Below are 126,111 nucleotides of genomic sequence, written 5' to 3'. Positions count from 1 at the left end.
CTGCTTTTTAGTTAGCTTTGCGACAGTATCAAAAAGGAATTTCGGATTGTTCTTATTTTCCTCAATTAAGTTAGAAAAATAGGATGATCGAGCAGCAGTAAGGGCTCTTCGGTACTGCACGGTACTGTCTTTCCAAGCTAGTTGGAAGACTTCCAGTTTGGTGTGGCGCCATTTCCGTTCCAATTTTCTGGAAGCTTGCTTCAGAGCTCGGGTATTTTCTGTGTACCAGGGAGCTAGTTACTTATGACAAATGTTTAGTTTTTAGGGGTGCAACTGCATCTAGGGTATTGCGCAAGGTTAAATTGAGTTAGGTGGTTAACTGATTTTTGTCCTCTGGCGTCCATGGGTAGACAGAGGGAATCTGGAAGGACATCAAGGAATCTTTGTGTTGTCTGTGAATTTATAGCACGACTTTTGATGTTCCTTGGTTGGGGTCTGAGCAGATTATTTGTTGCAATTGCAAACGTAATAAAATGGTGGTCCGATAGTCCAGGATTATGAGGAAAAACATTAAGATCATTTATTCCATGGGACAAAACTAGGTCCAGAGTATGACTGTGACAGTGAGTGGGTCCAGAGACATGTTGGACAAAACCCACTGAGTCGATGATGGCTCCGAAAGCCTTTTGGAGTGGGTCTGTGGACTTTTCCATATGAATATTAAAGTCACCAAAGATTAGAATATTATCTGCTATGACTACAAGGTCCGATAGGAATTCAGGGAGCTCAATGAGGAACACTGTATATGGCCCAGGAGGCCTGTAAACAGTAGCTATAAAAGTGATTGAGTAGGCTGCATAGATTTCATAACTAGAAGCTCAAAAGACGAAAACGTATTTTTTTTGTAAATTGAAATTTGCTATCGTAAATGCTAGCAACACCCCCGCTACGGGATGCACGGGGGATATGGTCACTAGTGTAGCCAGGAGGTGAGGCCTCATTTAACACAGTAAATTCATCAGGCTTAAGCCATGTTTCAGTCAGGCCATTCACATCAAGATTATGAACAGTGATTAGTTCATTGACTATAATTGCCTTTGAAGTAAGGGATCCCTATTTTGAGATGTGAGGTATCATGAACTCTTTCATTAATGACAGGAATGGAGGAGGTCTTTATTCCAGTGAGATTGCTAAGGCGAACACCGCCATGTTTAGTTTTGCCCAACCTAGGTTGAGGCACAGACACGGTTTCAATGGTGATAGCTGAGCTGACTACACTGACTGTGCTAGTGGCAGACTCCACTATGCTGGCAGGCTGGCTAACAGCCTGCTGCCTGGCCTGCACCCTATTTCATTGTGGAGCTAGAGTTAGAGCGCTGTCTACGTTGGTAGATAAGATGAGAGCACCCCTCCAGCTAGGATGGAGTCCGTCACTCGGGTCTTTGGGTCTTAAAATTTGATTTAATGTGTGGTACACTGGTAAGCCTGAGGCAATGGCAAATATAGAAGAGGGAGGAAATCATCAAAACATAAACAGCAGCAAACTTCAGGGACCTCAAGACTGTTTCATTTAAAGCTGCAATCACCGAACACCACAAACTACACACATTCAAGAGTTCCCATAACAGCACAATGACGATGACTTGTCTTACATCTTTCAGTTGAGGGTTGGTTTATTTCCTGCATTATATTTAGCATTGTGCCTTCTTGTATTGTTAGCCCCTCTACTACTTATGGTGCGTACAACTCTGAGACAATCATATATTTACACAAAAAGGTATCTGGGTAAAATAATGTATTCCTGGTGAGTACCTATAACTTGTTATCATACTATTACTAAGTTGGTAGCCCTTTATGCTGTGCTACTCATCTAACAATGTCCTATTGCAAAACCATTTCCATGATCTACAAAATCCAAGCCATTTTATGCCATACTGACAAAGGATTTTCCATTTCATCAGGAAATCCCCAGGCATCAGTGCAGGTATGAGGGGAAAAGTAAGGTGGCGGTGCAGTGACATGTGGGTGGAAATGGAGGAGAGTGGGGAGCGGGGGGGTCATATCAGTTCAAAAATCACCATCTAGCCAGGACGGGTTGTAAAGGCCCTTAGTTGGAGACCTCGAGTGCGCCTCCACGGCCCGGTCTATCCTGTGCCTCCTCTGAGGACCAGGGCTGTCTCTCCGTCTCCTCCCTCCAGGGCCGCCCTTCACTTCGGCGCTGCCGGAGTCTCCCGTCTATTCGGGGCCCGCTGCAAGGGTCCCCAGTCCGAGGTCGGCGGCGATGTTCGCCGCTCAAAAGGCGCCACTTAAGTGGGCCAAGACTATGGTGGAGTGGGGTCCACCCAGACCCTCCCCCTATGGGTTTAGGTTTTGCGGGCGGAGTCCTCACCTTTGGGGGGGGGGGGTGTACTGTCACATCCTGACCTTAGTTCCTTTTTTATGTCTCTAGTTTAGTTTGGTCAGGGCGTGAGTTGGGGTGGGCATTCTATGTGTTGTTCTATGTTTTTGTATTTCTGTGTTTGGCCTGGTATGGTTCCCAATCAGAGGCAGCTGTTTGTAATTGTCTCTGATTGAGAACCATACTTAGGCAGCCTGTTTTCCCACTATGGGCTGTGGGTAGTTGTTTTCTGTGTCTGTGTTTACCATACAGAACTGTTTCGGTTTTTCATTTATTTCTCTTGTTCTTTTGTATTCTGTGTTCAGTTTAATAAATATATTATGGACACTTACCATGCTGCACATTGGTCCGATCTCTCATACTTCTCGACAGAGGAAGAAGAAAATCGTTACAGTGAAGAGCACTTTTTGCCAGTGTTGTCTGGTCCAGCGACGGTGGGTTTGTGCCCATAAGCGACGTTGTTGCCGGTGATGTCTGGTGAGGACCTGCCTTACAACAGATCTACAAGCCCTCAGTCCAGCCTCTCTCAGCCTATTGTTGGACAGTCTGATCACTGATGGAGGGATTGTGCATTCCTGGTGTAACTCGGGCAGTTGTTGTTGCCATCCTGTACCTGTCCCGCAGGTGTGATGTTCGGATGTACTGATCCTGTGCAGCTGTTGCAACATGTGGTCTGCCACTGTGAGGACGATCAGCTGTCCACCCTGTCTCCCTATAGCACTGTCTTAGGCATCTTACAGTACGAGCATTGCAATTTATTGCCCTGGCCACATCTGCAGTCCTCATGACTCCTTGCAGCATGCCTAATCCACGTTCACGCAGATGAGCAGGAACCCTGGGCATCTTTCTTTTGGTGTTTTTCAGAGTCAGTAGAAAAGCCTCTTGAGTGTCCTAAGTTTTCATAACTGTGATGTTAATTGCCTACCGTCTGTAAGCTGTGCGTGTCTTAACGACCATTCCACAGGTGCATGTTCATGAATTGTGGTTCATTGAACAAGCATGGGAACCAGTGTTTAAACCCTTTACAATGAAGATCTGTGAAGTTATTTGGATTTTTACGAATTATCTATGAAAGACAGGGTCCTGAAAAAGGGACGTTTCTTTTTTTGCTGAGTTTACAAGCAGGAACATAAAATAGCCACTATGACATATACATGAGCACAGGAGAGGATACTGTAGGCGGCTTTGATTCATATGTCATTAAGGTTGAAAAAGTCATTTCAACCGCTCTCCCTGTATGCATCCCAAATGGCACCATATTCCTATAGTGCACTACTTTTGACGAGGGCTTTGGTCAATAGTATTGCACTATATCAACTATGGGGAATAGGGTGTCATTTGGCACATAACCCTGTCTTGTCACTGCACCAGTTAAGTTGCCTGGAATCATTCATCTAAGGTCAGTTTGTTCATATAGGGTACCTTTGTAGGTGGTCAGTGAACTTGCTAATGACGTAGGCTATCTTCTCTCTGAGGCCACTGCACCAAACTTCATGTATAGGAATGGTGTCTGGGGAAAGAAATACATGGACATTAAATGAACAAGCCTGCCCTCTGCTGGTATAGCACAGTAGGTTATTATCCCTTACATCCATGCCTCATCCTCTGAAGAAGCAAAGGCATTTAAATTGTACTCATAGCTATCGCTTGCAATATCGCTTTGGAACTGTCTTAAATACACCTAACTCCTAATTACATGGTCACAAGGTTGCCAGGCAGGCTACAAGCCAAGTTGCAGGGTAGAACTATATCAAAATGAGGAGAATACATATACTCCAACTGAAGGCAGTAACCCTACCCAGCAGCGAGATCCAGTGGGTTTTTATATCAGACATTCAACAGACATTCACCGTTAAATCTCTTGTCTGCAATACCTTTTGCAATGTTTGTATCAGAACTCAGGATAAGACCCAGATGCAGACAGCTATCAAATCAAATCAAATGTATTTGTCACATACACATGGTTAGCAGATGTTAATGCGAGTGTAGCGAAATGATTGTGCTTCAAGTTACGACCATGCAGTAATAACCAACAAGTAATATAACCTAACAATTCCACAACAACTACCTTATACACACAAGTGTAAAGGAATGGACACGAATATGTACATAAAAATATATAAATAAGCGAACGGCATAGGCAAGATGCAGTAGATGGTATACAGTGCAGTGTATACATATGAGATGAGTAATGTAGGGTATGAAAACATTATATGAAGTGGCATTGTTTAAAGCGGCTAGTGATACATTACGTCAAGATGGCAAGATGCAATAGATGGTATAGCGTACAGTATATACATATGAGATGATTAATGTAGGGTATGTAAACATTATATAAAGTGGCTAGTGATGAATTAATTACATCAATTTTTCCATTATTAAAGTGGCTGGAGTTGAGTCAGTATGTTGGCAGCAGCCACTCAATGTTAGTGATGGCTGTTTAACAGTCTGATGACCTTGAGATAGAAGCTGATTTTCAGTCTCTCGGTCCCCGCTTTGATGCACCTGTACTGACCTCACCTTCTGGATGATAGCGGGGTGAACAGGCAGTGGCTCGGATGGTTGTTGTCCTTGATGATCTTTTTGGCCTTCCTGTAACATCGGGTAGTGTAGGTGTCCTGGAAGGCAGGTAGTTTGCACCCGGTGATGCGTTGTGCAGACCTCACTACCCTCTGGAGAGCCTTCCGGTTATGGGCAGAGCAGCTGCCGTACCATGTGGTGATACAGCCCGCCAGGATGCTCTCGATTGTGCATCTGTAAAAGTTTCTGAGTGTTTTTGGTGACAAGCCAAATTTCTTCAGCCTCCTGAGGTTGAAGAGGCGCTGCTGCGCCTTCTTCACCACACTGTCTGTGTGGGTGGACCATTTCAGTTTGCCCGGGATGTGTACGCCGAGGAACTTAAAACTCTCCACCCTCTCCACGACTGTTCCGTCAATATAGATAGGGGACTGCTCCCTCTGCTGTTTCCTGAAGTCCACAATCATCTCCTTTGTTTTGTTGACGTTGAGTGTGAGGTTATTTTCCTGACCCCACACTCCGAGGGCCCTCACCTCCTCCCTGTAGGCCGTCTCATCGTTGTTGGTAATCAAGCCTACCACTGTAGTGTCGTCTGCAAACTTGATGATTGAGTTGGAGGCGTACATGGCCACGCAGTCGTGGGTGAACAAAGAGTACAGGAGAGGGCTGAGAACACACCCCTGTGGGGACCCAGTGTTTAGGATCATTGGGGTGGAGATGTTGTTACCTACCCTCACCACTTGGGTGCGGCCCGTCAGGAAGTCCAGGACCCAGTTGCACAGGGCGGGGTCGAGACTCAGGGTCTTGAGCTTAATGACGAGTTTGGAGGGTACTATGGTGTTAAATGCTGAGCTGTAAACGATGAACAGCATTCTTACATAGGTATTCCTTTTGTCCAGATGGGTTAGGGCAGTGTGTAGTGTGATTGCGATTGCGTTGTCTGTGGACCTATTGTGGAGGTAAGCAAATTGGAGTGGGTCTAGGGTGTCAGGTAGAGTGGAGGTGATATGGTCTTTGACTAGTCTCTCAAAGCACTTCATGATGACGGAAGTGAGTGCTGCAGGACGGTAGTCATTTAGCTCAGTTACCTTAGCTTTCTTGGGAACAGGAACAATGGTGGCCCTCTTGAAGCATGTGGTGACAGCAGACTGGAATAAGGAATGATTGAATATGTCTGTAAACACACCAGCCAGCTGGTCTGCGCATGCTCTGAGGAAGCGGCCGGAGATGCTGTCTGGGCCTGCAGCCTTGCGAGGGTTTAACACGTTTAAATGTTTTACTTGGCTGCAGTGAAGGAGAGCCCGCAAGTTTTGGTAGCGGGCCGTGTCAGTAGCACTGTACTGTCCTCAAAGCGATTAAAAAAGTTGTTTAGTCTGTCTGGGAGCAAGGCATTGTGATCCGCGACGGGGCTGGTTTTTCTTTTGTAGTCCGTGATTGACTGTAGACCCTGCCACATACCTCGTGTCTGAGCCGTTGAATTGCGACTCCACTTTGTCTCTGTACTGACGCTTAGCTTGTTTGATTGCCTTGCGGAGGGAATTGCTACACTGTTTGTATTCGGTCATGTTTCCGGTCACCTTGCCCTGATTAAAAGCAGTGGTTCGTGCGTTCAGTTTTGCCGAATGCTGCCATCAATCCACGGTTTCTGGTTGGGGAATGTTTTAATAGACGCTGTGGGTACAACATCACCGATGCACTTGTTAATAAACTCGCACACCAAATCAGCATATTTGTCAATGTTGTTGTTCATTGCAATGCGGAACATATCCCAGTCCACTTGACCGAAGCAATCTTGAAGCGTGGAATCCGATTGGTCGGACCAGCGTTGAACAGACCTGAGTGCGGGAGCTTCCTGTTTTAGTTTCTGGCAGGGAGCAACAAAATGGAGTTGTGGTCAGCTTTTCCGAAGGGAGTGCGTGGGAGGGCCTTATATGCATCGCGGAAGTTAGAATATCCGTGGTCTAGGGTTTTGCCAGCACTGGTAGCACAATCGATGTGCTGATAGATTTTGGGGAGCCTTGTTTTCAGATTAGCCTTGTTAAATATGTGGTTTCAAGTTTACATAGGGTCCAATGAAGTTCTTTCAGGGCCGTCGATGTGTCTGCTTGGGGGGGAATATACACGACTGATCATGATCGAAGAGAATTCCCTTGGTAGATAATGCTGTCGGCATTTGATTGTGAGGAATTCTAAGTCAGATGAACAAAAAAACATTTTTTTACTTTTAAAAATCACCTTTATTTAACCAGGTAGGCTAGTTGAGAACAAGTTCTCATTTACAACTGCGACCTGGCCAAAAGAAAGCATAGCAGTGTGAACAGACAACAACACAGAGTTACACATGGAGTAAACAATAAACAAGTCAATAACAAAGTATAAAAAAAGAAAAGAAAAAAAAGAGTCTATATACATTGTGTGCAAAAGGCATGAGGAGGTAGGCGAATAATTACAATTTAACACTGGAGTGATAAATAATCAGATGGTCATGTGCAGGTAGAGATACTGGTGTGCAAAAGAGCAGAAAAGTAAATAAATAAAAACAGTATGGAGATAAGGTAAGTAAATTGGGTGGGCAATTTACAGATGGACTAGGTACAGCTGCAGCGATCGGTTAGCTGCTCAGATAGCAGATGTTTAAAGTTGGTGAGGGAGATAAAAGTCTCCAACTTCAACAATTTTTGCAAATCGTTCCAGTCACAGGCAGCAGAGAACTGGAAGGAAAGGCGGCCAAATGAGGTGTTGGCTTTAGGGATGATCAGTGCGATACACCTGCTGGAGCGCGTGCTACGGGTGGGTGTTGCCATTGTGACCAGTGAACTGAGATAAGGCGGAGCTTTACCTAGCATGGACTTGTAGATGACCTGGAGCCAGTGGGTCTGGCGACGAATATGTAGCGAGGGCCAGTCGACTAGAGCATACAGGTCACAGTGGTGGGTGGTATAAGGTGCTTTAGTAACAAAACGGATGGCACTGTGATAAACTGCATCCAGTTTGCTGAGTAGAGTATCGGAATCTATTTTGTAGATGACATCGCCGAAGTCGAGGATCAGTAGGATAGTCAGTTTTACTAAAGTAAGTTTGGCGGCGTGAGTGAAGGAGGCTTTGTTGCGAGATAGAAAGCTGATTCTAGATTTGATTTTGGATTGGATATATTTGATATGAGTCTGTAAGGAGAGTTTACAGTCTAGCCAGACACCTAGGTACTTATAGATGTCCACATATTCTAAATCGGAACCATCCAGGGTGGTGTTGCTAGTTGGGCGTGCGGGTGCAGGCAGCAAACGGTTGAAAAGCATGTATTTGGTTTTACTTGCGTTTAAGAGCAGTTGGAGGCCACAGAAGGAGTATTGTATGGCATTGAAGCTCGTTTGGAGGTTAGATAACACAGTGTCCAAGGAAGGGCCAGAAGTATACAGAATGGCGTTGTCTGCGTAGAGGTGGATCAGGGAATCGCCCGCAGCAAGAGCAACATCATTGAACTATACAGAGAAAAGAGTTGGCCCAAGAATTGAACCCTGTGGCACCCCCATAGAGACTGCCAGAGGACCGGACAACATGCCCTCCGATTTGACACACTGAACTCTGCAAAGTAGTTGGTGAACCAGGCAAGGCAGTCATTAGAAAAACCGAGGCTAGTGAGTCTGCCGATAAGAGTATGGTGATTCACAGAGTCGAAAGCCTTGGCCAGGTCGATGAAGACGGCTGCACAGTACTGTCTTTTATCGATGGCGGTTATGATATCGTTTAGTACCTTGAGCGTGGCTGAGGTGCACCCGTGACTGGCTCGGAAACCAAATTGCACAGCGGAGAAGGTACGTGGGATTCGAGATGGTCAGTGATCTGTTTGTTGACTTGGCTTTCGAAGACCTTAGATAGGCAGGGCAGGATGGATATAGGTCTGTAACAGTTTGGGTCCAGGGTGTCTCCCCCTTTGAAGAGGGGGATGATCGCGGCAGCTTTCCAGTCCTTGGGGATCTCAGACGATATGAAAGAGAGGTTGAACAGGCTGGTAATAGGGGTTGCGACAATGGCGGCGGATAGTTTCATAAATAGAGGGTCCAGATTGTCAAGCCCAGCTGATTTGTACGGGTCCAGGTTTTGCAGCTCTTTCAGAACATCTGCTATCTGGATTTGGGTAAAGGAGAAGCTGGGGAGGCTTGGGCGAGTAGCTGCGGGAGGGGCAGAGCTGTTGGCTGAGGTTGGAGTAGCCAGGAGGAAGGCATGGCCAACCTTTGAGAAATGCTTGTCGAGGTTTTCGATTATCATGGATTTGTCGGTGGTGACCGTGTTACCTAGCCTCAGTGCAGTGGGCAGCTGGGAGGAGGTGCTCTTGTTCTCCATGGAGAACTTTTTGGAGTTAGCTACAGGATGCAAATTTCTGCTTGAAAAAGCTGGCCTTTGCTTTCCTGACTGACTGTGTGTATTGGTTCCTGACTTCCCTGAACAGTTGCATATCGCGGGGAATATTCGATGCTATTGCAGTCCGCCACAGGATGTTTTTGTGCTGGTCGAGGGCAGTCAGGTCTGGAGTGAACCAGGGGCTATATCTGTTCTTAGTTCTACATTTTTTGAATGGAACATGCTTATCTAAGATGGTGAGGAATTTACTTTTGAAGAATGACCAGGCATCCTCAACTGACGGGATGAGGTCAATGTCCTTCCAGGATACACGGGCCAGGTCGATTAGAAAGGCCTGCTCGCAGAAGTGTTTTAGGGAGCGTTTGACAGTGATTAGGTGTGGTCGTTTGACTGGGGACCCGTAGCGGATACAGGCAATGAGGCAGTGATTGCTGAGATCCTGATTGAAGACAGCGGAGGTGTATTTGGAGGGCCAGTTGGTCAGGATAACGTCTATGAAGGTGCCCTTGTTTACAGATTTAGGGTTGTACCTGGTGAGTCCCTTGATGATTTGTGTGAGATTGAGGGCATCTAGCTTAGATTGTAGGACTGCCGGTGTGTTAAGCATATACCAGTTTAGGTCACCTAGCAGAACAAACTCTGAAGCTAGATGTGGGGCAATCAATTCACAAATGGTGTCCAGGGCACAGCTGGGAGCTGAGGGGGGTCGGTAGCAGGCGGCAACAGTGAGAGACTTATTTCTGGAGAGATTAATTTTTAAAATTAGAAGTTCGAACTGTTTGGATATGGACCTGGAAAGTATGACATTACTTTGCAGGCTAACTCCTTCCCCTTTGGCAGTCCTATCTTGACGGAAAATGTTATAGTTGGGTATGGAAATCTCAGAATTTTTGGTGGCCTTCAAAAGCCAGGATTCAGACACAGCAAGGACATCAGGGTTTGTAGAGTGTGCTAAAGCAGTGAGTAAAACAAACTTAGGGAGGAGGCTTCTGATGTTGACATGTATGAAACCAAGGCTTTTTCGATCACAGAAGTCAACAAATGAGGGTGCCTGGGGACATGCAGGGCCTGGGTTTACCTCCACATCACCCGCGGAACAGAGGAAGAGTAGGATGAGGGTGCGGCTAAAGGCTATCAAAACTGGTCGTCTAGAGCATTGGGGACAAAGAATAAAAGGAGAAGATTTCTGTGCGTGGTAGAATATATTCAGGGCATAATGTGCAGACGGGTATGGTGGGGTGTGGGTACAGCAGAGGTAAGCCCAGGCACTGGGTGATAAGAGAGGTTGTATCTCTGGACATGCTGGTTGTAATGGGTGAGGTCACCGCATGTGTGGGAGGTGGGACAAAGGAGGTATCAGAGGTATGAAAAGGGGAACTAGGGGCTCCATTGTAAACTAAAACAATGATAACTAACCTGAACAACAGTATACTAGGCATATTGACATTTGAGAGAGACATACAGCGAGGCATAAAGTAATCGCAGGTGTTGATTGGGAGAGCTAGCTAAAACAACAGGTGAGACAACAACAACTAATCAGATAACACAACAACAGCAGGTAAAATGGCGATGACTAGGCAGAGAGGATCGGATTAACTACACACAGAGCCTGAGTTCGCGGCTGGGGCCGACAGATAAAAAAGAAATAAACCGAATGGAGTACCGTGATTAATGGACAGTCCAGCTAGCTGTGAAAATCAGAAGTAGTGGTCCAGGGATTATGGCAGGAATCCGGCGTTGTTGTGGAGAGACAGTCCGATACTGATATACTAGCGAGTATTGTCCAGGCAAAAATCAGGGCTTGTATCTGTGCAGAAGGTAAAAGCCGCTCGCAGTGACTAACAATGACTAAATAGCTTGTAGCTAATTAGCTGGTTAGCTTCTGGAGGTTCTTGAATGTGTTCTAAAATGTAACATAATAGCGATTCCGTATCACATTGGGTGAGGCAGGTTACCGAAAGGTATAATTGAATTAAAAATCAAAAAGAGATTGAAAATAAATGGAAATATATATATACAAAAAATACAAACGTACACGAGAGGACAAAACAAACACGTCTTCACTGCTACGCTATCTTGGAAGAATTGAGTTCCTGTATGCTGTTATGATCACACCACGTCTCGTTAATCATAAGGCATACACCCCCGCCCTTCTCTTACCAGAGAGATGCTTGTTTCTGTCGGCGCGATGCGTGAAGAAATCAGGTTGCAGTACCAACTCAGATAGCGTGTCTCGAGTGAGCCATGTTTCCGTGAAACAAAGAATGTTACAGTCTCGGATGTCTCTCTGGAATTCTACCCTTGTTCGGATTTCGTCTACCTTGTTGTAAAGAGACTGGACATTGGAGCGGTGCGCGATATGCCCGTCTACGGAGCCTGACCAGAAGACCACTCCGTCTGCCCTTTCTACGGCTCCGTTGTTTTGGGTCGGGGCTGGGATCCGATCCATTGTCCTGGGTGGTTGGCCAAAGAGAGGATCCGCTTCGGGAAAGTCATATTCCTGGTCGTAATGTTGGTGAGTTGTCGTTGCTCTTATATCCAATAGTTCTTCCCTACTGTTTGTAATAAAACCTAAGATTACCTGGGGTAACAATGTAAGAAATAACACATAAAAAAAAAATACTGCATAGTTTCCTAGGAAAGCGAAGCGAGGCGGCCATCCCTGTCAGTGCCCGGAAGATGTTTATTAACCCAAACGGGGCAGGCAGAGGTCAAGGGCAGGCAGAGGTCTGGAATCCGATCAGGGTGTGACAGATTGTCATTGAAACATTAAACCAAATGCTAATTATTCTAAAAAGGTCTGTCCTACTTTTCCAACCTTTATTTGCCTTAAAAGTCAAGTGTTGATTTGATATAAATAATAAAATCATGTAAAAATGCATTTTAATCTATTGTTAACAATAACTTTTGCATTGATTGTCATAGAAAAATCAAAACAAGTGCTACTTATTCTAAAAAGGTCTAGCCTACTTTTACAACCTTAGATTTGCATAGAAAGTAAAGTGTTGATTTGATACAAATAATCAAATCATATACAGTTGAAGTTGGAAGCTTACATACACCTTAGCCAAATACATTTAAACTCCGTTTTCACAATTCCTGACATTTAATCCTAGTAAAATCCCTGTCTTAGGTCAATTAGGATCACCACTTTATTTTAAGAATGTGAAATGTCAGAATAACACTAGAGAGAACGATTTATTTCAGCTTTTATTTCTTTCATCACATTCCCAGTGGGTCAGAAGTTTACATACACTCAATTAGTATTCGGTAGCATTGCCTTTAAATTGTTTGACTTGGGTCAAACGTTTCGGTAGCCTTCCACAAGCTTCCCACAATAAGTTGGGTGAATTTTGGCCCATTCCTCCTGACAGAGCTGGTGTAACTGAGTCAGGTTTATAGGCCTGACTCATTTGCGACCAAGCTTTAACTTCCTGACTGATGTCTTGAAATGTTGCTTCAATATATCCACATAATTTTCATACATCACGATGCCATATATTTTGTGAAGTGCACCAGTCCCTCCTGCAGCAAAGCACCCCCACAACAGGATGCTGCCACCTCCGTGCTTCACGGATGGGACGGTGTTCTTCAGCTTGCAAGCCTCCCCCTTTTTCCTCCGAACATAACGATGGTCATTATGGCCAAACAGTTCTATTTTTGTTTCATCAGACCAAAGGACATTTCTCCAAAAAGTTTGATCTTTGTCCCCATGTGCAGTTGCAAACTGTAGTCTGGCTTTTTTATGGCGGTTTTGGAGAAGTGGCTTCTTCCTTACTGAGCAGCCTTTCAGGTTATGTCGATATAGAACTCGTTTAATGTGGATATAGATACTTTTGTACCTGTTTCCTCCAGCATCTTCACAAGGTCCTTTGGTGTTGTTCTTGGATTGATTTGCACTTTTCGCACCAAAGTACGTTCATCTTTAGGAGACAGAACGCATCTCCTTCCTGAGTTGTATGACGGCTGTGTGGTCCCATGTTTCTACTTGCGTACTATTGTTAGTACATATGAACGTGGTACCTTCAGGAGTTTGGAAATTGCTCCCAAGGATGAACCAGACTTGTGGAGGTATTAATTTTTTTCTGAGGTCTTGGCTGATTTCTTTTGATTTTCCCATGATGTCAGGCAAAGAGGCACTGAGGTTGAAGTTAGGCCTTGAAATACATCCACAGGCACACCTCCAATTGACTCAAATGATGTCAATTAGCCTATCAGAAGCTTCTAAAGCCATGACATCATTTTCTGGAATTTTCCAAGCTGTTTAAAGGCACAGTCAACTTAGTGTATGTACACTTCTGACCCACTGGAATTGTGATACAGTGAATTATAAGTGAAATAATCTGTCTGTAAACAATTGTTGGAAAAATTACTTGTGTTACACACAAAGTAGATGTCCTAACCGACTTGTCAAAACTATAGTTTGTTAACAAGAAATGTGTGGAGTGGTTGAAAAACTAGTTTTAATGACTCCAACCTAAGTGTATGTACACTTCCGACTTCAACTGTACATACACAACTTGAAGAAACTACATATTAAGCAATTGAGCACGTTCTGATTGGCCAGTGAGGGGCCAAGCCTTGACACACCCAAAAATTGTTTATTCATCAAAACCCAGCCCTTTTGCGCCATCACCAGCTACTGCACCCATCATTTAGGGTGTGAAAATATTTCTGACACACCACACAGCCAGTACTAAGATTTACCATTGCATTATGTTTGTTAAAATAGATCCTTGGGGGTGTGTGTGAAAGAGACTGTGAGTGGATTTCTTTAGGTATTGTTTTCATGTATACACTCTTAGAAAAAAAGGGTTCCAAAAGTGTTCTTTTTTTAACCTTTATTTAATTAGGCAAGTCAGTTAAGAACAAATTCTTATTTTCAATGACGGCCTAGGAACAGTGGGCTAACTGCCTGTTCAGGAGCAGAATGACAGATTTGTACCTTGTCAGCTCGGGGGTTTGAACTTGCAACCCGGTTACTAGTCCAACGCACTAACCACTAGGCAACCCTGCCGCCCCCATAGGAGAACCCTGTTGGGTTCCATGCAGAACCGTTTTGGATTCCGTGGAGAACCCTCTGTAGAAAGGTCTCTACATGGAACCCAAAATGTTTCTTAATTGTTATCCGATTGGGACAGCCGAAGAACCCATTTAGGTTCAAGATAGCACCTTTTTTTCTATATACTAACAATCACTAAGATCTGATGATTTGAACATGTATTCACATGGCTTGATTAGTAACCCCATCTGTCCAAAGACTAAATATAGTACAATATCATAAACTCACATTGTAGACAAACACTTTGTCTGATAAAAAAATAAGAAATATGTACCAATGGAAATAATACATTTCTGTTTTTGGACATGAATGGGTTAAGAGCTCACCTGTCATTCATCTAAACCATTATGGTGGAAAAGTACAATTACACTGAGACAATCTGACTTTGTCTGGCCTAGTCGTAAGTCTGGGCGTACAGCTAAGAGCCGTTTGAGGGTGACCAGAGTCTTGGTATATCATGTTTTTTTGGTATCTGTCAAGGACACAGCTGTGTGGCGATATGAGAAGAACAGGAGCTAGCTTGAGCAGCACCTAGATATCAGCAGAAAGGGGTAACACAACTGACGTTATCATTTGTTTGCACGCTATGTTCCCACCAGACTCTCACACATCTGCTAACTGTCACGTAGAAAAAGAGGTTGTATTTTATAAAAGCTGAGACCCAACTCTGTTCGTTGGGCCCTTAGCTCTGCACCATTGAGTAATTGTTAACTGCTCAAGATTTGGAAATATTATAATAAAGTTGTTGTTTGAAGAATCTACAGTTCTTTTCTTTTTTTTCTTTTTACACAACACCATCTAACATCAATTTATAAAATAGTCAACTTCTCTTTCAAGGTTGCAACAAGCTTTACTCTGTCGATTGACCTGCATGCCTGTGCAAGGGCGGGGTTGTATTTGGGGGGCAGCGCTCACTTTTGTCCACATCTCTCTATGAATTGTGATATGCTAGTGCTTGAACTGCTCTTCCTTCTCAGGATGAGAAAGTTAAAAACCATGAAAATGGCAAGTTTGTCCACTGAACACTACAAGAGGGGATGAATGGAGAGTACACAAATCATCTCCATTAAAGACACCAGCACTGGGCACCCCCTCATATTCACAGCAGCTTGTTTTTACTTTGCGTTAGCAGCATGGCTTTCATATCATTTGGGGGCAATTTAATGGCACATTAACCATTTTTAATAAATGTTCTGTTTTACATCTTTGTTATACTAGACAAATATCAGGCACTACTTTTCTGTTATCATTTGCTGCATTGTGAACACAAACTTTTCAATAAACTTAAATGAACAAAAACAAACTCAGAAGCCATACACGTTTAATACGTGTTCATTTTTTACAGATACATTTTACAGCCTTACAATTTATGGCATATAGGCTAAGTCTATAAAAATATAAAAATATTATATGGCATATTAAATATATTATGCTATTGTTATCATATAGAAACATAATGGAATACTGTACATTATATTAGCGTCAACATACAATATTGTTTCATTCAATTTCACATAATTTCGTATTTCATTTTTGTTACATGTAATATTGGTTCAACCTTAATATATAATGATCATCATCAACAGGGAGAACGTATTAGGTATATGCTAATAAGCTGTAAAAAATAAATGTTCAATTTATAAGACTTGTTCATAAAGGAAAATGTGGTCATAAGAAGGACCTGAGATCAAAGTCATTATTCAGGCCACTAGGGGTCAATGTTTTAGAGAGAATATCCAGTAAGCCTCCCTTCGTAGTAGTAGAATCTCAATGTTACCTCCCCCCCTTGGTAGAGCAACATGCTCAATGCCTGTGTATTTGAGGGAGGAGATGGGATGATTAGCTTCAACAAAGTGAGCTGCTATTGAATAGTCAATGCTCTTACACCTGATTGAGCTGCGGTGTTCAGCTCTGCGTTGTTTTAATTGTCTTTTTGTTTGTCCTACGTTGGCTTTTCCACATGAACAGGTGATGAGATAGATTACTGCCTTGGTCTTGCATGAGATGATACCCCTAATAGGGATTTTTCCACCTGTATGTGGGTGTCTGAAGAAGGATGTTTTTATAGTGCTATTACACTGTGCGCATGAGCCATATTTGTAGTTCCCATTTGGGATAGGTGTCAAGAGTGTCTGAGTGGGCTCAGGGGGCAGGTCAGATGCTCCACATCATCCTTTTTCTCGTCTCTCTTCTATACTTTCCAAATTCTGATTTACTTCTCACCTTTAAGTAATGCAACAGTGTAATCATTCACCTCAACGCCACACTGGTCACTTGTTCAGAATTGAACAACCACAGTAGTTGGCAACACCACTTGTCGAGTTTCCATAACGATGGCAGCCATTCATTATTGCACCTTCTCAAATGTAACAGTGCAAGCCACTCAGCAGACCAACATTGGGTCAGACACTCTGGGGCACATATCCCTATCACTTCGCATTACGGCATGCATGCCTGTGTTCGATGCAAAGCAACCGTCTCATTTTATCAATACAACATGCGTGATTGGGTTCTATGTACAAGCATACGTGGCATTTCATCTAAACACATCAGCAAATGTTTGATTGTCACGCTCAGCATTGAAAAAATTCATATAATACTTTCCATTACAGCATAATCTCTCTTTAGTTCTATTCTTCACATACATATCTTTTACATCTAAGGAATCATTGTTTTCTTAAGATCCAATTGTTGCTTCTCCCTGGTGAGTAACTTATATTATTTTTGGAGGGTTTCGATGCCAGTAGCCCAGCATAGAGCTACCTGCCATCACATCATCTGGCTCCGAAGATCTTCCCTTGGAGACAAGGCCATTCCCCAAACGATTTAATAAAATGTCCTATTGCATTCCGTCTCTGCTGTAGATTGAAATGTAGTTTACAAAAGTTCAATCAGTAACGCAGGTCTGAATGCTCACATTAACTGAATACAGTAAGCATAATATAAGTCACAGGTTCCTATTCTATGTGCGTAGTGGGAATGTACACTGAGTATATAAAACATCAGGAACACCTGCTCTTTCCATGACATAGACTGATCAGGTGAATCCAGGCGAAAGCTATGATCCCTTATTGATGTCACTTGTTAAATCCACTTAATTCAGAGTAGATGGAGGGGAGGATATGAGTTAAAGAAGGATTTTTAAGCGTTGAAATAATTTGTTTGTCAGGCGCATTTGCTTGTGTCAAGAATTGACACGCTGCTGGGTTTTTCACACTCAACAGTTTCCCGTGTGTATTAACAATGGTCCACCACCAAAAGGACATCCAGCCAACTTGACACAACTGTGGGAAGCATTGAAGTTAACATGGGCCAGCATCCTTGTGGAAAGCTTTCAACAGCTTGTAGAGTCCATGCCCCGACGAATTAATGCTGTTCTGAGGGCAAATGTTTGGTATACTCAGTGTATATGTTAGAAGTTACAAACGTTATCATCATTAGCATAGCGTCATATCTCTCCTAATCTTTTCTATTAACCACGTGGGGACTGTCATTCACCCATTTACCTCAACCTATGAGCACAATAACGCATATTCCTCTCACATACGGTCTAAATCTTGCAATTATCACCTTTTTGTGGTCATAAATCTTGGGATGTATTTACATGTCAAACTTACTCATGTTCTCTTTCTTGCTGTGATACAGCAAAAGTGAACAACAACTCTCCACCTCCAACTACACTGCTCAAAAAAATAAAGGGAACACTTAAACAACACAATGTAACTCCAAGTCAATCACACTTCTGTGAAATAAAACTGTCCACTTAGGAAGCAACACTGATTGACAATAAATTTCACATGCTGTTGTGCAAATAGACAACAGGTGGATATTATAGGCAATTAGCAAGACACCTCCAATAAAGGAGTGGTTCTGCAGGTGGTGACCACAGACCACTTCTCAGTTCCTATGCTTCCTGGCTCACTTTTGAATGCTGGCGGTGCTTTCACTCTAGTGGTAGCATGAGACAGAGTCTACAACCCACACAAGTGGCTCAGGTAGTGAGGCTCATCCAGGATGGCACATCAATGCGAGCTGTGGCAAGAAGGTTTGCTGCGTCTGTCAGCATAGTGTCCAGAGCATGGAGGCGCTACCAGGAGACAGGCCAGTACATCAGGAGACGTGGAGGAGGCCGTAGGAGGGCAACAACCCAGCAGCAGGACCTCTACCTCCGCATTTGTGCAAGGAGGAGCAGGAGTAGCACTGCCAGAGCCTCGTAAAATGACCTCCAGCAGACCACAAATGTGCATGTATCTGCTCAAACGGTCAGAAACAGGCTCCATGAGGGTGGTATGAGGGCCCGACGTCCACAGGTGGGGGTTGTGCTTACAGCCCAACACCGTGCAGGACGTTTGGCATTTGCCAGAGAACACCAAGATTGGAAAATTTGCCTCTGGCGCCCTGTGCTCTTCATAGATGAAAGCAGGTTCACACTGAGCACATGTGACAGACATGACTGAGTCTGGAGACGCCATGGAGAACGTTCTGCTGCCTGCAACATCCTCCAGAATGACCGGTTTGGCGGTGGGTCAGTCATGGTGTGGGGTGGCATTTCTTTGGGGGGCCGCACAGCCCTCCATGTGCTCGCCAGAGGTAGCCTGACTGCCATTATGTACCGAGATGAGATCCTCAGACCCCTTGTGAGACCATATGCTGGTGCGGTTGGCCCTGGGTTCCTCCTAATGCATGACAATGCTAGACAATGGCTGGAGTGTGTCAGCAGTTCCTGCAAGAGGAAGGCATTGATGCTATGGACTGGCCCGCCCGTTCCCCAGACCTGAATCCAATTGAGCACATCTGGGACATCATGTCTCGCTCCATCCACCAACGCCACGTTGCACCATAGACTGTCCAGGAGTTGGAGGATGCTTTAGTCCACGTCTGGGAGGACCCACGAGGTGACAAGGTAAAAATCTGTCGTTCTGCCCCTGAACAGGCAGTTAACCCACTGTTCCTAGGCTGTCATTGAAAATAAGAATTTGTTCTTATTAACTGACTTGCCTAGTTAAATAAAGGTTAAAAAAAAAGATCCCTCAGGAGACCATCCGCCACCTCATCAGGAGCATGCCCAGGCGTTGTAGGGAGGTCATACAGGCACGTGGAGGCCACACACACTACTGAGCCTCATTTTGACTTGTTTTAAGGACATTACATCAAAGTTGGATCAGCCTGTAGTGTGGCTTTCCACTTTAATTTTGAGTGTGACTCCAAATCCAGATCTCCATGGGTTGATAAATTTGATTTCCATTGATCATTTTTGTGTGATTTTGTTGTCAGCACATTCAACTATGTAAAGAAAAAAGTATTTAATAAGAATATTTCATTCATTCAGATCTAGGATGTGTTATTTTAGTGTTCCCTTTATTTTTTGAGCAGTGTATAATAACCTTATAAGGCCTGTCATTGGAACTCCTTTCTCCCAGCAGCCCGGCATAGGGCCACATTCCATCATATCCTCTGGCTCAGAGGATCTTCCTCTGGAGACGAAGCCATTCCCCAAACTATTTAATAAAATGTCATATTGCATTCCGTCTCTGTTGTTCATTTAGGTAATCCTGTACTAGATTGAATTGCATGTTGAATAGGCTCATGAATAGCCTCTTAGTGACACTTTAACGCAACTGGTTGATGTTATCATGTTTGTTATTTGTTCTTTCTTGCAGGGGGCGAAGACTCATTCCTCAGGGCCAAAGAGAGCTAGATAGAATTGCTGGTCAGGTGGGTCATAACCTAACGTAGCAGGCGAAAAATAAATGTCTGAGCGGCGTTTCTCTCTTTCTGGGGAGGTTCTCTTCTGCACTATTGAACCAATCCAGTAAATATGGAGGAGGAGTTAAGATGGAGGTTAGAAGGGTGTACCATACTGATCAACTTATGTCTCTCTATTTACAGCTTCCTTCTGCAAACAACAAGCAGTGAGTGAAGTTCACAAGAAGTATGATAGAAGAGAAACACACATTCCTGTCATGTTTTCCCTGCACTTTGACCTCCATTTGAACTGCAAGTGAACCTTGTCGTGAAAAATCCTAATCAAGTGAGAGAGACTTTGTCATTTCTTCAAACAACAATCGATTAATTATTGCAATAATGTAGCTGGTCAACAACCCACCCGTAGCTGATTCGTTGAGCTCCCAATGATTCTGAGTTGAGGCTTGCCTTATATAGCCCAACCTTGTTACGTTTCCTTCATCCACCACAACTATCTCAGTGTGCCGAACCAACAGATATCTATATTCGGAGTCCTCTGTGTTCTCCTGCAAGTCCTAACAACTGTTTGTTCTTAGAATAGAGGACGAGGAGAGACTTCATTCAGTACAGAGACACCTCGTTCTGAACATGCAGGTTTCAGAGTATAGAGAACGGGGGTAAGAACACGAGATGTGCAGAGCCGTGATGAATTAGGTACAGAGTTGTGTGAAAACAGCAACTTACACATCCAGAGTAACAGGATTGTACACACCTATCATTTATATAAACCTTAAAGTAATGCACATTTTCCCCTTACAACCTATTCTTAATTAACAACCTGAAACAGACAATAGTTGATATCCCTTGTGACAGGCTTGGAATGCATCTCAAATGGCACCCTATTCCCTATATAGTGCACTACTTTGACATATTGAGTCCTGTTGGCCCTGGTCAAAAGTAGTGCACTAAATAGGAAATAGGGTGCCATTTGGGGGGTAACATACTGCAGGCTACAGCTCAGGTCTCTTAGAACATGTTCTTTGAAAATGCCCACATGTATTCCTGAAAGGAGGAGCCCAATAGTATCAACTAGACTGTCTGTGAACATCACCTTCTCAGACTGCTGTGAAACAAAATGTTGAGAAAACGCAACACCCCCCCCCCCCAACAACTGTGTGGCTCACATGCTGTTCCCATCACAATGTGTTGTACCTGTCTGTGTTTTGAAGAACAGTTTGAATCATTTTGAAGAAGATAAAAAAAACACACTGATAGGATTTATTGTAGTTCATTTCATAGATATAGCCTAAACTTCTCTGGGGGTAGGCTGTAGTCTGCACGGGATATAGTGTGTGTGTTCCAAACGGTATATTACTGACAGGGTGTGAGAGTGCTGCACAGTATCCCAACGTATTGACTGATACACTGTCTGTTAACTCAGAGGTAGAGTGAATGTTTCTGATTGGCATAGTTAGTGTGACCTTGAATGAGTGTCTGAGCATTACAGTACATGTGTGTGTGTACAACACTGTGTATTTGTGTTTAGTTGCTGCTCATGATATTGCTGATCCAGTTGTTGTATTGGCAAACGCGGGCATAGACACTGGGGTGTCCCTCCTGGGCACACTCGTAACCCCAGGACACCACACCCTGCAGCTGACCATTACACACCAGGGGTCCTCCGGAATCCCCCTGCGTGCACACACACACAAACACACACAGAGAAAGGCAGAGAGGGAGAGGATAAAAAGGTCAGAATTAAAGTGAATATTCTCAGGAGACTGTAGTAAGACAATCTAAAGGAGAGTGTTGGGTAGACGGTTAGAGAATACTATCAATACAAGTGGTAGAGGGGGTGAAGAATGAAAGCAGGAAAAGGCTGTGGCTGAACCTTATAGTATAGTCAAACAGTCCTATATCGGTATCTCCACCCCCTTTTTCTCAGTGGTTTAGGCCGACTAACCTGACAGCTGCTGGCTCCTCCGTGCATGAATCCGGAACATACCATGTTCTCTGTGAACAGATGGGGGTAAGCATTCTCGCAGATTCTGTGATCGATGATGGGCTGCCTCAGGCACTGGAGTTTAGTAGGAAAGCTGTCTGGCAAAGCAGAAATAAATCAATGAATATGCTATGCCCCACTTGCACAGCCTCTCATTCAACATACAGTATTCTGCACGAGAGGTGCTGTGTTGTGTGCATTCAAGTCAGCCCTGGACCATTTGCGTTTGAAATGTTATGCATCATGTACACAAAAAAAGCATACCCTTCAAGTAAATTTGCTTTAATCAAAGAAAGCACTTATTAACTTCAAATCCCAATCCCCTCTGATTTCCCCTGTAGTGTGTGTCCTCTTTATCATGGCATAGTTATGGAACTGTAGAAAGGGCCCATAACCACTAATACAGGATTATTTTGTATTCTCCTAATAGTTTTACGTTTAAGATTGTGGGTTGGCTAGTCACATCCTAAGCCTACGGTTAGGTGCAACTTCTACGTTTAGCTTCCAGCCTCTCACTTACTTCCATTGGGGATGGTGTTGCCCCAGCCGGACACCAGGCAGTTCTCGTCGGCCTGGGGGCAGCGGGAGGGCAGGGCCACAGTCTGGACGTAGCTGAAAAGTTCATGTTCATATGTTATATTCCACCTAAATAGCAGCAGTCGGTACATATTGAAACCCAAATGGCATAGGCCTAACTAAATACATATTTATTTATAAATTGATAAAAGGACAAAAAAAGGATCTTCAAGACTTAAAGAAGCTACTCTGAAAATATAGTTTACCAAGCTACCAATTACTTCACGCTGTAAGAAGTTAAGATACATTAAAGCTAACTTTAAGAAAAATACACTTTACTTAACTAGTTACTTAGAAAACGTAGTGCACTACATCAAACTACTCCGTGAAAAATTATCATATCTAAATATGAAATGTTATAGACTACAAATTGCCAGTCAAAATGTGTAATTTAGCCTATTAAATACAAAAAGTGAGAATTAGACAAGTCTGATGCCAAAAAAGAAAGTATGTCAATTCTTGCCTGTTATGTTATTTTAGAAAGAAGAGTAGTGTAGTTCCAGTAGTGAGCTCAACCACTACATGGCAAAACAGTAATTAACTACTGAAAACACAACCAATATGTTATTTTAGAAAGAAGAGTAGTGTAGTTCCAGTAGTTAGCTACACCACTACATGGCAAAACAGTAATTAACTACTGAAAACACAATCAATATGTTATTTTAGAAAGAAGAGTAGTGTAGTTCCAGTAGTTAGCTACACCACTACATGGCAAAACAGTATTTAACTAATGAAAACACAACCAATATGTTATTTTAGAAAGAAGAGTAGTGTAGTTCCAGTAGTTAGCTCCACCACTACATGGCAAAACAGTAATTAACTACTGAAAACACAACCAATATGTTATTTTAGAAAGAAGAGTAGTGCAGTTCCAGTAGTTTGCTCAACCACTACATGGCAAAACAGTAATTAACTACTGAAAACACAAACTATATTTTATTTAGTTCAACGACCACAGAATTACTAGTTGAACTAAATGTAGTTCACTACTCCACAACACTGCTCATTACTCACCTGTTGAGGATGGCAGGCTTGCTCAGCTTGATCAGCATGATGTCGTTGTCCAGGGTGTAACTGTCGTAGTTCGGGTGCTTGATTAGCTTGGCGGAGTCGATCCACTGCTCAGTGACCTCATTCTGCTGGATGTTGTGCTCACCCAGACGCACCTGGATACGACTGAGGATCAGGAGAGGGTTTTAGGAAATCCGTAATTTTGGAGTGAATGAAAAGTAAAGTAAACATCTAAGATTGTGTGAAGTCCCGCGGTCGGCCAGCCATACGAAAATGTATGCACACGCTACTTGTAAGTCGCTTTGGAAAAAAGCGACTGTGAAATGGCATATATTGAAATGTGGTTCTGTAGTAAACAATACATTTAGACTACTACCTGACCAACATCACCTATTATACCGGACTCTTTCTTGACCATATGATTATCTTACCAAGAAAGACTGTGTCCCGCTTGTTATAGTCTATAACAAGTGGGCCCAATTAAAGGCTAAAACACTGACATCAAATAGGCCTACATCAGTTTAATAAAGCCCTGTCAGTACTTACGACTTGTGGCAGTGGGCAGCAGACACCACCCACTGGCTGGAGATCAGGGAGCCACCGCAGAAATGGTAGCCAGCGTTCAGAGACACTTGGTAGGGCACGGAGTGGGCAGGGCACTCATACCCTCCGACAACCTTCTCATCCCTCTCCTCCACCGGGGCAGCAACTGAAACAATCAGGTTTTGAGTTAAGCCCGATCATACTTACATCCAGAAGAGTAGATAATAAGAGCCATAAGCTGATGGATCCGTTAATAAAGAAGATTTTTAAAACAGTTTAGTTAACAAGGATAGGCACATCAGTCCACTTTCCTGTAGAGTGATTTGTTTTTCTTACATACTGCTCCGAGCAAAGCCAGAAGAATCAGGGCTTTCATGTTTGTTTGAACGTATGGCGCTCCCACAACCAAGGCTATATATACTGTACCACTCCACGCTATCTCCACTTTTTCAAGGTACTGTTAAAACCAGTTCTTCCTGGGAATAGGGCATATGGCTCCAGAACACCTAATTCAATATGGGTGTAGTATGGAACCATTAGGCCTCCAACTAGGGGCCACGTCATGTTATCTACTGTATGACATTCCAAACGTAAAGATAAACTATAGACTCAGGTAATTTGACATTTACCTAGACACCTGAAGTAATTGTGTGTGTTAAGTGACTCAAAAAGTCATATTCTCACATAATACATGATAACTTGCAACGTATAGGAATACTGTATATATGAGCACATTATTTTTATTTATAAATAAATACTGTTCTGGGTGCTCCTTTCCTGTTCTAGCCAGGGTCAGCAAGGAATATTATGTCAACTCAGATAACCTCATCAGTTCTGCCCTTATCATATTAGTTGTGTTTGTTTAAATGTACTTCTGAGTAGCCTTGGGAAATTTTGGGACACAAATTAGATAGCATGTCCTAAGAGTTTAACAGTCCTTGAAACATGAGCCTGTGCAGTAATTTGTAAAAAAGGTGTTCAATAACATAGGATAATTCAGATTCACACATATTCCTCTGAGTCACATCATGGTATCTACTGTATGACATTCCAAGCATAAGAATAAACAATAGGCTTCCAACTAGCCGCGTCCTCAGAGCATGCACAGACCAGCTGGCTGGTGTGTTTACAGACATATTCAAACAATTCCTATCCCAGTGTGATGTTCCCACATGCTTCAAAAGGGGCACCATTGTTCCTGTTCCCAACAAAGCTAAGGTAACTGAGCTAAATGACTATTGCCCCGTAGCACTCACTTTTGTCATCATGAAGTGCTTTGAGAGACTAGTCAAGGATCATATCACCTCCACCCTACTTGACACCCTAGACCCACTTCAATTTGCTTACAGCACCAATAGGTCCACAGACGACGCAATCGCAATCACACTGCCCTAACCCATCTGGACAAGAGGAATACCTATGTAAGAATGCTGCTCATTGACTACAGCACAGCATTTAACACCATAGTACCCTCCAAACTCGTCATTAAGCTCGAAACCCTGGGTCTCAACCCCGCCCTGTGCAACTGGGTCCTGGACTTTCTGACGGGACGTCCCCAGGTGGTGAGGGTAGGAAACAACATCTCCACCCCTCTGATCCTCAACAATGGGGCCCCACAAGGGTGCGTTCTCAGCCCTCTCCTGTACTCCCTGTTCACCCATGCCTGCGTGGCCATGCACGACTCCAACTCAATCGTCAAGTTTGCAGATGACACTACAGTGGTAGGCTTGATTACCAACAACAATGAGACGGCCTACAGGGAGGAGGTGAGGGCCCTCGGAGTGTGGTGTCAGGAAAATAACATCAACGTCAACAAAACAAAGGAGATGATTGTGGACTTCAGGAAACAGCAGAGGGAGCAGCCCCCTATCCACATCGATGGGACAGTAGTGGAGAAGGTTGGAAGTTTTAAGTTCATCGGCGTACACATCACGGACAAACTGAAATGGTCCACCCACACAGACAGCGTGGTGAAGAAGGCGCAACAGCACAAACTTTTACAGATGCACAATCGAGAGCATCCTGTCGGGCTGTATCACCGCCTGGTACGGCAACTGCTCCACCCACAACCGTAAGGCTCTCCAGAGGGTAGTGAGGTCTGCACAACGCATCACCGGGGGCAAGCTACCTGCCCTCCAGGACACCTACACCACCCGATGTTACAGGAAGGCCATAAAGATCATCAAGGACATCAACCACCCGAGCCACTGCCTGTTCACCCCTCTATCATCCAGAAGGCCAGGTCAATATAGGTGCATCAAAGCTGGGACCGAGAGACTGAAAAACAGCTTCTATCTCAAGGCCATCAGACTGTTAAACAGCCATCACTAACATTGAGTGGCTGCTGCCAACATACGGACTCAGATCTCTAGCTACATTAATCATTCAAATGTGTATTATGTATTAAATGTATCACTGGTCACTACAATGCCACTATATATAATGTTTACACACCCATAAGGATGCGTTCTCAGCCCTCTTCTTGTACCATTGTTCCTGTTATTACTCATCTCATACAGTGGGGAGAACAAGTATTTGATAACCTGCAAAATCAGCAGTGTTTCCTACTTACAAAGCATGTAGAGGTCTGTAATTTTTATCATAGGTACACTTCAACTTTGAGAGACAGAATCTAAAACAAAAATCCAGAAAATCACATTGTATGATTTTTATTTTATCAGGTGTACCTATGATAAAAAATTACAGACCTCTACATGCTTTGTAAGTTGGAAAACCTACAAAATCAGAAGTGTATCAAATACTTGTTCTCCCCACTGTATGTATATACTGCACTCTATACCATCTACTGCATCTTGCCATCTTTATGTAATACATGTCTCACTAGCCACTTTTATATGTTTACATACCCTACATCTCATATGTATATACTGTACTCAATACCATCTACTGTATCTTGCCTATGCCGTTCGGCCATCGCTCATCCATATTTTTATACATTCTTATTCATTCCTTTACACGTGTGTGTAAAAGGTAGTTGTGTAATTGTTAGATATTACTGCATGGTCGGAACTAGAAGCACAAGCATTTCGCTACACTGGCATTAACATCTGCTAACCAAGTGTATGTGACCAATAAAATGAGATTTTCTTTAATTTAGGCTCTAGAGTAAATTGACATTTGCCTAGACACCTGAAGTAATTGTGTGTGTTCAATGACTCATTCATTGACTCAAAAAGTAATATTCTCACATAATAGATGTAACGTTCATCGTTGGTGGTGGAAGAAGGTGAGGACCAATGCGCAGCATGGTAAGTGTCCATCTTTTTAATAAAGTAAATGAACACTGAACAAAACCGCGAACGAACGAACTCTGTCTGGTGCCGATACAAACACTCAATAGAAAATAATCACCCACAACTCAAGGGTGAAAACAGGCTGCCGAAGTATGGTTTTCAATCAGGGACAACGATTGACAGCTGCCTCTGATTGAGAACCATACCAGGCCAAACACAGAAATACCAAATCATAGAAAAACAAACATAGACAACACACCCAACTCGTGCCCTGGCCATACTAAAACAAAGACACCACTCTCTTCACCGGGTCTGTGTTGCACCAAACGGTGGGCATCACAGACACCGGGAATCTTCAATTTAAGTTGATCCTCTTCCAACTTAAAGATGCACTATGCAGAAATTGCCCCGCCATTTCCTGGTTGCTAAAATTCGAATAGTTTGCCTAATTTCAGTTTATGTAACAAAACAATCAACTATAGTGGTGGTGTACAAAACCAAAAATAAAGACGCAAAAACTAAACTTTAGAACATGAAGCATAGAAATAAAGCACACAGAAAAGATCTACAGCTTCTTAGACTTGCTTTCAATGCGAATGACAGATCTATAACCCACATTTCTATGTCAACTTAGTTGGGTCTCCCAAAAAGTAACATATTGCAGTTTTAACGCCACCCCGTTATTACACCTTTTAACTGCGCCCTGCTTCGGAGAGCAAAGCAGGTCACAGCTCTTGTCCCTAGTCGTGTGGTCTGGAGCGCCCGCTCCCTCTGGACAGAAGAAACACAAAAAATCATCACAAATCCACTTCAAGTTGCTTTCACCAACTTAACAGTCCCCAACCTCTTCTCCACCCAACCAGACACCACATATTAATCTGCTAGAAGGCAAGGATCCATTCTCTCCCACTGGACCAGAATCATCTTTGTCATCACCAGGAGGAGGCGCAAACCCGGCAGTCTTCACCGCACCTGCCACTGCAGTTAATTCATTCTCACTCTCATGCTCAATTTCCTTCTGTAGCTCTTCCATAAATTCTGTCACTCAAAACATGTTCCACTTTTCACATTTTTCTGTCCACCATCTTACCCCCACCTCATTGCCACTGTACCCCCACCTAATGGCCACCGAGCAAGTCATTTCTTATATTGTTATGTAGCCTAGGCCATTTTCTTTAAAAATCATATGCTGGCGGGGTGTAGCCTGGGTTGCAGTTGAAGGCTGGTCAGTGTAAAGTTTGCGCTTCTGTCATATGGTGGCAACAGAAAGCTGTAACAGCACCTTAGGCACCACGGGGTTGTCAAGGAAATCAGCTTTCTCCTTGTCCAAGAGACCTGACAGGTTGAGTCACAAGGCTCTCTCCTACCACCGCCAGGCTAATGGCACGGCCACAGCCTTGAATGGCTCCCCGAGACGTCCTGGATAGCCTTGCATCAGTTTGACCTGGTACACCAGGAGCAGGGACATCACATTCAGAACTCTTCTGAACGTGCGGCAGACAGGTAAACCTTCTGGTAAATGGAAGTGTTGAATCGATCCGCTGTTCCAGGAAGAGAGGTGTCCCCGTCATAGACAAAGAACCAGGGTTAAGGTATTTGGGAAACTATAGGTCAATTATCAGTGGACTGCCGACACCCAGGTCCTTTATGTCCCTGACCTCTATGTTGGCAAAATGCCTGGTCTGAGCTTTGGAGGTGAGGGGGTTGACCAAATTGCCCTTGGTTTCCATCATGCATGCTGGGACAGCTGAGAGGAACTGCTTGCCTGGAACAGTATCAGAAGGGAGACGCCGCCCATCGTAAAAGTCCCTGTCTGCGTCGCCGCTCCCCAATGGCTCAGACCACTAAATGTTGAGTCTCACCGCTGCCCGTTTGCAGACATCGAGCAGTGAATAGTATCTCTCATCCAGTGACGATGCCCCACTAAGGGTGGAAGAGGATTTGTCGGCTTGCGCCTCATATTCCATCTCCTCCTCGTCTGCTGTAAAGAGGATTCTAATCCCCTCGCCGTCGTCATCATAGGACGGGATATCCTCATCCCCTTGGTCTGGAGCTAGGGCCTGGGCATGAGGACCATTAGGGTACTGGTCGGAGGCAGTGAGAGTTAGAAATTTGAAGTTTTGAGAGTTTGAAGTTAGACATTTTAAAATGATGATAATACCCTTTGAGCGTAAAAGCTGTTTGAAAAGACAGAATTTTCAGCTCATTTTGAATGGGTGGAGTTTTGGCCTGGCTGGTGACATCCCCATGCGGTATAAGTTAATAGACCCATAACAGAGAGTTTCAAACCTCTCTGCCAATAACAGGTAGTTTTCAAGTGACATATCCCTCCCATTAGGCTCCTCCAATTTGGTCCCTCACTCAGGCCACTCACAGACAGCCCTAGTGAAATTATTGCTAGAGAAATGGCTTTTTGATAATAAACTATTTATTTTTAACCATTTTAATTTAAAACAATCACAGTAAGGTACTTAATTGTCAACTAGAAATGATTTGATATTGATATATCAATAGCTTCATTGGAGCTTAAATGCAGAGGGAATCTATTTGTTTCCATTTTGCCAATATTTCACCATGTAACATTTTTATTCAATGTAGAGCTAAAACTATCACCGAATAGATCAGAACATTATATGGTATTTATGTTTTCCATTCACTTGAAGTTGTCTGCATACAGTTGGATGTACACAATATATGGACTGGGACATGGATCTATCTCAACATAAGTCCACTTTTGAGGTCTGAAAATGTCTCACAAACTTTGATTTTGGAGTGTGATGACCCTTTACAAGTCGAACAGAGCCTAATTTCTGAAGGAGTTTAAAAGAAAATAGGACAAATATAAAAAGCTAGTTTTGTTAGGTTTACTTCAGCACAGATAATTTCTCTAGATTCTCAGCTGGATTTCCTCTTAAATTTGAATTAATTTGGGATATACTTTAGTCACTTCATCACAGGCAGCACTGAGAGCGAGAGGGCATTAGTTCAAACCATGTTATACCAACACAGCCAGAGTAAGAACTAAACAAAACGTAACAGTGCATATCAACTATATAGTTTTAGGTTCTCCCAAATGGCACCCTATTCCCTATTTAGGAAACTACTTTTGACCAAAGCCGCATAGGGAATAGCCCACTAGGCACAGACGTCAGTTCAACGTCTATTCCACGTTGGTTCAATGAAATTGGGCACACCACGTCATTTCAACGTGGAGAATCGATTTGATCAATGAGATTCCAACCTATTTTCACACACTCAAAAAGACAGACAAAAGTTTGTTGAATTCCCAATGTGTTATTACTATGCTTTCAGAAAATGTCACAAGAATTATGTTCAATGTTCATAAACTGAACTTCAATTAAACTACCCGGTCTGGTAGAAATGTTCAACAAGAATTTGCAAGATTCTTGTTGAAATGAAACAGACAGAGGACGGTCTACAATAGTCAGCAATGTTTATTTACGAGAGCTCTGCTTATCATTTCATGTACATTGGTTTATATACCTCTCATTTCATCATAAATGTCCCTCCTCCTCTCGGACAATGACAATATAGTTTACGAGTCTTCGCCTACACTTACATTGCTTATCACATCCTGCAACATGTTACACAATATACTGCATCCCAAGGTTTCTCCTCTCCCTGGATGGGGAGACTTCCTTCCCTGTTATCAGTTTCACAGTGGTCGCAAGTTGTCTGCCACAGTTCCTTACCTGCTAACAGTCCCTCTTTCTCATGGACAAACATTCTTCATCGTTATACATTGACAGGGTAGAATTCTGTTAGGAATATATCTATCATTACTTTAAATGTATACATAATTTAGACATTATACATCTAATTAATAACAATCCACCCTTTGACTAAATATTAAACATTTAATCACACATAATTTTTATTAGAATTATCCATTATACTCAAAATCAACCACACAGAAAAACAATATATGTATTTACAATGACTGTTCTAGGCCTACATCAGAATCATAACTCTTCTTGTCAGGATTTTCGTTATAATCTTCATAAAAAAACAGTCTAAACATCAAAACAAGAAGGAACCTAAACATTAAAAATGGTCTCATCTAACATAGGCTCCTCGTAAGTGAAGGAGCCAGGTCCATCTACTAGGTCTGGGGGTATGCATTCATCATTCCACTGGTCAGAGCTCGGCATCGGCCCGTATCTCACCATCTGATGTGTCATCGATTTCTCCAGAGTCCTGGAAATGAGACCTCTCACGCACGGAATCAAACAACATCCGCACAAAACTAACACAGTCACACAGGTGAAGGTTGCTCACAACACAGTGATCATGACATTTTTCCAAACCAAGTCGTCAGAGAAGTATCCACCCCAGAGTTTTCTGCTAATTCGTGAGCTAAGGTGGATAAACCAGCCAGGGCCTTAGTCACTAATCCATCCGGAGCTGTGTTATTTGGGATGAAGGTACAGCACATTGTTCCAAATATCACGCACCTGTTATGACTTCTATGAATGGTGAGTGGAGGAGTCAAGCGCAGAGAGCAGGTAATTCCGTACGTGGATACTTTTATTCCAAAGGCAGCGGAGACACGGACATGCAAAACACAAGGGCGCATGAAACAACCCGTCCAAAATAAACAGGACTAAAACTGTCCGGAAAAATAGAGGAGATCACACTAATCAACCAAAACCAATAAACAGAGAACAAGCCCTCACAATACCCAGCGGGCCTAGTGCCCTTAAATAGCCCACAAACAAAACTAACTCAAAACATTGTAACCAATTAGACCCAACTAACAGAAACAAAAGGAAAGGGAATCGATGGCAGCTAATAGGCCGGTGACAATGACCGCCGAGCGCCGCCCGAACAGGAAGAGGCACCCTCTTCGGCGGGATTCGTGACAGTATGGCTGTATAACCATAACCAGTTTCCACCTCAATCACTTCCTTAAGATCTTTCGTCTGAGCTATCCGCCCCGGGCCGTTGCTCTTTACGACTCCACTGTCAATATCTGTTTTGTCAGGGGCTCTGCTTGTATTCTGGCTGACTATAGAGCTATCACCTGCCCTAACCGCTTCTACCCGGAAGGGCACTAGGGTATCAACTGAAACCTGATCAAATCCAACATACCATAACCCGAGATCCTCTTCCTTTACGTTTGTAATAGTAATTCGTACCTTTACGCAATATTTATCTCGATCCGGATTAGAGTCCAAAATCCTCACCTTCACTGTACTTCACCTTCTTCCATCTCGGATGGGTCATGATGTATTAGGACGATGGCTCCCACACCAATCAGCACTCCTGTAAGGCCCCACCCTTTCCTGGAGAACATATCCTCAGCCAGAGGCCAGCCCACACTTTCACTTCTACGAACGCACACAGGGAGGATAGGGCAGGGTCAGGGAATCTTCGTTAGAGAGGCAACCCCCGAACCCTATTGGTATTCAGTTCTTCTCCTAACTCTGTGATTGTTCGACAGTGTCAGGGTGTCTTACCCTCTTGCAATGTGTGATATGAACCCCGGTAGCTCTTTCAGCTATTCTCATCGTGACGGCTGTCACCAGGAGTACTTGGTATGGCCCCTCCCAACGGGGCTGCTTCCCGTCTATTCTCCTCAGGGACTGGATTGAGTGAATCACCTTCTCCTGTAATTCACCTGTAGAGCATAAAATCTTGGACATACAGGTTTAGTTAACCTCTAGTGACTCCCCATCCCGCGTGAGGAAGCGTAATCTTCGACTGACACTAATTAGCATAACGCAACAGACATAAATATTCCCATTAATGAAAATCACAAGTGAAATATATTGAGACACAGCTTAGCCTTTTGTTAATCACCCTGTCATCTCAGATTTTCAAAATATGCTTTACAGTCAAAGCTAGAAAAGCATCCGTGGCTCTGCCGAACGTCCCATGTTCCCCCCCCCAAAATGTAGAGGGGCTGCCTCTCCTGGCCACGCTGCAACGATCCTCTTCCTGTGAATGACTGGACCAAAGCGCAGCATGAGACGTGTTCATGATATTTTATTAAAACCAGAACACTAGAACAAAGAATAACAAAGAGGAAAACGAACAGTTCTGTGAGGAAACTAACTATACAGAAAACACCTACCCACAAAACCCATGTGGGCAAGAGCTACCTAAGTATGGTTCCCAATCAGAGACAACGATAGACAGCTGTCCCTGATTGAGAACCATACCCGGCCAAAAACAAAGAAATACAAAAACATAGAAAAAAGAACATAAAATGCCCACCCTAGTCACACGCTGGCCTAACTAAAATAGAGAATAAAAGACTCTCTATGGCCAGGGTGTGACACCATCAGACACCCACAACTGTGATTAACGTGCACTGTCCCTTTAAAATAAAATTAACACAACCTGCAATCCCCTTTCCCAACATGGTTCCACGTAATGGAAACAGATTATAATGTTTAGAGTACATTAACTTCCTGTTCAAATTCACTGGTGTTACCTAAACAACAAACCCAAAATCAATAACTAGGAACTATCACAAAACTTTTACGATTCAACTATTCAGACCTCCCTCTCTTACAGCCAAATATAGCCCAGTGAGCGCCACCAACCAGTGATGCCCACCTAGCAATTTTGTTGCTAGTTTTAGCATCGTTTCAGACTACCCTGACAAATTTAGCAACTTTTAAAAATGTATTTGGAACTTTTAGCAACTTTTTAAAAGTGACTCAAAGCTATAATGAACGTATTTTCCCTCTAAATGACAATTTTCTCATCACAACATCATTGCCTGGCTGCAAAAGTGCATTGTGAGTGACGTCAGCAGCAGGCGCTCAGCCCGTACCCAGGCAGCAGCAGTTTCAGCGAATTGCAAATCATTGTTGGCTGACAGCAGTACGGGTTCCACAAGCCAAACCCAATGAATATAGTTGATCACAAATGTTTGATCTTGAACAGAACTTACAACAATCAAAATTGTACTGCCAGAAGTACAGAAAAGAGTGAGAGTCTGTACCTGAACAACTGTCAAATCAATTTGAGTAACGTTATTGTGTATTCTACGTAATGATGCAACTTAGCCTGAAAATTTGTTGGCAACACTGCAACCAACTCTCTTATTCCTTTTGAAAATTATCCCAAATTATGGTGGAAAATAAGTATTTGGTCACCTATAAACAAGCAAGATGTTTGGCTCTCACAGACCTGTAACTTCTTCTTTAAGAGGCTCCTCTGTCCTCCACTCGTTACCTGTATTAATGGCACCTGTTTGAACTTGTTATCAGTATAAAAGACACCTGTCCACAACCTCAAACAGTCACACTCCAAACTCCACTATGGCCAAGACCAAAGAGCTGTCAAAGGACACCAGAAACTAAATTGTAGACCTGCACCAGGCTGGGAAGACTGCAATAGGTAAGTAGCTTGGTTTGAAGAAATTAACTGTGGGCGCAATTATTAGGAAATGGAAGACATAATAAGACCACTGATAATCTCCCTCGATCTGGGGCTCCACGCAAGATCTCACCCCGTGGGGTCAAAATGATCACAAGAACGGTGAGCAAAAATCCCAGAACCACACAGGGGGACCTAGTGAATGACCTGCAGAGAGCTGGGACCAAAGTAACAAAGCCTACCATCAGTAACACACTACGCCGCCAGGGACTCAAATCCTGCAGTGCCAGATGCGTCCCCCTGCTTTAGCCAGTACATGTCCAGGCCCGTCTGAAGTTTGCAAGAAAGCATTTGGATGATCCAGAAGAAGATTGGGAGAATGTCATATGGTCAGATGAAACCAAAATAGAACTTCTGGTTAAAACTCAACTCGTCGTGTTTGGAGGACAACGAATGCTGAGTTGCATCCAAAGAACACCATACCCACTGTGAAGCATGGGGGTGGAAACATCATGCTTTGTGGCTGTTTGTCTGCAAAGGGACCAGGACGACTGATCCGTGTAAAGGAAAGAATGAATGGGGCCATGTATCGTGAGATTTTGAGTGAAAACCTCCTTCCATCAGCAAGGGCATTGAAGTTGAAACGTGGCTGGGTCTTTCAGCATGACAACGATCCCAAACACACCGCCCGGGCAACGAAGGAGTGGCTTCGTAAGAAGCATTTCAAGGTCCTGGAGTGGCCTAGCCAGTCTCCAGATCTCAACCCCAAAGAAAATCTTTGTAGGGAGTTGAAAGTCTGTGTTGCCCAGCAACAGCCCCAAAACATCACTGCTCTAGAGGAGATCTGCATGGAGGAATGGGCCAAAATACCAGTAACAGTGTGTGAAAACCTTGTGAAGACTTACAGAAAGCGTTTGACCTCTGTTGGCAATGACAAAGGGTATATAACAAAGTATTGAGAAACTTTTGTTATTGACCAAATACTTATTTTCCACCATAATTTGCAAATAAATTAATTAAAAATCCTACAATGTGATTTTCCGGATTTCTTTTCTCATTTTGTCTGTCATAGTTCAAGTGTACCTATGATAAATTACAGGCCTCTCTCTTTTTAAGTGGGAGAACTTGCACAATTGGTGGCTGACTAAATACTTTATTGCCCCACTGCATGTACTGATGGAAAAGTTTACATCCGAACAGAATGTCGTAGAGCTCCTTTTCGATTTTGAGTGTAGTTGATTTCACAGTCTGTGAGAGATTTGGAAGCGTAGCCGATGGGCTTTCCTTCTTGCAGTAGCACTGCACCTAGTCCATACTTCGATGCGTCCACTTGGAGTCTGAGCTCTTTGTTGGGGTCGTAGTAGGCAATGATTGGTCCTGGTTCTCTCGTGATCAAGTCTTTCACATTCTGGAAAGCAATGTTGTGTTGCTTGTCCCAGAGAAACTCACTGGACTGCTTTAGCAGTTGATGTAGGGGTGCATTAGGATTGGAGAGGCTGGGTGCGAACTTGGCTAAGTAGTTGGCCATGCCAAGCACGGTTTCCAGCTCTGCATGGTTCTTTGGTGGCTCCATTTCTTTTATAGCTAAGACCTTCTGTGGATCTGGCTTGATTCCAGTCGTGCTCTTCTCGGGGTTGAGCCGGACTCCTCTCTCGCGGGATCTTTGCAGCATCAAACGGAGATTTCGGTCGTGATCCCCTTTGATTCGACCATAGACAAGGATGTCGTCCACAATTGCCACAACTCCGTCGAGGCCTTTGTACACTTCGTCGATCTTTCGCTGAAACTCGTCTTGGACTGAGATAATCCCAAAAGGCAGGCGATGGAACCTGTCGCGTCCAAACGGTGTGTTGAATGTTGTGAGCTTAGATGACTCTTCCGTGAGCTAAATAGCCCAGTAGCCTGATCTAGCATCCATGACACTGAAGTAGTGTGCTCCCGCTAGCTTGTGTGTGTGTGATGCCATCTAGCGTCGGTAAAGGACAATGATAGCCTTGTTCAAGTCTCTTGGGTCGAGACATACTCGGAGCCTGTGTGTGCTTTCTCCACCACCACTAACGCGTTTACCCAGTCAGTCGGTTCTGTAACCTTGGTGACTATGTCAGATTGCTCCATGCTCTCCAACTCTTTCTTCAGACGGGCACGGAGAGCAAGGGGGATCTTTCTCAGTGGGTAGACCACAGGGGTTGCATCTGGGTCAAGGTGAATGGTACATTCTCCTGGGAATAATCCTATTCCTGTAAAAACATCAGCAACCTCCTCCAATAAATTGTCTGTCTCTACTTTATGAGGTTTCTGGGTTATGCACTATAGCCCATTACCATATATGTGATTGAATATTATCTGCTGTTGGCTTGTGTGGATGTATGTATGTGTTTTGCAACATAGCTGACTTGAAACATTGTTAACAGTTTCAGGGCCATGGGCCTTTCTCATGATGGAAAAATACAGAATAACATGAAGACAGGAACTGTGCAATTGAGTTGGGGGGGCACATTCAGAACGTAGTGTTGCGAGAACAAACGGTCTTTTGTTCGATAACAGGAGCCAGGTGCGAGATAACGGTATCGAGCATGAGCGCATAGATATGCTTCACAGCAAGTTACATCTATCAACTGGAGCGCCCGGGGGCTGGTACCAGCTCGTTCGACAACAATCAACGATAGGCTGGGTGAGTCTAAACCACGCCCAGTCTCTACTCTGACAGGCCGGCTCGGAAGCAGGAACTAATACTGTCAATCAGGGTATATTATAATATCTTTGTCAGTTCTCTGTTTTGCCCTGCGAGGTGGGACAGAGAGCCCGTATATACGAAAATTGCATTTACCACTTATTGCTTAGCTAATAAAAAATACATAGTATACAATCGGTGACTCATTGTCATATTTATCCTGATAACAGATTCCAATTGACGCAACTCTAACAACTGGTGCTGTCACTGATAAAACTAGCTTGATGAGGTCCATGTCTAAACATGCTTTAAGACCTAGCATTGCAGGTGCTCTAGTGTCAACAATATAAACGTCTAACATCATGTCACTTTCCTTGTATTTGCATTTGAAAGTGCCATGTGCCTTTTACTGGGAGCTGTTCACCACCATAACCAGTCAGTCTGCCGCGTGGTGGGCTGTAGCTCGCACTCAGATGTCAAGCACTCAGATGTCAAGCTGCGGTACTTATTCAGAGGAATAATGTTAACTTGCGCACCAGTGTCTAGTTTGAATTTCAGCTTTGTGCCTTGTGTTCCTATCTCAATGTCAGCAAAGGCTTGCCACTGTGTCACTGAATCAATAAACAGTTCATCAGCGTTTGACTCTTTGATTGACATTTCATCTTCACTCACTGTGTGTACTGTTTTTCCACGGTAAGCTCTGCACACTTTTGCAAAGTGATTCCATTTTCCACATTTAGTACACTGTTTACCTTTAGCTGGGCAATTTGTATCCACATGTTTTGAGTCTGTGTCTCTCCGTTTATAAAACGCGCTCTCTGTGCACCAGAGGTGTGCTTTGATGTCTGCGTGTTCACGTGATGCCGCGCGAAATGATTTTCATCCGAGCTAGCTCGTGAGATCTGGCTATGTCGATAGCTTTGTCCAGCATTACCTCACACCCAACATTCTAAAGTTTATTTCACTCGCGGTGAGTGTATTCTAAATACAATACGGTCCCTGACCATCTCATCCTAGTTTGCATAATCAGTCTTTCACAAGCAGACGCAGCTCTGTCACAAACTGTTCAAAAGACTCGCTAGCTCCCTGTACTTTCTCATGGAATTTGTACCTAGCGACAATCGTATTGGTCTTCGGCGCAACATATGCTTCAAAACGATCGTAGTATATTTTCAGTACCTTTGATTCAGCCTCGGTAAGTGTCCATGTGTTGTAAATATCTCGCTTTTTCATCTTATCCTTTGAGGCTTTAAAAGTGTTCTTACACTATGATTTTGAACATTCCACGTCTACTTAGCTTGCTACATAACTTCAGAGTAGGAACCACGAACACCACCACCAATCAGCCTACATACACCCATCGTTACTATGACAACAAACATAGCCATGTCAGCAAATGACTGCTGTCCGAACACCAAGAAATCCGATTTAGTCACTTGTAACTTACTGTTTGTAGTCAGTATTTCAAATGGATTTTAAAGCAAAACTGATTTGAGCTTTCAGGCCTGCGGTGTGAACAAGGCTTTAGAGCCTGCTTATATGTAGAAATAAGTGACTTGGACTAGCCTTTTAGGGGCCAACCTCTTCATGTTGGAGAGAAAATGTTAAGTTTTAAAGCAGGTTTTCTGCAGTTCTATACATTTTGCAATTTTATTAAAAAAATTGGCAATTATCTACTCAACCTTCCACAAGATATAGTCCCGACACAAATCTAGGGCTTCTACCGAAGCCGGCTGGTCGTTCGTTCTACCGTTTCGGTTTCTAGAGACAGGACCCAATCGTTCAGTCTTTTTGTTCTGTGTCTATGGATGCGACTCAGTCGTTGACCTTTTGTTCTGTATCTATGGACACAACCCAGTCGTTCGTTCTAAATGTCCCATTTCCATATTGGTTGGCAACGTTATTATCCCTTGCTTGCTAGCTAGCCCAGGAAGGCTACTTTATAGTCACGTCAAAAAAGTGCAGCCAGAATAACAAAGTAGCTGCATTTGTTAAAGCTGTTTCCTAGTGACATTTATTTGGATACATCCATAACAATGAGCTGAGGCGCGATTTCGCCTGGCATAGAAAATGTGCTCACCCGTCAGGACACGGTTGTTCAGTGGCGCTAGCCAACAACACAGCTAACGCAATCACTTCAAACTGAAGCTGGAAAGACTGCAAACGAGCTGCACTTCGTTTCGTTTGACAATTCTTTGCATATATCCATAAAAATGATGCCAGCGGATTCATGATTTCAACTGTCTGTCTCGTCCCTACTCCCGTTACGTTAATTACTATGGGACAGCTGGAGATCGAATTTGAATATTGAAACTGTTGCAAATGTTGGAGACAGACCGCAAGGTTTATACAAATCTCCGTAGTAGAAACCACATTCTTGTCTAAAATAAATTTGAGATAATGTCTAGCTAGATACTTTGTGTTCTTGTTATCAACTAGCCTAACTGGTCAGTTTTTATTTGTATTTTTATATTTAACCATCATATAAGCCAGATAGGGTTATCATGTACATGCCCTTATATCAGTCATCAGTAAAAAAGAGGGTGTCTTCTCCTGCATTCATCAGCAACAGAGCAGTCACAAGTCTAACAGCAATGTGTATGCAATTACAATAATGAATATGGTCAATAAAATAAAAAAGTTAACACACTGTTAACACGTAGGCTATGGTGTAATGGAATGTTTTGACATTTATGTAGGTGTCATAACAGCCATAAAATAACGCATGCCACAACAGGTCTAAATATGTCATTACAATGACAAGTTGTCAGCTTTTATGTCAAATGACATGCCAAGTAAAGCGTTACCCTTTACTTTAACTCATGTATGATAATTGTATACTTTTACCACCACTGCTTATGTCACGTTAATGATATGAGTGACTAACAAAATCAATGGGGGCACCCTGGAGGTCAGGGCCCCTGGGCACCCGGTCGGTATTCGGCCATGATTACTAGAAGTTTAGATAACTGGATAGATTAATTTACCATTCTAAAAATGGTTAGCTGACATGGCTAATTGAGTGACTATCAGTGACAAAACAAGAGAAACTGCTGATGCTCAACCACATTTTGAAGTACACTAAAGTGTCAAAACAGCCAGTCAATTAATCAACGCATTACTGACTACTGGTGAACCAGTGTCTCGCGACCCCCGTTTCAGTCCCCAGTATGTATGCTGCAACAGCTGTATGTACCGGGGGGCTAGGGTCAGCCTGTCTTATCGGTTGCGCTGTGAGCTCAATCATGCTCCCACTAATTTCTCCCCCCAACCCACCCTGTTACCTAACACAATCACAAAGTGTACATCAAGACAGACAAGCAGAGCTTATAACAATCATCATTTAAAGTTGAATCGAATCAAAAACAAATCCCTCTAACATTTCTTCAAACCTTTCAAGATCTTTATTAAGCCAAGAACATCAAGAATAAAATAAAAAGTGCGTAGAAAAGATGTAACAGGTTTAGAAATGTTGTATACAACTATGTACAGACAAAGTTTGCTTTGTGCCAAGGTAACAGAACCATGTTCAACACGCAATGAGAGATTCATTTTTATTTTAAATATATTTAAATAATCCTACAGAAATAACAAACTGCATTTATTCATTACTCTGGGGCAGAGACCCCTCCAAACCCCAACTAAAATCCGAAACATGTAGATTGTGTCCTTTGATGCATGCACAGCCAGCTCAGTGCCCTAAATTGGGTTGCACATTCGAGCCAGCACAGCACCAGTTGGAAACCAAGAGCAAGTTACAATATCCATATTAGCATATCACTTAGAATGAAGCTGGATTGGCCATGCATTCTAAGTGGTATGCTACAGTCAATGCTTGACTTGGGCTGGAACAAACAGAAACTGAGTTCCAGCACCTCAAGCACTGGCTGAAGTAGTTACTGTAACAGTCATTATCTTCTCTTGTTTGTCATGGTGAGCCACAGAGGTAGTACACCCGCAAGAGACAGGGGAGAGGAGTGTCACTGTCAGGTAAGTAGAAGGGGAAAACCGAGAAGATAAAGGACGACTAACTGAACATAGGCTTCGACCAGGTATTGTACTGTAAGTTTCATGCCCCTGTTTAAAATTAGTGGGTGTTCAGTAGCGAATATAAACCAGGTTAATATTTGACAACACATATTTATTTATTTTCATTAGCATTTTGATTATTCATTTATACCAATATACAACAATACATATACAAATTGGGTTGTAAAATTATAGGGAGGGAGTAGAGTACTATCAAAGCATTTTTTTCCCTCACCCCAAACCATATTACTTTCCCCAATATTAAAGTCTGGAAGATCATGAACAAAACGGCACAAAAACAATAGTGAAAAAAGTATACCTGGCAGACTAAAAACATGTTTCATTATTTCTTTCTAGAGGGGTGTGTCACAAGATGTTTTCACAGATCTAAAGAATGACATTCTAATTTCAAGTACAGGGGAGAAATGAGTGAATAACATGTTTAAAGGTAGATTCAGCGATATGATGTAGATGCAGAAAGTAAACAGCATAGTGGGTCAATTTCCGCAACAACTAGAACACTTAAGAACGAGGTTCAACTTCGTCACTGTTTTGGTGCCCTTGGTAACACGCTGTAACCTTGTGAACTGAACTTGTGCGCACATGTGCAGACACTTTGTTAGATTGAAGTCTTGCTATTCGTGGCAACGTCATTTCGCTGAGTGTACCTTTAATCATGCAGGGATTTCATTAAAAACATAGGTGAAAGCAAATCTTTTGGGTAGTTTTCATCAGCACCTTCATAAAAGAGCAACAATCTGAACTTGCCCCATGCTCATAAGAGTTCTGTCTTGTATGTTACCTTTTTCCCTATGGGCCCTGGACAAAAGTAGTGCACTATGTAGGGAATTTGGGATGCAGACTGTTATAATGGTCTCCATAATATCGAAATGGACAATTAAAATATAGCTGCTCTAAAAATGTATACTGGAGGTGGCTTGGGTCAAAGTAAAAAAATAAAACAGGCTTTTCTTCGTCCAATTTACAGGTCAACGTTGCCTTTTATGTACAGCAATGCTTGCGCTTATGACCATGGAAAATAAGGTGCTAAAATCAGTTGCCTCCACTTGAATGTAGCCTTCTATTGTCATAGCTACAATAACATGGAATTCCTCTTTAAAACAGAGTAATTGTCTGATGAGAAACAACTGAAATGAAGTACATAAACAACCACATCTCTGGTCCAAGTGATCAGCACCACAACTGTGGGATATTTAGCTCCATTTTTATTAGAGGCCATTGGGGACTGAGTCAAGAACGTAGACAAACCAAGCGAGTTGACCATGAGATTGCGTAATGTCACCAGTGTACGAAATTACTGAGGTCTGAATCAACTGGGTTGCCTTGCAGGCCTAGAATAAATGCCTGTAGCTGTAGACATTTTGTCACAAACACTGATAGCTCTTCATACCACAAACGTGTTGTATCATTTGGCGCCCTTTTTGGTTTCTGCGACAGAGGGAGCGGCTCAAGAAGCCCTCTAGGACAGGGTGTTTCCAAACTCGATCCTGGGGCTCCCCCTGGGTGCGCATTTCCTTTTTTGCCCTAGCACTACACAGCTGATTAAAATATCCAACTCATCATGAAGCTTTGATTATTTCAATCAGCTGTGTAGTGCAAGGGCAAAAACCAAAACGTGCATCCAGGGGGCCCCAGGACCGAGTTTGGGAAACCCTGCTGTAGGAAAGAACCCAAAAATGTCCACCAGTCAGTCTTTAAATTAAAACGCGTCATATCAGTCAGACTTTAAATTAAACTAACTACGGAGGAGGCTCCAATCCATCAGTACTTATTGGCAACACTCCTATCGCCATATCATTGCATTTTCCCTCGTCTCCTGGTCCATATTCCTCTATGAATTCAAGTACTCCTCCAACGTGGTGTGTTTGGCTGGTCTTTTAGTTGAGGAAGCGGCGGCAGCGCCTGGCGGCACAGTTGCAGTGCAGCTTGCTGCCATCATCCTCAATGGGGAACTTGTAGTCGTAGGTGAGCTCCTCGCCGCGGTAGATCTTACGCAGGGCGAAGATGACGATGTGCTTGTGGCTGTCCACGAGGATGACGCGTGAATAGCAGTTGGGCTCGCACGAGTGGTTGATGAAACGGGCGGCGTTGCCGTGCATGGTGGCGTCAACCACATCAAAGTCATCAATTCGGAACATGTAACAGCCGATGCCCTGACGAGGAGATAAGAGGGTTTTAGATAGTACTTTATTGAAAACCCAAAGGTGAAATGTTTGCACCAGATTAAAACACCAATACATAAAAGACACACTAAAAGCCACACACCATGAATGCAAGTTAAAATCAAAGTGCGTAGATTAAAATGTATCATTGCGAATGGTAAAAATATACTTAGTTACTGAATGAAATTAGATGCATTGCTGTATATTTTGCTTTGGTGTATTTTCTTAAATGTATTTTCCTCTGTATGATCGCTCCATTGATTGTTGTTGACCAACCTTGCTGTCATAGTATTTCTCTTTCTTGTCTGTGAGAACAGCACGGATGACGTTGCCTGCATACTCGATCACCATCTCCCCTGCCTCAATGTTCCTCTTGCAGAACAGACCGCGTCCATGAATTTCAGACCTAGGATAAGGAAAAGATCAAATATAGAGTGAAAAAGAAAAATAGTAAGGATGAAGTATTTTACCCTAAAAAACAAAGTAATCATAATAGTAATAATATCAGAACGTTTAAAAATGGTTTCTTAGTGACCTGTAAACCCCCACGGCTTCCTTGGAGGTCTTCTCCAGGTGTCTGAAGCGCATGGCCATGGGAAGCTCTGTGCTGGTGGCTCGTCTATGAGATAGGAACATGGAGAATCCAGTAGGTTAGAACTTATTTCACCTAGAACAATTAAATGACAGCATAAACTCAATGGTAATTGTGGAGTTGTCTAACCTAGTGGATTTCAGTGGGAAGTCATCATCCTCCTCGTCACATGGCGTCGACATGATGTCAGGCAGCTGTCTGTGTTGAGATGCCAAGAAGTTGAACATGTCGAAGGTTGACTTCCTGTGAGGGGACATGGGCAGTGAGGGAATTTGTTTAAATGCAGGAGATGTAGGATTCGGGCTATAACATTCAGATTCAATGACTTTACAAATCTGACAGTAAGCTTCAAAATATAAAATCACTTCTACATTCTATTAAGGGATAAAGTTATGGCGCCCTTATGGCGAGATGGCTCGGTCCTCAACATACCTATTTTAACCACAGACATCAGTGCTTGGTTCTTACCGTGAGTAGACCTCAGCGCGGGCACAGCCACTGGGGTTGATGGGCAGCTCGTCGTCAGGGGTGTCGTAGCGGTGGAAGCGAAAGCGGTGTTGCTTGCACCCTGCGGCGCCCTGCAGCTGCTCCAGTAGGAAGATGACAGCGTCGTGGAGCAGGCCCAGAACGCGCGCCCCGCTCACCCCACCGAGGGGCAACGCCTTCAGATGGAACCCTGCTCGGGCCTCCAGGACGCCGTCAATCACCGCTCGCCATGCCACTGAGGGAGAGGCAAGAAAGAAAAAAAAGGATATGAATAACAAAGTATTAGAATGATACTGCATAGGGTCGTTTTACTGGACTCAGACTAAGCCTAGTCTTGGAGTTAAAAGCCAGTACAAACAGATTCTGCATAGAGAACGCTTTTATATACAAAAAGGAATAGCTACACCTATGTAAGTTACAGCTAGTGTTTCCGTAGTTAGGCTGAGATTCTCACCCTCTATGCTGTCTGCCTGTACATGGAAGCCGTCGTCGCTGGTGATTTCAAAGCGCAGGTGGGGCTGGTTCCTGTGGGCGAACATGGTCTTGTCCTGTTTAGGTGGCGGCATGTCCTCGTCTGAGCTAAAACCTGAGCGGTTTTTAGTGTGTTAAGAATAGGAAGGTTAAGTCAGATTTTATTTATCAGAAATTATAAATATTTTTTATCATTCATAACACACTTTAAATATGGGTTTTGGTTGAATGGGGAAAAATATTAAATAATCATATGTATAACCGCTCAAGGTTGCCCACCTGAGTAGGGGCCCCAGTCAGAGAGATCTCCGTGGCGTGCGCTGACCCACACATGGGTTTTCCCATGGATGTTGCTGCTACTCTGAGTGGTGCTGCTGTTGCGCTGACGCTCCGTCTGAGGTATGGGAGGGGGTCTATAAGACAAGACACACAGACATGGTGTTATATGAATTAAAACTAAGGTGTAAAAGAGTTTAGATATTGATGTGCCTTTCTATGGAAAGGGGTGCTGGGTTGAGTCATTCCAAAAAAGAAATGTGATGGCGGACCGACTGAAGTCAAAAGACGGCAGCTTTTTTTTGTATTAATAAAAGAGCAATACAAGAGTAGCCTTATGGGTCATGGTGGAGTCAAAAATAACAGCTCGGCTAATATGTTTTTTCATTAGTTCCCTCAATTTTATTAATCCATTCCCTTAATTTAGGAATTTGTTCCCTCAATCATGTAATTGTCCTCTGAATCGGCATTCTGTCGCCCTCTCCACTCCTTTCCCAGAAATTCAGAAACATGCTGCTGCGTGTGTGTGTTTGCTTGCGTATGTGTGACTAACTAATTTAGCTGCTAGCTAGGCATCTTGCTCGCTATAGCTGTATAGCGACTTAACCAACCAGGCACAGATAGAGCCAGAGTCGATTTAAACCGTCTATGTTCGTAACTAAAACTGATAGCTATTTGATTTGTTGCGATGACAGGATAGGATAAGTAGCAAACAAACTCTGCCGGAGTATAGACTAAAAAGGCAGTGAAAGAGTGAGGTTCTCAATAACATATTCAAACAAGAAGAAAATAGCATCTGCAAATCTGTGTACGCAACTAATAAACTTTGATTAATTTCAAGCCCAGATTGAAGTAGAATTCAATTAACTCTGATCAATTCATGATAAGGACATGTGCTCAACTCTGCAGGGGAGACAAATTAATAAATTGAGGGAATAGATTAATACAATTGAGGGATCGAATTTTGATATTCAGGGAGAAAAAAAATAGGGAAGGAATAAAAATCCCAGAGGGAACGTGGTTAGTCTAGCTGTACTTTTCCTTCACCATAACCACTAAGGCTCTCCGTACCGACGCATTATAACATTATTTGAGGGATTTAAAATGAACCTTGCAGTGTGTATTTCTGGCATCCATCTTGCTATGGTCACATCTGAGAAGAAACTAACCTGATATTCTCAGGTTGTGGTGGTGGGATGACCTTGAGCTCAACCTTCTCCTGGTCCAGATCCAGCACATCTTTCATTGTTGGGGCTTTGATTCGAACACCACTATTTCTGTGTGAAGAAAACAGTGACTCTTAGTCTGTAAAAATCTAGCAATCAATATCTTTAATTGTCCAAATTGGAAAATGTGTAGTGCAGTCAGGGTTCCAACATTAAAAAGTTAAAGAAGAAACAATAAATATCATATCGTAGATATGGTACTCTGCCTTACCTGCTGGCATCTAGGTCATCCACGTCACTAGAGGGCAACTGCGGGAGGAAATCAGTCTTGCATTTCTTCTTGCCGGGACGCTCAGCGATGGAGGACACTCTCTTAACGCGGACCTGGGACTGGGACTCTGGTACGATGGCCGGCTCGTGACGGAGCATCTGTCCAGGAGCGGCAGAAATGGCTACAGGGGACTGAAGTTTGTTGAGGAAGGGGTGGACCTGAAACTGGGATGGGCTCAGCTGAGATGGGCTCACCCTGAGGATATTAGGCCGTATCCGAGAGGGCTCGCGATGAGTAGCCATGGCTCTGTCTAAAATAGCTTGGGCCTGGTTGCCAGGCAAAGAGACGCACTTGACCCTCACTGGTTTTGCTCCACTCGTCATGGGCATGGCTTGGACCAGCACTCGCCCATCATGCAAACTCTGTGGGGCCCTGATCAGGAGGTTGGTGTTGCTTGCTGGTGTGATGTTTCTGTTAGAGATGGTGGTTGATGTGGTGGTGTTGTTTCTGTTAGTGGTGATGAGATGTGAACTATGGAAGACTGCTGTCCGTGGTGAGGGTGTTGACGTAGAGGGTACGACCACAACCTGGGGAACTGCCCGTGGCAGGGCACCACTGCTGTGGATCATCTTGGCGATCTGGCTGATGCGGCTGTAGGACGGAGAACTGGTGCTGACCGTCTGGAACGTGTTGGTATTTGGATCTTTCATCAGAATCTGACCTTGACGGTTGACTAGCAGAACTTGTGGGGACGGGGCTGAGTTGGAGGCACCAGACAGAATAGTGGCCGTCAGCTGCTGCTGAGCTTCTTGTCTGGGGGTGGCCAGGCGGATAGCGATAGCTCTGCCCCTAGTGGCCCCTGTTTGGAAGGGTATAGAGTTCATGCCGTTTATTACAAACGGGGTCGGAAAAGCGGTGGAGGGGACTGTCCTTGGAACGCTTCGAACAATGATGGGTGGGGAAGAGGAGGCTACATTCAGAGGAAGAGCAGGTGCAGAAGGTAGGGACACCCTGATGATTTTCTTCTGTGTTGGTGTGGGTTTAGGAGTAATAGTTTTCATGCTCACGGGACTAGGGCGTTGCATGACTTTGATGGTTTTTACAAGATGTTTTGGGTTGGGCTTGGGCTTGGGTTCCGGCTCGAAGTCTGGGTCTCCCATTTCATCGTCCACTCCAATGAGAGAATCTGTAGAGGATCCAGAGCTGTCACTATCGCTGTCATCAAGAGTTGCTTTTTTATTATTGGCCAGGTACACTCTGGTGCCGTCGTCAGCTGAAACAAAATGGCCACTACTTGGGTCCAGAAGAACCTCATTCTGGGATTCCGTTTGGTCAGAGTCCATCAGAATCTCCTCTTCAATAGACATCATGTCGTTATTTGGGTCACAGGTTTCAAACACTTCTTGACTGTCAGCCCCCTGAGCTTCCCCACTCTTCCCCTCTTCCTGAGTTTCTTCCTGATCGCCAGTAGCCTCACTCGAGTCACTCTCAGAGCCATTATCCGCTCCGTCAAGCTGAGCAATGGACTGAGACGTAGGAAGTGGTGGGGTGAGAGGGAGACCTTCCTGCCCTGAGTCCTTGGAGGCTTCGCACACCACCACTGTACGAGAGAACTTCAAGTAGTGATCCATGTCTTCGTCTGAGGAACCGTTCTCCAGATCATCTTTAGAGGCCATGTCTTTGGTGAATACTGAGGCCTTGTTGGTGTCCATATTGTCCCTACCCTGAGTCTGGGTCTCCTCCTCTAGTGCCTCCTCCTCTTCCATATCTCCTCCACCTGTATGGGACCCTCCACAGTGAAGCGCCACAGTCTCGTTCAGTAAGGCCTCGTCAAACTCCAGTTTGGCATTTAGCACAGAGGCCACCGCAACGTCTGCGTCCGCCACTTCGAATGTTGTGAAGGGCAAGTCCTGATCCGACATCAGGGGGCTGACGTCTGTGTCCTCCTCCATGTTATTTGCTGTCAATGTGATCCCGTTTGAGGGCGCCACCTCTGCTTTCTCTGGCTCGGATGAAGCTAAGAAGTACTGCGGCACCTCAGTGGACACTGGAGTTCGGATTTTGAATGGCTGTCTGATCCTAGAGGAGTGGCGGAAGGCCAGATGGAGGTTAGAGGGGGGGCTGCCGGCGGCGCCACGCCGCAGGGAGAAAGGGTGGGTAAGACTGGAGGGGGACAAGGGAGGAACCCCAGCTGGAGGAGCCAGCAAGAGGTCGTACTTGCCGAGGGGAACTCAGGAGGTTTTCACTGGTTCTGGGAGGGGAACTGAAGGGGAGGGACCTGGGGTGGAGGGTGCCCCCTGAACGGAGTGTCATTGGTCCTGCGAGGCCGTCGGTGGGGGAGGAGGAGTCCCCTGAGTGGCAGCTCAGAGACAGGCGACGCGGCCGGCGGGTATCGTCCAGGTCTCTGAGAGTCAAGATGTGGTGGGATTTGGACATGGCACTCCCTAGAGAGAAGAGGATCACCAGTCAGTGTCATGGCAGAAAAGTGATATTAACATTAAACATTGAGGTCATTTAGGGACTTAGTTTCATATCGAGTAAAAACTTTCCTCAATAAAGCAGATATTTCACTTTTAAATTATTTAGATATGAAACTAATATAAACTGGTATTGATATCAAACTTAATGTCTAAGGGAGTGGTGTTTGTTACCTGGGGAGGGAAGAGGTCGAGATGTTCCTCCTGCTGGTCTCCTGGTTTGTGAGTAACCAGGGGTTTTGGCCCCCGTCTCCTGTTTCAGGGGAGACTGGGTGGTGCTGGGAGATACCTCAATGGGCGGAGGACTCAACACAGCCTCTGGAATATCCATTTCTGGTCAAGGAACAAGAAAGGAGCATTATTTACTTTGAAGAGTCAATTTTGAGAATTAGTAGATTTTCCCTTATCAATAGAAAAGATTGTATGATCCCCATGTACTTAAGTTGTTATACTTATCCTTCCATTATTTATTTCAATAGAACATAAACAAATATAAAATAGGGGACATCAAGGTTATCCATTGAAGTGCTCCACCCTACTACCAGATAGGGGCAGGTGTGAGTTTCCTGACCTTGATAGTAGCTGGGGCTGTGGGCTATGGTTCGGTTCTCCTCCTGCTCCCACCACAGTGGTTCCCCTGGCTTCTCTTCGAGTGGCGAACACACCTCTGTCACCTTAAAGGTGTACTTACAGCGCCGACGAGGGTCCACTGTGCTCCAGTACAGCCGAGAGCACCTGGATGGAGGAAGAGGAAGGAGAAGAGGAAAAAGGTGAGTAAAGTAAAATATATAAACAACACTATCATTCTAAAATGAACTTGAGGGAAGCTATCCTACAAAGTAACTCAGGAGTTTTATACGGCCATTCATTTCTTATATTAACAGTATATTAAATTAGACAATGACAACCCTGATTAAATCATTCAGAAATTGATTATTCAACAGGAATCAAAATGGATGCTGTCGATGTCTGGTCACGTGGATTATTGGTCACTTACTGATAGCCCACAGGACACAACCTCGCTCCATTGGCTGATAGTTCAGTCAGCACACCCAGCCTGTTGATCTGCAGAGAGCCTGGATATAGAAGGAGACAGGTGGATGGTTCCAGAGGGTTTCACATGTAAAAAGGGGAATGATTGTTGGCGGTAATATAAATCCCTTACTGGCCATACTTTTAGAGCATCTGGGTCACACCTTCCAAATAAAAAGCAGGGAGGCTTTGTTCCCAATGGCACCCTATTCCCTATGTAGTGCACTACTTTTGACCAGAGCCTGGGGCTCTTGGTAACCCTTTACACTCATACCCGTACACTGATATGTTCCTACATTGGAATGCAGTGGCTACACAGTTCCATGCTATACGTCAGAGCTCAGGGTCTCCGCTTTACAGGTTTTGACTGACAGCAGTTCTGAACTTGAGCACTGCGTGCAACAAGAGGTTTTGCTGTATATTAAGAGGACTATCTGTTTTGAAAGGTGAGACGTAGAGGATTATAATAAATACCGGTTTTGTGTCATACAAAGCAAGTCTTAAATGTGCACTTCGCATTTCCATACAAAACTCGTGTAATTTACAGAGTCAACGTTTACGATCACTATGTTTGATGTATAGTTACAAGATGACATGGTGTTTTACCCTGGGTGGTCCTTAACCAAATGAGACGTTTTCTGTATTGTGAAGCAAATTTGCAGCGGTCCACGCATCTGAATGCACTCCTGATTCCATTCTATGATCACCAAAAATTACTGCTTCTCTGAGTTGTCTTGTGAAAGCTTAACACCAAGATCTAGCTAGTCATGTTGGTAACAGAACAAGCTTTCAAATGATACCCACCTGACCCAGACAGCAATTTATAAATGGACAGTTTTTGGATAAACAACAGTAACTGTGTGATGGCAGGGATGCAGAGCTGTGTTCCAAACAAAACAAGTGTGCTTGCTGTAGTTCCTCAACAGCACAGCTAGGAGAGCTCACAAAAGCACGTTATAGTTGAAGACTCTTCTTTAAGTCATAAATGTGCCTTGAATTTACTAAGGAACTGTGTACACTTTGGAGGTGTGGCCACTTGGAGATACCAGTTTGACCTCACTCAAACCCGTGGCATTTTTTTTGTATAAGACAAAAAAAATGCCACGGGTTTGAGTGAGGTCAAACTGGTATCTCCAAGTGGCCACACCTCCAAAGTGTACACAGTTGCTTAGTAAATTGAACCTCAACCACATTTTTCAAGAATATTCATATTACGTTACTGAATGTATCCATAGTATTTTCAGATTTTGTTATCAACACATGTGGCGAAAAGTACAGTAAATGTAAAATGCACATAAAATGAACAGTGTAATGTTTGGATTCAGTCTTGTGTTAGGAGAACTGTTGTGTTCTCACCTTTAGTCTAATAATTTGCCCATAATATCCAAACTGTTCCCTTTTAATTGCTACCATGGTTATGCATATGCTTTCCATATTTCTTCAGTAAGTAAAAAATATTTCAATTTATCCCCATCCATATAGGCCAATTCCCACGAGCGTAAAGGGTTAAAAGTACTGCACGACATAGGGAATAAGGTGCCGTTGGGGATGTACCATACACACCGATGGTCATATTTATAGACTCTGGTTCCAGGCCAGTCAGAAACTTCCTACGGAGGCTGATCCCTTCGAAGTCCACGTAGACCCGCCGGAGAACTTCAAACCCATTCCCAGACACCATCTGGAGAAGAGGGGAAACAGGTGTAAATCCTGTGCAGTAGGTGTGTGTGTGTGTGTGTGTGTCCTAAGACATAACATTGGTCCTAGTGCTACACAATAAGTGACCAGGTGTGAAGTTTGAATGCTGCTGACAAGTCACAGTGAAAGTGGTGGTGCTCAAGGTTGGAAAGACAACAATATGTTTGTGTGTGTGTGTGTGTGCGTGTCCCTCATTAGCCCGTATACAAAGGTTCACCTTCTCACTGACGAGTTCGTGGTGCCTGGAGCAGAAGACCTTCCTGTCCTCCTGGAAGAAACAGTTGCGGGCGCGGGCGCACATGAAGTGGTAGTTACTCTGACAGGACGAGAGACAGCAGCCCACCGTCGCCCCCGCCTGGCCACAACGCTCACAGCGCTGTAGGGAAGAAAGGTGGAATGAGTGCAAGGATAGGAAAGAAAACAACGAATGAAAAAGACTAATGGTAAAGTCCCTGAAGAGTAAACATGATCATTTTAACTAAATAGCAGACTTTGGAACAATAAAGTTATCTTATGACAATGTTACAAACGGGCAATTGAATAGTAATGCCTGAATACAAAGTCTATCGAGTAAGGATGTACTACAGCCTTGATATGTGGGAGGTGTCTCAAATGTCACCCTATTCCCTACACAGTGCACTATGGGACCTGGTCAAAATAAGTGCAGTTTATAGGAAACATGTTGCCATTTGAGATGCAACTATGATGAATTTCTATGCATTCCTACCATGTGGCGCCCCCTGGAGACAGCACTGTGTACTTGGAGCAGAGCTCCGTTGTCTTCGTACACCTCAGCGGACCACAGGCAGCAGTTAACGTGGGCCCACTCGTTCTGCCCCAGGTACAGCAGTCTGCCCGCGTCCTAAAATAAAGACGAGGACGTTCAGATTTAGAGTGGACCTGAGACAATAGCTGGCAATACCATGACTGTGGGAATGATGTACGATAGAATTGTTTCACAACTCCAGTCCTTGAGTACTCCCAAATATAATACATTTTTGTTGTAGCTGCATAAAAGCACACGTAATTCAACTAGTCAAGTGCTTGATGACTAGTTGAAATGTGTTCTTTGTCAGTTAACTTCAGTACAACATACTATGGGGGAGTTGCAATCTCACGTCTTCGGTTGAAGGAGCTACAATTACACCTGACAAGGCCAATGAAATCTGTGCCTCGCTGAAAGACCCTCCTTCCACAGGTGATAAGCGTAAGACTCAGATTCACTCTCAGTTATTCCGCTCTTCAACTTGGTGTGAACAGGAATGTTTCGTGCTACTAAAACAAACAATTGGAACACGAGACAATCTTACGTTGTGCCAACTAAACTGTCCCTTAAGTGGTAGTGTGTGCTCTCCCCCTGGACATTGGGTGTTGAAGTTTGAATGGTTCTCATAAGTTTCCCAATCACAAACAATTAGTTAGTTATTCTTCAGATTCCGAGGCCTGGCTATAGCAATACATAAGATGACTAACGAGTCCGAAACTAAAAAAAAGCCAACAAGCCGGGTTCAGGTTCCCAACCATGACCCAATTAATTCAAATATACTCATGTTTGTAGTCTTGTGTGTCTCAGCGCATGCTCAGGCTGCCCTCACTTGAATCAGTTTGTGTGCGAGATTAGAAGACGGCTTGCACAGTTCCCCTACTAGTTCGCAGCGCAGGTTCTCTTAACAACCGTGCAGCATTCCTTAAGGGGCGTGGTGTTAAAGATAATGACTTCCTCTCCCAGGTGCCTGTAGCTCGGCTACAGGATGCAAAGATGGATTGGGTCCTTTGGTTGCGGCCAAAAAGGGGGCTTCGTCAGCCATTGCCAGAGCCCATTGTGTAGGGCTACGCGATAGATTGAATTATGCTGAACAAAAATAAACAACATGTAAAGTGCTGGTCCCATGTTTCATGAACTGAAATAAAAGATCCCAGAAATATTCCATAAGCATTCCCAATTTTCCATTCTATCAAATTTTGTACACAAATTTGTTTACATCCGTTTGTGAGCATTTCTCCTTTACCAAGATAAACCTTCCCCCTGACAGGTGCAGCATTACAAGAAGCTGATTAAACAGCATGATCATTACACACCTTGTACTGTTGACAATAAAAGGCCACTCTAAAACATGCAGTTGTGTCACACAACACAATGCCACAGATGTCTTAAGTTGAAGGAGCGTGCAATTGGCAGGCTAACTGCAGAAAAGTCCACCAGAGCTGTTGCCAGAGAATTGAATGTTGATTTCTCTACCATAAGCTGCTTCCGACAGTTTTAGAGTATTTGGCAGGCCGTTTAACTGGCTGTCAAAACCATCTCAGGGAGACTCATCTGCATGCTTGTCGTCCACTCCAGGATCTTGATCTGACTGCAGTTCGGGAATGTTAACCAACTTCAGTGGGCAACTGGCACCCTAGAGAAGTGTGCTCTTCAAGGATGAATCACGGTTTCAACTATACCAGGTAGATGGCGTTGTGTGCCGAGTGGTTTGCTGATGTCAACGTTGTGAACAGAGTGCCCCATGGTGGCGGTGGGGTTATGGTATGGGCAGGCATAAGCTACGCACAACAAACACAATTGCATTTTATCAATAGCAATATGAATGCACAGAGATACCGTGATGAGATCCTGAGGCCTACAGTCGTGACATTCATCCGTCGCCATCGCCCCATGTTTCAGCATGATAATGCACAACCCCATGTCGCAAGGATCTGTACACAATTCCTGGAAGCTGTCCCAGTTCTTCCATGCCCTGCATACTCACCAGACATGTCACAAATTGAGCATGTTTGGGATGCTTTGGATCAACGTGTACGACAGTGTGTTCCAGTTCCTGCCAATATCTAGCAACTTCGCACAGCCATTGAAGAGGAGTGGGACAACATTCCACAGGCCACAATCACCAGCCTGATCAACTCTATGTGAAAGAGATGTGTCGCGCTGCACGAGGCAAATGGTGGTCACACCAGATACTGACTGGTTTTCTGATCCACGCCCCTACCTTTTTTTAAAGGTATCTGTGACCAACAGATGCATATCTATATTCACAGTTGTGTGAAATACATAGATTAGGGCGTAATAAATGTATTTCAATTGATTGATTTCCTTATATAAACAGTAACTCAGTAAAATCTTTGAAATTGTTGCAATTTGCGTTTATATTTTTGTTCAGTGAATTTTGATAAAATAATGACAGTGGGTCTTATGGTTGTGGAAAGCTTATTTTTTATATTTAGTCTAGGTATAATTTCACAAGCCTTGAATTAATTTGATCATTGACGACTGGTCGATATGCGGTGCTTTTGACCTTGAAAATAGTACAACAAAGCTTAAGAGAAAACAAACAAATCTAGATGTATATCGTGAATAGCCCATACATAAAAAAAAGATTTAAAAAAAAAAGATTTTTAAGCCCTATCGCTCAGCCCGTGCCCAAAAGGTTATCCTGCGTTCCTTGGTGTTCACAGGGTTCAAGGGTTATATCAATCTCCCGGGGTGAGAATTATAAATTGGGCGATTCGCTCTCAGTCCACAAGGGGGCACTCACCCATAGGTGGCTCACTACTGGGATTCATTGCTGATTCCTGCCTGTAGCTCACAAGTCCCTATGAGGTGCTTAGTGATACAGGTCATAGGTTCTATAAGCGATTCGTTGCATCCCTGTGAATTAAATTCAATTACAAATCACTTGTCTTACCACAAGGGATCAGAAGGGACCAGTTTTTCAGAGCAGTCTGTCCCTTTTCCAGCTGGGTTACAAGGTGCTGTTGCACCAGTATCTATGACAACCATCATGATAGCGATTTTCTCCTGGGTAAATGTTTAATGGGAGCTGTGCAGTGCTGGGTGCCAGCAGGTTATTGGGACGCATCTTACCGCCTAAAATCGACTGATGCTCGTTGTGACAGAAGTACCCCCAAGGGGCACTGCAAATCGGGGTACTTCACTGATTGCCAGAGCCCCTGAACCCAGAGTAGACCGGGCTTCAGGCAAACCTTGGCACAAACAGTTGTGTCAAACGAAAGTTCCATAATGTTCACAGGTGACAAAAGTGTTGCATCTCTCACGTGTGGGTACAATGAAAAATGTCCCTTCTCCACATTTATACACGTGGTGGTTGAGAGAGGTGGAAAGGGAAAAATAACCAATATCTCCCAGACTACACTTGACAGGAGGCTCGCTGTTGGCTCCAACCAATGTTGTTGATCCATCTTCAGTTCTCTCACAGTCATTAAGCTGTTAACTGTTTTGTATTGTTGTAGTGACTGGGTGTATTGATACAGCATCCAACATGTAATTGGAAAACCTCCCTGGTATTTGTGGTTGAATCTGTATTTGAAATTCACTGCACGACTGAGGGACCTTCCAGATAATTGTATATGTCTGGGGTACAGAGATGAGGTAGTCATTCAAAAATCATGTTAAACAGCATTATTGCACACAGAACAAGTTTTTATCTTTTTTAATCTTGAACTCAAGACATCTCAGCTTTAAAATGTTTTAATACTTTGTAAATATGTCCTAAAAACATAATTCCACTTGGACATTATGGGGTATTGTGTGTAGGCCAGTGACCAATTCTTTTTTTTACTGATAAAAAAATACAACTAAAATTGGAAAAAGTAAAGGGGTGTGAATGGGGCTGTTGCGGTGACCATGTTACCGCCACACCGACGGTCACAAAGGCAGTCAGTGTAAATAGGCTTCTCCAAGCTCTGATGCTGCTGCCTGGTACTCAGAAAACAGAGTGATGGCCTCTACTAAAAATAGGACTCCATCAGCTTTCTATAGGCCTACTACATTTATTTCTCAACTTTCCTAATATTAAGCACATTGTTTATCTTTACAACAGGAGTATACCCTACTTGGCTTGCATGAAAATGAACCACGGGAAAAGCGTCCTCCATTCACTATTTTAAGTGCATAGATGACATGTATCTTTTTTACCGCTGTCCCGGTTGTGATACAGGTGCATGATAATGCTTAATTCCAAATAAAACATTTCAAACATATATTATTTAGTATATGTAAAGACCAGATTAAATCAAGAATAGTCTGAAGAGTGCTAATATTAGCCTATCACTTGTGAATGCCTTTTTGCTGCCACTTTTTCTAATCATTGTCGCACGCCTCATGTAACCTCTCCGATAGGCATATATGTGTTAAGGTTTGTATCACAACTAAAGCGGCCAAATAACTTCTTAAAATTATGCACAATCCACTTTGCAAGGGGTGTAGAGCCTAACTGGCATACAGTGGGGCAAAAAAGTATTTAGTCAGCCACCAATTGTTTAAGTTCTCCCACTCAAAAAGATGAGGCCTGTAATTTTCATCATAGGTACACTTAAACTATGACAGACAAAATGAGAAACAAAATCCAGAAAATCACATTTTTAATTAATTAATTTGCATATTATGGTGGAAAATAAGTATTTGGTCAATAACAAACGTTTCTCAATACTTTGTTATATACCCTTTGTTGGCAATGACAGAGGTCAAACGTTACCTGTAAGTCTTCACAAGGTTTTCACACACTGTTGCTGGTATTTTGGCCCATTCCTCCATGCAGATCTCCTCTAAAGCAGTGATGTTTTGGGGCTGTTGCTGGGCAACACGGACTTTCAACTCCCTCCAAAGATTTTCTATGGGGTTGAGGTCTGGAGACTGGCTAGGCCACTCCAGGACCTTGAAATGCTTCTTACGAAGCCACTCCTTCGTTGCCCGGGCGGTGTGTTTGGGATCATTGTCATGCTGAAAGACCCAGCCACGTTTCATCTTCAATGCCCTTGCTGATGGAAGGAGGTTTTCACTCAAAATCTCACGATACATGGCCCCATTCATTCTTTCCTTTACACGGATCAGTCGTCCTGGTCCCTTTGCAGAAAAACAGCCCCAAAGCATGATGTTTCCACCCCCATGCTTCACAGTAGGTATAGTGTTCTTTGGATGCAACTCAGCATTCTTTGTCCTCCAAACACGACGAGTTGAGGTTTTACCAAAAAGTTCTATTTTCGTTTCATCTGACCATATGACATTCTCCCAATCTTCTTCTGGATCATCCAAATGCTCTCTAGCAAACGGGCCTGGACATGTACTTGCTTAAGCAGGGGGACATGTCTGGCACTGCAGGATTTGAGTCCCTGGCGGCGTAGTGTGTTACTGATGGTAGGCTTTGTTACGTTGGTCCCAGCTCTCTGCAGGTCATTCACTAGGTCCCCCGTGTAGTTCTGGGATTTTTGCTCACCGTTCTTGTGATCATTTTGACCCCACGGGGTGAGATCTTGCATGGAGCCCCAGATCGAGGGAGATTATCAGTGGTCTTGTATGTCTTCCATTTCCTAATAATTGCTCCCACAGTTGATTTCTTCAAACCAAGCTGCTTACCTCTTGCAGATTCAGTCTTCCCAGCCTGGTGCAGGTCTACAATTTTCTTTCTGGTGTCCTTTGACAGCTCTTTGGTCTTGGCCATAGTGGAGTTTGGAGTGTGACTGTTTGAGGTTGTGGACAGGTGTATTTTATACTGATAACAAGTTCAAACAGGTGCCATTAATACAGTTAACGAGTGGAGGACAGAGGAGCCTCTTAAAGAAGAAGTTACAGGTCTGTGAGAGCCAGAAATCTTGCTTGTTTGTAGGTGACCAAGTACTTAATTTTCACCATCATTAGCAAATAAATTTAAAATCCTACAATGTGATTTTCTGGATTTCTTTTCTCATTTTGTCTGTCATGGTTGAAGTGTACCTATGATGAAAATTACAGGCCCCTCATCTTTTTAAGTGGGAGAACTTGCACAATTGGTGGCTGACTAAATACTTTTTTTGCCCCACTGTACATAAGCAGCACGTGAGTTTCAAGTTTGGGGAAAATAATTGTAAACATAAATATGCACCTTTATAATAAATGCATTACATGCATAATTGCATTTGCAGTCACTTTTGACAATGGTGTTTTCCAGCTCATGGAACATTTGCGCTTACAGCCTACTACCATGAGCGCATTGCTGAGCTTATAATGTGAAGAAATAGCTTAATAGTTGATCAACATTTTAAGGTAAACGCTCTGATCCGTTGTGTCAGCCACATTGCGCAAAAAATGGTTGTATTAATTTGGGCCTACTTTTTTATTATGAGGGATAGTAGATTGACATAAACTAGTGCTTTTGCTGTTTGTTGGGCCTACTCATCTTGATGGCTGATGAAAAGTAAATGTGGACAGAGTTGGAGGAAATTATAGTTGAAATGATTAATTATGTATACATTATTATTAGAACCATTAAGTTTTAATACTATTATGTTATGATATGAAATGTATGGATTTTTGGTTAAACTAGGACCAAAAATGTAGGTAAAACAAATTAATTGTCTGTACCTTGCGGGTTTAAGGGAGAAAGGAGGGCATATATCTTTTCAGACAGATAAGAATATTCTTTGATGTTCCATTAGTGGAGGAGAAAATGTCTTTTAGACAGATTGGAATGTTTGCTTTATGAGGGGAGTAGGACACAATCTCCAGAACTGAAGACACTGCGCTATTGTGTGGATCGGAGAGAGTGTGAGAAAACGCTGACGTCATTTTCAGTTTATAACCTGTGGAAAAATGTATGTACCAGTACTCTCGAATTAAACGCTGTTACCTGACTTTTAAGACTGGTCTCGATCTATTTCATGCAAAAATGATAAACTTACAACTTATTATGAAATAGATAGTGTGAATTTGGTTTTGGCTACAAAACATATAGGAATTTAGAATTCCTCTATCAACAGTTCCTCCAATATCTTCAACATACACCTCGGAATGCCGAAGTGAAGTACTTGTCAAATTGTGAATGAGTGACTGATGAAATGTGTACAGCCTGCGCAAAAAACAAAGCAGAGCTCATGCCTTTCAAGCTAATTGGATGCATTCTATCACAGTGCCATCCGTTTTGTCACCAAAGCCCCATATACTAGCTACCACTGCAACCTTTTATGCTTTCGTTGGCTGGCCCTCGCTTCATATTCGTCACCAAACCCACTGGCTCCAGGTCATCTATAAGTTTTTGCTAGGTAAAGCCCCACCTTATCTCAGTTCAGTGGTCACCATAGCAGCCCCCAGCCGTAGCACGCACTCCAGCAGGTATATTTCACTGGTCACCCCCAAAGCCAATTCCTCCTTTGGCTGCCTTTCCTTCCAGTTCTCTGCTGCCAATGACTGGAACGAATTGCAAAAAAATGCTGAAGCTGGAGACTCATTTCCCCCCCACTAACTTTAAGCATCAGCTGTCAGAGCAGCTTACAGATCATTGCACCTGTACATAGCCCATCTGTAAATAGCCCATCCAACTACCTCATTCCCATATTGTTATGGTTTCTTTGCTCCCTTGCACCCCAGTATCTCTACTTGCACATTTATCTTCTGCACATCTATCACTCCAGTGTTTAATTGCTAAATTGTAATTACTTCACCACTACAGCCTATTTATTGCCTTACCTCCCTAATTCTACCTCATTTGCACACACGGTATATTGACTTTTCTATTGTGTTATTGACTGTACGTTTGTTTATTCCATGTGTAACTGTGTAGTTTGTGTCGCACTGCTTTGATTTATCTTGGCCAGGTCTAAGTGGTTAAATAAAGGTGAAATAAATATAACTTTTTTTCAAATCATAGAGTCCCATCATGCAGCATTACAATGTATTAAAAAAATCGAAACATATAGCCCAACATTTGTAGAACAATTAGTTAATGTAACTCTAAAGTAAGAATATAGAAATAATTATTTATTTGTTAACCGCTCACATGTGTGCAATCCATCAAAATCGTTCGGAGAAAATATCCTTTCTATTTTATTCAGCTTTGTTCAATTGTATTCTTCATACTATAAAATAATTCCATGGAATTCTAAACAAAACTTGTCTGCTAAATGAACTAGTGTAGCCCACAGCCATTTGGCATAGCCAGATTAGGACCTAACATAGGGACAACTCAGAGTATGCAAATTCTGTTCTGAAATAAGACTACATTTTCCTCAAATCATGCTTCTTTAGACCTGTCTAAAATAAATGGATTTATTGTGACGGTGTAGGCTATATTACATGGATTTATTAGACTTTTTTTTAAAAGGTAGATGTTCCAAAGGTCTGGATCAGTGGCTTGTAGACTATTGTGGAAGCCAGGAAATGCTAAATGTGTTTGTGTTAATTAAACAGTAAATTACCACGAGACTGACAGTTATTTGTTTGACAACCAGCAGCGGACAAAATTTCGTGACCTCCACAGCCCTAGCTGTGAATACTTTCTGAAGGCACTGTGTGTTACCAAGCAGCGTCTCTCCCACTGGATTGTGGAGGCTTTCTCCCTGAAATATTGCAGCAAAAAGCAAGGGTTACCTAGCAGTGTACATGCCCACACCACCAGGGGTCTGGCGTTGTTTAAAGAGTTGACTGCAGGAGATATTTGTGCTGCGGCGAGTCGGGCATCATCACATACTTTTGTGAGGCTTTATCAATGTAAGGATATACGAGCCTCACGCTTATCAACTGTGGAATTCAAGCAAGGCGGAAATTTCATTGGCCTTGTCAGGCGTGATTTTAGATACTTCTGCCGATGTTACGAGAGCACGACTCCCCCATAGTACGTCGTTTCCCTCCTTCAGGGAACAGTAGTTATCGTCACAATATTACGTTCAGTTGGAAGAACTCAAAGACCGGAGTTTAGAAACACTAATACAGTGCATTCGGAGGGTATTCAGACCCCTTCCCTTTTTCCATGTTGTTACATTAGTTTTATTTAAAAATTGATAAAAATATATGCATATATCCTCAAAACTACACACAAACCATAATGATAGTGAAAACATTTGTAATTATCAAAAATGTATTCAAAATAAAAAATAGAAATACCTTATTTACATACATTTGAAGTCGGAGGTTTACATACAACTTAGCCAAATACATTTAAACTCAGTTTCACAACTCCTGGCATTTAATCCTAGTAAAAATTCATTGTCTTAGGTCAGTTAGGATCACCACTTTATTTTAAGAATGTGAAACGTCAGAATAATAGTAGAGAGAACGATTTATTTCAGCTTTTATTTCTTTCATCACATTCCCAGTGGGTCAGAAGTTTACATACACTCAAATAGTATTTGGTAGCATTGCCTTTAAATTGTTTATCTTGGGTCAAATGTTTTGGGTAGCCTTCCACAAGCTTCCCAGAATAAGTTGGGTGAATTTTGTCCCATTCCTCCTGACAGAGCTGGCGTAACTGAGTCAGGTTTGTCGGCCTCCTTGCTCGCACACGCTTTTTCAGTTCTGCCCACAAATTTTCTATAGGATTGAGGTCAAAGCTTTGTGATGGCCACTCCAATACCTTGACTTTGTTGTCCTTAAGCCATTTTGCCACACATGCTTGGGGTTATTGTCCATTTGGAAGACCCATTTGCGACCAAGCTTTAACTTCCTGACTGTTGTCTCGAGATGTTGCTTCAATATATCCCCATATTTCTCTCCTCATGATGCCATCTATTTTGTGAGGTGCACCAGTCCCTCCTGCAGCAAAGCATCCCCACAACATGATGCTGTCCCCACCGTGCTTCACGGTTGGGATGGTGTTCTTCGGCTTGTATTCCACCCCCTTTTTCCACCAAACATAACGATGGTCATTACGGCCAAACCGTTCTATTTTTGTTTCATCACACCAGAGGACATTTGTCCAAAATGTATAATCTTTGTACGCATGTGCAGTTGCAAACCGTAGTATGGCTTTTTTTTTACGGCGGTTTTGGAGCAGTGGCTTCCTCCTTGCTGAGCGGCCTTTCAGGTTATGTCGATATAGGACCCGTTTTACTGTGGATAGATACTTTTGTACCTGTTGACTCCAGCATCTTCACAAGGTCCTTTGCGGTTGATCTGGGATTGATTTGCACTTTTTGCACCAAAGTATGTTCATCTCTAGGAGACAGAATGCGTCTCCTTCCTGGGTGTTATGACAGCTGCATGGTCCCAGGGTGTTTATACTTGTTCATCTGTACAAACAGTAGGGCACGTGGTACCTCCAGGTGTTTGGAAATTGCTCCCAAGGATGAACCAGACTTGTGGAGGTCTACAATTGTTTTTCTGAGGTCTGGGCTGATTTCTTTTGATTTTCCCATGATGTCAAGCAAAGAGGCACTGAGATTGAAGGAAGGCCTTGAAACACATCCACAGGTACACCTCCAATTGACTCAAATTATGTCAATTGGCCTATCAGAAGCTTCTAAAGCCATGACATCATTTTCTGGAATTTTTCAAGCTGTTTAAAGGCAGTCAACTTAGTGAATGTAAACTTCTGACCCACTGGAATTGTGATACAGTGAATTATAAGTGAAATAATCTGTCTGTAAACAATTGTTGGGAAAATGACTTGTGTCATGCACAAAGTAGATGTCCTAAACGACTTGCCAAAACTATAGTTTGTTAACAAGAAATTTGTGGAGTGTTTGAAAAACGAGTTTTAATGACTCCAACCTAAGTGTATGTTAACTTCCGACTTCAACTAAGTATTCAGACCCTTTGCTATGAGACTCGAAACTCAGCTCAGGTGCATCCTGTTTCCATTGCTTATCCTTGAGATGTTTCTACATCTTGGAGTCCACCTGTGGTACATTCAATTGATTGGACATGATTTGGAAATAAATATATGTCTATATAAAAAGGTCCCACAGTTGACAGTGCATGTCAGAGCAAAAACCAAACCATGAGGTCGAAGGAATTGTCCGTAGAGCTCCGAGACAGGATTGTGCCGAGGCACAGATCTGGGGAAGGACACAAAAAAAATGTCTGCAACATTGAAGGTCCCCAAGAACACAGTGGCATCCATCATTCTTAAATGGAAGAAGTTTGAAATGACCAAGACACTTCCTATAGCTGGCCACCCGGCCAAACTGAGCAATCGGGGGAAAGGGGCCCTGGTCAGGGAGGTGACCAAGGTCCTGATGGTCACTGACAGAGCTGCAGAGTTCTTCTATGGAGATGGGAGAACCTTCCAGTAGGACAACCATCTCTGCAGCACTCCACCAATCAGGCCTTTATAGTAGAGTGGCCAGACAGAAGCCACTCCTCAGTAAAAAAGGCACATGACACCCCGCTTGGAGTTTGCTAAAAGGCACCTCAGGACTCTCAGACCAGGAGAAACAAGATTCTCTTGTCTGATGAAACCAAAATTGAACTCTTTGGCCTGAATGCCAAGCGTCACACGTCTGGAGGAAACCTGTCACAATCCCTACAGTGAAGCATGGTGGTGGCAGCATCATCATGCTGTTGGGATGTTTTTCAGTGTCAGGGAATGGGAGACTAGTCAGGATCAAGGGAAAGATGAACAGAGAAAAGTACAGAGCGATTCGCAAAAAAATCTTCTCCAGGGCACTCAGGACCTGACTGAGACGAACGTTCACCTTTCAACAGGACAACGACCCTAAGTACACAGCCAAGACAACGCAGGAGTGGCTTCGGGACAAGTCTCTGAATGTCCTTGAGTGGCCCAGCCAGAGCCTGGACTTGAACCCGATCGAACATCTCTGGAGAAACCTGAAAATAGCCGTGCAGCAACGCTCCCCAGCCTGACAGAGCTTGAGAGGATCTGCAGAGAAGAATGAGAGAAACTCCCCAAATACAGGTGTGCCAAGATTGTAGCGTCATACCCAAGAAGACTCAAGGCTGTAATCTCTGCCAAAGTTGCTTCAACAAATTACTGAGTAAAGGGTCTGAATACTGTGATATTTCATTTTTAAAAACCTGTTTTTGCTTTGTAATTATTGGTATTGTGTGTAGATTGATGAGACTTTTTTAATCCATTTTAGAATAAAGCTGTCACGTAACAAAATATTAAGGGGTCTGAAAACTTTCCGAATGACCTATGTATGATATCCGGTTTTACTGAGTGGGATATGTTCATAGGTGGGCAGAAGAACTCACGTTGGGTGTGGCGTCACCACACTTTTGGCAGAGTGCACACTGTCTCTCATCTTTGGTCCGGTCGAGTTCCAGGGCCCCGGTTACAGCACCATTTGTACCTAGACAAGATACACCAAACACAATTATTTAATTGACCATTCACATTGTTAGGATCAAGGGAAATGCAAAATCAGTCATTGCACTCAATTTCTTTACACACAACAAAGATCTTCTTGTGCTGGTGAATGGGGTTACATGTCTGCTTTAAGACTAGGACATAAGCTTTGTCCCAAATGGCACCCTATTCCTAACACAGCTCTGGGAAAAAATGAAGAGACCACTGTAAAATTAGCAGCTTCTCTGGTTTTACTATTTATAGGTATGTGTCTGGGTAAAATTAACATTTTGGTTTTATTCTATAAACTACTGACAACATTTCTCCCAAATTCCAAATTAACATTTTTAGATCATTTATTTGCAGGAAATGACAGCTGGCCAAAATAACAAATATGCAGTGTTGTCAGACCTCATAATGCAAAGAAAATGAGTTCATATTCGTTAAAACACTAGTATCGTGTTGTTTAAACTTAGGAAGTATTCAGAAATCAATATTTGGTGGAATAACCCTGATTTTCCATCACAGCTTTCATGTGTCTTGGCATGGAGCATTGTCCTGCTGGAAAAACCAATCCTCAGAGTTGGGGAACATTGCCAGAGTAGAAAGAAGCAAGTTTTCTTCCAGGACAACACTGTACGTGGCTTGATTCATGTGTCCTTTACAAAGACATTTGCCTGATTCCAGCCTTCAGATCCTCCACCAAATTTCAGTGGTTGCGAGACCTGGAAATGCCAACGAGCCACGTACAATGGCAATTTGGTGGCGGTGATGATCTGGGGGTGCTCAGCAAGGCTGGATTTGGGCAGATTTGTCTTTGTGAAGGAAGCATGAATCAAGCCACGTACAAGTTTGTCCTGGAATAAAACTTTCTAGTCTGACAATGTTCCCCAACTCTTGAGGATTGTTTTTTCCAGCAGGACAATGCTCCATGCCACACAGCCAGGTCAATCAAGGTGTGGATGGAGGACCACCAGATCAAGACCCTGTCATGGCCAGCCCAATCTCCAGACCTGAACCCCATTGAAAACCTCTCGAATGTGATCAAGAGGAAGAATAAAGCCATCAAATAAAGCCGAGCTGCTTAGATTTTTTTGTGCCAGGAGTGGCATAAAGTGACCCAACATCAATGTGAAAGACTGCCAAGATGCATGAAAGCTGTGATTGAAAATCAGAGATATTCCACCAAATATTGATTTCCAAAATTGAAACATTATTGGGTTTAACAATGAATACTAACTTATTTTCTTTGCATTATTTGAGGAGGTCTAACAACACTGCTTCTTTTTTGTTATTTTGACCAGTTGTCATTTTCTGCAAATAAATGCTCTAAATGACAATACTCATATTTGGAATTTGGGAGAAATGTTGTCAGTAATTTATAGAATAAAACTAAACATGTTAATTTTACCTAAACAAGTACCTATAAATAGTAAAACCAGAGAAACTGATAATTTTGCAGTGGTCTCTTCATTTACAGAGCTGTGTAGTGCGCTACAGCTGACCATAGCCCTATACCTATGACCAGACTCCCTATTTGGGAAACAGCCATAGACTACATACCTTGGGATTTGAGTGGGAGGCCCTCCAGCGCCCAGGGCTGATGGGTGGTACCTGAGGATGGGGGAGGGACGCTGTTCCCCTGCTGGAGAAAGCCTGAACCACTGGTAACTTGGTACGTCCTCTCCAGCCACTGTGCATAGCTGTGCTCCATAGATGGAGGAAGAACTGCCTCGGGGAGCATACCACTGAGACAGAAGAGGGGGGAGACTTGCTCAGCAACAGAGAATTTTTAGCCCATAAGAGTCTAAGTCCTGTCTAAGTCAGGGGAAGGGGGTGAGGGGGTTGCTGCAAGCTATATGCAATTGTTTTAAGGTCATACCAAGGATCATTTAGCTATTTGATTTGGAATTTTACGATCCCTTTAAGTAGCAAACATATTTAATTTTTAATTTGACCTTTATTTTACTAGGCAAGTCAGATAAGAACAACTTCTTATTTTCAATGACTGCCTAGGAACAGTGGGTTAACTGCCTGTTCAGGGGCAGAACGACAGATTTTGTACCTTGTCAGCTCGGGGATTTGAACTTGCAACCTTTCGGTTACTAGTCCAATGCTCTAACCACTAGGCTACACTGCCTCCCCATATAAGAAAAATAGTATTTTGCCTTACTGCAATTAGCACATACAACAAATAACAGATTCAGTAGTCTTTCCACACCCACACACAAAAATATATTCTAAAAGGGAAGTTTGTTTGGAAGTGTATGCTATATCTAAGGCACTGCGTCTCAGTGCTAGAGGCGTTGCTACAGACACCCTGGTTCAAATCCAGGCTGTATCATAACCGGCCGTGATTGGGAGTCCCATAGGGTGGCTCAATTGGCCCAGCATCGTCCGGGTTTGGCCGGTGTCGGCCGTCATTGTAATTAAGAATTTGTTCTTAACTGACTTGCCTAGTTAAATAAAAGGTTAAATAATAAAAAATAAAAAAAACAAATATGTGATTTAAGAAAGACCAGTAAACATATGTATTTATCCCCTTATTTTTTGGCACTAAACAGTCTAAGCCTGAAGAGTGAGGGGGGGTTCCTACTAAGCTACACTACATGACCAGAAATATGTGGACACCTGCTCGTCAAACATCTCATTCCAAAATCATGAGCATTAATATGAAGTTGGTCCCCCCTTGCTGCTATAACACTCTTATGGGAAGGCTTTCCACTAGATGTTGGGAACATTGCAGCGGAGACTTGATTCCATTCAGTCACAAAAGCATTAGTGAGGTTGGGCAATTCCAATTCATCCCAAAGGTGTTCGATGGGGGTTGAGGTCAGAGATCTGTGCAGGCCTTTGAAGTTCTTCCACACAAATAATTTTCTGTAAGGACCGGACTTTGTACACGGGGGCATTGTAGCCTAGTGGTTAGAGCGGTGGACTAGTAACTGAAAGGTTGCAAGTTCAAATCCCCGAGCTGACAAGGTACAAATCTGTCGTTCTGCCCATGAACAGGCAGTTAACCCACTGTTCCTAGGCAGTCATTGAAAATAAGAATTTGTTCTTATCTGACTTGCCTAGTAAAATAAAGGTCAAATTAATTAAAATTGTCATGCTGAAACAAGAAAGGACCTTCACCAAAATGCGGTCAAAGTTAGAAGCACAGTATCGCCTAGAATGTCATTGTATGCTGTAGCGTTATGATTTCCCTTCACTGGAACTAAGGGGCCTGAACCATGAAAAACAGCCCCAGACCATTATTTCTCCTCCAAACTTTACAGTTGGCACCATGTATTGGAGCAGGAAGCATTCTCTGAAATGATTTGTTGGCAAGGTGGGATCCTATGACGGTGCCAAATTGAAAGTCACTGAAAGTCACTTCAGAAGGCCATTCTACTGCCAATGTTGGTCTATGGCAATTGCATGTCTGTGTGCTGGATTTTACACGTCAGCAGCAGGTGTGGCTGAAATAGACAAATCCATTAATTTGAAGGGGCGTCAACATACTTTGTATCTGGAATTGTTTTAATTAGGTCATACCTAGGATCATTTTGCTACTTGATTTGGAATTGTAAGACCCTTTGAAGTATCAAAGAAATATATAAAACAATTATTTAATTAAACATTTTATTTGGCCTTAATGCTATTAGCCCATACAAGCGCATTGAATAACTTTGATACACTACATGGAACAACAAATAGTCCCCCCCTAAACATGTAAAGGACGTTTGTTCTGAAGTGTCTGTTATACAGTGCATTCATAGACGAGACTATGGGGATATTTTATATATGAATACTTCCGCTCAGTGTTTGAGATCAATTGACACCCTTTACCATGGCACTTTGAGATTTATTTTAAACTGCAAAACCCTTATGCACCCCTGCACTTTGTATACCAGGGTTGGCTGGCCTTCTCCAGTCACAGGTATATTTTTTTATTTACATAGCCATTTTGGGTTTACTACCTTTTATTTGGGCATTTGTATTCTTCAGAAATGTGGTGGGTACTCTCTTCGTTCGCTGGACTTTATCCTGCTAACTGTTCCAAACGTCCGAACTGAATTTGGTGAAAGGGCTTTTATGTACTCTGTGCCATTGTCTTGGAACGCCTTACAAAATACTTTTAAACTGGAAGAACTTGTCCCGATTGGTATTTTTAAACCACTGATGAATGATCTTGAGACTGATTCCCTGACCGGTCAATGTTTTTAATTTGCTGTTTTTGATTTTGTTACACTCTTGTGAAGTCTATGGTTTTTACTAGATTACTTGTCATTTTTCACGTTGTTTGTCTGTAATTTTTGTAATGACTTGGTGCTGCCTATCTTGGCCAGGACGCTCTTGAAAAAGAGATTTTAAATCTCAATGAGCCCTTCCTGGTTAAATAAAGGTTAAATAAATAAATAAATTCATAAAGTATTTAGACAAAACAACAAACAATACACACACACACACACACACACACAGCATAATGACAAAGCAAAAACAGGTTTGAAAAAAAATGACAAGTTAATGTCACATTTGCATAACTATTTAGAGCCTTTACTCAGTACTTTGTTGAAGCACTTTTGGCAGTGATGACAGCCTAGAGTCTTGGGTATGACGCTACAAGCTTGGCACGCCAGTATTTGGGAAGTTTCTTCCATTCTTCTCTGCAGATCCTCTCAAGCGCTGTCAGGTTGGATGGGAAGCATCGCTGCACAGCTATTTTCAGGTCTCTCCGGAGATGTTTGATCGGATTCAAGTCCAGGCTCTGGCTGGGCAACTCAAGGACATTTAGAGACTTCAGAGTCACAAAGCCACTCCTGCGTTGCCTTGGATGTGTGCTTAGGGACGTTGTCCTGTTGGAAGGTGAAACTTCACCCCAGTCTGAGGTACTGAGCGCCCTGGAGCAGGTTTTCATCAAGGATCTCTGTCCTTTGCGCAGTTCATCTTTCCCTCGATCCTGACTAGTCTCCTAGTCCTTGCTACTAAAAAACATCCCACAGCATGATTCTGCCACCACCATGCTTCACAGTAGGGATGCTGCCAGTTTTGCCTGGTTTTATCCAGACATGACCCTTGGCATTCAGGCCAAAGAGTTCAATCTTGTTTACACCAGACCAGAGAATCTAAGAGTCCTTCAGGCGCATTTTGGCAAACTCCAAGCAGTCTGTCATGTGTCTTTTATTTTGTGGCGGCTTCTGTCTGGCAACTACCATAAAGGCCTGACTGGTGGAGTGTTACAGAGATGGGAGCACCTTCCAGAAGCACAACCATCTCCACAGAGGAACTCCGGAAGCATTGACAGTGACCATCAGCTTCTTGGTAACCTTCATAACCAACGCCCTTCTCCACCGATTGCTCAGTTTGGCTTTGCAGCCAGCTCCAGGAAGAGTCTTGGTGGATCCAAACTTATTCCATTTAAGAATGATGGAGGCCGCTGTGTTCTTGGGGACCATCAGTGCTGCAGACATTTTTTGTTACCCTTCCCCAGATCTGTGCCTCGACACAATCCTGTCTCGGAGCTATACGGACAATTCCTTCGACCTCATGGTTTGGTTTTTGCTCTGAAATGCACCGTCAATTATGGGACCTTGTATAGACAGATGTGTGCCTTTCTAAATCATGTCCAATCAATTTAATTTACCACAGGTCGACTACAAGTTGTAGAAACATCTCAAGGATGCGCAATGTTAACAGGATGCAACTGAGCTCAAATTTGAGTCTCAATTCAAATTTACATTTAGAATAAGGTTGCAACGTAACAAAATGTGGAAAAAGTGAAGAGGCCTGAACACTGACTGCACCGTATATCTGAGTGATACAGTATAAGAAAGATCAGGAAACAATTATTTATTTTTTATTACATGTACTTAACCCCTTACTTTTGGCAGTAAACAGTGTTACACACACACATTTATGCATATACACAGTTGAAGTCGGAAGTTTACATACACCTCAGCCAAATACATTTCAACTCAGTTTCACAATTCCTGACATTTAATCCTAGTAAAGATTTTCTGTCTTGGGTCAGTTAGGATCACCACCGTATTTTAAGACTGAAGTGTCAGAATAATAGTAGAGAGAATGATTGATTTCAGCTTTTATTTCTTTCACCACATTCCCAGTGGGTCAGAAGTTTACATACACTCAATTAGTATTTGGTAGCATTGACTTTAAATTGTTTAACTTGGGTCAAATGTTTACAGTAGCCTTCCACAAGCTTCCCACAATAAGTTGGGTGAATTTTGGCCCATTCCTCCTGACAGAGCTTGAGTAACTGAGTCAGGTTTGTAGGCCTCCATGCTCGCACACACTTTTTAATTTCTGCCCACACATTTTCTATAGGATTGATGTCAGGGCTTTGTGATGGCCACTCCAATACCTTGACTTTGTTGTCCTTAAGCCATTTTGCCACAACTTTGGAAGTATGCTTGGGGTCATTGACCATTTGGAAGACCAAGCTTCAACTTCCTGACTGATGTGTTGAGATGTTGCTTCAATATATCCACATAATCATCTTCCTCGTTATGCCATCTATTTTGAGACATGCACCAGTCCCTCCTGCAGCAAAGCATCCCCACAACATGATCCTGCCACCACCATGCTTCACGGTTGGGATAGTGTTCTTCAGCTTGCAAGCCTCCCCCTTTTTCCTCCAAACATAACGGTGGTCATTATGGCCAAACAGTTCTATTTTTGTGTTTCATCAGACCAGAGGACATTTCTCCAAAAAGTACAATCTTTGTCCCCATGTGTAATTGCAAACTGTAGTCTGGCTTTTTTATGGCGGTTTTGGAGCAGTGACTTTCTCCTTGCTGAGCGGCCTTTCAGGTTATGTTGATATAGGACTCATTTTTCTGTGGATATCGATACTTTTGTACCCGTTTCCTCTAGCATCTTCACAAGGTTCTTTACTGTTGTTCTGGGATTGATTTGCACTTTTCGCAACAAAGTACGTTCATCTCTAGGAGACAGAACGTGTGTCCTTCCTGAGCGGTATGACGGCTGCGTGGTCCCATTGTGTTTATAATTGCATACTATTGTTTGTACAGATGAACGTGGTACCTTCAAAAGTTTGGAAATCGCTCCCAAGTATGAACCAGACTTGTGGAGGTCTACCACTTTTTTCTGAGTTCTTGGCTGATTTCTTTTGATTTTCCCATTTTCCCAATACATCCACAGGTACACCTCCAATTGACTTAAATGATGTCAATTAGCCTGTCAGAGGCTTCTAAAGCCATGATATTTTCTGGAATTTTCCAAGCTGTTTAAAGGCCCACTGGAATGGTGATACAGTGAATTATAAGTGAAATAATCTGTCTGTAAACAATTGTTGGGAAAATTACTTGTGTTATGCAAAAAGCAGATATCCTAACCGACTTGGAAAAACTATAGTTTGTTAACAAGAAATTTGTGGAGTGGTTGAAAAACGAGTTTTAATGACTCCAACCTAAGTGTATGTAAACTTCCGACTACAACTGTATATATACACTTCCATACATTTTTTTTCAACTGGTACGGGGGAGCTTCAGATGAGTCTTGCGAGGCCTGTGAGCATCCTAGAGCAACACAACATGTACGTGTTCTAGGGAGTCTCACCTTTCCACAAGGGGTCATATTAGTGTGTAGCCCAAACTGTTGTCTCATGGTCTGACAAACACTGCAGATGCGATATTGGCGCATGCGGTGGATTGAGACGTATACAATGCAACAAAAAAAACATCTGTAGCTTAAACCAGAGGTCGACCGATTATGATTTTTCAACGCCGATACCGATAATTAGAAGACCAAAAAAAGCCTAAAAAGATTAATTGGCAGATTTCTATATAATATATATTATATATATATATATATATATTTATATATATATATATTTATTATATATTATTATATATATATAAATAATGACAATTACAACAATACTGAATTAATACTTTTATTTTAACTTAATATAATACATAAATAAAATCCATTTAGCCTCAAATAAATAATGAAACATGTTCAATTTGAAGAAGAAAGTTAAAGTGCAATATGCGCCATGTAAAAAGCTAAAGTTTTAGTTCCTTGCTCAGAACATGAGAACATATGAAAGCTGGTGGTTCCTTTTAGTGGGTTAACTTCTTCGATATAGGGGGCGCTCTTTTCATTTTTGGATAAAAAAACGTTCCCGTTTTAAACAAGATATTTTGTCACGAAAAGATGCTCGACTATGCATATAAGAAAACACTGACGTTTCCAAAACTGCAAAGATATTATCTGTGAGTGCCACAGAACTTATGCTACAGGTGAAACCAAGATGAAATTTCAAACAGGAAATGGCCCAGATTCTGAAGGGGCTGTGTTCCAATGTCTCCATATATGGCTGTGAATGTGCCAGGAATGAGCCTACACTTTGTCATTTCCCCAAGGTGTCTGCAGCATTGTGACGTATTTGTAGGCATATCATTGGAAGATTGGCCATAAGAGACTACATTTACCAGGTGCCCCCTTGGTGTCCTCCGTCAAAATTATTGCGTAATCTCCAGCTGCGTGCATGTTTCCATTTTCTTCAGAGGAGAAACACAACTGCCATGAATGATTTATCATCTAATAGATATGTGAAAAACACCTTGAGGATTGATTCTAAACAATGTTTGCCATGTTTCGGTCGATATTATGGAGTTAATTTGGAAAAAAGTTTGGCGTTGTCATGACTGAATTTTCGGGGGGTTTTCTTAGCCAAACGTGATGAACAAAACGGAGCGATTTCTCCTACACAAATAATATTTTTGGAAAAACTGAACATTTGCTATCTAACAGTCTCCTCATTGAAAACATCCGAAGTTCTTCAAAGGTAAATTATTTTATTTGAATGCTTTTCTTGTTTTTGTGAAAATGTTGCCTGCTGAATGCTAGGCTAATGCTATGCTAGCTATCAATACTCTTACACAAATGCTTGTGTAGCAATGGTTGAAAAGCATATTTTGTAAATCTGAGATGACAGTGTTGTTAACAAAAGGCTAAGCTTGTGAGTGAATATATTTCTTTCATTTCATTTACGATTTTCATGAATAGTTAACGTTGCGTTATGCTAATGAGTTTGAGGCTATGATTACGCTCCCAGATACAGGTTGCTCGATGCTAGAGGTTAAAGTAGTATTCTTTGCTAGCGTTTTAAAAACAAGTATTATATGCTTGCTTTATCTGTAGGAAAAACTATTTCTTGTCATAGTGGATTTGTTCAGGGAGATTCTCTTATCTTCTTGGTGGAAATGTGAGAAAGTCGGGCAAAATGTATAACATACAGTGCCTTGCGAAAGTATTCGGCCCCCTTGAACTTTGCGACCTTTTGCCACATTTCAGGCTTCAAACAAAGATATAAAACTGTATTTTTTTGTGAAGAATCAACAACAAGTGGGACACAATCATGAAGTGGAATGACATTTATTGGATATTTCAAACTTTTGTAACAAATCAAAAACTGAAAAATTGGGCGTGCAAAATTATTCAGCCCCTTTACTTTCAGTGCAGCAAACGCTCTCCAGAAGTTCAGTGAGGATCTCTGAATGATCCAATGTTGACCTAAATGACTAATGATGATAAATACAATCCACCTGTGTGTAATCAAGTCTCCGTATAAATGCACTTGCACTGCGATAGTCTCAGAGGTCCGTTAAAAGCGCAGAGAGCATCATGAAGAACAAGGAACACACCAGGCAGGTCGGAGATACTGTTGTGAAGAAGTTTAAAGCCGGGTTTGGATAAAAAAAGATGTCCCAAGCTTTAAACATCCCAAGGAGCACTGTGCAAGCGATAATATTGAAATGGAAGGAGTATCAGACCACTGCAAATCTACCAAGACCTGGCCGTCCCTCTAAACTTTCAGCTCATACAAGGAGAAGACTGATCAGAGATGCAGCCAAGAGGCACATGATCACTCTGGATGAACTGCAGAGATCTACAGCTGAGGTGGGAGACTCTGTCCATAGGACAACAATAAGTCGTATATTGCACAAATCTGGCCTTTATGGAAGAGTGGCAAGAAGAAAGCAATTTCTTAAAGATATCCATAAAAAGTGCCGTTTAAAGTTTGCCACAAGCCACCTGGGAGACACACCAAACATGTGGAAGAAGGTGCTCTGGTCAGATGAAACCAAAATTGAACTTTTTGGCAACAATGCAAAACGTTATGTTTGGCGTAAAAGCAACACAGCTCATCACCCTGAACACACCATACCCACTGTCAAACATGGTGGTGGCAGCATCATGGTTTGGGCCCGCTTTTCTTCAGCAGGGACAGGGAAGATGGTTAAAATTGATGGGAAGATGGGTGGAGCCAAATACAGGACCATTCTGGAAGAAAACCTGATGGAGTCTACAAAAGACCTGAGACTGGGACGGAGATTTGTCTTCCAACAAGACAATGATCCAAAACATAAAGCAAAATCTACAATGGAATGGTTCAACAATAAACATATCCAGGTGTTAGAATGGCCAAGTCAAAGTCCAGACCTGAATCCAATCGAGAATCTGTGGAAAGAACTGAAAACTGCTGTTCACAAATGCTCTCCATCCAACCTCACTGAGCTCGAGCTGTTTTGCAAGGAGGAATGGGAAAAAATGTCAGTCTCTCGATGTGCAAAACTGATAGAGACATACCCCAAGCGACTTACAGCTGTAATCGCAGCAAAAGGTGGCGCTACAAAGTATTAACTTAAGGGGGCTGAATAATTTTGCATGCCCAATCTTTCAGTTTTTGATTTGTTAAAAAAGTTTGAAATATCCAATAAATGTCGTTCCACTTCATGATTGTGTCCCACTTGTTCTTGATTCTTCACAAAAAAAATAGTTTTATATCTTTATGTTTGAAGCATGAAATGTGGCAAAAGGTCGCAAAGTTCAAGGGGGCCGAATACTTTCGCAAGGCACTGTACACAGTCATACTATCTACACATAGCGTATCCATTTACCTTGGGAAATCTTTGGAGAGTGGGTCCCACATTTTCTGATCTTGGCTATGAAACCAACTGAAAGTCTCCTCCAGCAACTGAAAGGACAGATATACTCAGTGAGTGATCTCTGTACATCACTAAGGGGAGTCAATAAGCAAAAGTTCCACTAGAGAGACTTTCAGAGTTATTTTATGCTGTTTTATTAATTGAGGAAATTAATAAAACAGAAAATCAATTTTTTGAATACTAGTCTGAGTACATAGGCAAACAAACAATGATTTGGCCAAGTATGGCCCCTAATAATGTCTATAGCATTAATGGAGGAAAGGTCTTTCTACTAACCTTCAGGTAGTGAGACCTGGCCAAACAGGTGGGACTCAGGCCCTCAGGGAGAGACTCCTCCTCCTTCAACCACTTCCTCATCACGATGACAACATCCTCATGGAATGATTTCTGATTGGTTGACAAAGGCAGGAAATAGATTTTTTTATTTCACCTTTATTTAACCATTTGAGAACAAGTTCTCATTTACAACTGCGACCTGGCCAAGATAAAGCAAAGCAGCGCGACAAAAATACAGAATTACAAACACAAATGTACAGTCAATAACACAATAGAAAAAGTCTATGTACAGTGTGTGCAAATGTAGTAAGAATAGGGTGGTACGGCAATAAATAGGCCATAGGTGAAATAATTACAATTTAGCATTAACACTGGAGTGATAGATGTGCAGATGATGTGCAAGTAGAGATACTGGGGTGCAAAAGAAAAGGAAAAACAGTGTCAAGTTTAGGAGATGGGATGCAGTGGTGTGTATTCATGGATGCTAAGGTGAGCCAGGCTTCCCCAAAAATGGCCCAACCAACAACAACATATATACACACACACACACACACACACACCACACACACATATATATATTGCTAAAAAAATAAAGGGAACACTTAAACAACACAATGTAACTCCAAGTCAATCACACTTCTGTGAAATCAAACTGTCCACTTAGGAAGCAACACTGATTGACAATAAATTTCACATGCTGTTGTGCAAATGGAATGGACGAGCTGTGGCAAGAAGGTTTGCTGCATCTGTCAGCGTAGTGTCCAGAGCATGGAGGCGCTACCAGGAGACAGGCCAGTACATCAGGAGACGTGGAGGAGGCCGTAGGAGGGCAACAACCCAACAGCAGGACCGCTACCTCCGCCTTTGTGCAAGGAGGAGCAGGAGGAGCACTGCCAGAGCCTTGCAAAATGACCTCCAGCAGGCAACAAATGTGCATGTGTCTGCTCAAACGGTCAGAAACAGACTCCATGAGGGTGGTATGAGGCCCCAATGTCCACAGGTGGGGGGTTGCGCTTACAGCCCAACACCGTGCAGGACGTTTGGCATTTGCCGGGGAACACCAAGATTGGCAAATTCGCCACTGGCGCCCTGTGCTCTTCACAGATGAAAGCAGGTTCACACTGAGCACATGTGAAAGACGTGACAGTCTGGAGACGCCGTGGAGACGCCGTGGAGAACGTTCTGCTGCCTGCAACATCCTCCGGCATGACCGGTTTGGCGGTGAGTCAGTCATGGTGTGGGGTGGCATTTCTTTGGGGGGCCGCACAGCCGTCCATGTGTTCGCCAGAGGTAGCCTGACTGCCATTAGGTACCGAGATGAGATCCTCAGACCCCTTGTGAGACCATATGCTGGTGTGGTTGGCCCTGGGTTCCTCCTAATGCAAGACAATGCTCGACCTCATGTGGCTGGAGTGTCAGCAGTTCCTGCAAGAGGAAGGCATTGATGCTATCGACTGGCCCGCCCGTTCCCCAGCCAGTGAGCATCTGACCTCCCTTGACAAATAATAAAACTATTTAATTGATAGGCATCCTATCAAATTCCATTGAGAGCATACGTCAGTTAGCTAAAATGTGCCCTTTCCTAAATTAGCCATGGAAGGAAACAGGGATTTGGATGTGTGGTTTTACTTAATTCTCCGTACTAGCCAATGACTATAACGGCAATTCTAATCCAACCATTAACTCATTTATTGTTGTGCCTCTGGGCTGAGACGCTGGAAGTTCAATATGTAGCTAGATGTAGCAGGGTAATGTTAACGAGCTAACGTTGCCCATTAATGGAAGTTAGGCAAGCGAGCAAGCATTTTGGCCAGATAGCCTAGGACAACAAAAAATGTAAAAAAGTGTGTACTGTATGACAGAGTTAGACCGTTTCTTCAACATGAAAGAGAGGAGGATGGCAATTTCTCTACAAGTAGAGAGTCCTGTTTTTCTACTTGCATGAGCGTGCACACACACAAATCAGAACCATCGACAGCCACAGCTTATGCTGATTGACTAAAGATTTTTGCTCTCTTTTAGCTGTCAGTGTATTAGACTAAGCAGAGGTGATTTGATGATGTTGAAATGTTGAAGTGGAAATGGTGCTGGAATAGTGGAGGCAGCTCCTGTTTTCTTTGTGACTTGCGGTAACTCTCTGTGGTTCTAAATCAATAGTTGCTCAGTGGTCCGAAAATCTCGGAAATAGTAACTTGCTTGACCATGCTGTAGGTCATGTAACTGTCTGCTACTGTACATGCCATATGCTTTGTGGACAGAGGTTGCTATACGGTTTCGTGATAAAACAAAAAGGTGTGATTCTGCCACTGTCTTATTGTCGCGGCCTTTAAGCCTATATATCACAGTCGCAAGGCATATTAATTAACAGGTTATAGAGTAAACAACGCAATTATCACAACACACAGGATTCAATTTACTTTACTATTAGAGTGTCTATATGAGCTATACGAGCATCTGCTAAATGACCAAAATGTAGACAGTGCCTTCAGACTATAAAAACAATGTGACTTCGTTGTTAAATCTGAACTCAAAATGGCTTAAATATATAATTATTTTCACCCATAATACCAAGTAAAAACGTTTATATAAATGTTAGCAAATTCATTGAAAAGGAAATACAGAAATATCCAATTTACATAAGTATTCACATCCAAGTCAATACTTTGTAGAGCACCTTTGCCAGCGATTACAGCGATGTCTTTTTGGGTAAGTCTAAGAGCTTTGCAAACCTGGATTGTACAATACTTGACCATTATTATTTTAAAAAGTTGATTGCTGATCACCACTATACATCCATTTAAGTCTTGCCATAGATTTTCAAGCAGATTTAAGTCAAAACGAACTAGGCCACGCATGAACATTCAAAGTAGTTTTGGTAAGCAACTTCAGAGTAGATTTGGCCTTGTGTTTTACCAGGTTTTCTAGGATTTTACCTGCGCTTATAGCTATACTCAGTTTTTTTTTTCTCAGGATAAAAATAAACTCTAGTCCAACACCGAAGACAAGCCCATAACACGATGCAGCCACCACCATGCTTGAAAATATGAAGAGTAGTACTCAGTGATGTGTTGTTGGATTTGCCACAAACAAAACGCTTTGTATTCAGGAAAAAAAGTTAAATTCTATGCAGTATTACTTTAGTGCGTTGTTGCAAACAGGATGCATGTTTTGGGATATTTGTATTCTATTCTATTTTATTATTATTGTGAAGTAACTACAATGTTGGTGATCTATCCTCAGTTCTATCACAGCCATTAAACTTTGTTTTAAAGTCACCATTGGCCTCATGGCAAAATCCTTGAGCAGTTTCCTTCCTCTCTGGTAACCGAGTTAAAAATAATAATGTTTCCGCCATCATTTCATATGACCAAAAAGGGCTTCTGGACATCAGAACAGTGATTTCTCACCTCGAACAGGATGATGATTTTTTATTTAATGAGTCGGATGTGAACGATATACTGCTCTTCCCCGGATCATGCCCTAATCCCCATCATTTACCACCACAAACCGATGCTGGCACTAAAGGCCGCACTCAACGAGCTGTAAAGGGTCATAAACAAATAAGAAAATGCTCATCTAGAGGCAGTGCTCCTCGTGCCAGTGGACTTTAATACAGGGAAACTGAAATCCCCTTTACCTAATTTCTACCAGCAAGTCAAACCTCCCGATTCCTGCTTCCAAGAGTACCAGTGACGCGCTCAATATGGAAGTGTTCAGATGAAGCGGATGCACAAACATTCCTTCAAACATGTTGCTGCTACTCTATTATATATGCATAGTTACTTCACCCCTGCCTACATGTACATATTATCTCATGTACCTCGACTAAATCGTACTCCGGAACATTAACTCGGTACTGGTACCCCTCGCATATAGCATGGTTATTTTATTGGTAGTATTTTTCCTATCGTTTTTTTTTTACTCTGTATTGTTGATTAAGGGCTCATAAGTAAGAATTTCACAGTAAGGTCTACACTGGTTGTATTCGGGGCATGTGACAAATACCATTTTATTTGAAATTCAGCATCTGCTTTTTGAAATGTTTACACATCTACCAATCGGTGCCCTATTTTGCGAGGTATTGAAAAAACTGACGCGTTCTGACTCCTAAACTTGAAATATTGTTTATCATCACGTATCTTATGGAAATGAAGAGTGCCATAGTGTGGTTTCTACACCAGAAATGAATGGTTATCTGTAGGAGGAATATATATGGTGGAGGCAATTAAGCTTGGAATGTACTGAAAAAAAGGAAAGGTAATCACATGGTTTCAGTCACTGATAAGGGTGGAGAGACATGGATTTGTGAGGAATGGGGGCTGAGGTCTGGTCAGATTAAGGGAGAAGGAACAGTTTACTGCCCGCACCACTTAACTTCCTGCCTAGCAATAAAGAGGTAATGTTTAGAGGGAAGGAGGAGACGGCACCCAAATTGGGGTATATGTATATATATATATATATATATATAATATAAATAATATAAATAATATAAATATATATATATATATACACACACACACTTGTGCTGGTGAAAACATGTCATTGTCTGATCAGCTGTCTAACCCTTTGGGGGAATAAATTTGGTTTGAGCTTTAACAATCGTCCGTGAGTTTTTACTCTGTTAATTTAAAACATAACACCTCCCTGGTCTTTGTGGTTGAATCTGTGCTTTAAATTCACTACTCGATTGAGAGACCTTACAGATGTGTGTGGGGTAAAATCATGTTAACCACTATTATTGAACACGGAATGAGTCCATGCAACTTATGTGATTTGTTAAGCACATTTTTACTCCTGAACTTATTTAGGCTTGCAATAACAAAGTCAATACTTATTGACTCAAAACATTTCAGCTTTTAATTCTTTAATAATTTCTAGAGTTTTCTACAAACAAAATTCCACTTTGACATTATGTGGATGTGTGTGTAGATTAGTGACACAAAAGCTATATTTAACAAATGGTAAATTCAGGCTGTAACAACAAAATGTGGAAAAAGTAAAGAGTGAAAACTTTATGAAGGCTCTGACTGTAGAAAGTGACCAGAATGTGGTCTGAAAAGACATACATGATTCACAGTAGAATATTGATGCCCTGAGAGCAAAATAGACCACCTCTAAATAGATTTCATGTGGCATAATTCAAATGTTTAAAAAGGATTGAGGTATCTCACCAGTGAAGTGTACTGGTGCCCTTCAAATTTTTGACCCACAGCATGTAGGTCGCAGATGGGCTGGTGTTTGTCCCTTAAAGCATCTGGTTCTGTGGATTCCTCACACTACAGGGGGAAAAAACAGCATAGTACATGGAGACTGCTGTCAGAGGGTCCGTGTTGAGGGATATACAATAGATAAGACAGTCTAAACATTTGTTGTTTTTGGATACAGAGCAAAACCATGTTGCGAAAATGAGAGATTAAGTCTGACTCGTGACTACTTGATGTCTCTACTGTGATGGAGGCAGTCCGTACCTCCCTGCAGGTGATCAGGTGCTGGGCAGACGAGTCAGAAAGAAGATTGGCCAGCACCTTCTCTAGGCCCGCCCTCAGCCTGTCCTTCAGCTCACCCTTCCAGGAGCTGGGTTGTAATTGGCTGCAGGGTGTACAGGAGTACACTACGCTCTCTGACAGGCTGGACATGATCTCATATAGGTCATCTGACAGACAGAAGAGAGGAAGAATTTCAATGTCATGGAGTGGATTTATAGTGAGAGAGTTGTTCTGATCCCTCAAGTTAGGGCCTATATTTTGATTGAGGTGGCATCTTCCCCTACATACTGTTAACAGCGGTGGTCACCCCTTTGCGTAGAGAGCTACCCTCTTGCAGGATTTTGTTGCAGCCCTTATCTCTAACACACCTGATTCTGGGTCAAGTGTGTGTGTGATAGCTGGATCAGGTGTGTGTGTGTGTGTGTGTGTGTAGGGCTGAAGCAAAAGACTGCATACCAACCAGAAACCCTCTAAGATGAGTGTTGGCCACCCCTGCTGTACATCCCCTTGATAAAGACAGTCCTGAGGCAGAAATATTAGTCCCACTCACCAGAGAGTCCTTCACATTTAGAATGTACCCAGTGGCTACACATGGAGCACTCCATCATCTGGCTGTTGTGGTCGTTCTCCTCGTAACACTTGGAGCAGATAGTGCAGAAGTTCCCTTGTAAAACAAATCAGATGTACTACAGTAATCAATGGTTAAATTAAACAAATACATGACAAGAAGGTCCTGACAAAGTATCAGTCCAGCTATACAACTGCTCTCATCCCGGTCTTCTTGGACTGTTCCTGGAGTTTGTCTATATTTTTTCCATAGCTGGTAAAACTATCGCACACAGTCAAAGGACTACGAATCCTATATAACCTATCCCACCTGGTGCTGCAACCCCGCCTGACTGGGGGGCTGTGCGCACGTGAAGAGTGAAAGATTCATTTTTAGAAGCGCTGTTGCCAGGCATAAAAGTTGTTCTAATTTACTTGAAATGAAAGTCTAATGAAGTGTTTCTTGGAAATGTACAATGTTTTGTTCACAAGCTTGGTTGTTTTTCAATGTTTGAGTTTCAACTGCTTGGGAAGAGAAGGCAGCGATTCTACTAGCCAGACTCAATCTCACAGGAACGAACAAGTCACATTACCATGGTAATGGCCTTAAAGGGCCAGGTGAACATTTTTGTCTCATCTGTAATATTTTGGTTAATACCACATCACGTCTTAATAGTAATACACAGACTGTAATGTTTCACTGAGGTCCTACCTTTGAGGTGGAGGGTGCTGCAGTCGGGACAGAGGTCCTGCTCGTGGTTCCAGGCCATGTCCCAGGTCTTCCCTGGGGTCACTCCACAGCTCTTACACCGGATACACGTCATACACACCTGGGACGGGGGCAGGTAGCCCAAAGGTTAGAGAGATGGACAAGTATCCGGAAGGTCACTGGTTCAAGTCCAGGGTAGGGCAAAGTAAAGTGGGAACTGAATTGGCTAAGAACTGAGGGTTGCTGGTTTCAGATCATTACTAGCATAGAAGCTAGGATATGCATATAATTTGCATAATTGGATAGAAAACACTCTAAAGTTTCCAAAACTGTTCAAATAATATCTGTGAGTATAACAGAACTGATACAGCAGGCAAAAACCTGAGAAAAAAATCTCACTTCCTGGGTGGATTTCTTTTTGTAGTTTTCTATTGAATGCCATTACAGTATCCATTGATTTAGGACTCAAATTGCACTTCCTATGCCTTCCACTAGATGTCAACAGTCTTTAGAAATTGTTTCAGGCTTGTATTCTGAAAAATGAGGGACCAGTCAGAATGAGTGGACCATTCACTGTCCCAGAGGTTTTTCATGCGCGCAACCGAGAGCATGCCTTTCTTGTTTTCCTTTTATATTGACAAAGCTTTTGTCCGGTTGAAATGTTATTGATTATTATGACTAAAAACAACCTGAGGATTGATTCTAAATATAGTTTGACACTTTTCTACGAACTTTACTGATACTTCTCAGATTTTTTGTCTGTCTGTTGTGACTGCCTTTGAGCCTGTGGATTACTGAACAAAATGCGAACAAAAAAGAGGTTTTTGGATATAAAGAGGTACGTTATCGAACAAAACAAACATTTATTAAGTAAATGGGAGTCCTGTGAGTGCAAGAGAGCCGCACACTCGGAGCTCAGATGCAAAAATTTAATACCAACGTTTCGACAGCCAAGCTGTCTTCATCAGGTTATAATCACAAACACTGCGGAATGACTTGTTCATATAGTGTCAAAAGACACAGGTGTCTGTAATCTCAACGTAGACTTTGATCTTAAGCCATTTTTGTGATTATTGTGACCTTGCCATTGTAATTGTTTGTAAACTTGTGTAGTCAAATGAATCTATGATCATATGCTATCCATTTGTTTGTACAATGTTCTTTGTATGACATTTTAATATTTGATTATTAACCAATGATATTAGGCCACTCTTGGCCATGATTACAGACACCTGTGTCTTTTGACACTATATAAACAAGTCATTCCGCAGTGTTTGTGATTATACCCTGATGAAGACAGCTTGGCTATCGAAACATTGGTATTACATTTTTGCATCTGAGCTCCTAGAGTGTGCGGCTCTTTTATTTTCAAGTTTCTATTCCGCTAGCCAGCACCTCGTCTTAATAGGTGTGCATTTATTTTTCTTCTAGATAGTCCTGTGAGTGCAACCATATGAAGATCAAAGGTATGTGATTAATTTTATCACTATTTCTGACTTGTGTAACTCCTCTACTTGGCTGGTAACTGTTTGTAATGATTTGTCTGCTGGGCGCTGTTCTCAGATAATCGCATGGTATGCTTTCGGCGTAAAGCCTTTTTGAAATCTGACACTGTGGTTGGATTAACAAGAATCTTTAAACCGATGTATAACACTTGTATGTTTGATGAATTTTTATGAGTATTTCTGTTTTGAATTTGGCACTCTGCAATTTCACTGGAATTTCACTGGATGTTGGCCAGGTGGGACGGTAGCGTCACACACCCCATGGAGAGGTTAAAAACATGGTCGTAAATCGTAATGGGGATAAGAGAGAAGAAAAAGTTAAACAGAAATATAAATAATACATTGCTGGTACTTACCCAGGGCATGTTACAGTTGATGGGCTTTGGGTAGGTGGGTCCCAGACATGAGGGGTGGTAGCAGTTCTGACACCTCCTGCACTGCAACACAGGCTAAAGGAAGAAACCGTACATTTAAAATGTGAAAGTTGGGGTGAAAACACTACCAAATCTCAATTCACTTTTGAGGACATGCTGCTGACATGCACACCTTGTTGTTCTTGTGCTTGCGGCCGCACACATGGCAGAACTTGCAGCGGCGGCAGCACCAGTTCTCTTTGTTCTCCTCCTGGGGTCGCTCTTCAGGCCAGAGGCAGAAGCTGTGGAAGGGCTCGCAGCACACCTGGCAGTAGATCATCTGAGGGGAGGTGGTAAGGCAGAAGGCAGTCAGCATCAGGAGAACACATATTGCACAAAACCTACTGTTTTCCAGAAAACCCAGGGTAGCTCTTCATTAAGCCTACGCAGCCTCCTAGTTTTCCTCAAAACAGTAATACTTATCTACAATGAAATGTAATTATTCTAATGATAATATAGAAAACACAGAGACAAAATATTCTGTAAATGCATTTCCACAGTTACCTCATGGTGTCCTTTGCTGGCACAGAGCAGGCAGACAGGATGAGGGGTGACTGGGATGGAGGTGAGGATACTCAGGCCGCCCATCAACCACACGTTCTGGACGGCACAGTCCTCCTGGGAGAAAGACGAGAGAAAGAAACAATAATGGTGTGACTTAATGAATGTTTGTATGGGAGGGAGATAGAGAGCAAGTACTGTATTTAATGAAATGCTATACCACTATACTGCTTTGGCAATATTTACAAATGGTATTTCAAACCAATAAAATAATCTGAATGAGAGAGACCCTCACCTTAAAGTCTACGCGGATCCTGTGCGTCCCGGTCTTCAGGTGGCCCTTTTGGGGGAGTCCGTTGATTAGCGTGGCGAGGATGTTAGTTGGTGTGTGTTCTGCAGCATTCTGGGAACGAAGGACATAGTGGGGATCAATTCTGGGATTATGTTGCAGCACAGCCTCTTTAACAATATTCTCCTCCTCTTCCTGTGAAGACTCCTCCTCTGGCTCTTCCTCTTCCTCCTGCATGACCGACTGCACCACACATGGGGGCAACCGTTGCAGCTGCACCTGCAGTCGCCACTGTAACCGCAACGGTGGGATCCTGGGTGGGCACGGCTCGCTGGGGCTCCTTGTTATGTGGCTCTCTGTGACCAGCAGCCCTGGGTGGTGCTCCTCTGAGTTGCTCCCCTGTGCATGTGAAGGGGGGGAATGCTTAAGCAAAAGAGGGGGACCAGCGTTACAGCACGACCACGGTCACATGCTAGGTGGCGGGTAGCGGCAGCAAGGTAGAGGAAAGAGGAGAGCCACCAAAACTACCTTTGGCTTTGAGAGAAATGTCTAGCTAGGAGGAGTGAAGGAAAGAGAGGGTTAGATAAGCTAATCATTGTTAAAGCATGCCTAGTCAAAGCAGAAACAAAGAAAGAAAGAGGACCCATTACCACAGTAGTTAACTGTGAGAGGAGGTAAGAGAGGGTTAGATAAGCAAATCATTGTTAAAGCATGCCTAGTCAAACCAGAAAGAAAGAAAGAGGACCCATTACCACAGTAGTTAACTGTGAGAGGAGGTAAGAGAGGTTTAGATAAGCTAATCATTGTTAAAGCATGCCTAGTCAAACCAGAAAGAAAGAAAGAAAGAGGACCCATTACCACAGTAGTAGGTTCCGGTTCCGGGTTGGAGCGAGCGGTCGCATCTACACTTCGGTCCGCAGGTAGTATAACTTTTCATTACATTTCATTATAGTACAACGGTTTGATTTGTCTAATCTTAGCAATTTCTTCTTAGCTAGCTACATAGCCGTCTTTGTATCAAAGATAATTGCGTAATTATCGTATTTCGTCGTCCTAACGTAGTCTACACTGCTATCTGCCCAGCAGCTAGCTAACATCCACCGTCTACTAGCACTGTAGAAACTATTACACTCAACTGAACGACTCGATTAGTGTAGTGTTAGCTAGCTACATAGTTGTCTTTGCTGTCTTCGTATCCAAGATAATTGTGTAGTTTAGAGTGTGTAGACTTAGAGTGATTATCTTAATTTACCGAGGTTAGCTAGCCAGCTATTTGTCGTCCTTAACGTAGGAGATACTGCTAGCTAGCTAGCCAACAGCTAGCCAACGTCTACCGAATTGAACTTCAACTACCCGGTCAACATTCCGCTTCGCTCCACAGGTAGTATCACATTTTCATTTCACTTCATTACAGTACAACGGTTTGATTTGTTTGATCGTAGCTAGCTAGCTACATAGCCGTCTTTGTATCTAAGACAATTGTGTAGTCTAGAGCGATTTTCTAGGTTAGCTAGCCAGCTATTGTCGTTCTTTTAACGTACGTAACGTAATCAACACTGCTAGCTAGCCAGCTAGCCCCCGATTAGCAGCACTGTAGAAACCATTACACTCGACGAAACGACTTGATTAGTGTAGTGTCAACAACGCAGCCACTGCCAGCTAGCCTACTCCAGCAGTACTGTATCATTTCAATCATTTTAGTCAATAAGATTCTTGCTACGTAAGCTTAACTTTCTGAACATTCGAGATGCGTAGTCCACTTGTCATTCCAATCTCCTTTGCATTAGCGTAGCCTCTTCTGTAGCCTGTCAACTATGTGTCTTTCTATCCCTGTTCTCTCCTCTCTGCACAGACCATACAAACGCTCCACACCGCGTGGCCGCGGCCACCCTAATCTTGTGGTCCCAGCGCGCACGACCCACGTGGAGTTCCAGGTCTCCGGTAGCCTCTGGAACTGCCGATCTGCGGCCAACAAGGCAGAGTTCATCTCAGCCTATGCCTCCCTCCAGTCCCTCGACTTCTTGGCACTGACGGAAACATGGATCACCACAGATAACACTGCTACTCCTACTGCTCTCTCTTCGTCCGCCCACGTGTTCTCGCACACCCCGAGAGCTTCTGGTCAGCGGGGTGGTGGCACCGGGATCATCATCTCTCCCAAGTGGTCATTCTCTCTTTCTCCCCTTACCCATCTGTCTATCCCTCCTTTGAATTCCATGCTGTCAGTTACCAGCCCTTTCAAGCTTAACATCCTTATCATTTATCGCCCTCCAGGTTCCCTCGGAGAGTTCATCAAAGAGCTTCATGCCTTGATAAGCTCCTTTCCTGGGGACGGCTCACCTCTCACAGTCCTGGGCGACTTTAACCTCCCCACGTCTACCTTTGACTCATTCCTCTCTGCCTCCTTCTTTCCACTCCTCTCCTCTTTTGACCTCACCCTCTCACCTTCCCCCCCTACTCACAAGGCAGGCAATACGCTCGACCTCATCTTTACTAGATGCTGTTCTTCCACTAACCTCATTGCAACTCCCCTCCAAGTCTCTGACCACTACCTTGTATCCTTTTCCCTCTCGCTCTCATCCAACACTTCCCACACTGCCCCTACTCGGATGGTATCGCGCCGTCCCAACCTTCGCTCTCTCTCCCCCGCTACTCTCTCCTCTTCCATCCTATCATCTCTTCCCTCTGCTCATACCTTCTCCAACCTATCTCCTGATTCTGCCTCCTCAACCCTCCTCTCTTCCCTTTCTGCATCCTTTGACTCTCTATGTCCCCTATACTCCAGGCCGGCTCGGTCCTCCCCTCCCGCTCCGTGGCTCGACGACTCATTGCGAGCTCACAGAACAGTGCTCCGGGCAGCCGAGCGGAAATGGAGGAAAACTCGCCTCCTGCGGACCTGGCATCCTTTCACTCCCTCCTCTCTACATTTTCCTCCTCTGTCTCTGCTGCTAAAGCCACTTTCTTCCACTCTAAATTCCAAGCATCTGCCTCTAACCCTAGGAAGCTCTTTGCCACCTTCTCCTCCCTCCTGAATCCTCCTCCCCCTCCCCCCTCCTCCCTCTCTGCAGATGACTTCGTCAACCATTTTGAAAAGAAGGTCGACGACATCCGATCCTCGTTTGCTAAGTCAAACGACACCGCTGGTTCTGCTCACACTGCCCTACCCTGTGCTCTGACCTCTTTCTCCCCTCTCTCTCCAGATGAAATCTCGCTTCTTGTGACGGCCGGCCGCCCAACAACCTGCCCGCTTGACCCTATCCCCTCCTCTCTTCTCCAGACCATTTCCGGAGACCTTCTCCCTTACCTCACCTCGCTCATCAACTCATCCCTGACCGCTGGCTACGTCCCTTCCGTCTTCAAGAGAGCGAGAGTTGCACCCTTCTGAAAAAACCTACACTCGATCCCTCCGATGTCAACAACTACAGACCAGTATCCCTTCTTTCTTTTCTCTCCAAAACTCTTGAACGTGCCGTCCTTGGCCAGCTCTCCCGCTATCTCTCTCAGAATGACCTTCTTGATCCAAATCAGTCAGGTTTCAAGACTAGTCATTCAACTGAGACTGCTCTTCTCTGTATCACGGAGGCGCTCCGCACTGCTAAAGCTAACTCTCTCTCCTCTGCTCTCATCCTTCTAGACCTATCGGCTGCCTTCGATACTGTGAACCATCAGATCCTCCTCTCCACCCTCTCCGAGTTGGGCATCTCCGGCGCGGCCCACGCTTGGATTGCGTCCTACCTGACAGGTCGCTCCTACCAGGTGGCGTGGCGAGAATCTGTCTCCTCGCCACGCGCTCTCACCACTGGTGTCCCCCAGGGCTCTGTTCTAGGCCCTCTCCTATTCTCACTATACACCAAGTCACTTGGCTCTGTCATAACCTCACATGGTCTCTCCTATCATTGCTATGCAGACGACACACAATTAATCTTCTCCTTTCCCCTTCTGATGACCAGGTGGCGAATCGCATCTCTGCATGTCTGGCAGACATATCAGTGTGGATGACGGATCACCACCTCAAGCTGAACCTCGGCAAGACGGAGCTGCTCTTCCTCCCGGGGAAGGACTGCCCGCTCCATGATCTCGCCATCACGGTTGACAACTCCATTGTGTCCTCCTCCCAGAGCGCTAAGAACCTTGGCGTGATCCTGGACAACACCCTGTCGTTCTCAACCAACATCATGGCGGTGGCCCGTTCCTGTAGGTTCATGCTCTACAACATCCGCAGAGTACGACCCTGCCTCACACAGGAAGCGGCGCAGGTCCTAATCCAGGCACTTGTCATCTCCCGTCTGGATTACTGCAACTCGCTGTTGGCTGGGCTCCCTGCCTGTGCCATTAAACCCCTACAACTCATCCAGAACGCCGCAGCCCGTCTGGTGTTCAACCTTCCCAAGTTCTCTCACGTCACCCCGCTCCTCCGCTCTCTCCACTGGCTTCCAGTTGAAGCTCGCATCCGCTACAAGACCATGGTGCTTGCCTACGGAGCTGTGAGGGGAACGGCACCGCAGTACCTCCAGGCTCTGATCAGGCCCTACACCCAAACAAGGGCACTGCGTTCATCCACCTCTCTGGCCCCCCAATGGTGGAACAAACTCCCTCACGACGCCAGGACAGCGGAGTCAATCACCACCTTCCGGAGACACCTGAAACCCCACCTCTTCAAGGAATACCTAGGATAGGATAAGTAATCCTTCTCACCCCCCCCTTAAATGATTTAGATGCACTATTGTAAAGTGGCTGTTCCACTGGATGTCAGAAGGTGAATTCACCAATTTGTAAGTCGCTCTGGATAAGAGCGTCTGCTAAATGACTTAAATGTAAATGTAATGTAAATGTAGTTAACTGTGAGAGGAGGTAAGAGAGGTTTAGATAAGCTAATCATTGTTAAAGCATGCCTAGTCAAACCAGAAAGAGGACCCATTACCCACAGTAAACTGTGAGTGGGTGAGAGTGAGTGAGATCATGCCTGTCAAAAGAAACATTGAGTCACGGCATCTTTGGATTCCAAACGATTAAATTCCAGAAAAATTAAGCAAGATTGCAGAGGATCCAGAGGGTTTTGAATGAAGGTATAATGCATGCGCAAGCGATTAATGTGAAAGCTTTTCCCAACATCAGACATTTTAAGCTTCAGCACCAAAAAGAAGGGGACCACACTAGAAAATAAACAGTGCATTTTGATGGAAGTGGTTATTGGAGCTGCTCACTCCTGCACACAGAGGACGAGGTTAGAGTGTGAGAGACTGATCAGTTAATCAGTTAATCTGCTCACTCACATGAGTAATGTCAGGCAGAGACAGTTCTACGGGTAATTACCTTGTCGGCTCTGCGTCGGCCCAGCAGTCCTTTGGGTGGCCCAGGTCTGCGGTGCCTTACAACTTCACTGGGCACTGGTCCCTCCTCTGGAGCTAGGAGATCAGAGGGAGCAGCATCAGTCAGTCAGAGAGCAAATGGGTTTTAAAACTAACTCTCTACTCAAACCAATACCCTGAAACCAATCAATGGTATTTTGGCATTTCTGATCTGCAAGTCTATCCTCAAAACACAGTCATCCTCAATCTCAAATCACTATGGTCCCGAACATCCACCCATTTTCTTCTGATCTGCCTGACTAAAGGCTATAAATCCTTCAACTATCTGTCAAATCACTCCATTTCAAAGATGGAGTTCAATGGATCGTGTGGTGGTGCAACTCAAAAGGTGAGGCACAAATATGCATTGACCTATATTTTCATCATTCACTAAGGCTCCTATCCCTGTGTACGGCATTACCTTGGTTGCTTGGGGCGACAGGATTCTTTACAGGACTCTTGACTGCTGCTTCTCCGCCCATGTCCTCGTCCGAGTCGGACTTCAGCAGGCTGCTGTAGGAGCGAGGTGTCACGTTCCGCCTTGGCTGCTTTCTGGTGGAAAGGCTCAGGCAGTCTCCAGGGGTTGCCGGGTCCAACCCCTCCTCTGCCTCTCCCTCCTCCCAGGACACCAACCCCTCGTCATCATTGGACTTAAACACATTGGCTGATGACCTACGTCGCCGCCTCGAAAGGACTGCACAACAAATTGAAGCCCAATGGTAACACTGAAATCATTGGCTGAATTTTTGGGCCATGAGGCAGACCACCGTGTTCGTGTGGTTTTCAGTTAAAGGTGTCAATGTAATTGGTAATAACAGCAAAAACACAAAAGTGGCTTGACGTCATTAGTAATTGATCCACTGGCTTCTAGTTGAAGTCTTCGAGACCCTGGTGCTTGCCAACGGAGCAGCCAGGGGAACTGGCCCTCCTTACCTTCAGGCTATGCTCAAACCCTACATCCCAACTCATGCACTCCGTTCCTCCATGATGGAACACGCTTCCCCTTAAAGTCAGGACAGCGGTGTCCCTGCCAATCGTCCGAAATCATCCTGCCTCTTTGAAGAGTACATTACATTTTTTTTTTAAAGAGCCCCCATCCCGAAAAAAGGCAATTGGCTTGTCCTACTAACACTGACTTTGCTGATAAATACGTTGTTGATGAAAAATGTACTTGATACGATTGTGATGTTGTCATCTCACCTTGCCATCCTAAGATGAATGCACCAAGTGTAAGATGCTCTGGACAAGAGTCTGCTAAATGACTCAAATGTAAAATTATATAAATACAGATGTATTAAACATAACTCCAACAAACCTGTGAATGCCTTCATGCCACGCTTTACTTTCCTCGCCTCAATCCGAACACATCGCTTTAACCTGGTGGCACAGGGAAATATTTATTATCCTTTTAAAATGGGTATCATGTTCAATTTGTACACAAAACAACCAAGAAGAAAATACAGTGTGTGTTTGTCCATGAGTAGATGAATAATAGTGGATGAAAAGTAGGAGCACTTACACACAGCACTGGCGTCTGGTGTTGGGCCCTCCAAACTTGGGCTTGTCCAGGCAGTTGAAGCAGGTGCCGCAGTCGCCCTCATGGAGGCAGCCCTGGCAGGACCCACAGCGGGTGGCACGACCCCCAGGACCAACCTCGTTATAGTTCCGCTTTAACTTGCGCTGCTTGCTGTACTTGTGCTTCTGTCTTGTCCTCTTGTGCTCCTGAGTGTGCTCGATTTCCTGATCAGAGGGGTCATCAGCAATGTCTAAAAACAAAGAGAGAGCGATTAAAAAATTATTTGTTAACATAGGTGACTGAGCTAAGGTCACATACCTGAAATCGACAGAAAGCTAAACACCAGAAAAAGAAAACAAGTGGTAACTACAATTCTGGGTAGTGTGCTTCATAAACATAAAGGTTACCTTCTACAGCTGGTGAGGTGGTGATGCCCTCTCTCTCATGGAGGGGCAGAGCGCTAAGCCTGGGGATATCGTCAGGCACCATGGCACGGGGTTGCCCCAACGCCACCGCTGCTGCCCGACAGACATGCTTGATGCGTGGACCACCAAGGAGCTGGTCCTATGGGAACAGGATTATGTGGGGAACATAGTCATAAATTAAACTATTACAATGAAACTCCACTCTAAAGACAGACACCAAAATGCAGCCACCATACAAATGGCCTAAGCATTTTCAAGAGAAACCCTAGACAGGCCACTAACAAAACACTGTACTACAAACATCAACAATACAGAAATATTAAAACCACAAAATCTAAAAACAGAGAGGAAAGAAAAGAGATGGACACAGACAAAGACAAAAACACAGCCAGGGTCAAGAAACAGGGGTTCACCTGAGCAAAGCCTCCTATCCTCCTCCCCCCTCCAACTCTTAAATCTCGAGGACTGAGTTTTACAGATCCAGACAGGAGCTGAAAGAAACAAGGGTATAAAAGTGAAATTATATTAATGAAACCGCCTAATAATTGAAATTGGTTTTAATCCAACAAATCTATGCCAAATTCATACACTGTAAGCCGCCATTCAACTGTTACCAACAGCCCTGCTAATTCAGGGTAAATCAATGGTAGCGTCCAAAATGGAACCCTATTCCCTATGTTGTGCACTTTTAACCAAACCCCCTAGGGCACACCACAGGGAAGTGTGCGCCATTTGGGATGCAGCCAGGGTCAATCAAGGTCACCGATTCTGACCTGTGATGACTTCATCGGCCTTTGCTGGTCAATCTTCACCAGCTGCAGCTTGGCTCTCTTCAGCTGGTCGATCTTAATGAGCTGAACCTTGGCCCTCTTCAGCAGATGGAACATCCTCTTGTTGGTGCCGGTGAGGTTGACACGATGGCTGGTGCCCCCCTGTTCCACCACCACCCCATCATCACCCCCATTAGCCTGGCTCACTCCTTCGCAAACTCCTTCAGGAGCGGACTCTGCCCCTGGGGAGAAGAATCAGTCAACTGTCACTAACTTCCAAAAGGCTGACTGTGTCAAATACAACAGGTGTAGACCTTACCGTGAATTGCTTACTTACAAGCCCTTAACCAACAATGAAGTTGAAGAAATAGAGAATATTTAATAAATAAAAAAAGTTACAAGAAAATTATATAACAATAATGAGGCAATATACAGGGAGTACAGCAGCGAGTCAATGTGCAGGGGTACAGGTGAGTCGAGGTACTTTTTTGGGGGCCTTCTGACACCTCTTAAAATATACAGTGGGGAAAAAATTATTTAGTCAGCCACCAATTGTGCAAGTTCTCCCACTTAAAAAGAGAGAGGCCTGTAATTTTCATCATAGGTACACTTCAACTATGACAGACAAAATGAGAAACAAAATCCAGAAAATCACATTCTAGGATTTTTAATGAAAATTATAGTGGAAAATAAGTATTTGGTTACCTACAAACAAGCAAGATCTCTGGCTCTCACAGACCTGTAACTTCTTCTTTAAGAGGCTCCTCTGTCCTCCACTCGTTACCTGCATTAATGGCACCTGTTTGAACTTATCAGTATAAAATAAACCTGTCCACAACCTCAAACAGTCACATTCCAAACTCCACTATGGCCAAGACCAAAGAGCTGTCAAAGGACACCAGAAACAAAATTGTAGACCTGCACCAGGCTGGGAAGACTGAATCTACAATAGGTAAGCAGCTTGGTTTGAAGAAATCAACTGTGGGAGCAATTATTAGGAAATGGAAGACATACAAGACCACTGATAATCTCCCTCCATCTGGGGCTCCATGCAAGATCTCACCCCGTGGGGTCAAAATGATCACAAGGTAAGCAAAAATTCCAGAACCACACGGGGACCTAGTGAATGACCTGCAGAGAGCTGGGACCAAAGTAACAAAGCCTACCATCAGTAACACACTACGCCGCCAGGGACTCAAATCCTGCAGTGCCAGATGCGTCCCGCTGCTTTAGCCAGTACATGTCCAGCCCCGTCTGAAGTTTGCTAGAGAGCATTTGGATGATCCAGAAGAAGATTGGGAGAATGTCATATGGTCAGATGAAACCAAAATGGAACTTTTTGGTAAAAACTCAACTCGTCGTGTTTGGAGGACAAGGAGTGCTGAGTTGCATCCAAAGAACACCATACCTACTGTGAAGCATGGGGGTGGAAACATCATGCTTTGGGGCTGTTTTTCTGCAAAGGGACCAGGACGACTGATCCGTGTAAAGGAAAGAATGAATGGGGCCATGTATCGTGAGATTTTGAGTGAAAACCTCCTTCCATTAGCAAGGGCATTGCAGTTGAAACGTGGCTGGGTCTTTCAGCATGACAATGATCCCAAACATACCGCCCGGGCAACGAAGGAGTGGCTTCGTAAGAAGAATTTCAAGGTCCTGGAGTGGCCGAGCCAGTCTCCAGATCTCAACCCCATAGAAAATCTGTGGAGGGAGATGAAAGTCCGTGTTGCCCAGCAACAGCCCCAAAACATCACTGCTCTAGAGGAGATCTGCATGGAGGAATGGGCAAAAATACCAGCAACAGTGTGTGAAAACCTTGAAGACTTACAGAAAACGGTTGACCTCTGTCATTGCCAACAAAGGGTATATAACAAAGTATTGAGATAAACTTTTGTTATTGACCAAATACTTATTTTCCACCATAATTTGCAAATAAATTCATCAAAAATCCTACAATGTGATTTTCTGGATTTTGTTTCCTCATTTCGTCTGTCATAGTTGAAGTGTACCTATGATGAATATTACAGGCCTCTCATCTTTTTAAGTAGGACAACTTGCACAATTGGTGGCTGACTAAATACTTTTTTGCCCCACTGGATGGATGGATGGATGGATGGATGGATGGATGGATGGATGGATGGATGGATGGATGGATGGATGGATGGATGGATGGATGGATGGATGGATGGATGGATGGATGGATGGATGGATGGATGGATGGATGGATGGATGGATAGATATATATATATAGATATAGATATATATATATATATAGATATATATATATATATATATAGATATATAGATATATATATATATATATATAGATATATATATATATATATATATAGATATATATATATATATATAGATATATATATATATATATATAGATATATATATATATATATATATATATATATATATATATATATATATATATGAGGTCTTGGATGTGAGGAAGCTTGGCGCCAGTGATGTACTGAGCAGTACGCACTACCCTCTGTAGCGCCTTATGGTCAGATGCCGAGCAGTTCCCATACCAGGCAGTGATGCAATCCGTCAGGATGCTCTTGATGGTGCAGCTGTAGAACTTTTTGAGGATCAGGGGACCCATGCCATATCTTTTCAGTCTCCCGAGGGAGAAAAGATGCTGCCGTACCCTCGTCACAACTGTCTTGGTGTGTTTTGACCATGATAGTTTGTTGGTGATTTGGACACCAAGGAACTTGAAACTCTCGACCCGCTCCACTTCAGCCAATGTTAATGGGGGCCTGTTCGGCCCTCTTTTTCCTATAGTCCACGAACAGCTCATTTGTCTTGCTCACATTGAGGGAGAGGTTGTTGTCCTGGCACCAGACTGCCAGGTCTCCTCCCTATAGGCTGTTTAATCGTTGTCGGTGATCAGGCCTACCACTGTTGGCCACGTAAGCCGTGGGTAAACAGGGAGTACAGGAGGGGACTAAGAACACACTAAGGGGCCCCAGTGTTGAAGATCAGCAAGGCAGATGTGTTGTTACCTAACCTTACCACCTGGGGGCGACCCATCAGGAAGTCCAGGATCCAGTTGCAGAGGGAGGTGATGAGCTTAGTGATGAGCTTTGTGTGGACTATGGTGTTGAACGCTGAGCTGTAGTCAATGAATAGCATTCTCACATAGGTGTGGCTACGGAACCCTGACCTGTTCACCGGACGTGCTACCTTGTCCCAGACTTGCTGTTTTAAACTCCCGAGAGAAAGCAGGAGAAGTAGAGATACTCTGAATGCTCGGCTATGAAAAGCCAACTGACATTTACTCCGGAGGTGCTGACCTGCTGCACCCTCGACAACCACTGTGATTATTATTATTTGATCCTGCTGGTCATCTATGAACATTTGAACATCTTGGCCATGTTCTGTTATAATCTCCTCCCGGCACAGCCAGAAGAGGACTGGCCACCCCTCAGAGTCTGGTTCCTCTCTAGGTTTCTTCCTAGGTACTGACCTTTCTAGTGAGTTTTTGCTTGTTGTTGGGGGTTTTAGGCTGGGTTTCTGTACAGCAATTTGTGACATCAGCTGATGTAAAAAGGGCTTTATAAAAAAGATGTGATTTATTGACATAGGTGTCTTTTTTGTCCAGGTGGGAAAGGGCAGTGTGGAGTGCAATAGAGATTGCGTCATCTATGGATCTGTTGGGTTGGTATGCGAATTGGAGTGGGTCTAGGTTTTCCGGCATGATGTTGTTGATGTGAGCCACGACCAGCCTTTCACGTCAGTAGCCATGAAGTGCTTGAGTGCTACGGGGGGGGGGTAATAATTTAGGTAGGTTACCTTCGCTTTCTCGGACACAGGGACTTTGTTGGTCTGTTTGAAACATGTAGGTATAACAGACTCGGTCAGAGAGAGGTTGAAAACGTCAGTGAAGACACTTGTCCGTTGGTCCGCCCATGCTTTGAGTACACATCCTGGTAATCCGTATGGTCCCGCAGCTTTGTGAATTTTGACCTGTTTAAAGGTCTTGCTCACATCAGCTACGGAGAGTGTGATCACACAGTCATCCTGAACAGCTGGTGTTCTCATGCATGCTTCAGTGTTGCTTTCCTAGAAGCAGCATAAAACGCATTTATCTCATCTGATAGACTCGCGTCACTGGGCAGCTTGTGGCTGGGTTTTCACTTTGTAATCTGTAATATTTTTCAAGCCCTGCCACATACGATGAGTTGTGTTGTCGGATTCAATCTTAGTCCTGTATTGACACTTTGCCTGTTTGAGTTGTGTTGTCGGATTCAATCTTAGTCCTGTATTGACACTTTGCCTGTTTGATGGTTCGTCTGAGGGCATAGCGGGATTTCTTATAAGCGTGCGGATTAGTGTCCCGCTCCTTGAAATTGGCAGCTCTAGCCATTAGCTTGGTGCGGATGTTACCTGTAATCCATGGCTCCTGGTTAGGAAATGTACGTACGTTGTCAATGCACTTATTGATGAAGCCGGTGACTGAGGTGGTATACTCCTCAATGCCATTGGATGAATCCCAGAACATATTCCAGTCTGTTACAGAAAAACAGTCCTGTAGCGCAGGACCCGCGCATCTGACCACTTCCGTATTAAGCGGGTCACTGGTACTTCCTGCTTTAGTTTTTGCTTATAAGCAGGAAACAGGAGGATAGTGCACTACTTTTGACCAGAGCCTTCTGGCAAGCTATACTGCTCAATCCTATGGTAAAATGTGGTTTCCTAAATGCACTAAAACATCGAAGAATAATACTTTTATCACAAATGCCCAAATCATTTTCTGGAATAAAGAAACAGATATTTTGCTTAATGGATATTTGGGAACTATATATTACACACACACACACATATACAGTTGAAGTCAGAAGTTTACATAAACTTTAGCCACATACATTTCAACTCAGTTCCACAATTTCTGATAATTAATCCTCGTAAAAATTCCCTGTCTTAGGTCAATTCGGATCACCACTTTATTTTAAGACTGTGAACTGTCAGAATAATAGTAGAGAGAATGATTTATTTCAGCTTTTATTTCTTTCATCACATTCCCACTGGGTCAGAAGTTTACATACACTCAATTAGTATTTGGTAAGATTGCCTTTAAATTGTTTAACTTGGGTCAAACGTTTACGGTAGCCTTCCACAAGCTTCCCACAATAAGTTGGGTGAATTTTGTCCCATTCCTCCTGACAGAGCTGGTGTAACTGAGTCAGGTTGGTAGGCCTCCTTGCTAGCAAACACTTTTTCAGTTCTGCCCACAAAAGATCTATGGGATTGAGGTCAGGGCTTTGTGATGGCCACTCCAATACCTTGACTTTGTTGTCCTTAAGCCTTTGGAAGTATGCTTGGGGTCATTGGTCTTCCAAATGGACAATTTGCAACCAAGCTTTAACTTCCTGTCTGATGTCTTGAGACATTGCTTCAATATATCCACATAATATGTCCTTCCTTATGATGTCATCTATTTTGTGAAGTGCACCAGTCCCTCCTGCAGCAAAGCACCCCCACAACATGATGCTGCCACCACCGTGCTTCATGGTTGGGACGGTGTTCTTCAGCTTGCAAGCCTCCCCCTTTTTCCTCCAAACATAACGATGGTCATTATGGCCAAACAGTTCTAGACCAGAAGACATTTCTCAAAAAAGTACAATCTTTGTCCCCATGTGCAGTTGCAAACTGTAGTCTGGCTTTTTTAAAGTGGTTTTGGGCCCTTCAGGTTATGTCGATATAGGACTTGTTTTACTATGGATATAGATACTTTTGTACCTGTTTCCTCTATTCAGCCAATGTTGACCTAAATTACTAATGATGATAAATACAATCCACCAGTGTGTAATCAAGTCTCCATATAAATGCACCTGACATGTGATAGTCTCAGAGGTATGTTAAAAGCGCAGAGAGCATCATGAAGAACAAGGAACACACCAGGCAGGTCCGAGATACTGTTGTGAAGAAGTTTAAAGCCGGATTTGGATACAAAAAGATTTCCCAAGCTTTAAACATCCCAAGGAGCACTGTGCAAGCGATAATATTGAAATGGAAGGAGTATCAGACCACTGCAAATCTACCAAGACCTGGCCGTCCCTCTAAACTTTCAGCTCATACAAGGAGAAGACTGATCAGAGATGCAGCCAAGAGGCCCATGATCACTCTGGATGAACTGAAGAGATCTACAGCTGAGGTGGGAGACTCTGTCCATAGGACAACAATCAGTCGTATATTGCACAAATCTGGCCTTTTTGGAAGAGTGGCAAGAAGCCATTTCTTAAAGATATCCATAAAAAGTGTTGTTTAAAGTTTGCCACAAGCCACCTGGGAGACACACCAAACATGTGGAAGAAGGTGCTCTGGTCAGATGAAACCAAAATTTAACTTTTTGGCAACAATGCAAAACGTTATGTTTGGCGTAAAAGCAACACAGCTCATCACCCTGAACACACCATCCCCACTGTCAAACATGGTGGTGGCAGCATCATGGTTTGGGCCTGCTTTTCTTCAGCAGGGACAGGGAAGATGGTTAAAATTGATGGGAAGATGGATGGAGCCAAATACAGGACCATTCTGGAAGAAAACCTGATGGAGTCTGCAAAAGACCTGAGACTGGGACGGAGATTTGTCTTCCAACAAGACAATGATCCAAAACATAAAGCAAAATCTACAATGGAATGGTTCAAAAATAAACATATCCAGGTGTTAGAATGGCCAAGTCAAAGTCCAGACCTGAATCCAATTGAGAATCTGTGGAAAGAACTGAAAACTGCTGTTCAAAAATGCTCTCCATCCAACCTCACTGTGCTCGAGCTGTTTTGCAAGGAGGAATGGGAAAACATTTAAGTCTCTCGATGTGCAAAACTGATAGAGACATACCCCAAGCGACTTACAGCTGTAATCGCAGCAAAAGGTGGTGCTACAAAGTATTAACTTAAGGGGGCTGAATAATTTTGCACACCCAAATTTTCAGTTTTTGATTTGTTAAAAAAGTTTGAAATATCCAATAAATGTCGTTCCAATTCATGATTGTGTCCCACTTGTTGATTCTTCACAAAAAAAAATACAGTTTTATATCTTTATGTTTGAAACCTGAAATGTGGCAAAAGGTCAAAGTTCGAGGGGCCGAATACTTTCGCAAGGCACTGTATGAACGTGGTACCTTCAGGTGTTTGGAAATTGGATTAACCAGACTTGTGGAAGTCTACAATTATCTTTCTGAGGACTTTACTGATTCCTTTTGATGTTCCCATGATGTCAAGCAAAGAGGCACCGAGTTTGAAGGTAGGTCTTGAAATACATCCACAGGTACACCTCCAATTGACTCAAATTATGTCAATTAGCCTATCAAAAGCTTCTAAAGCCATGAAACCATTTTCTGGAATTTTCTAAGCTGTTTAAAGGCACAGTCAACTTAGTGAATGTAAACTTATGACCCACTGGAATGGTGATAGTGAAATAATCTGTCTGTAAACAATTGTTGGAAAAATTACTTGTGTCATGCACAAAGTAGATATCCTAACCGACTTAGCTAAACTATAGTTTGTTAACAAGAAATTTGTGGAATGGTTGAAAAAAAGAGTCTTAATGACTCCAACCTAAGTGTATGTAAACTTCCAACTTCAACTGTATGTAACTGAGCACACAAAATGCCTTACCTTGGAAATGTTCTGTGTCATTTGCTGCCTCCTCCATAGTCACAGATGATGCAGCTTGGGATGCAGTGGGAGCATTACGGACCTGCACAGCCAGCTTCCTCACAACCCCAGGAGAGTTGAGGTCCTCCATTTTCAGCTTGGACCTCCCTCTCTTCCTAACCGGCGAGGTCAAACTCCGGTCCTCCTGGGCTTCTTCTTCTGCCGTTTCACCCTCAGCAGCACCAAGGCCTTTCTTCTTCTGGGCCAGGCTGAGGGTCAGCTTCTTGAGTCTCTCGTAGACCTCGAGGTGGGATGAGCCTGGGCTGAGCGTTGGGTCCTTCACAGACAGGGTTGAGGACAGGCTGGTCTGAAGTGTTTTTTTACCAGTTGAGCCCGAAACTTTAGGTTTGAACTCATTTTGACCTGGAGTTCGAGACAAGTGGTCAATGTCATCATTGTCTGAATCATAGAAGGATAGGCTCATGGTATCCTCCTCCTTCACCTTGCCTTGGCTATTCTTTTTCAGGGAGCCCCTGTAACAGGATATTATCTCGTCATTGAGGAACCTCTTGGGTGCCTTGATGACACGTGAAGATCTGACGCTCACCACAGGCGAGGAGAAGTTACTGCTGGCTCCCTGCTCGAGCTCTCCAGGGGACAGGAGAGGCTCGCCCTCTGTTCTGGTGCTCTCCCCCTGCGGCTGCTGCTCCTTTCCCTCCTGCTTCACTGGGTCTGGGAGGTACTCTGGCACGTAGGTGTAGAAGACAAACTTACGACGAAAGCGTTTCACAACAGACTCTGGCCTCTGCACATTCCCAGGCTTCCTCCTGTGGCCAAATATGGACTTGCGCTTACACTGTGCTGGTTTCTTTCTTTCCAGGGACATTGCTGGATTCTGCTCCATCTCAGCTCCAGCCTCAAGGGATTCCCCTGTTCCCTTGGACACTCTCCTCCTCTGCTGCTGCTTATTCACAGGTTTAGGGGACAGTGCTTCCCTTTGCCCTTGACCAATGTCAGGGTCCACACCAGTTTGGCCTGTTTGGTCTTGCTGAGATCCTCTTCTCTTCCCAGACATCTGTGGCTCAGATTGGTCTGGTTCGGTTTTGTCTGCTGTTACCTCCCTGGCCTCTTTGCTCTTGGAGGCCTTCCCTTTGCCCTTGACCACTGTCAGGGTCCACACCAGTTTTCCCTGCTTGTCTCTGCTGGTTTGGGGTCGGGCTGTGTTGGACCCTGAGCCTCCCCTGCCCACCTTTGTTGTTTGGTCTTGCCTGTTCCTCTTTCTGGCTGTTGAAGACGATTCCACCACCTTCCTTCCCCTTTTCCTGTTGGAACCATTTGATTTTGCACTGCCCTTGCCTTTTGAGGCCTTTGTACCAGTAGCCTGCTTTCCTCTTGATTTAATCCCAGAACTGGGAGACATTTTTTGGGCTGCCAGTTTGGCAATTATTTTGGGTTTCACAGCGTTTTCGTCTTCCTGACCCTCTCCAACTTTAGGGTCTTCTTTGGAGCCCTTCACTCCACTTTTCTCAAGCTTTGCTGTAAGTTCTGGAGCTGGGGGAGGATTTTCTGGCTTCAAAAATGATAATTGGAGAGGCCTGCCTAGAAACAAGACAGGGAAACATAAGTGTCTTAATACGAATAGACCAATGTCAGACAATAAGTTGATGCATATTATAAGGTAAGCTACCAACGCTATAAATCCCAAACATGAAGGCTACTGCATATTTCTGCTAGGAAATGTGAGAATTCCTGAGCACAATTGATATCTCACATTATTGTTCATCATTAGCCTACTTACTTTCAGAGATATTGTGTGCTGGGAGTGTTGGCCGGTATTCAGTCCCAAACCCAGGGAAATCCTCATCCTAAAACACAAACACCCAGGGTAGGAACACAATGCATAATTTAATGTTCACACATCACACTGTGTTCAGCAAAAAAATATATAATACATAATAACAACCAGAATTTAATACTTTGCATGTATACTACAGAAGGCCTTAATAATGAAATGTTTAGGCCAACTCGATCGCATCACAGGGTTGGTAAGGGGTGGGATCAGATGAAACCATGGGCAGCAACCCAGCTGATATCGTGTTACAAACCGTCACACTGAACTGATTTGAGAGATCAGGCTTCAAAATGTAGTGGGGTATAACTGCAAATGTGTCATTACAATTAGGTCTAGGCTATTGCAAATGCAAAGTGTGAACATTGATCAAACTCTACTTTACACAGAAAACATACACCATCATGAAATGTACACTGAAATGTACAATGTTCACAAATACTGATCTGAATACTATTTTTCCACATTGCCGGAAGATGAGGATGTGTAAGAAAAGGAACAATAAAAAAATAACAAGGCAAAAATTGATCTAGACTAAAACTGCATCAGCTTAATAGGCTAAATTTAGCTAGCATCTCACTATCCGAGAGAGCAACCTACGACCATGCAATCTGTCCCAGTTTTATGCAGTCAGTCAAGTGTGACAAAAGAAACTGCAAAGATGATATAGGGGCCGGAGACTACCTTTTTACTGGAAGTAAAATCGGATTGATATAGAAAGACCAGGGTGACAAAGGGAACTTTATTTGTGAAAAGACAAGACACACTCGCATGACTAGCTGAGTTTGTATAAAGTTATATGCATAGCTGCCTGTTGCAGCCTCTATTCAGCGTCTCAGAGTAGGAGTGCTGATCTAAGATCAGTTTTGCCTTTTAGATCATAATGAATTGACAGGGGGACCTGGGCCAGTAAACACAAAACATCTAGGATCAGGCCCCCCCCCATAGGGATGCACATTTTGGGGAATATTCAGAGGTGGAATATGGGAATTACCGTGTGATGGTGTGGGGGTGCTATGCTGGTGACACCGTCAGTGATTTATTTAGAGTTCAAGGCACACTTAAACAGCATGGCTACCGCAGCATTCTGCAGCAATACACCATCCCATCTGGTTTACGCTTAGTAGGACTATCATTTGTTTTTTACCGGACAATGACCCAACACACCTCCAGGCTTTGTAAGGGCTATTTGACCAAGGAGGAGAGTGATGGAGCGCTGCATCAGATGACCTGGCCTCCACAGTCATCCGACCTCAACCCAATTGAGATGGTTTGGGATGAGTTGGATCGCATAGTGAAGGGAAAGCAGCCAACAAGTGCTCAGCAAAAGTGGGAACTCCTTCAAGACTTTTGGATAAGCATTCCTGGTGAAGCTGGTTGAGAGAATGCCAAGAATGTGCAAAGCTGTCAAGGCAAAGGGTGGCTACTTTGAATTTTCAAATATAAAATATTTTGATTTCTTTAAAACTTTTTTGGTTACTACATGATTCCATGTGTCTTCACTATTATTTTGCAATATAGAAAATAGTAAAAAATAAATAAAAACCCTTGAATGAGTAGGTGTCCAAACTTTTGACTGGTACTGTACATTAATAAATGAAAGGTGAGTTTCCTCTAACTATACCTCTGAATCAGTGAATAGCCGACATAACGTTTCCTGAACATAAATATAGTCAGCATTCAGCAATTAATCGAACATGTGAATTGCTATAGTTACAATGTAACAAATATCAATTAATCCAGGCAGGCCATTTTAAAGTAAAGATCGCACTGAAACTTGACTAAAAATAATTCACATTTAAGAAGAAGTTGCAACATATCTAACACAAATCAATTCATGTAGGCAAACATTTACCAACCAGTATATAAACGTCACAGAGTGCACAGGTGCGTTTTGGCACACATACATATTTTATACACACATCTATCTTCACATTCTGCTAATGGTAAATCTCATTCAGTGTAGAGGTCGTCCGATTAATCGGAATGGACGATTTCAAGTATTCATAACAATCGGTAATCGGCATTTTGGGACACCGGTCATGAACGATTACATTGCAATCCACAAGAAGACTGCGTGACAGGCTGACTAACTGATATACAAGGGCAGCAAGAAGCCAAGGTAAGCTGCTAGCTAGCATTAAACGTATCTTATAAAAAACAATCAATCTTAACATTATCACCAGTTAACTACACATGGTTGATGATATTACTAGTTAATCCAGCTTGTCCTGCGTTGCATATAATTGATGCGGTGCCGGGTGATTTAACAAGTGCGTTCGCGAAAAAAGCACTATCGTTGCAGTAATGTGAACCTAACCATAAACATCAACGCCTTTCTGAAAATCAATACACAAGTATATATTTTTTAAACCTGCATATTTAGTTCATATTGCCTGCTAACATGAATTTCTTTTAACGAGGGAAATTGTGTCACTTCTCTTGCGTTCTGTGCAGGGTATATGCAGCAGTTTGGGCCGCCTGGCTCGTTGCGAACTGTGTGAAGACTTTCTAACAAAGACAGCCACCTTCGCCAAACGGGGGATGATTTGACAAAAGAGCATTTTGAAGAAAAGCACAATCGTTGCACGAACGTACCTAACCATAAACATCAATGCCTTTCTTAAAATCAATACACAGAAATGTATTTATTTAAACCTGCATATTTAGTTAAAAGAAATTCATGTTAGCAGGCAATATTAAACTAGGGAAATTGTGTCACTTCTCTTGTGTTCATTGCACGCAGAGTCAGGGTATATGCAACAGTTTGGGCCGTCTGGTTCGTTGCAAATTAATTTGCCAGAATTCTACGTAATTATGACATAACATTGAAGGTTGTGCAATGTAACAGCAATATTTAGACTTATGGATGCCATCCGTTAGATAAAATACGGAACGGTTACGCATTTCACTGAAAAAATATACGTTTTGTTTTCGAAATTATAATTTACGGATTTGAACATATTAATGACCTAAGGCTTGTATTTCTGTGTGTTTATTTTATTATAATTAAGTCTATGATTTGATAGAGCAGTCTGACTGAGCGCTGGTAGGCAGCAGCAGGCTCGTAAGCATTCATTCAAACAGGACTTTCCTGCGTTTTCCAGCAGCTCTTCGCAATGCTTGAAGCACAGCCATGTTCATGACTTCAAGCCTATCAATTCCCGAGATTAGGCTGGCAATACTAAATGACCTATAAGAACATCCACTAGTCAAAGGTATATGAAATACAAATGGGATAGAGAGAAAGTCCTATAAGAACTACACCCTATTGAAGACTCATGTTAAAAGGAACCACCAGCTTTCATATGTTCTCATGTTCTGAGCAAGGAACTTAAACATTAGCTTTTTACATGGCACATAATGCACTTTTACTTTCTTCTCCAACACTTTGTTTTTACATTATTTAAACCAAATTGAACATGTTTCATTATTTATTTGAGATCAAATTGATTTTATTGGTGTATTATATTAAGTTAAAATAAAAGTGTTCATTGTTCATTCAGTATTGTTGTAATTGTCATTATTACAAATGTATACATAAAAATTGTCCGATTAATCTGTATCGGCTTTTTTTGGTCCTCCGACAATCGGTATCGGCATTGAAAAATCATAAATCGGTCAACCTCTAATTCAGGGGTGGCAGGTAGCCTAGCGATTAAGAGCATTGGACCAATAACCGAAAGGTTGCCAGTTTGAATTTCAGAGCTGGCTAAGTGAAATATGTCGACTTAACCCTAATTGCTCCTTTAAGTCGCTCTGGATAAGAGAGTCTGCTAAATGACTAAAATGTAAATGAATCAGAATGAATAAATCCCTGTCAGAGAAACCATGCCACTGCTGTACTGCACACAGGAAAGGCTCAGTGTTCCCATTTTGAACCATTTCACGTGTCTGAAGTTACAAATTCAGCCTTCCCGGCGGGCCTAGAGAACAAATCAAGTGCACAATAGGCCCAACGCTGGCCAATCGGATGGCTTAGACTACCATGTCTGCAGTAACATAGCAGGCGTAAAAAGAAAGCTTGCACAAAGTTGATACTGTGAGATTACAAAACTTTTAAAACCATGAACTGAGAGACTGTCAATGAACACAGAAAAGAGCTGCTGTTTTTATGAGTTTATGTTTAAGTTCTTACTAAGCACTGTCTACCCTTTTATATGCTATTAAAATGTGCATTCTTCCTACTTCCACTGCAACCAATACTGCAGCTGTAATGAATGAGTAGGTAAGTGTATTGATAGGCTTGCATCATTATTAGCGTCTTAGGTCTTTTTTTTATATGTAGAAATATTGAACTTTCTCTGTTCATAGGAGTAGCAACATGAATTTCTGTATGAGGAAGAAATAATGCGGTGCAACTCAAGTGTGCCATCAGCTGGAAGACAGTGTCCCTTTTCGGTCAGTGGAGGAAAGGCAGAGTAGCGGGACATTGAAAGGTGAACCTTAATCTCCTCCTGCTCTCTCCCTCCGCTGAGACTGACCATCAGATGAAGGCACCATCAGCCCAGTAAAATATTCAAATGTAAGCTCACTCAGCTGTTCCTCACAAGTAATACAACAACTGATCTACTACCGGTTTGCCTCCCATTCGCCATTCAGGTGTATAGGCCAGTTCTTCTAAACCATGGGTACTAGGACCCCTAGGGGTACTTGGCCTATCCACAGGGGGAACGTGAGAAGACTCATGAGACCATAGGCCTACTGGTAAAATGCATATGGGGGTACTTCAGGGGTACTACGGGGAGAGCAAAATTCAGTTGGTGGTACAATACCCAAAAAGGGTTGGGAACCACCCGTATAGGCTATAGCCTGCCTACCATTGACTATCAGTCACCCACCACTTTGCAATGTGAGCTTGAGGTAGTATAATTGTTTAAAACCTGAACGTTTTACTGTAATTCAAATAATGAAGCCTATTTTACCTTGTTTCAAAGTTGCCTTGCGAAAGTCCATCCTTAGAAACGTGGAGGCAATAATTTTATGAAGACTTCCTCATGCAATTAACCAACATTTCTCTCCTATTCTATTTTCATATCAACTCTCTTTCATTGTCCAGTAATCCAAAGGCACAATCCTAGTCATAGTAGCAACACATCATAATTGTTGCTATTAGATTCACCATCTTTCTACATTCTAAAGGAGATTTTAATCTCTGTCACAACTGTTCGCGTTAGGTTTAGAATGGTGTTTTCCGCTAATTGCATTTTGGCAAATGACGTTTTATTAGCCACTTCATTACTGGAGTTGCATGTTCAATTAATAGGCTATAGCCTTTGAACTGTAGGATGATAAGTTTGCTATTGTTGCATGTTTCCATTAAGCTCTTCATGAAAAAGTTCCAGTCCGTGTATGCATGCACAGTATTCAGTGTGGAAGTGGCAAAGTGAGAGGTTTCACTTTCGCAAAAATATGTCCAAAATAAGACCAATATGTTAATATGGGCTTATTTTGGGTCTAAACTTGACGCTTGCCTTCCCGCATTGGGCTGACTCCAATTGTTAGGACGGAAACATAAGCATCTTGCCATTATATACAGATCTCGAATAGTATGTTCTGTTGGACACTTCATTTTACTGTTTGGAAACAATTGAACTGTTTGTTGACAGGTTAATGAGGGCCAGTTAGTCGGCAGCAAAATTTGCCAAAATGTGCATCCCTAATTGGGCCTATAGCCTTAACCTCTCTGGCCCACCCGAGACGCAATCGCCCCACCTTGCCAACAATAAATGCAAATGAGCAACGCCATAAGGCTAATAGCACTCGTTAAAACTCAAACGTTCATTAAAATTCACATGCAGTGTACTCAATTCAAGCTACACTCGTTGTGAATCTAGCCAACGAGTCAGATTTGTAAAATGCTTTTCGGCGAAAGCATGAGAAGCTATTATCTGATAGCATGCAACACCCCGAAATACCAGAAGGGGACATAAAACAAAGGAATTAGCGTAGCCGGCGCTACACAAAACGCAGAAATAAAATATAAAACATTCATTACCTTTGACGAGCTTCTTTGTTGGCACTCCTATATGTCCCATAAACATCACAATTGGGTATTTTTTTCAATTAAAATCGGTCCTTGTATACCCAAAATGTCCATTTATGAAGACCGTCAGATCCAGGAAAAACACTGTTTTTAAACGCAACGTTATTTTTTTTAATTAAATAAGTTGCCTATAAACTTTGACAAAACACTTCAAACTACTTCTGTAATCCAACTTTAGGTATTAGTAAACGTTAATAAACGATCAAATTGATCACGGAGTGATCTGTATTCAATAGATAGAAGTTTTCAAAACAAAGTCCATTTTCTCACGGACATTTTTTCCGGGTGCGCACCTGAAGACAGGATGTGCTATTCAGTGATCTGACCAAGGAAAAAGAGCCCTGGTAATCACAACACTGGCGACATCGTGTGGAAGCTCTAGGAATTGCAAGCCCGGTCCTATCATTTATGGCAAGCCATAGACAATACAGAGACTGGCGGATGGATTTTTTCTTTGTCAATTTTGTGATCAGGTTTCCTTGCGATTTTGTCCACGGAACTCGTTCTGTTATAGTCACAGACACCATTGAACCAGTTCTAGAAACTTCAGAGTGTTTTCTATGCACACATACTAATCATATGCATATACTATATTCCTGGCATGAGTAGCAGGATGTTGAAATGTTGTGCGATTTTTAACAGAATGTTGAAAAAAGTAGCCCGATCTCGAAGAGGTTTTAACTAGCACAAACTTAATTTCTATAATGCTGTTTTTAATAGGTTATAGTTGCATAGGCTTACGTTTAAGTCATTTAAAAAATCTTCACTCAGAAATGGTTGGTGACCACGGGTCTCAATAGACTAGTTTTAAATTGCTTTCAGAATTGTCAAGCAGAAATTATCTTAATTGTGAGCATGGCATGGGCGCCAATTTGATTGACGATACGATGACAAGCTCACAAAAAAAAGAGAACTGTCAATACTATAGCCTGACTATCAGCACGACACTTACCACTTTGCAATTTGAGCTTGAGCCAGTATAATTTTTTTAGCCCTAAATGTTTTACTTGACTTCGACCCACTCCAATTCTCATAAACCACGCACCTTCAGATCCACAGATGATGCAATCTCTATTGCACTCCACACTGTCGTTTTCACACCTGGACAAAAGGAACACCTATGTGAGAATGCTATTCAATGACTACAGCTCAGCGTTCAACACCATAGTGCCCTCAAAGCTCATCACTAAGCTAAGGACCCTGGGACTAAACACCTCCCTCTGCAACTGGATCCTGGACTTCCTGACAGGCCGCCCCAAGGTGGTAAGGGTAGGTAACAACACATCCGCCAGGCTGATCCTCAACACTGGGGCCCCTCATGGGTGCATGCTCAGTCCCCTCCTGTACTCCCTCTTCACTCAAGACTGCACGGTAAAGCACGACTCCATCATCATCATCATTAAGTTTGCTGATGACAACAGTGGTAGGCCTGATCACCGACAACGATGAGACAGCCTATTGGGAGGTGGTTAGAGACCTGACCTTGAGGTGCAAGGACAACAATCTCTCCCTCAACATGATCAAGACAAAGGAGACGAAATTGGACTACAGGAAAAGGAGGCCCGAGCACGCCACCATTCTCATCGAAGGGTCTGTAGTGAAGCAGGTTGAGAGCTTCAAGTTCCTTGGCGTTCACATCACCAACAAACAAACATGGTCCAAGCACACCAAGACAGTTGTGAAGATGGCACGACAAAACCTATTGCCCCTCAAGAGATTGAAAATATTTAGCATGGGTACTCAGATCCTCAAAATGTTTTTCAGCTGCACCATTGAGAGCACCCTGACTGGTTGCATCATTGCCTGGCATGGCAACAGCTCGGCCTCCGACCGCAAGACACTACAGAGGGTAGTGCATAAGGCCCAGTACATCACCGGGGCCAAGACTCCTGCCATCCAGGACCTCTATACCAGGCGGTGTCAGAGGAAGGCCCTAAAAATTTTTAAAGACTCCAGCCACTCTAGTTATAGACTGCTACTCTCTGTTATTATCTATGCATAGCCACTTTAAAATCACTCCACCTACATGTACATATTTACCTCGACACCAGTGCCCCCGCACTTTGACACAAACTCTGTACCGGTACCCCCTGTATATTGCCCAGCTATTGTTATTTACTGCTGCTCTTTAATTATTTGTTATTCTCTCTCTTACTTTTTTAGAGATTTCCTAAAAACTGCATTGTTGGTTAAGGGCTTGTAAGTAAGCATTTCACTGTAAGGTGAAATGTACACCTGCTCTAGACCTTACATGTGACAAATAACATTTGACTTGATTTGAATAATTAGGCCTGTTTTACCTTGCTTCAAAGTTGCCTTGCGAAAATACATCAGCAGAAATGTGGAGGCATTTTATGAAGACTTCTTCATGCAATTAACCAGCATTTATCTCCTATTCTATTTTCATATCAACTCTCATTGTTCAGAAATCCAAAGGTACAATCCTAGTCATATTAGCAACACATAATTGTTGATATTAGATTCGCAAACCTCATTGCTAGAGTAATGCTTTTAATACGTTAATGTTGCATAGGCTTACGTTTTTGTGTAAATGTATTCTGATCGGTAGATCTTGGCTTGCATTTTGACTCAAAGTGATCTTCACTCGAAAATGATTGGTGACCACTGGTCTCAGTAGACTAGTTCTACATTGCTTGCCGAATGGGGCATGTCACGCAGCAATTAGCCTAGTTGTTGTGAGCATGGCATGAGCGCCAATTCGATTGAGAATGCGAAGACAAGCTCACATAAAAGATAACTGTCAATACTAGTAGGCTATGGTGTGAGAAGTCAGTTAAATATAAGCTAGAACAAACTGCTCTTTAAATGACACACGGGCCAAGCTTTTGGTGTAGCCCACTTAAAGCATGCAGTGGAATGTCTCAAAATCGTTTCTGTTCCACAGGCCAGACATCTTTCACGAACGATGGGGGCTGTCGGGAGTGGACCAAATGACAGATACTATGGCATAATCTGACTGAACAGGGGCTACGTCGATACCAAAGATGTTATGTGTTGATACTACGTAGAGTGATGGTGGATGTGTGAAAAATGTGACTGTTGCAAAAGTTGCTAACGAGATAGCATCACTTGCTAACTACATTGTTTTAGTATAGTTAGTCAAATTAGCAGAAAAACTTGTATCCAGACATAGTAATGTTGGCTACCGCCAAATTCACCGCCTAAAATCATCGATTATCAAAGATCCTGGTAACGTTAATGTCAGCCTAGGAGGCTGTCAGGAGATGTTTTCACTGTTAGCTACTAACGTGTACTTGTCTCAGAGTACAGTGGATTGGTACAGTAACTAGCAAACATCTGAACCACAATATGGATTTATAAAGAGGCGTTAAATACGGCTAGAACGTCACCTGTAAACCCAGATTCTGGTTCAGCAAGAATTGAAGTTTGAACAATTGTATAGCTGGATACCTACTGTAGCCAGGTAACGAACGTTGTCAGACACTTGATTCTCAATATAATCTATATTACAACGCGAAGGCTGTGGAACATACGTGTTAATTGGGTCTGTTGCACTACTTGGAAACTCACCTCTCCACTCCCGCTTGAGTAGAAACCCGCGTCTCTCTGGCGCCTATGTTTATCAGCAATCCCGAGTAAACGCAGCAATGACGGGTCCTCGCTCAACGTTAGTCCAATGTTGATGGGCCTCCGGCCTCCAGTGACTATCCCTCCACTTTCCGAGCCCAACCTTCCCCGCTGCGGACGTTTCTCCGATCGTAGCCGAATACGAGATGTCCATGGCCGGCCCGGGAAACGGGCCCGGGCTACAGCCGGCGTGCTGGAACAAGCGCCATTAGCGGGAGATGATAATCCCCCTCCCGCTGCCGCCATTATTCACTACTATAACAACAACGGTGGTGGTGCGCTGTGTCTGTAGCGCTTCTGGTGAAACAAGATGGAAAGGCGCGAGATAGGAAGGAAATACCGTTGCATCATGGGAAAACGAGTTTGTTGCGTTTCAGTATTCTCCGCATTCTTTTTGAGTGTTTATGAATGTGGAGTACATAAACATTTTGTTTTATTCGTGTTTTATATTTCAATTAAGTAAAAAATTATTAAAATGAAATAAAATAACAAACATACATGTATAGTAAAATACATTATTATTCTGTATTCAGTCCACTTGCAGTAAATGTTTGCAACTTTTACCCTTTTTCTTCCTTCTGCCCACTTGTTCCTCTCCTTTTTGCCATAATATGTATATATCGTTGTGCAGGTAACCACACATATTCTTATTTGTAATGAGGATCTTAAGCGGTGATCACAGCAATATAAAATACCCCTCAAAATCGATGTCATTCCATCTCCATGATACTCATTTCCATTTGGCTCAACACCTGCCAGTATTTTTATATGGTGACTCTCAGAGCATCCATCTCCTTCAACAGCACCACCCTTATATATCCTGTTTCTCGACCAATCCCTCGTAAACCTATCTACTCTTTTCCTCCTCCACAGCACCATCCCTCTTTCCTGTTTCTCCAGAATGGTTTTGACCTGGACCCATCCCTCCTTAGCCTGTCTCCTTTTCTCCCCCACTCCTCTTAGCCATGTTAATCTCCAGCTCACTCCTTAGCTGGTTCCAGGTGTTATTCTCCTCTTTCCCATTCTCAACTACAAGCAGTTGCCTTATTTTAGGCTTCTTTTTTCACCTTCATTCACCCTTGATCTTTTCCTTTTTCTGCCTTTTGATTTCCTCATTCTCCATCCTCACTAGCTCCTTTTGCCACAACCTCAATGAATAGAAAAGATAAGCACCATACAATCTTACTCAGTACTCATCTTTTCCATTAATTTCAGGTTCACACACTAGTTTCCCATAACCCCAAATTCACATAAATTACAGAGTGCAATTTAAAAAAAACACTCCTTACTCTTTAATTATGGATGAAAAAAGTACAAGATCATATCACAACAACGACATCCGACACAGAACAATATATTCTCCGGACCAATATATTTACATGATCAGAAGATGCCTTGACAGGAACGTAAACTAAATGATGAGTGGAATGTTGAAGGCGGTAGGTTGCCCAGCGATTAAGAGCGATGGGCCAGTAACTGAAAGGTTGAATCCCGAGCTGACTGGATGACAAATCTGTTGATGTGCCCTTGAGAAAAGAACTTAAGCCTAATTGCTCCTGTGAGTTGCTCTGGATAAGCGCATCTGCTAAATGACTAAAATGCAAACCATAAAACCCATTGATTTCCGAATAAAATCAATATGATAAGTTACTAAATCTGCTCACATTTGAGGTAATATGGAAATAGATTCCTAACCTGGAAGGGGGCTGGCAGTTGAAATTCACAATCATGTAGACATCATTAGAGGGTTCTAAAAGCATTTCAAAATAATCAGTGGGAGCAACCAGGAACAGGCTAATGATCCAACCGAGTGCTTATTCATAATGGTATGTCACATACTCCAAACTCCCATCTTGAACATAAAAAACCCACACACATCAATGCCTGTTTTAACCAAATTATATTTTCCAAACCCTTAAAAGCTGCAGCATGTAACTTTTTAGGTAACCCGACCAAATCCACATAGAAATATGATTTATAGAAAGCAAGCAACTCATCGAAAGCAAGTCTAGATATGTTCTATGTGCGCTATTTCTATGACTCCCTTAAGTTTAGTTTTGTGGCTTTTACTTTTGGGTTTGTACACCAGTCTCAAACAGCTGACAATATATTTCACAGTGGTTTAGATGGTAGAATGATTATCTATGCTATACATTGCTTGTTTTGTCACAAACTAAAATTAGGCAAACTATTAGAATTTTAGCAACCAGAAAATGGTAAGCAATTTCTGCATATTGCACCTTTAACCATTACATAAATTGTCCATGATGACATTCCCCTTTCCCCAGATTATCTATTTTCTTTGTCTGTTGCCTCTTCTCCCTCAGTGTGGGTCTTCTGGTGTGCCTTTAGGTTGCTCTCCCGGCCAAAGGTCTTGCCGCAGGTGGGGCAGTTGTGTTGGCCGTAGCCGTGAGCCATGGCCATGTGGGCTTTGAGCTGCTCCGGTCGATTATAGCTCTCTTCACACTCAGAGCAGGGGTGAGTCTTGAGAGGTGGAGGTGGCCGCCTGTGCTTCTCCTTCTTGTGGGCCCGGAGAAGGGCAACAGAGGAGAACATGAGGTCACACTCAGCTTCAGGACAGGGAATTTGGAGCTCCTCCTTATGGGGTAGACCTGGTCGTTTCCCTCCTTTTGCCACAAGCTCCTCTCCCCCATCGTCAGCTTTCCCACTCTTCTCTCCATTAGCTGCCTCTCGCTCAGCAGACTTTGGCTCAGCCACAGACACTTTCTTGGGAGGGCGTCCGCGTTTTGTGGCTGGGACTTTTGCGTCGCAATGCCGATGACCCACAAAGTTCTCCTGGTGCAGCACAAGCTCCACCTCCATCTCAAACCTGCGGCCGCACTTGCCACAACGATGAGTCTTGGTGTCATCATCCTCCTCTTCCATCAGCTGGGGGTGCTGGGTGAGGCAGTGGGTGCGTAACTGGTTTGGGCCCCGCAATACCATGCCACAGTTCTTGCACGCACACTGACGTTCCTTGCACAGCTGTCGCCGGTGGACTGTCAACTGTGAGAGACATCAAGAGGCAAAAAATTACAAAGAGGTTCAAGCAGGGTTTCCGTTATGAAAATGTAGTGCCGGACATTCGCCTGGCAGCATTTTAATTTACCCGACATTTAAAAAAGGTACCGAACCCATATGCATTGGTTGGGTAATATGATTAGGGCTTCCACTTACAATTCTTAGAATGACAGAAAACACATTTAGTTTATGGTAATTAATCTTAATAGAACATGCAACGGGGTGCCTCATTCTTATCGAACTCCCATGAGCAATCTGAAGATATTAGAATACATAGACGGCGCGTCCATAAGGCTCAGGGAAGCTGAGCTTTACCAAAAGTTAATTGAATTTCCAAAATGATATATCCTAATTAACATACTGTCTATACAGAAATACATTCAATGATTCAAAATAGGCTACTAAACCAGAAAGCATGATTTTGCCAGAGGATCATTAACTTATTTCAAAATCAAAAGCTGTTGATTGTTTAAAATGGCATAGCCTACAGTCGGAAGGGCCCGCAATTTGGGTGATTGACGAGTTGAGACTGTCAGTGAAAAGCATAGAGACCCAGCCAGGCATACCATAATATTTAAAAATACAATTGCAGAAAAACTGTTTGGGAAAAAAATGTCTATTGCTGTAAAGAGAAGACAATGAAAAGTCTCCAATCTGTCTTTTAGTTATGAAAATGTTGAACTTAATTAAGCAAAGAGTAGCCTATCTTATTGGCACCAGCAAAGAATATTGGCCATGTCCTCAGTAAGTGTCCATATTTACTGTCTTTATCATTGGGTTAGTGCCACTTCTTGTTTAATACAATAATTTCTCCTTCAGGTTAGATGGATGTTAAATTGTATTTGTGCCTCTCCTTTTCATAGGCCTAATATATGACTCGGACAATGTTTTTATTGATCTGTTTGTTAGTGTCAGCAGAGAAGGTTACCCTGTAATTTGTGTCATATTAAAGAAGATTCTGCTCATGTCTCCAGTCATATAAAGGGTCACAATCACAGTATTTTCAGTATAGAGTTATTAGCAGCAATATTTTATGGTCTCAAGCCAGTGAGTTTATTAACATTCTTCGTCAATAATATTGTCAAAATTGTATTATTGAAAATGGTGGGAATGTTGTTCTCCTGTCATATAATTGCTACATGTACTATCAATACAGCATTAAAAATAGTTTTCCAGATTCTATTTTGGCGATTCTTTTTCGCAAAGCAAATATCCGGTCGTTGCAGACTACCTGGTTCAATTTGGGTTCCGAGGCAAAACCAGATGAGAACCACTGGCCTATAGCCTAGGCCTACTCTAAACAATGATTGAGTTATACTTCTAGACAAAAATTATGACTATGAAATCTAGGAATAGTAGGCCATGGCTATCTTACAAGTATTTACTATATACCAATTAAACACTGGAGTGATAGATGTGCAGAAGATGAATGTGCCTTATAGAGATACTGGGGTGCAAAGGAGCAAGATAAATAAATACAGTATGGGGATGAGGTAATTGGACGGGCTATTTACAGATGGGCTATGCCCATCATGTAACAGAGATGAAAATATCTGTTTGAAATTTAGAAAGAGAGAAGATCTACATATGCAACAACTAGCATGAGTAGCTAATATGAATAGGATTGTAACTTTGGATACTGAACAATGAAAGAAAGTTTATTTGAAAACCAGTAGAACATGAGAGAAAAAGGCTACAATGGCATATGGAGGACTATAAAATAATTGTCTGCACGTTTTATTGGATTTTGGCTTGGCTACTTTGAAGCAAGGTAAGACATGCCTCATAATATGTAGTAAAATGTTCAGGTTTCACACAATTAAGTATATATTTTTAAAATGCATACTGCCTCCAGCCCATTGCAAAGTGGTGTGTGGTGCACTGAAGCCTAACTAGGTGTCTATGCACTTGAATGATGAATGAGAAGCATGCTTCAATTACCATCTGAGAAATAAAATAAATAAATGTTTAATCGTGGCCATTGCTTTTGTTGATGGTTTTTTTTACCTTTAGAATTGTTGCACAATGATTGGGCATATTAAAGCACGTTTCAATCCAACAGCAACCAAGTTGTTTGAGCTCTCACACTACATCAACTGGTATTTCAATCAATGAATAGGCTAAAATACATAATTTAGCAATGGATGTATTTATTTTTTGGACAATTGACCAGGAAATGTACTTATCTGCTTTTTTTTTTACGCAGCCAAAAGTTGGCTATTACTGGCTAACAGAAATCCTGGGCTCAGGCCACCTTGAGGAAACAAACATGGAGACAGAGGCACCAATGGACAGCAGAAGGTAGATGCACTAGAGATTTACTTGACCTTCTGTAAATGGTATTTCAATGCTTGGTTTTTAAATGTGATACGCAACTCCGGAATGTATGATGTCCGTTATTATAGTTTACTACATTTGCTACGTGAGTTGTCTTTCTCCCTCTCCTCCTGCTGCATGCCGCTTCCCACACCTAGCCCCGCCCCATCACTCAATGAGAGAGCAGTTGCTCCACCATGGAGTCATGAGTACTTTCTTGCTGTTCACTCTGACGCCTGCATGGTCAGATAGATGCAAAAATATGTTGGTGAGAACAATGGTGCTTTCCACAAGCGTTCTATAATTACACTATTGGTTTGTGTGTGTGTATCTTACTTTCTGCAAACTACTGTCTGGTAGTTTGTCTTAGCAAGTTGTAAATAAATCACTAGCCGCTAATGTTAATCGCTAGTTAGCTGGCTAAATGTACTAAGAGTCAGCGCAAACGTAACTAGCTAATATAGCCTAGTTAGTACCAGTGCTGGTGTATGCCAAGATATGTTGTTTTTCCAACAGTATCTTCTAAATCAGATAGGAATTATATTGGTGCAGCATGAATATGTTAGCTAGCTAACTACATGAGGTAAGAAAACCTGTAATGTACCATCTAATTAGGGTCCCATGGAAAAACTAAGCAACACTTTAGTCCCTACCCTGTCAATAATAACTCCCCGACTTATTCATTTGTTGCCATGTCAAACTATGTATTCAAGGTGGTGCTCACTATACTCATTATATTTCCATGATTCCAACAGTTCACCAATTAACTAGGCCTAGATTTTTTACCAATATCATGCAACCCTGCGTGGCAGTGCATAAATGATAACAAAAGTGCAGGAAATGCAGAAATTGATCAATTATTTTGGTTTAAAAATTGCATTTTTAAAAATCAGATTGGATAAAGCGCCATTGAAATCACTTAAATTACGCAAGATTTTAGTTCTGGGTTAAATGAGATTACTGGGGCACTTACACTTAACTAAAAGTCATTACAGACTAAAACACCTTTACACCTTCCATTGAAAGACCACTCTCACCTCAGAGAAAGTCCGGAAGCTTCCCTGGCAGTGGGTGCAGCAGAAGGGCTTGTCTTCCAGGCTGTGTGAGGCCTGGTGCTGCGTCAGCTCCTCAGAGGAGGAGAAGGTACGATCGCACACATAACAGGTGAACAGTGTATCTGTCTGCAGAATAACATAAAACAGCAAATAATTAACAGTATCTTAGTTATGCTGTGCATATAGGCCTACAGCATTTTGCTGTGTGCTTTGCAGCTACGGGGTGAAGTTTCCCCTAGGTAGATCGTACAGTTGTAGAATCAGCTCCCCCTACCCCCAAAATCTTAAACTTAATCACTACTGAGGAAAACGCTAAACTCACCCAAAACCAGCATCTAGGGGCTCACCCTACTCTTGCATTTATTTTCTCCGTTCCATACCTGCTGGAGCGACTGCTTGTATTCCTCACGATGGTTCTTCCTCATGTGTCTCTCCTTGGACTTGGCATTACAGAATGTAATGAAGCACTGAAAACACTGTACGCTGTCATGCTGATCTGCAATAAGAGGAGATTTATTTATTTAATCTTTATTAACTAGGCAAGTCAGTAAAGAACAAATTCTTATTTACAATGACGGCCTAGGAACAGTGGGTTAACTGCCTTGTTCAGGGGCAAAACGACAGAGTTTTACCTTGTCAGCTCGGGGATTCGATCTAGCAACCTTTCCAATTACTGGCCCAACGCTCTAACCACTAGGCTACCTGCCGCACCAATATTGCACCTGAAATTCATACATATGAACAACGATCTGAAATAATAAAATGAGTGCTTACAGGGTTGGAGAGCAGGGACAGTCTGTGGTTTGATGATGGATGCGGTGGTACTGGTCATCACCTCTTCCCCCACGACGACCTGCTCTATATCCAACATAAAGTTACCGAACTCCATTTTGACACCTGAATCCACCCAGCAAAACAAAAACGTTTAACTGTAACCAAAATATAGGAATCATATACGGGAATACATTAATATCTGCAGCATGGTCTTATTTTACTCTTACATGCTTACCACACTGGCCACATCACGTGCCCGAGCATTCCAAAATACATTTACACATACATGTTATTCAATCATTTGTATTTATGGATCCCCATTAGCTGCTGCAGCTACTCTTCCTGGGTTCCAGCTAAATTAAGGCAGTTTATACAATTTTAAAAACATTACAATACATTAACAGATTTCACAACACACTGTGTGCCCACAGGCCCCTACTTCACCACTACCACATATCTGCAGTACAAAATCCGTGTGTATGTTATTGTGTGTGTGAATGCATGTGTCTGTGCCCATGTTTGTGTTGCTTCACAGTCCCCGCTGTTGCATAAGGTGTATTTGTATCTGGTCATTTTAATCATATTTTACTGCATCAGTTACTTGATATGGGATAGAATTCCATGTAGTCATGGATCTGTGTAGTACTGTGCACCTCCCATAGTCTGTTCTGGACTTGCAGACTGTGAAAAGACCTATTGTAGCATGGGTGTCAGAGCTGTGCACCAGTAGTTCAAACAGACAACTCTGTGCATTCAACCTCCTCCACTTTGAGCCAGGAGAGATTGACATTAATAGTAGCTCTCTGTGTACATCCAACTGTTCTGAGCCAAATGCAATTTTCCTTGGTCCCTTTTTGTGGCACCTGACAACATGACTGAACAATAGTCCAGGTGAGACAAAACCTGCCTTGTTGATTGCACCTACACTACTCACGCGCATCTGTGTAGTCAGGCGCTAAAACAAAACTTGGTTCTATTGTGACGCTTAAAGCGTTGCAAGTCCCGCCTCTCCCATCTCCTCATTGGTGTTAAAGAGCACATACCCACGTGGGTGATTGAACGACGAACTGAGGTCCAGACACAGTCCAGCGTTGTTCGTAAATTCAATCTGGAGAGCGCTCTGGCCGTTCATAAATTAATCAATTATTCTGCGCAATGGCACTTAGACTTTATAGCCAGAGTTAATTTACGAACCCACCCTTAATGTTAATTGGAAACTAATAGCTAGCAAATGTGAACCTTTGGGTATTTGTTTCAATAACTACCCAGCTACAACTAATTTAATAAAAATGTGTCGTGGATCAAATGATTGGGGAACTTAATTATGATTTAGCGTGCTAGCTGGGAAGGCTGGCGGGCTTTGCCATCGCGGAATTGAGGGCAAGAGAGGTACAACAAATCAGATTTTCAGTTACCTGACAAACATTCACTATATGTTTTACAGAACAGTAAAGAAAATGGCAATGACAACTAACCAGAAACAAGCAAAGCAGCTAAAACTTTAGTCAAGCAATGCAGACAAAACAAACGCGAGGGGGAAAAATAAGATAGCAGACATTTTCCGAGACCATGCTAAAATTGTATAATTTTGTCTTAGGTGTTCATGAAAGTGTTTTTTAAATAATTTGGGCATGAACATGAAAAGCCGAGGTAAAAATAAATGTGCAAATGTATACTTATAACGAGCTACAACCGTTGCTTACCTTTGAAAGTATCCAACGATGCACTGCTGTGAAGTACTTCCAGGTCACTAATTTTTTGGAATCCTTCAGAATAAAAGTGCTGTCCTGTATACGTTGTAAAATAATAATTAGGGCAATGAAGGAACTATCGAACGATTTTATACTAGTTATTAAACAAATAATAATTACAAATATTTCTATAAGATATTATGTCATTAATTTGAATTTATTTTTCATATTGGACATACATATTGAGTATGGTGCAATAAATTATAAGAGTACACAAACAAAAAATATTGTTGACCATTTAGCTGATTGGCCTTTAAGGGCCGCAGAATGAGGAGCGATGCTCCTTGGGTTGTATACTGTGGATTTGGAAACGAGAGGTGCTCCTGAGTAAAATGGACACCCCTTTTACTGCGACACGATGTATAGTGAAGGGGCGCAACTTTGGTTTTAGAAGGGTGGGGGCATAACATCGATATATATATTTTGTTTTCTCATCCAGTCGGATAAACACTCCAAATAGCCTACTCGACCACTCGGAGGCGTCCGCATGGTCCTAAAGCACACATTTGCCTTGTTTTGCATCACATTCCAATGATACAAATGGGGAGACAAAAATGCAATTTCAGAATGTGAAGGGGGACATGTCCCCCCCATCACCAGTGAAAGTTGCACCCCTGCGGTACGGTGCAGAATGTATGTCCAATATGAAAAACTGACTGGATTTAAGCTGAAAGGCCAGTCTTTAGTTAAGGGCAGCAGAAAGAGCGGTGATGCTCCTTGTGTTGTAAACTTTGGATTTGGAAAATAGAGGTGCTCCTGAGTAGATTGGACCCCCGTCTTACTGCAACACAATGTACAGGAAATTGTGTACGACGGTGCAGTATGTCCAATATGGAAAACGTACTGAACATCGTGCAATACGAATGGCCTAATTAACAATTGGATTTAAAAGTTTATTGTAATTATAATATTAGTATTAATATTGTTATTACTATTATTATTAATAGTAGCATTAAATCATTTTTTGTTATTTGTATTACTGTTGTTACCATGATAGCGATCTAGTGAACATTACTTTTAAAATCAATTCAAATGTTATTGGTCACATACACATATTTAGCCGATGTTATTGCGGTTATAGCGAAGTGCTTGTGTTCCTAGCTCCAACACTGCTGTTGTATCTAACAGTACAGTGGTATCTAAAAATGATTCACAACAATACACAGAAATCTAAAAGTAAAAAAAAATGGAATTAAGAAATGTATAAATATTAGATTGAACAATTTCAAAGTGGCATTGACTAACATACAGTAGAATGGAATACAGTATGTATATATGAGATGAGAAAAGCAGTATCTAAACATTATTGAAAAATGATTACAAGTGTTCCATTATTAAAGTGGCCAGTGATTCCAAGTCTATGTATACAGGCATCAGCCTCAAATGGGCTAGTGAAGGCTATTTAACAGTCTGATGGCCTTAAGATAGAAGCTGTTTTTCAGTCTCTAGGTCCCAGCTTTGATGCACATTTACTGACCTCGCCTTCTGGCCTTGGCTCGGGTCATTGATGTCCTTGATGATCTTTTTGGCATTCCTTTGATACCGGGTGCTGTAGATGTCCTGGTGGGCAGACAGTGTGCCCCCGGTTATGCGTTGGAATCACCCTCTGGAGAGCCTTGCGGTTGTGGGGCGGTGCACTTGCCACACCAGGCGGCGATACAGCCCGCCAGGATGCTCTCAATTGTGCATCTGTAAAAGTTTGTGGGGCCAAGCTGAAGTCCACGATCAGCTCCTTCGTTTTGTTGACGTTGAGGGAGAGGTTATTTTCCTGGCACCACTCCGCCAGGGCCCTTACCTCCTCCCTGTAGGCTGTCTCGTCATTGTTGGTAATCAGGCTTACTATTGTTGTGTCGTCTGCAAACTTGATGATTGAGTTGGAGGCGTGGGTGTCCACGCAGTCATGGGTGAACAGGGAGTACAGGAGGGGGCTGAGCACGCACCCTTGTGGGGCCCCTGTGTTGAGGATCAGTGAAGTGGAGGTGTTGTTTCCTACCTTAACCACCTGGGGGCGGCCCGTCAAGAAGTCCAGGACGCAGTTGCACAGGGTGGGGTTCAGACCCAGGGCCCCCAAGCGTAATGATGAGATTGGAGGTTACTATGGTGTTGAAGGCTGAGCTATAGTCAATGAACAGCATTCTTACATACAGTGGGGCAAAAAAATAATTTAGTCAGCCACCAATTGTGCAAGTTCTCCAACTTAAAAAGATGAGAGAGGCCTGTAATTTTCATCACAGGTACACTTCAACTATGAGAGACAAAATGAGGTGGAAAAAAATCCAGAAAATCACATTGTATGATTTTTAATGAATTTATTTGCAAATTATGGTGGAAAATAAGTATTTGGTCAATAACAAAAGTTTATCTCAATACCTTGTTATATACCCTTTGTTGGCAATGACAGAGGTCAAACATTTTCAGTAAGTCTTCACAAGGTTTTCACACACTGTTGCTGGTCTTTTTGGCCCATTCCTCCATGCAGATCTCAAATCAAATTTATTTGTCACATACACATGGTTAGCAGATGTTAATGCGAGTGTAGCGAAATGCTTGTGCTTCTAGTTCCGACAATGCAGTAATAACCAACGAGTAATCTAACCTAACAATTCCAAAACTACTACTTTATACACACAAGTGTAAAGGGATAAAGAATATGTATATAACGATATGAATGAGTGATGGTACAGAACGGCATAGGTAAGATGCAGTAGATGGTATCGAGTAAAGTATATACATATGAGATGAGTAATGTAGGGTATGTAAACAAAGTGGCATAGTTTAAAGTGGCTAGTGATACATGTATTACATAAAGATGCAGTAGATGATATAGAGTACAGTATATACATATACATGTGAGATGAATAATGTAGGGTATGTAAACATTATATTCAGTAGCATTGTTTAAAGTGACTGGTGATATATTTTACATCAATTCCCATTATTAAAGTGGCTGGAGTTGAGTCAGTGTGTTGGCAGCAGCCACTCAATGTTAATGGTGGCTGTTTAACAGTCTGCTGGCCTTGAGATAGAAGCTCCGCTAGAGCAGTGATGTTTTGGGGCTGTTGCTGGGCAACACAGACTTTCAACTCCCTCCAAAGATTTTCTATGGGGTTGAGATCTGGAGACTGGCTAGGCCACTCCAGGACCTTGAAATGTATTTCTTTATTTTTCACCTTTATTTAACCAGATAGGCTAGTTGAGAACAAGTTCTAATTTGCAACTGTGACCTGGCCAAGATAAAGCGTAGCAATTTGACACATACAACAACACAGAGTTACACGTAGAATAAACAAAACATACAGTCAATAATACAGTAGAACAAAAGAAAACAAAAAGTCTATATACAGTGAGTGCAAATGAGGTAAGTTAAGGAAATAAATAGACCATGGTGGCGAAGTAATTACAATATAGCAATTAAACACTGGAATGGTAGATCGGCGGGAGATTAATGTGCAGGTAGAGATACTGGGGTGCAAAGGAGCTAAATAAATAAATACATACCAGTATGGGGATGAGGTAGGTAGATAGATGGGCTGTTTACAGATAGGCTAAGTACAGGTGAAGTGATCTGTAAAATGCTCTGACAGCTGGTGCTTAAAGCTAGTGAGGGAGATGTGAAACTCCAGCTTCATAAATTTTTGCAATTCGTTCCAGTCATGGGCAGCAGAGAACTGGAAGGAAAGACGACCAAAGGAGGATTTGGCTTTGGGGGTGACCAGTGAGATATACCTGCTGGAGCGCGTGCTATGGGTGGGTGCTGCTATGGTGACCAGTGAGCTGAGATAAGGCGGGGCTTTACCTAGCAGAGACTTGTAGATAACCTGTAGCCAGTGAGTTTGGCGACGAGTATGAAGCGAGGGCCAACCAACGAGAGCGTACAGTTCGCAATGGTGGGTAGTGGATGGGGCTTTGGTGACAAAACGGATGGCACTGTGATAGACAGCATCCAGTTTGTTGAGTAGAGTGTTGGAGGCTATTTTATAGATGACATCACCGAAGTCGAGGATCGGTAGAATGGTCAGTTTTACGAGGGTATGTTTGGCAACATGAGTGAAGGATGCTTTGTTGCGATATAGGAAGCCGAGTCTAGATTTCATTTTGGATTGGAGATGCTTAATGTGAGTCTGGAAGGAGAGTTTACAGTCTAACCAGACACCCAGATATTTGTAGTTGTCCACGTATTCTAAGTCAGAACCGTCCAGAGTAGTGATGCTGGACGGGCGAGCAGGTGCGGGCAGCGATCGATTGA

The 126,111-nt window shown here is 42.9% G+C and overlaps 3 protein-coding genes and 1 long non-coding RNA gene across 4 annotated transcripts; all 4 read right to left on the bottom strand.

Moving 5' to 3' along the window:
- Nucleotides 1-21,413: 21,413 nt before the first annotated feature.
- LOC135552344 (trypsin-3-like) lies at nt 21,414-24,260 on the bottom strand (the record flags this gene model as incomplete). Its single annotated transcript, XM_064983912.1, has 5 exons — nt 21,414-21,653; nt 21,925-22,061; nt 22,484-22,575; nt 23,554-23,715; nt 24,097-24,260. Coding segments are annotated over 5 exons (705 nt in total), but the record flags the coding sequence as incomplete, so codon positions are not given.
- Nucleotides 24,261-30,798: 6,538 nt separating this feature from the next.
- LOC135551439 (uncharacterized) lies at nt 30,799-33,407 on the bottom strand. The gene is made up of 3 exons (XR_010457308.1): nt 32,828-33,407; nt 32,555-32,698; nt 30,799-31,892 (listed from the first exon to the last, which is right to left on the bottom strand). It is a non-coding gene; the product is annotated as an uncharacterized LOC135551439 (long non-coding RNA).
- Nucleotides 33,408-40,760: 7,353 nt separating this feature from the next.
- Nucleotides 40,761-113,253, bottom strand: LOC135552342 (histone-lysine N-methyltransferase 2B-like). Its single transcript, XM_064983911.1, is given in 38 exon segments — nt 40,761-43,574; nt 43,860-43,989; nt 44,119-44,202; nt 44,305-44,418; nt 44,644-44,896; nt 45,116-45,247; nt 45,412-45,545; nt 46,578-46,685; nt 46,846-48,959; nt 48,961-49,289; nt 49,497-49,655; nt 49,894-50,057; nt 50,320-50,398; nt 51,918-52,035; nt 52,270-52,428; nt 52,780-52,914; nt 64,972-65,069; nt 66,629-66,813; nt 75,997-76,073; nt 76,321-76,431; nt 81,492-81,596; nt 81,789-81,973; nt 82,357-82,470; nt 83,065-83,182; nt 84,923-85,015; nt 85,113-85,259; nt 85,484-85,597; nt 85,776-86,168; nt 91,083-91,174; nt 91,539-91,811; nt 92,433-92,494; nt 92,637-92,883; nt 93,041-93,197; nt 93,472-93,549; nt 93,832-94,070; nt 101,466-103,043; nt 103,243-103,309; nt 112,892-113,253. Coding segments are annotated over 38 exon segments (9,324 nt in total). The 5' UTR covers nt 113,195-113,253; the 3' UTR covers nt 40,761-43,298.
- Nucleotides 113,254-114,216: 963 nt separating this feature from the next.
- LOC135552341 (putative zinc finger protein 66) lies at nt 114,217-121,860 on the bottom strand. Its single transcript, XM_064983910.1, has 5 exons — nt 121,818-121,860; nt 120,115-120,237; nt 119,721-119,836; nt 119,323-119,466; nt 114,217-115,954 (listed from the first exon to the last, which is right to left on the bottom strand). Exons 2-5 carry the CDS (start codon nt 120,227-120,229, stop codon nt 115,238-115,240), a joined length of 1,092 nt encoding a protein of 363 aa, XP_064839982.1. The 5' UTR covers nt 120,230-120,237; nt 121,818-121,860; the 3' UTR covers nt 114,217-115,237.
- Between the last annotated feature and the right edge of the window lie 4,251 nt (nt 121,861-126,111).

This window comes from Oncorhynchus masou, chromosome 13 (assembly GCF_036934945.1).
Source record: "Oncorhynchus masou masou isolate Uvic2021 chromosome 13, UVic_Omas_1.1, whole genome shotgun sequence".
Classification (NCBI taxonomy): domain Eukaryota; kingdom Metazoa; phylum Chordata; class Actinopteri; order Salmoniformes; family Salmonidae; genus Oncorhynchus; species Oncorhynchus masou.
This window is presented reverse-complemented; position numbering and strand designations above follow the sequence as displayed.

Coding starts and splice junctions, on each gene's coding strand:
- LOC135552341 (XM_064983910.1), bottom strand. CDS start 120,229: ATGGAGTTCGGTAACTTTATGTTGGATATAGAGCAGGTCGTCGTGGGG. Junction 119,467..119,720: donor ACAAGCAGTCGCTCCAGCAG/GTATGGAACGGA, acceptor GTTATTCTGCAG/ACAGATACACTGTTCACCTG. Junction 115,955..119,322: donor GCTTCCGGACTTTCTCTGAG/GTGAGAGTGGTC, acceptor TGTCTCTCACAG/TTGACAGTCCACCGGCGACA.